This window comes from Fistularia commersonii, chromosome 34, assembly GCF_037954325.1.
Source record: "Fistularia commersonii isolate RoL2024-O1a breed Wild chromosome 34, RoL_Fcom_v1.0, whole genome shotgun sequence".
NCBI classification, from domain to species: domain Eukaryota; kingdom Metazoa; phylum Chordata; class Actinopteri; order Syngnathiformes; family Fistulariidae; genus Fistularia; species Fistularia commersonii.
The window spans coordinates 5,562,508-5,706,686 of NC_141317.1; the positions used below are offsets into that span (position 1 = coordinate 5,562,508).

Consider the following 144,179-nt stretch of genomic DNA (forward strand, 5'->3'; position numbering starts at 1 on the left):
TGTGATTTTGCACCCGCGAAAGCTGCGTCGGCTCCTAATTTCTTAATTCGTGCACATCTGCAGTGTTCTGTCTCACCCGCCGCCCTGTAATTCTCAGGCCGGACGACCTTGACATTCATTTTCTTAAAACACAGATGTTGACATTTATCCTATAACTGACCTTTTCCATCTGCTATGATTCTCCGAGCAGCTAGAGGCCTGTTAACCCGCGCCCCCCGCCTCCTCTGTTGAATTGTGCGCCTAGACCGCTTGCCACACCTGGCATGCCGACCCCCATTATGCGGCGGCAGCACGTTTTTTTTTCCTCGTAGGCGAAGAGGCGCCGACGACTAAAAACAAAGTCGGCTGTGATCGAGATTAAGCTCCAGCTCCTGCCATTCATTGCACATAAGTAGCATAGATGATACTTTAATGTGTAACCCAGAAACCTCGTCCGAGGAGAACGGACATTTGTCAGTAATGCGGTGTTTGAAAGGATCTGTAAACTGTTTCGCCGCCATTGACAGAGGAAAGGCCTTAAGGCGAATTATTAATGATGCAGATGAATTCAGTTAATGGCCTGTAAACGCCACCAACATTCCTCCTGCTACTTCCCCCCCAAACCCTAGATTTGCATCAAAGACTTGCGGATTATCCCTGTGCTGTTTTAGTGAACTTTCCCCAGGACGAGCGTGCGTGGTGGCGTACTGCTGTCATCCCTGTCTGCCTCTGGTTTCGGACAACGGTTGTTTTTTTGGTGATGTTTCTTCAGGATTAAATGCGATTACGGGGATGTCTCTGTTCCGACGCGAAGTCGTTGTGAACAAAACACTGCGTTCCCCTCACTCGTTTCACTGCATTCAATGTTTTCATGGTATTTCTCGAGGCCGCTCAGATTTGCCCTCTCCATGAGATTCGTCTTTATTACACTGACAGAAAAAGCAGAGGCTCTGCTGGGCAGGTTTTAATGAAGGAGAGCAGTCCGGGCACAAATGTTATTATTATTTATTTTATACCATTGCTCTTTGTTTGAGGTTTGTTTAGCTAATTCCTTCAGCAGAAGGATATTGTGGCTCTGCAGAGGTTCTGATCCTAAGAAACGGACCTTAAATGACACATTTTCGAATTTATCGATTGCACAAAGAACAGGTTGTGATGGCGGGAGGGGAAAGAGAGTTCATGTTCATCCTGAGCTGACCGCCGTTGCCTTTCGCCGAACTGACGTGTCGATGCGTTTGCGTCTCCAGCCAGATTCCACGTGACCACCGGCTTCGACCCGCGGAGCGGAGTTCGGACACAGCGCCGCGTGGACCCGCGTCCGGAACCCCGAGGACCGGCTGCTGCAGCGGGCAGCTGCCCGAGCGAGAGGAGGAGATCCGCCGCTGCAGGTACCAGCGCCGGGCCGGGGACTGGCGGCTGCCTGAGCCGCTGCAGCCGCCTGGCGTGCGGTGCCCCGCGGACACCTCCAGCCCCCTTTCCCCTCCTCCACTACCGGACTGTCCTGGATCCAGACTCCTGAGATCGGATCCTATCGGAAAGCGGGTCAGAAACATTCTGTCATCCGGATGAACCGTCTGATCAGAACATAACCCCCCCCCCCAAGACCTCCCCCCTTTTCCTTTCACCCCCCTGCCATCAGCCCGGTGGAAAAGGACGTTACCAAATTATATTAATTGTACACACAGGGTCTTTGGAGGACCGGTTATTTATTTTCCCACAATTTATTCAGGAGGTGCCTTCATTTGAATCTATTTACCCACTGCTCCCGTTTGCTTCCTGCTTTTTTGTGTTGTTGTTATGGTTTTCAAAAGTGCCCTAAATTGTATTATTTGATTTATTACGCGTCGGAATTGTTCTTTTTAAAATCGACTTATTTACGTTTAAAGACAGACGCGTCTTTTCCCCATCTCTCAGAAAACAACTACACAAAAACAAAAACAAAAGAAAATATAAATATTTTTTTTTATTTAAATGAATCGATAATCTGTTTTGTAATACAACAGCTTCCCTCTCGGAATGTTTTGCACGGAAATGCGATTCTTATTTTTATATTAATTTATTTATTGTTAATTCTTCGTGGAAACGACTCAAGCGCGTTAATCGACTGATGGATTTATCGATGGGTGATATCGATCCGCAGTGACCCCCTCCCCGGTCGAGTCACTATTCCGACGGCGTCGGGATCGTCGCCGGTTTTTTATTTATTAATTTTTGTCTTTAATTTATTGCATCGTGGACGCGCGTCAGAAAACGGATCGCGGTTAAAACGCCGTGTGAGAGCGCTTCTGCATCTCCTGCACTTTTCTGTCATCGATCCCACACACAGTCAACGGTTGTAATCTAGGAGAACGCAATACATTTTATTATTATTGTTATTATTATTAATGATATTAATGTCTAATTTTATACCAAGATGTGGTCCATCAGCCTGGTTCCCTTTATGTAAGAGTGGATTTCATTTTTTTATTCTTTTAACAGAAACCATGATAACAAAGGAATAAAAACAACTCCCCGTGTAAATGAGGAAAGAAAAATCATAATCCGTGCAAAGAGAAATCTTTCTAACGTAATTCTGTGACTGCAGCGTCTTCTGGGGGCTAAGGATGGACACGAGGGCTGCAAGGCCAAGCTAATATATGCAGTTAAACCAGTGTTCACCTCTGACCTCTTGACCTTTGTCTTGCCTCGGGACAACGATGACCCGGTCAACGGGAAAGATGCTCCATTAATTTCGTCGACCTCGAAGTCTGAGGTTTTTTTCTTCCCTTTCTCCTTTTCTTTTTCCCCCCCTGTTCCAACATGGACGCTTTTGTCCTGCTGGGGAGTCTTCGCGTCCACAGCTGGACAGGAGGGCAACCGGGCCGCAAGAGTTATTTGTGCAGAGCGCAATTCCATAAATGGCCATAGAACACACAATACGGCGAATGCTCTTTTATCATTATTCTTATTTTAATACGGCGGAAAATTCCCTTTCCGTTTCATTTTGTAAATTGGACTTTTATTTACCTAATAGGAAAGATAAACGTATTTGGAAAGGTGCAAAATCAAGTTTTTAAATTTTGTGACAGTTGTTTGACTCTGTTTTCATAAATCTGAAAAACCTGTCTATTATTTCTACATTCAATTATTTTATTCTCATGTTCTCCACTAATTCTTTCAAGGGTTTATTTTATTAATATTAATAAAAAGGAATTAAATACCTGAAAAGTTTATTATTTGTTTTCACCGCACAAATGTTTAAAAGTTTTCATTTTAACAGAGGAAAAGGATAACACTGAAGCAGGACATAATTTTTTTTTTTTAATTTTAACTTTGTGGTGATTTATGTTAAAAGTATACAAGTGCTTTTTTGAGACAACGCTGCATGATCTAAAACATTGAAGGAAAACCCATGTGTGCCGTTCCTCTTCGTGCAAACATTTGTGATGTGACGGTTAGAAGGATGTGTGATAATGGGGCAGTACAGTTTATGAATATGGAATCCATGTCTGCCATTGACGCTAAGCACTGCGTTAGGTTGACCTTATTACAAACTCTTGTATCATCTTGCCCCGGGCTCCGACTCACAGGTTATGTGGGGAATGTTTGCAGCAGGTGTGGCCATAGACTTTTGTAAAATGTAAACTTACCCCATCAGAGTAAGGCTACAGTTTGGGAAGCGAGAGAATGTGGTGGAATGTTTGCGGAGTTAAAATTGTAATTAGAATAATAAGAATGAGGCGGAGGTGAAAAGAGGACCTCTTATTTGCCGTGAACTATCGCTTTAATCTAATTCCGTGGCAGCTTCAGCATTTGCCTCTCAATTGATGAAAGGAGAACTGCATTGTTTGTTCAGACCTGACATTTAGTTTCCAAAACATCTGAGTGTGATTCCACCCTGATGAATTTGTGCTCTTCTGTAATTCTTTCCTGAAGATGTACGGCTGGCTCACGAGACTGACAGCTGCGCTGTCAAGGAAACACATGGTAAATAGAGGGAAAATAAAAACAAAATAACTCAGTTTAAAATGTATTCCTGTCACCGGTTCGTAACAGCCCTGATGTGGAACAAGTTCGACTTTTCTTTTCCCTTCTTCATGGATGCGGTTTTGGATTTAATTGATAGTTTTTAAACTACATCAAATCTTTATAGTTACACTGCGATTAGAAAAGGCAGGACATTAGTTGTTAAAGTTTTTTTTTTGTTTTTTTTTGGCAGCAAGTTGAGATTTCGGCCTCAGATGTGTCGTGGGTGAGTCGATGATGAATTTGTCTACCCTGTTTCCTGCACAGCCTTCATCCGTCGGTGACCTGACGTATGCAGCTGCTGCGAGAGTACGTAGGAAGGGAATCTCTCAAGTTACATTTTCAATGAGGACACATTAGTTTTGGGCAAATTGTAATTAATGCTATGTTGACCTAAAATCAAGTTAATGCTTAATGTGCATGTAATAATATTCTCACCGGTGCAATGGGGAAGGAAATCAATTGATCAAGTAAAGCTCTTTCGACACCATGTGGAGCACCATTGTAATTTTATTGCAGAACATTTAAATGTTCTCCTCCCGCTTCATTTTTCTGCTCATATGATTTTACTGTGTTTCTTTATTTGCAGTGACTTCCATGCACTATTAATCTCCAAGGTACCCACGTTCAGATATTTTACTACCAAATATTTTTTTTTCTTTTTTTACATTACCAAAGTTTAAAGGGAGTGCACCTGATTCTGTGTGTTTGTGCCTATTTTGATAGCATATGTAGTGTTATATGAATATGTTTTTTATTTTATGTCTTAGGTGTGACCCAGGTACAGGGAACCCATTTGAATAATTATCCGGTCACATGCACGGGCGCATACACATTTACACACCATAAATAACAAACTCTGACATGGCTACACCCTACGCCATACACACCGATGCAGTCTGTGCTTCTCCTGTCCTGCTCCACTCCTGGGAGCAGATGTTTGGGGACAGCTTACAGCCTCAGCGAATTTCTGTGTACAAAGCAAACAGCAGCCCTCAGCACTTCTGGCTGCAAAGGAAAATTTGCTCTTGAAAGGGAGGAGGCGAAAGCCGTTGAGTCAATGTAAGGTATCATGAGGATGCGGTGAGGGAATTGGAGTGAGATTGGGTGCACGCAGAGGTGAAACTGTCAAGGTTGCGAGTCTGTTGCGCCGGAACATTCTCCATTTCCTGAGACATCTGGCATGGCGTGTTTGAGTAGTGCAACATGTAGAGTAAATGTCTCTCTGTGCCATCGAGCTGGAACAGTAACACAAAGCAGCGAGCTGAGATCCGTATCTGATTGTGTGAGGCTCTATCTCCTTTCTAGTTTGGCTCACCCTGTCTAAAGTTGCAGACAATCTTAAAGAGAAGGAAAAAGGCAAACACAACACAATGCAATGCACCATTAGAGAGTTGCTGACCAAGTATAAATGTAGGACCAGCTATGCTAATGATGCTATTGCTATAATCCACTGATTTAATGGCACTAGTGCTGAGGTGGTTTTCAGCCTTTGCAGTCATTTAATTTTGTCCTCTATAGAAAAATGACTACACTCAATGAGATGTATATTGTCTGGCGTTTTATTCATGCCCTTTGACATTGAGAACATAATTTGAAATTCTGCAAAAAAAAAGGATTTTCCTCATTTTCTACTCCGACGCGATTAGATCCTCACTGATCTTTTTTTTTCTAAATCGGCCGATGCCCTCTTCATGCTCAAAAGTGTGTGAGTACACACGTTTTGACCTCTCATCATTGTGTTACAGTCTTTAAACAAACCATCATAAATGAGCCCTGCGATGCTTATTTGTCTGAACGAGAGCAACTCCCTCCTATCTGCCCCTAGGGTGAGGTTGCCATAGTGACAGATTCATAGACATATGGAGAGAGAAGAGAAGGGGAGCTGGGTTGAAGGGGAGGGGTTGCAGGGGTGAGGTGGGGGAGGAAGCAGAGAGGAGGGGATGGGTATAAGTTTGAGGACGTTGGAGCTCTGTCTTTCAGATATGTTTTTCGTGTTTCATCTGTCATTCAGCCATCCGTGTCGGTCTGAGCTCAATGAGGGAACAGTTCATGAACTTTTCTCAATCAAATCCCTGTCAGGCACCATCTTGGATGTATACATTATGAAAAAGGATTGATTGCCACACTGCCTTCACATAACATCCGAATAACGCAGTGTGTACGGCGGGGCGTCATGAGCAAATCATTTAGTGGAATTGAAAAACAGTTTGGGACTATTGGTGACTGTTTGAAATATGAATTCAGACATTTATTCTCATTGCAGGTTGACAATTCAGCCAAGCTGATGACTTCTTTGATCGTGGTCAAGGAGGAAACAAGACAATAGAGACAGAGTGTGAGTGTGTGTGTGTTTGGGAGGGGGAGGTTGAGGACCAGCCCTGTTGCAGTTGTTTTCCACCAAACACCTTAAGGAGAAGCCCAGAAGCTCAATCAAACCTCATGCCTAATTCTATTTTTCATTTCCAACCGTCCTAGTGCTTCAATGCAAAAAACCTTCTGTTTGCCTTCTCCTTACCCTCAACACCATTCTTCTCCTCTTCCCCTCTCCATGTCATTCGTCTTCCCTCCTGTCTCCTTCCCTCCTTCTCACTGCCTGCTCTCCAACTGATATGAGAGAGTGACCCTCAGGCCCACGGGGGTCAAGTGATACAAGGTCATTGGCAGGTCATCTCTGCTGACTGGCTGACCTCAAAAAGGACTTCTGGAAGGAGCCAATCAGAGCCGGCTCCTTCCCCCCTAAGGCGGATCAGCCCTCCCGAGCTCATCAGCAGCCTGTGTCACATGACCAGGGCGAGGCGTCAGAGGGAGGATGATTAATGATGCTTTTAGTACCTGTTTAGAATGAAGCTGTCCACACCGCACTGTAATTACCCACTCCCAGGCGGCAGCTGCCCAGCATAATTGCTTTTTGTTTGTTGACCTGGTTTATTGTGAAAAAGATGCCTTTGGTTGAGTAAGTATGTATATTCAAAATTTGTGAGACAGTACGTGGTTGAGAGCTGTGGTGGCTCTGAAGGTGTTTGTTTTGAGAGGGGATACAAGGGTATAACAGAGTGAGGGTTCCCGAAAACACCACACGCCTTAAACGAGAACTGTAATAAATATGAAATAATGACGGGGAACTGTAACATCTAACTAAGACTGTATTTCCATCAAAGTGACAGTGGGACAAATACCCTCGTACACACACACACACACACACAAAGCATCAAAGAGAGCAACAGATCTAATGTGCAGGTTACAGCATGCCATTGAGGTTCTCTGGATTGCAACACACACACATACACACACGTTAAAGGTGTGTTTCTGTCATACATATTTTATGCCAGCTTCACACGGGGAGGAGCTCAGGAAATTCAAAATCAAGTTCAGAGGGTTAGTGGAATACCTCGCCTAAGACCCCCTCTTACCCCCCACCTGCATTTATGTGCACCACCCTTCATGCAAATATGAAAATTTCAGTGCCCACAGCACGGTGCCATGAGGACAGTGACAATGAAACCCAGATAAACAGCCTCTGGTTTGACCTATGGAGAGCATAAATTTACCTCTCATAAATCCTTGAGTGTTTCAGCTCCGTTTGGCGCGATTGTAGAGTTTTTCTACATGGACAGAGAGAGGCAAGTGTCAGATATCAGTGCTGCTGTATGAGCAGCTTTCATCCTGGTTCTAGTTCTCACATAACTCAGTCCTGCAGCCTTTATCACCGCCTCATAAATAACTAGGCTTTCGCCTGATAATGCCCACTTAATGCTTAGTCAATAAAGCCCACAGTAAGAGGGGCCTTTTTTAGCCTCTCTCCTGTACATAAATATAAACAGTGCGGTAGATTGATGTGATGGGCAGGCTCTTTCTACTCAGGGACAAAAAGAGGCAGTGTGTGGGCCTGGGAGCTGAAGGTGGGCTATGGGGCTGCAGGTGTTTAGAGGAGATAGTGGGCTGTAATGAGGGGGCTGCAAGAGAAGGGCTGAGTGGATAGCCTTGACTGATCACCTGTGAAAGGCACACGCACAAATGATAGCGTACAGACACAACACACAAAAGCTCATACACGGGTAGGCACACTCATTCACACACCTCCTCACACACAAATGCCATCATTAGTTCACCCATTGGTGTTGATGCACAAAAGCTCATCCTCCCTATTTGAAGGACATTAGAGCGATATCATGCGCTTACTGCCAAATGAGTGACTTTTGTATCTTGTTAGCATCTTTTCTTAATCTATTGACACAGGTGCAAAACAGGCACTACGGAGCCAGTCCAGAATTATACCCCTGGACGTACCTGCCATTGTCTTTCGCGCACTGCTGAGACAGCTATCGACTCTTCACACCAGCCATCAGACTATCCAATTGTGGCGCAGGGCCAGAGGCGGCTGTAGTCAGTGCGATGGTTGGAATGGGATGGGACCGATCCCAGAGGAGGCAAAGGAGACTGACGGGGGATGCTGCTTGGTTGAATGAGGGGCTTGATTGTGATCCATGAGTTAGTCAGTCCTGCAGCACCTGGGCTTGGAGGAGCAGCTGGGGGAGATGGTGACACCGAGCGGCTTCAAAATGAGAGGGATGAGCCAGTCGGTCCATGCTGACATGCCCGGTGGGTTGCAGTTGTTTGCATGTTTGTAATATGAGGCTCCAGGATCAGCCCCGTTTTTGAACGATTCACCAGTTGAAACACAAACTTCTGTTAATTTACATAAAATGTCAATGGATTTTTTTCCCTTTTTATTAGGGGTTCACTAATGAACAAATCAACACTGTGGAACACTGAATGGGACCCTGGCGTCACACACATCGCTTAACATCACCGTATTTATATTCAAAATGGAAAATTAAAGGTTAGCTGCACAGCACAACAAGCAGGCGTGTCTAGGGCATCATGAGAAGTAAAGTTTTATGCCACGATACTTTGCATAAATTTAATAAGGTACAGAAAAGACCTAGCAACAGCATAGAGTAAAAAATGAGATGGGAAGATTCTAAGAATGCTCTGACATATTCTTGGTCATTTTCTTGCAACTATGCTTGTTTTTCTTTTTAAATAAATTCATACCTAGGTCATTTTTAAGCTATGTTGTCATTTTTATTTTAAGGTAGTTTCTCAGTCATGTCCATGTATTTTCATGCTGATGTTTATGCAATGTTGTCAATAAATATCCTTAATTTCTTGATGATATTTTGGTTGTTTCAGGATAATGATCCACATCCTTCCTTCACAGGTGTAACACATTTTCCCAATGATTGTTACAAGTCTTTTTTTTGATCACATCAGTTAAAATTTGATGGTTATTAAGTTAGTCAGTTGACCGATTTGTACTGTTCTTGTGGCATTTAAAAAAAAGCAACAGTAACAGTAGTTGTCAGATTTTTGAAAATTAATACATAATTAATTAAAACAAAAATAAAAAGAAATTGTTGAAAAATAAATTAAATTGTCATTTACATGTTACATGCTAATTTCTCAATGTACTTTGTTTTATGGATCACAATATAAAACAGTCCAAAGATGCACTCCAGGGAAATAATACATACACATATGACATGTAATGCAATATATCCCAAAATTAATGATTAATCTATCAATGTGCAGGGAAAAGAAAGTCCTTCCAGAGACATTTGATGCTCCTGCAGTTTGCAGCTTTTCAACATGATTCTTTCCCAACAGAATAAAAAGAGATGAGGCTTTTGCAGATGACTGTGTCTGCGGGTAAGTAATACAATGAACTTTTAATAAAATGTTGGGTTTACTTTTAGGCATTGTCTGTTGTGTCTACAAGAACACTGCTGTCATCTATCTCTTGTTTCACATCTAATTTTTCAATATTCGGTTCAGTGAATTACGATGAGACATCTTGGAAGCCACAGAAAAATATTACATGTGAATAAATACTTTTCTGGTTTTCTGAAGACAAAGCAGAATGAAGTACTTTGAAATATTCATCCCATTTCTTTTCCAGTGGTTTACAAATACAAGTTTATATCGTGCAGACTAATGCAGTCATTCACACACTTGGACCTCTAAACCATTCCCTTACAAACTCAGGTTGCTGATTTTGACCTTGGCAGGTGCTGCACCGACGCGGAGGCTGAGCCATGGGGTGAGCCAAGGGCCAGATACAAGAGGAAGGTGAGTGCATAACAGGCCCTCGAAAAGTAGAGGTGCTGCTCCAAACACTGCGGCAAATGATTCTCCGGTGTAAAATGGAGACAGAACCATTGCAAAATTAGGGGCGACATTAACTGAGGTATCAATAAATAAACCTCTAATTAGGAAAAAAGAAGCGTAGCGGAGCAGCAGCAGCAGCACAGGGGGAGAATATCAATAGCGCGTTCACATCTGTATGCAGGCACATCTCTCTGGTGAGGGGCTGGGCCTCATGGGGTCTTCATCAATGGCAATGGCTTACCCATCCATTCCTGTCCCACCCTAGTGGTGGCGTCCCCACTCTTTGACTGTGCAGTGAACCCAGTACTCTCTCTCTCCTCTGCTCACCTCTCCTCTCTTCTCCTCTCTTCTCCTCTCCGTTTTTTTTCTCTTCTCTCCGTTTTCTCGGCTTCTCTCTAACCGGCTTATCTGCACAGTGCCCTGAGTGTGCCGTTGTGCTCCGTGACTTCACTGTGATTGATTGTGGTGGGGGTCCTCCACTCCCTCGGTTAGAGAGAAAATGGAGGAGGGAAAACAGGAGAGAGGGGAATGGGCAAAGCAGAGAAGCGAGAACAGAGAGCTTATGATGCATAGAATGAAACAGAGTAAGTGTTTGCACGTATGTGTCTGCACACATGTGCATGTCATCATTTATTAGCATGCAGGATACACTTTAGGGTACGTAAGCACAATGGCAAGATCAAGGGTAGGCTGCGAGAGTCCAGGAAGCATCAAGCAATGGTGTAGCGGTTATTTGGATGTCTGGCCAGAAGGATATGTAGGTGCTACCAAGGTGCTGGTTGAAGTGGAGGGTGGAGGGGTACACGGTGCTGACCGCTCCCTGTCTTTCCCCCTCTGTTCCCTGGAGGGTAATAAAGACTGATGACACTGATGCTGTGCCATCCGGCTCCACAGTCTCCACTGCACAACCATTTGCGCCATCATTTATCCCGCTCCCCCCTCCCCGCTCTAATTCTGCTTTAATAACCGCCAGCTCCATTCATCAGCGTATTGACGGGCATGACAGGCAGTGCAGCACACACTAACTCCCTGCCCTTTACACGCTCACAGCTGGGGTCATTGAGAGGTCATGCAGTCAATAATCACAACACACCTCACTGTCACCTTGGAGTGGCTGCATACCCCTGCATATCTATGTTAACACATGCTGAAACTTGTTATTGACGCCTCTTCTTAGTACCCGGCGATGTACGCATTGAAAGTTAGGACATGGCCGGGGACTTTCAGAAAGGAACGGGCACAGTAGATGAAATGGTGATGATGCCCCAGTTTTATAGAAATATGTGAATGCAAACGCCCCCAAATAGGGAATTATTCTTTGAAATTATGCCAATAATAATTTTGATAGGTGTTTAAGGTCTACATTTGAGTTAGTGGAATTAAATCTGTCCGGCTCTCACTGCTGGTATTTGGGATGGGTTGGGGTGGGGTGGGGGGTGGGGGGGCAGTCATTTGTTACAGGTGCTGCCTCCTCTCTCTCTCCTTGGGCATTCACCTCTTCATATGCAAAACATGTCCTGCTGTCCTCCGACTCCAGAACAGTTTGCTGCAGTGACACATTTTTTCTTCATTTCAGCTTGACAGTGACATTTATGTTCATTTACTCTGTGCAATCGTGAGGCATCTGGAGAGGCTGTTTCCCTATTTCCCGCCCCTCACCCTTTCCTTTTTTCTGTCCCTTCCTGATGCAGATTTGCATGCCACAGTGACTAAGCCCTTGATGAACGGTCGGATTTTTGGAAACAAAGAAGAGAAACACCTCTACAATTGCACATGGTAAGAAGAGTTTAATGGACTGGGTTTTTCGAGATTAGCGTATATTTACTACCTCATGCAGAGAGAAGCAGTGACACTGGGAATTTTTCCAATATTGCTTGCTATGGTTGTGCAGGGACTACGGAGGATCTGAACATGCTTCCCACTGTGCTTGGCCAAGTGGTTCACACCCTTCTTCTCTGGTCACTGGCCGTCACACAGCGCATTTCTGTGTGGAACCTGTACATCGAAAAAAAAGGAAAGAAAGTGATGAGATTTAAATTTACTGTAAAAAATACACACTGTGCAACCAACACACACATAGGCACACGGATGTCCCCGCCTCTACCCTATCCTGCATAACCCACCCTGACCAGGCAGCAGTAGTAGCCAGCAGTGAGGGTGCAGAGGGCTGTAATCCATGGTGCAGGGCCCATCGGCAAGGATCATTGAGCTAATTAATAATGTGGCACAGAGAGGAATGGCAGTCATTAAGGAGCCATGGTTGCGTGTGCTGAGATGCTGCGGGCTTCTGCATGGGAGTTTGAGAATGTGTGCATGTATTTAATGTATGGGGGCTGTTGGGAGGGAGGTTTAGGGACTGTGAACTGATGACACATGCACTCACTTTTGTATACAGTTCTTTGATTCACCCGCAGAGGGCATGCAAACATTAAATTATGTAATTACACCAAGACACACGATCAGACACATTTGCAAACGCGTATGCAGTTTGAGTACTTCTGTTTAAGAGCTTTCACATAATTCACCCCTCGGAACTTTTTAACAGACTCTGTAAAATTTGTGTCAGGGTCAGAAAGAGTGGCGCTACGTAGGATGTCCTGTTTCTCTGTGTCTATGAAGACAATGCAGTGTGCAACTCCAATTAGACCGTGTTGTAACTCAAGACACAAACAATGCAGCAATGTGCTCCATAGGGTACCGTATAATCCACGATGCTCCATCAGCTGAGCCTATCATTTCCAGTTTGCAGCCATATGTTAGGAGGTGCTGTATAGATCAACAATATTTACTATAGACTGAGGGACCAGAAGCCTAAGAGCACTTAGTTGTGTGAGGCAACCCAATAGCTCAGCCCGGTCTAATGAAAGGAAACAACAGGAGCAATTAGCAGTGCAAACAAACAGCACGCTGAGGCCCCTGTCTCCTGCCTCCCCCTGACAGCAAAGGGACCAGCAGCCTGGAGTAGAAGGTAATTGGGGGCTAGGAGCCGAGACAAAATCAATGGCAACGCATGCACAGAGCAGCACGATTACTCACCAACCTGGGCTGCAGCCTCGGGGACTCAAGCACGACAGGGTATTGTAGCGGGTTTGACCCTGCCGTGCTTACACTCACCTCAGGAAACGCAGCTTGACTGTATCTCAGCTGTGTTTTGATGTACACACACTCCTACAACTCTCATACCTCATATTTAAGAACAACCACTTGAACCAGTAGCTGACACGACATAGCGCTTTCAACACTCTGCAAGCAGAGGCCTAACTACATGCTGCTCAGCCTAATTGATCCCATCTCAGTACCATTTATGTGTCTGCCTGTACACTCATGCCTTAGACTCCCTCACTAATTGGGAAGCATCAGCGTCTACATTGCAGCCATGTGGCTGTGGCCTACAGACAGCAGTCAAGAAGACATGGTCATGTATGTCTCCCCCTCTCCCTGAGTGACGCCGCAGGGCAAAAGATTATCACTAATGTAGGTGCCTGGCATTGGCTTCCACTCTGTCGGACACATTCTGCTGCCGCCGTGGGGATTTCAGCTTTCTGAGTGTCAGCCTACACAACTTTACTGCAGAGTTTTACAAAAGTCTATTCACATTACAGGGTGGTGTTACAAGCCCATCTTGACAAGGATATGCATTTCAGATAATGTGATGGGTAGATACACAATACACAACTATCTTCATTTGATCAAGACTGTAAATCAAGTTAAGTGGTTCTGGCAAAATTTGAACACTTACAGCAGTAAATCAAGTATAGGCTTCACATAAACCCAACAATAAGATCAATTAGATATACTTGGTGTCAGGGTAAAATACTGAGACAGAATGCTCTACCGCTAAACTATGTATACTTTTGAATTTTATATTACCAAAAATGACCATTTACTTTTATGTGAGTCTAATACCTGGTTGCCGGATCTTTACTTGTAGTTGAATCTTTTTAGGATATGGTATTCGTACTTTCACTGAATGGAAAGGTCCAATTGCTTTGTCCACCTCTGACAGATCCATTTTCAGGATTGCTGGTCTTTGATGGATAAAGCTCTGAAGCAAATTGTTATGATGAGAGATCAAAATGTTACTCCATCAAGTAGGAAGGTGTTCATCTCTACCTGAATGATTTAGCTAAACACCAACATGAATATCTGACAAAAATTGATACAGTAGATGTCTATAAGATGTGACTATTTTACCTGTTGTTGTATTTGTACCATATCATCAACAGAATCTGAAGTTTCCCAAAGTTGCATGTCTGACTTCCAACACACACTCTCCTAAACACACTGCAGGACATTAGGATTTGTTTCCCAACACACTCAGTGGGAAGAGGACCTGACCATAAAGTAGATAATAGTATACAGTATATACAGTTCACACACACATACACACACACCCACCCACCCACCCACCCACACACACACACACACACACACACACACACACACACACACACACACACACATACACAATTACACAATGGGCAAACTCAGAACTCAGGGTAATTAGAAATCGAACAGGCAATGGCAGGTAGAGCAGCAAAACCAATACATGATGGCTCCTTACAAAGTATTATTTATATTTAATTTGAAAATGTATTCTTTCCTCATTTCAAAATAAACTAATTTTCATAATCATTTCTACATTTCTACATTGCATATACTATAAATCTACAATTCAATGAAATTATACTTAATGTAGCTGGATATGTGCAAGTTGCAGAATCTGCATCAAAAAATATACAGGAGAAAAGGAGAATTAATGATCTAATTGAATAATTCTAACATGAATATCTTGAAACCTCACCTGAATAAGTGAGGCTAAATAAATCTATACAATAACAAAATCTATTTGTGGAAATGATCATCAGCTGCAGTCTGGAAGGAAACAAAATAGAAGGGATTAAGTTTTTGTCATCAGTGTAGCAAAGTATACTGCATCACCAAAGTGTCCAGGGTTACTACAGCTTAACTGTTTCTGTTGTCAGTAAATACAAATAAAACAGTAACATAATGCTAGAATTCATGTCTGTTTATTTAATTCTGGCTGATAGCAAGAAGTACCAAATTGCAATACATTGCTCTTAACACTCACACTGCATCACGAAGGCACATCAACAAATTGTAGAATTCCAGAAAACAGGATGGCACGAGACTGCTACAATGGAGGTTTCATGAGAACACACATTTTGAGCTGAAACTGAGCTTAATCTGGATCTAAGAGACTTATTCCATCTTTTATGACTCAGAAAACCGGGGTATTGTGGCATTACATTCATCACCTACTCCAGCCACATTTCTGATTTAGTGGGCAAATGGATGGATATTGCCACTATTAGTCCTCGTTATTACTGTAAATTCTCCAATACTGCCAGGCCGTCTTGGTAAGGATTATGGACCATTACGAGCAGAGTGGAGACAGCGATACCGTCTCCATCAGATCCTGTGCAGGAAAAGTGGAGGGGCAGGAAAGAGGAAAGCAACCAGGCACCATATAATGTTAGCACAGGAGACAGGGCTCTGCCTGGCATCCGACACAATCCCATTCAGATATACTTAACAGCATCCCTGATAACAGCATCCCTCTGTTCAGAGAGCCCAGTGTCTGGCGGCACACATATGCACGAGCGCAAGCACTCGCACGCGTGCACGTGCACGCGCCCACACACACACTCACACTCACACACTGCCCTCCAAATACCAGTACATTACTACCATGGTGCTCATTGACAGAGCTGCCATTCACCATAAAGATGGATGCTCCTCCTGGGACGATTTCAAACCTCCTTCATTGACTCATTTCTTTTGCTGATCTAACTACCTTTGAACACAATGCAGCGTTCAATTCTGAGATGAGCGCGTGTGCTCCCGAGGAGGGTCAAGGTGCAAACATTGGTCGAACACTCTCATCGGGACATTAGGTATATAATTCAAAGGCACCTTTCGCCTTTTCTTCGTGCAGCTTTCATACCGCAAATGATTATGTCCCTGTGTAGTTGTAATCGAACAAAAATATATTCCTCTGGTCATTCATGCACATTTTGGATCTTAATTAAAACATTTAATGACCAATTTGAGTGTCTAGCTTCTTTGAGAATTATACAAACTAAAACAAGGCTTTGAAACATCCATTTTCTTTTAATTGAGGAATCTCAAGCATCAACAACCCACCATTCTCTACGCTACCTCAGAAAACAAAAACATCTTTATCTCCGATCAGTCTGCGATTGGTATGTGTCACAACCATGGTCTACACACACATGTCGACAGGCAGACCCGCATTCATCACGCACTCCCGGACTTGTCAATAGTCTCTAGACTGAGCGGGCTTGTAATGAATTTGAAGAGGTGCACACCTATAGCAAAGTCATTTACTTTATCAGTCTGATAAAGGGAAGTGATAAGATAGTGGCTTGGCACTGTAAGAGTATCAGCCTTACTCCGCTATTCATCTCTCCAAGATCTACAAATAGCAAAGCTCATCCCTCATGGCAGCCTTACAGAGCCTTTATCTGTAGCATTTAAGAATGGCTAATATCTCATCAGAATGCATGTTTATGAAAACCTTCATTTCCATATTATTATTAAAATGTAATATCCGACTTGCATACTAAGAAGCTTTTGGTGTCTCTGAGCGTGTTCTGCCTTTGGTTCAGGGAACCCTGGAAAAATACAGGTGCAAATATGATTTGGGTCTATTGCTCTTATGAAGTTGACCTCCTGTAATTGACACAGACACACTAGCAATTTGATTAGCTCTTCTAGCTTCTTGAGGCCATTTGGCCAAAGCAACCTCCCTGCCTGTTCATGCAAATAGCTCCACCTATTGGTGAAATAGGGGAATAGCTTGTAGGCCAGAGCAACCGTGAATTTGCACACTCAATCGGTGTGTTTGAGAGGGAGCCACTTAGCTTTATTCAGTATTTACCAATCCATTAAATGACTGGGTCAAACATCGAAAGCTGTCAAGATCGTGGTTGTACTTACAGCATTAGACAATATGACTCGAGATAAAATATACAATTTTAAATTTGTTTTGTTTTGTTCATTTTTGTCATGTCTTGCATCTTATAAACATTTTTTTTTCTGCTCTCTACATATGTGGAAAGTTGAATGTGTATGTGTGTTCTTGTGTCTGCGCTTGTGCATGTGTATTTTTCTCCATCTGTTCACAGACATACACTATTCACATCCTGTATGAGTCCTGGCCAAACCAGCCAGTGTGTTAACAAATGTGTATGTGACACTAAAAGTCGTTCATCCCGTTATTACAAAGAGAAAACTGATAAGAGCCTCTTGAAGCACTTAAGATAAGCTTGCCGGCTTAAGAGCGTTGACATTGTCACCAAACAGTGGGGAAATGGGGAAAAAACAAAAACACCCTTCAATAGCAGTTTCTTTGATAGCGCTGAACAAGAATGTGCTCGATGGCAAAACAGTGTGTCACATGAAGTGAAAATTACTGTACATTGATTTATCAAGATATATCATTATAGCTGTCAAACATCAAAAGCTCTCCGATCACAGATCATTCTTCACAGAGACACCAATGGCCTCATTCATCATATTTGTTTAAGCAATGAAAGACAGAGTGAGGCAAGACAAGTAAGCCGGAGAGGAAGAGAGAGCAGCGCGCGGAGCTCCAAACCAAGGCACTGTAAATGGATTTAATGTTTCAAGTCATGACAATTTAAAAAAATTAAACAAGACGGACTACATGTCCAAGAAAATGAACAGGATTGACTAGAAAAGCGAATGAGAAGCAACAACACCATCAAGAGAGAACTATGGAAAGGGGCATAATAAATAGAGGCGGTTGAGTCACATAAGAGAGAGAGATAATTAATAGCGAGCACAGTTTCCAAGCACCTCTGTTTGGAGCGGGACACCACCTGGGCTGAGTGTTCACCCCCGAGGCTACCCACGTTGAGCATGCCGGTTCAGGGCTTCACACACCTGCATGCACCGAAATTGTCCACAAACACTATCTGCTCCCTCACCAAACTATTTTTTATCATTTGCATCGCTTCCTCTCACCTTTATTTGACCTCAGGCATCTTACAGCCTATCACTCACTTCAGCCCAGATTTATTATCATTTATCATTTTATTAACATGGGAAACATTTTGGGGGGGAGATTGTATTGCTGATCTCTGTCCAAATCCTTCTTGTAAGAGGACATCTTTAAAGTTTATGCAGCTCATGATCAAAAGGTTTTCATATATCCCCAGGCTCTTGTAGTCTCCAAATTGCTCCAATAAATAACTTGTAAGTCTAATTATACAGCAATTAATTGCAGCAAACATAGAATGCCCATCAATCTTGTAAGTTGAAAAAGTCTTTTCCAGCACAGTCTGGCAGTCCAAATAAGAAATTTTGATTAGATTCTACACACACATGAGATTGCATGTGTGTGTGTATGTGTGTGGCAGTTCATTATTATGAGCGTAATGAACATCTGAATCTGTGTGTGTGTGTGTGTGTGTGTGTGCATGCTTGAACATGTGTGAATGCCCGTGGAGGTTAGAGCCAGATCACAGGAGAACAAGCTCCGTCCCAGCAGTTCTATGCAGTCTGCTCTCTGACGTCTCGTCCAGTTGCTATGGCAGCAGCAGTGAAGGCTGTAACCATGGCCAAAGGAGGAAGCTGGCATCCCCCAATAACAGACCTCACACCCCACCTCTCCCTGTTTCCCCCCGCCAGGCTTCTGACCCGCTGGTGAACCTGCCTAGGGGTCAGAGGTCAATGGCTTAGAGCTGCAGAGTGACAGTGAGGGATGATGAGGGAGAGAATGAGAAAGAGAGGAGTTACACCACGCAGATGGGGAGGAGAGATGAGAAAATGAAAAGATGAGACCAAATTTGATTACTATCAAGAGGTGGGGGTGTGGTCGGTGAGTCCACGGTTTACAAAATGGCTGCTGTTTGGTATTTAAAATGGAGGTATAATGTGGATATTTTTGGGACAAATTTTTGTTCCGTGTCCAAGGCTCACGCTGTTTGCTTTGTTTTAATGTTTCTACACATGCGTAGTTCCTGAACTGAAAGGTGTTGGAGGTCAGGTTCAAGGGGAAGGAGAGATGAAGCAGCGGTGGTGGGGATCAGGGTGTCTTGATCGCTTTCACTTTTTAGTTTTCACTTTTTAGTTTATAGATTCTGTGTTCTGTGTGTGTGTGTGTGTGTGTGTGTGTGTGTGTGTGTGTGTAGGGATCTACTACAGAAAGTGAAAGTATCACTCCTTGACTGTGCATAACCTGTCTAGCAAAGGTAAAAGTATGTGTGAAAAGACTAATCTGTGAGTTTAGCATGTAGTCAAAGGGGTTGATATGACTGGGGTGGGGTCAAGTGAATTGACCCTTGACCTCTCTGCCACTGAGCAGGTCAGACAGTCTCAGGTTAGCTCACAGCACTACTTCTGCAGCTTGAAGATTTGTGTGCTGTTATACCTTGGGGCCTTTAAAATATGCAGTTGTTCATCAGTATTTGTCACTTGCAATTTCCCAAAGCAAAGATTTGCTGACATCCTTTGAACACTTTTTTCCACTCAACATTGAAATGTGGCTTTAATTTAGTCGAGCTCACCTGAACCTGAGTGTGAAAGAAATATTATGAAGTATTGTTCCACTTCCGAGAGCTTACGCAATTGGATATGTTAAAACCTTAAACTGAGTGATAACAAAAGAGCGACCACGGCGAGGGTACAGTTGAGAGAGGAGACGTACCACAACCACCTGCCACGATTCCTGAACGTGACAGCCCATTATCCTCAACCCTGCCGCCAAAATTAACCAGGAAATCACCCACAGCTGCTTGTGACTCCAACCAGCTTCATTGGTGAGTACTACAGCCTCCGAATACTATGAGGATAACATTACCCCCTAGTGGCCGATATCTGCAATTGCATGCTTATAAACCCATGCCCGTGAGTGAACGTCAACAACCACCCATTCAATAAATCTCCATCTGTAACACTCTATACAACAGTTATGGGAGAGACACTGGAACACTGCCATGGATGTGTATGTATTCTAGGTTGGTCAACCAGGATCTGGGCTGTAGCTCAGCAGGTAGGGGAAGATTGTGTATGTTTGCGCTCCTCATACAAACACCCACCGGTGCTGTGCAGACACTTTACACAGTCCTCTAACTGCAGCATTCTTTTTCCTCAGCATGCGCTCTAGATGTCGTGTCCTCTTCGTCACCCCGTTTCTTTGCTCCGCTCCGCTCGGTTCCCCCGCCCAGAGACTTGTCACAGCCTCTAACCGCATCAGGAGCACTGCTAGATTGGATATACATGATCTGTCCATCCATCAATGGGTAGAGGGAGAGAGAGAAGGAGGGAGAGAGAGCAAGAGAGAGATGGTTGTCTGTGTGTAAGGAGTGAGAGAGACAAAGATGCGAGGAGGAGACAAAGTGATGGAGTGTCACTTGCGAGCATAAACAACACACTTTTCTGTTTGTGCCTTTCCCGCATGCAATATAGGACACGCATGTTCTAAGAAAAACATTAAAATGATATTCACATATGCAAACATGCATGTACAGTATATGAATCCCAGCTCACGCCAAGTTTTTCATCAGAATAAATTTCCCCTGCTGCGCAGTATTGAATCAATGTTCCGTTTTACTGTTAGTGGCCACTAACATGATTAGTGATGATATGCATCTACGGGAAAGTGCACAGGCCTGTAGACCTTCAGGTCTTTGATGCCACTGTAAGCTATGAAAAAGATTTTCTTCAAAGTGTTGAAACAGTTCAAGACCCACATGTTCCTTGTTTCTCCAAAGGTTTAGCTGGTGATGCTGAATCCCTTCTTCACCTCTTTTTTTTCCCTGTTGCTGCCATCCCCGGAGCATTTGTGGAATGTCCCTATAAAATGTGTTACAACATAGCCAGTCACAGTCAAAGCCTTTCGGAGTTCAGCAAACATTTGGCTCTGCGTACTCTGATTGCCAGTGTTTCAGGAAGGTCAGTGATTTGGCTGAGTTTGTTGGTCAAGCAAAGTCTGCACATAGTGATGGGCTGAACTGTGATATTTGTCTCAGTGCGTGTATATTCTCACAGCCCACGTCACCAGTGCAAAGCAACTGCTCTAATTTATGATTCTTATTGTTTCTCATTTTTTTGGTGATACTGTCAGACAGGTAGTACATCTATTTTATGTTTACTTTTTGAGGCTGTATTAGGTGCTGTTGGGAGTATTACCACATACATTGGCCCACACACATTGTATTTGAAAAAAATCTATCAATAAAATATAATGTCTTGATGAATATATGTATGTAAGCATGTACATACATGTGTGCGTAGTAGAAATCTAATTAAAAATGGCTATCTTGCATAACCATCACGCTGGATAATATCAGATTGTGTTTCAGGAAGTGCTGCCTTTGTTCCACATTTGAATTTGAGTTTTACATTTGAGTTGTTCTTTATAACTCTTATCCTGTGTGACGCTAAATGTAACTCGAACATCAAGGACAGCTACTGATTAATGCACAGTATCGTGTAAAAAATAATTCTGCAGATGCTACGACATCATCTCCAAACGGGAGGTTTCAAGTACTTAAGACGTCTAAATGCAAAACACAAGGTCTGACTGCAATAAGAAATAATACAGCTCCCATAATTCCTGTAGGCGGTGTTGGTTTGTGTAGCTGTACTGTCATGAATTTATGGTATGTTAAATATAGAGTATTAGGAAAGTTCATTCTGAGGTTGCCCGAACACTCCATCCTCTTATCTCGCATTATTCTTCAGTCTGAATGTCTATCTTTTCCCACACATTTCCAGGTAAAGTGGTAAAGTGAGCACATCCATACAGTCTCCTTCCATCTTGCCTCTCCTTGTGTTTTTCCTTCCCACCTTTACCTCTGTCTTCTCCCATCTTTCCTTCCATTTTCATACTGATGCCCCCCACGCCCCTCTCTCACTCTATCCCTCTCTCCTTTTCTCTCTGTCCCCTCTCCTCTCTCTCTCTGCTCTGATGAATTGCCTTCCCCTCCCGGTGAACTCGACCGATAATCCTGGGGAAGCAGTAAAAGACCATCGATCAGCCCTGCAGACAGGCCCACAAGCCACAGCACAGGAACAACACGCTAACAACAAGCCACTACACTTGGCTCTCAGTGTATGCATATATGTGGCTGTATGCGCAAGCATGCACAATTGTGCGCATGTTTTTGTAAACATGCAAAATCCAGCTACATGTTCACACTTAATGCATGTATGTAGAGAGGGCAAAAAGCATTTATGACTGTCATGCTTGAAAAATGAGATATTCCCACCGTCTTTGCATGATGATGCCTCAGTACATGTGAGCCACACATAATATATGAGTTTGAGAGAGGGCTCTGAGCGTGTCGCTGCTGGTGGTGTTTCATGTGCTATGTTTAGCTGCATGTGTCACCGGCATGCTTAGCACACGCTGAAGAGTTCCTCCTGTGCTCATCCTCCTTCCCCACACGTGATCCCCTCCTTGCAGCGTGTCATCCACTTGGAATGCAAAAATATATGTGCTAGCGTGCATTTCTGTTTGTGTGTGTTTGTGTACATGTGTGTGTGTGTGTGTGTGTATCTATCTATCTGTCTGTCTGACTGTGTGTGTGTGTGTATCTATCTATCTGTCTGTCTGACTGTGTGTGTGTGTGTGTGTGTGTGTGTGTGTGTGTGTGTGCGTGCGTATGTACTTGTGTATATTTGTGTGTGCAGAATTTGTATATGTATGCAGCACACACAGAGTCCATAAATCATCTGGCATTCTCTGGCTCTATCCTGGAGGAGAAGGTTAGAGAATGCTCATGATCTTGGGCAAAGCTCGGTGGCTATGAAATTGACCATTTGATTGATTGAAACAATTAATTTTGCACCATGATTTCATGTCTGAGAAGCCAAGCAATTATTAGTTTTCGGCAGGATTGTTTTGTAATTTGTTCTATTTTTCCAATGAAATATGACAAAGACCAAAGCCGTGTTTCAGGCGAAGGATAATCAACCAGTTATTGGTTTGTTTTAGTTTGAACTGAGCAAAGTCATGTATGAAATCATTCATCTTCATCCTCTAATTTGCTCAAGAAAATAAGCCAACTTCAGCGATTCAAGCACTGGGAGGCTAATGGTCATTATTCTATCCCCTTAAATATGACAAATGGATGGATGCTTATATTAAGTTCCATTCTTTACATGCCACATTACAATGCACTGCTGTTTGCCAGACTAGAGGAACTTGACCATAAAAAGCCAGTTGCTCAGAAAATAAATCTCCACTTTGACAATCAGTGAGCTACTTTTCATTGAGGATGCTCAACATTCATCCTTTATCTCTCTCTTTTATTTTGAAAATGTTTGCGGGTTGTCCTCCAGTGCCTTTCTCTCTGCTGCTTTTGTTCCTAATGTACTGGCAAGGCTGACTTCATTAAGCTCTGTGTGCCACAAACACATTTATGTCCTATTTTCATTTTTCCTATTTCATTTTGCCGTGATACACCACAGCACTACCACTAAAGCGGAAAATAAAGCCCCTGTCAGGCTTGAAGCCATGAGCTCTTTGTGAGCAAGGTGACACCTTGTGGCTGAAGTAGAGAACTACTCCACAGGCCAACGTCTACCCAGCAAAAATGGGGGGAACCAAGTTGACATGTTGATCAATATAATGTGCCCCCTTTGGGAACAAGAGTGGGGCGCACACACATCCCCAGAAATATCAAGAGACACCTGCAACAAGTATTTCAGGCATTTAACAAGTGTGGGAAGGCGTTTCAGGCCCTGATTCTTCTAATACTTCGGGAATGACTTAATGTGAGGGTGTGTGTGTGAGTTTGTGTGTCTTTTCCTGTGAGTGAAACCATCGCAGGCATTGACAGATCGTGGGGGAATGTTCAATTGCAGGTTGTTGCGTCCTGCTGTCATTGGGCTCATCTGTCACGGGGCAAGGTTAGCTGGAAGGCAGGAGGAGGTAAGAGTGAGGGATGTCACTCCTCCCATAGATGATGATCGCGCTGCAGCTTCTGCCAAGTCGGCTGTTGGCCCTGTCTTGCTCTCGTGATCCCTAGGAATTCTTCTCCTTAGCAGTCGGCAGGATAGTACACAAGGCATTTTCAAGACAGCAAGGAATTTTCCAACTTGACCTCAACACTGCAGCAGTGTTTCCCAAGCCTTTGGATAATGCATCAAATTTTTGTTGAGATTAATTTAGCCTCTGAGGAAGTTCCTCTGGCAGGATTATGAGACATTTTTCAGTTTCGTTTAAAGATAAGTCAACACTCCTGGAGGAATATAGCATTTCTGAGCTGCTTTGCCTTCAAGCTTACCTTACCTGTCCTGGTCTCCAATGTCATTTCCTCCCATTTTCCCATTTCGAGATTACCTCTCTGTCCTTCCCCTCTCCCCTCTCCCTTGAAAGAATGTGCTGTTGTCATCCTGACACACAGCGCCATCTTCACATATGCACCCTCTACTGTCAAGGCTGGGAAGTACCTTTGTTGTTACATGTGAATAGATACAAACAGGAAGGCCAATTACAGCCCAGCAGTCATCTATCTGTCAACCATTTGACAGGAACATAGCACAGCCAAATATATGGCCCCCTCATAAATCACAGCATCTCACTCTAACTAGCCTGTCTTGTGTGAGTAATTAGTAGTATCATGAAGAAGCATTTTGGTGTCCCAAAATACCATTAGATCATTTTACTTTTGATTTTCAGTCACTTTTCTCCAAAACCCACACACTCAAATAGCCAAATGTTCCTGAAAATTATATGCATAAAACTGATTTAGGAGGCACTCAGAAAATCGATCAAGCAAAAGAATCGTTTAATGTTTAAAGAAGGGCTTTATGATTTGTGGATGTTGAAACAGAGTTCATATTCCACATTTAAAGATTAAAAAGAAGAACTTGTATTTTTACAGTGAGCCCTAAACCCCCTCACAGAAGTCCCACCCCGAGAGCTCCATTGCTAGAGCAGATACTTTATGACGGGCAATTTAGCTTCAGCTGCTATCTGAGCCATCTCAGGAATGGACACGCTTAGAATCAAGTGCAATAAAGCAGAGAGGGAAGTGGAGAAAAAAAAGAAGAAGGGGGCAAAGAGAAAATAAAAAGAGACAACAAGCTCGTCTGGACAGCCCCGAGGACAAAAGGTTTGGGGGGAGGGCCCTCTGCGGACACACAAACATCGGTTTCCCATGCACTCGGCTAGAACAGGAGGAGGCATGCCTGTTTGTTTTAATAGGGTCTCCAAATGAGGCTACACATCTTGTAGGTTAAACCTTTATACAGATCTCAATAATATCTGTATGTGTGTATGCATGTGTATGTGTGTCTATGTATATGTATTGTATATGCATATGTGTATGTGTTTGTGTACATGTTACCATATGTTTAGGTGTGTGTGCACTTGTACGTGTGTATGTACCTGCGTACACATATGTGTATGTGTATGCGGCAGAGGCAAATTTACAGGTATGCATGTGTATATTTGTGTTTTTGTGAGGGAGAGAGAGAGAGAGAGTGAGAGAGAGGGAGACATAAAGAGAGTGGGAGAGAGAAAGAGAGGCATTGAATGAAATATTTGTGAGCTTCATGGGGCCAAAAGGCTAGACCCCACAAGTTTAAATAGTTGTTTGAGGATAAACACTTTTTGTGGGGTTTTCAGAAATGAAATCAGGGTTTGTGAGGCAGTAATTGCTTGGGGTTAAGATGTGACTAAGACAGCCTGGAACGCAATTCAGTCAAAAATATGTGAATAACTGGTCTCTATGATTGTAACATCAGTGTTCCCCAAGTGAGTGAGTGAGTGAGTGAATGAGTGAGTGAGTGAGTGAGTGTGTGTGTGTGTGTTTGTGTGTGTGTGTGTGTGTGTGTGTGTGTGTGTGTGTGTGTGTGTAAACATTTGGTCCTCCACACCGGCTAGGCTTTGTTGAGTCTGCTGAGCTCCAGGAAATCTCCTGAGACGGCGAGGGGAGGGGGGCTGATTTACACCTTTTCCCCTGAGAAGGCTTTACAGCCTGGGACCCTGCAGAGCAATGGAATGGCCAAGAGCGCTGAGTGAAGAACACAGTGATGAGACAGGAGAGAGAGGGGAGAGGAAAGAAGGGATGTATAGAGGGATTGAGAGGAAGGATGAAATACGGCAGAGATTAGGAGGAGGGGATTGTGATATCGAAGGAATGCAACATGGCCGCTGTTTGCTTGCTTCCCTTCACCTCCACTCACACACTCTCTCCTTCCTGTAACCTGTGTCTCTCGCTCTCAATTTATCCCTCGTGCTCCTACACAGACACACATACATGCATAGACACACGTGTACAAAGAGAGCTGTAAATCTGCCAGTGAGTGCTGCTGGGATAGAGATACCCGAGACAGGCCGATGCTGTGTTTGGAGAGAATGCAGATGTACCTGCCTCCAGCACATCGTACTCTGTTCCTCTTCCTCTTCTCCTCTCCACCCCTTAATTATATCCTCTCTATCTCTCTATGGAGTATTACGTCTCATGTTCTTAACCTTTTTCAACCTAAATTCTCGTCATCTCCCCACTACACTCCCTTTACCCTTCGGCCACTTTGGACTGACACTTTTCCACTTAGGGGGAACAAAACGTTCTGGCTGAATCCCATGGTATTGTCATATCAAGACGAGGCGACTGTGTAGGACGGACAATAGGGCAGACAGAAGGGGAGACATAGTTCACAGTATATGGGACCAAATAATAGCAACAAATATATGTATGTAATCTGCTTGCTAGACTTGGTCTTTTTCAGTGCTGGTATCCATCAAGCATTGACAGGTCAAACGACCTGCTGAGTGATCCCTCCTGATGGACTACATTCACAGACCTTACTTGATATGTCTGGGAAAAACAAAGAGGGCTACATTAAAGAAATGAAGAGAAAGAGAAAAAAAAAGGGATGTGGAAATTCTGAGGCAGTTTTTGCTCGAAATACAGAGGCGTGAAGGCACATGAGGTACTGAAAGCTTCTATAAATACCATGCAACAGCATTGTGACCATACATGATTATAACGGCAGCTGAAGCTTCAACACATCTGAATGAACTGTGATGGCCTCCAGAAAAAAATAGCAGACTTACAAACATGACATGGCGTCACATTTGCAGTAAAGCATTAACGCCTATGCCTGGACTTCAATACAAGATGGCCTTGCATAGTGTTCAAGCAAAAACAAGGCTTCAAATGCAGGCACACACATGTAAACACGCATAGTTCAAACAGACGTGGCCCGTATGACCTGATTTACAGCAAAGTAAACGGTTTAAGCCGCACATCTCACTCCAACACCTAAACACCTGACAGGCCTCTCATAAATAAGGCTGGCAAGAGACTCCCACATAATTTACACCATGGCTATCTTCTAAGCTAACATGGAACAGGTCTCCACTCCGTATTTTACTACCTGGAGTTATCCAGTCACTGCAAACGATAATTGTTAAAAAATTAGCCCAGTAGAAGAGAAAGGGTAAGTAAAAACTTGAGAATGGGTTGGGATTTTTTTGAAGTGGTGGAGGATAGAGGATTTCTGAGTCTGCAGAGATGTAGAGGTGTGTGTGTGTGTGTGTGTGTGCGTGTGTGCATGTGAATGACCCTGGCCTGGGGCGTAGCCTCGCCTAGCATAGCCACAGCCCCGCACAGATCAAGGCCCAAAGCCAGGAGTTCCACTTCTACGTCTGTCATAAATCGTCCTGCCTTTGTCTGATCTCTCTTTCACTGGCTGAAACTTATCCTCTTCCATTAAGAGTGATTGATCAGCAGCTCTCGAGGCGTAGGAGATTCTGAGGTTACAGGTCCTGGCAAAAATCGGTACATTACATTGCAGAAGTCGAAAGAAATATACACAAAGGCTTTCTTCTAAATGCATTGCTTCACCATCAAGGCAAATGGAGAAAAAGGCATGAAAAAGAAAAAAAAATCTCAAAATGTCATATCAGTAGCTTGGATCTAAATTGGCCATCCATGCAACTTCCTTTTTTTTTTAAAAAAAAAGGAGTAAATAGTTGTCATTCTAAGTGTTAGAACTGTGAAGATAATGTGTCACTCACTAGACAATATGTAATATAGCATTGTCATTGTCAAAAAAGATGACAATTTGAGTGAATTCTAAATGACGCATATCGTAGACTATACAGTGCTGTCGAAATACCAAGCACTGTTTAAGGCTACATGAGATAATTGTATAGGGCTGTTTGTCCCACAGTATCTGAGACAGTGTTTTGGCAAAAGATCTTACAAAACTTCTGTACATGCAACAGCAATGACAATAAATCAGCAGAGGGTTTACTGTGTGTGCGCGTGTGTATGTGTGTTTTTGTGAGGGCGTTTAAAACTCTAGCAGTAAAATCTGAATGTGTTTTGCGATTTTGCAAGTGTTAAAATATGGGTCGACTAAAAATATTAATAGCTTTTATTTCATCCATTAAAATGTCAAAATTCTATAATATATGTGAGTCTGTTCTGTCATAGAAAAAAAACAAGAACAAAGGTTCCTGGAAAAGCGCCATTTTGTTGCAAATTAAGGAAATTGCTGTGCATCGTTTTATTTGAATGCATATGCAAAAATCAGATGTTGGCATCGTCAAGCAAACAACTAAATCAGACAGCAGTAATGCATAAAGAATAACACGCAATAATAATTATTATTAAAAGAGAGTGCAGTGTTGTTGCACGATGCTGCAGCTGCAGGCCCCCTGACTGATGTTGCCCTCAGGTGGTGAGAAGAGGAAACAGCAGAAGGATTATAAAGGGATGGACTCCTCATTGAAAGAATCGTGCATGTGATTCACGCCGTGTGCGTGCGTGGGTTCTCTCCGCGCGGCTGCGTTTGTCAAGGGAAAGGGCTGGGTGCGCATGCGCAATTGTTTGGCGAGCCCTGGCCTTTTGTCTCAGAATGTTGTCCCCCTTGCGCTTGCGCGTTGCCCTGCCGGACAGCTGAGGCACATAAAGCCCGGCAAATTGCACTGTGGCAATAAAATGGCAATAAAATGACAACAACAGTGCATTAATCCATCACCAGGGAGCGCTGGAGGTACTGTAAAGAGCTCTGTCTGGAATCAGGAATGATTTCTTAGGCATTATCAGCTCAGGGGCTGCAGCGCCTATTCGGTATGCCAGGGGGCAGTAAGGAGCTGGCAGTGCCGTGACTCCCACCCTGTGGAATCGGCTTATATTAATAATAGGCGGGCAGGAAACGGTAATAAAAAGATGCAGCAACTTCATAATGAATGGTCAAGCTTCATTTAATTAGAAACGCCGAGTAATAAAAAGGAAGAATTGAGATCCGCACCAGCGGGGGGATTCATGCAAATCACAGTTCTGCTCTCATATGGCACACTCCTTAGTTGCGGGGTTATATTCCATGACGCATTTCTCTGAGCGAGGCAGAGCTCCCTTGCACCAGAGATGCAGCTCCTCCAGTATGCAGCCTCCCCTCTGGCTTCCTGTGGCTCCGGGAGAAAGAGACTTTTATTCAGGAGCACCTGGATTTATGTAGGGGGAACCAGAAGCAGCAGGTGATGGAAACTGCTGCTGCCCAGTAGGTTGGATGTGGCCAGGGGGTTCTGGCAAGCTAGTAAGTGGGCCCGGTGGGTCACACTGTCATTTCCTGTTTCTCTGCCCCTTTACTTTCTTTTTTACCGTCGTTCTATCCCCGCTAGCCTTCATCTACTGCCCCTGCCTTCCTGCCAGAATCACTTCCCACAATAGGAAACAGATGAGTAGCTCTGAGAGTCTGTGGTGGCCCTGCTTTGCCCTTCTCATCATCAAGAAAACACATCTGACATAGATTTTCACATAGCCGGGGTCAAAATATGCCTTTTAATTTGGTCATTTTTTTGCAATAATGCAGCAAAAAAAAAAAAAAAAAATCAAATGATGTTTCTCATCGACAAGAAACTACATGGTTTAAGAAGCGTTCTTCCAGGTGATCGGACATTCTCCCTGGAACTCAATGCGGGGATTCTTGCACCGCAACCGCCTCGTCCACGACCGACGTCGAGGCTTCTATTCGGTGGGTTGCGTCCAGAGGTACAGTGCCGCTGCCATGAGAAAATTCACAGTACATACAGGATAACCTTCGAAGATTAGTATGTGGTTCAAGCATTTAGACCTCCGCTCCCCAGATGAAACCACTTGCTGGTTTGCCGTCAGCTACTCCACAGAAAAGGCATTCTAAACTGAACCAGGTGTGTACATGCCAAAGTGGAGAGGTCAAAAGTGGAAACACATGAGCCAGTCTTTCTTCTTCTTCCTGCTCTTCTTCCTCTAATAACCGTTTAAAAAAGTTTTCTAAAAAACTTGAAAAAAATAAAAAAGCTGTGTGCTAAAATGGACCATTAAACAGCTTATGGCGAACAGATTTCAAACCAGGGCGACGCTAATGCGGTGGAATTATTAGCAAGGATCAAAGGGAGAGGGGGAATTAGATAAATAGACAGATATGATAAGGGATAGACAGCGAAAAAGCAAGGGGATAGAGGGATAGAAGTCAGGTCTGCCGCTTCCCAGATTCTCTCACGTTCCCTGGACAGCAGCCCCGCTGCATTGTCTGGATTTATTTCTGGCCTGCAGTTGAGATGAAGGATTGAATGTTTAGACCTGAGCTGTTTGGATAAATTGGATTGTATGTGTTACAGATCCTGTGTGTAAAGCCCTGTATCACTCCAGCGCCCTCAGAAGTATGACACCTGAGACACATTATATTTCACAAAGATTCTACCGCGAGTCAGCGCGCAGAGCGTCCTACTCTATTTCACAGAGTTTTATTACGAATGTGTTTACTGCTAATCAGCGTAATGGACTAGACTGTGAGCACTTGAATGTGTGTTTAACGTATATATCCTGTGAGTCTGCAGCGATGACAGGCTCCTCACAAAGATCGTGGTTGTAATATTGAATAATAAAACCTGTTCAAGATCTTGTCAAGAGCCCCTTTATATCCCCCGAGGAGAACTTGCCATGCCTTCTTTTATATGTTGTACTTGTTGTGCAACATGGCTTTATAAAGTATTTATCAAGTCTTTATAAGCCACTAAACTTATAATCAGTTTAGCAGCTACCTTAAGCAGTCGACCGGGCCGTGTTGTCGAAAGCACACTATTTTGCGGCGCGGGCAAGCGCGACGCATTTCAAGCGCTGCCAAAAGTATTCCTCGTGGATCGTTTAATATGGACCTCGACATCTCCTGTGGAAATAAATACCACCGCTGAAAATCCCATGGATTAAATTCCCCCTCAGAACTCTAATCCCTGATCGAAGTAGAAAAGACCAGAAACGTTGCGTCCATTTAACATCGCATGATTAAAATGCACCATAAGATGTGTGGAGTTTTACGGTAGACAGATGTTATTTCCCCCTCCTTTGCCAAGATGAGGCGCTGGCAGCTGGGCTTTTCTCATTTGGTTATAAGCCTTGCATATTAGACGCTGAGTATATAATACTTCACATTCATGTACAGTGTAACATTAGATAGTTTATGGCATTGTATTATGTGGAGGCCGGCTCTGGCCGGGAGGGAGGAGAATGCTGTGGTCACTAGTGGGTCAAAGACTGTCAGGGCTCTGGACTGGCAGAGAGCCAGCCTCTGTACGTGTCTGCTCTGAATGTTAATGGATTAACGCTCACCACACATACAGCTACACTGGGAAACTCAAGATGACTTTTAACGTGAAAGGCCGCCAATAAGTCGCCATCATAAATTCAGGGACACATGCTGTCTGTGGCAGTGAAGGCAGTCAGGCGTGTTTCCTCCGGGGAGGCCAGGGCTGAGGGACTGTGTGATGGAGAACGGGGGAGCAGGTGGGCTCCGCGTTGTCTGACCTTGCCACTCAAACCCCACAAGGTATGATCAGAGTATGCCGGCAGCTGTGGCCTTGCTCAATAACACCCGAGGTATCATGTAGAGCAGGTACACCGTGGCGGAGTTTGCCGCCTTACCGTCACTTAACTCTGTTTCACTTCACAGTATCTTTCGGCTTTCTCATAGTGTTTTAAAGTCAGACCCTGCTGATTTTGCATTTTCCACCACAGGACAAACCCATTCTGTTCCATTTATTTTCTCTTAATTGGTTTAAGTGGGTAACTTGAGCTTGTCTAATGTGAGTTTCCACATGGCAAAGAGAACTACAGCGGCAGTGCTCAGACACTGTGCAGCGACAGCCTGACTCACTGTGTAATTTGGCAGCAGGGGAACAATGAGCTAATCTTGCAGGAGAGCATGTGCTCCCAATTTAAAATCAATCAAAATGCATTTGTGTTTTTTAAGACCTCCACTTGAGCCGTGCTGTAAATAAGACTCCGGATTGAAGCGCGCAATTGTTGTCTGCCTGCGTGGGGGGCCGTTTTAAATCCATTGATGGATTCACGGCACATTTCCCCGCAAAGTTGCGCACACATATTGACACTAGTCTACCCCATTTTTCCAAATCATTCAAGTGCTGCGGCGCTCGTAATCAGGTGTAATTATGTCAGAATGATTTTATTGAAGAAGTGACTTACAAGCAATCATTAGCGGTCGCACGGGTTTAAACGGAGCGGGTTTAAAGAAAAACAAGTGACAAATGCTGCAGCAGAAAAGTTATGATGTTGGAATTTGTAATCCAATTATCTTATTCTACTGAATAAAACATCGAGCTGTGGTTTCTTATGATTGTATGTCTCCGACCACAGAGAACTTACTTAATGCTCTCAATCTTTTTCGCTCCCGCTCTTCTCTGCAAATTAATTTATGGTCTAATTACAGGACAAGCCTCCAGATATGAAGGAACACAAATCACTGGTCCTTACCAGATGGCAGAAAAATGGCACAGGATAATTGAAAATCTAGAAATGGATCAATATTTAGAAGCCCAAGGTTACATGAAGTGTGACACTACTATTAAGATGGAAATATGATGCATTACATCCACAGGCAAATTAGCTTCGGTTATTTGATGGTGAGTGCAAACTAACTGAAGATTTTGCAGCATTCTGCGTTCTTAATAATTATAGAATATAGACCGGGCTGGTTTTACAGTATCACATGGTTTTTGCCGAATATCTCTTACTTAGCCCTTATGATATATTGTATGTAATTGCAGTCACATGTACAGAACCACTGATCTGGGTAAACACACACATTCATGTTATTTGGCTTCGTGGTTTGAGATGACGGGTTTCCTTCTGGACTTCAATCTCTACCGAACATGTCAGCAACCAACTCAGATCTACCCCAGCCTTCTTAAGCATTTACCTCTGGCCCGCTAAAAATGATATCAGCTCATGGAGGGCAAGCATTAGCATTTGCATTTTATTGGAAGCACGGAGATTTAGAGCAGAGGATATATCAGCTCTGAGCAGGCAGAATTAGTTAACAATGCATTACCTGCCTTTTATGGCAGCTATAACTCTTTTCCCTGGTGTGGAGAGGAGATGAAGGGAGGAGTGGGGGGTGGGCGGGACAGGGAAACACAGACGGCAGAGAGGTTGGTGGTGAAAGCCGTGGTGCGGTGAAGGGGGGCGATGAGAATGACGAAGCTTTGTTTCTGGTACTTTACTGCACATTGACTGTGATAGACACTCGAATTAGAGCATCACATAGCAATCACCTTCGCACAGATCGGTGCGGGGCGCTGAGAGATGATGCGCCAGTCGTCGCCGCAAAGCTTTGCAACAGAAAGCATCGCGGCAAGGAGAGACTAAGCTGTCGGGCAGCTGAGAATACATGATCACAGCGTAGGAGAGGCCACATCAAATTACACAAGCCTCTGTGATACTCATGACTAGCAACACTAGCACAATTTTTCACACTTTCGCCGAGACACAAAGGGTATCCGATGAGCCTACCCACCAAGCCACCCACACACACACACACCCGGCGTTACGTTTTGTTGTTTGATTGCACGAGGGCATGTTTATTTGTTTGTTGTTTGGGTGGTATCCTTGAACAAGCTGTGTAACGCTGATGAGGCCCGCCGCTGCAGTCTCTCCTTTCGACACAGCTGCACAGTAGCTCCCCCAACACTCATTTGCTGTAATGTGCTGTGAGAAGACCCACCTCTGCCATGGGCAATACCCTGTGGAACTCATTTGCACTACACGTTAGGGGTACAGGGGGGAGCGTGTTTGAAGTGCAGGAGCTGCTGTGAAATCTAATTTTATATAGAGGGCATCTGTACATGTATCTCTGTGCGCTTGAGTGACGCCTGAAAGGAAAGACCGAAGAAGGGGAATTTTGCCACGGATACTCGTATCACCTTTACATCTAACACAGACTATACGAGGTTGACCTCTGACATTGTTATTTCCCTGAGAGAAAATAACACGGGTGTTGTGTATCCTGACACTGCGCAAAAGTTTGTGCTTTTATTTTCATTTGTAATACTAAGATATACAATTCAGATTTTCCTGTAACCTGATTAATTCCGGAAAAATGGAAATCAGAACCTTAGTTTTTTTTTGGTAAGACAAAGAATATCCTACAAGAAAATAATGGAGTTCTTTTACAGACAATATGACACTGTATCCCAGTAAGTAATGCCTATTGAGACAAAGGAAATGCTTTGCTAGATGTATCTGGAGTCAGAAACATTATTACTCTTTCCATTTAACCGAGTAAAAAAGAAAAAAAAATGAATATCGGCCAATATCCATGAACACAGCATAACATTTATCAAATGTGTAATACATGGTAAATGTAAAAACATTGTCAATGTGAATCAGATTTCCCTCATTTGCGTGTCTGGCTTGAAAAGCGGTTCACTCTGCGTGCCCGTGGACCGTGCACCGTATCTGCCCCTACATCTGCATTTGCCTCGCACACCACCAGCTTAGCTCCCATGAGTGCCACTGTGGCTTTCCCAACCAAACCTGCTGGCCTGGGTTTGTCGGCAGACAGCTCCAGGCTCCATAAAACAGCCTGCTGCTTGCTCCCTTTGTCCAGCTTAATGGTCCCAGGGGCTGGAAATTTACTAGTGACCTTTGCATTACATTTACAGCGTAAAAGCCTTTTCTGCTAGGGAAATTCCATCACTTTAGATGTAGCTGAGCAGCACTTTCTGTGAATGTGCGTTTGTGTGTGCGTATGTGGGTTGATGTTTGACATAGAGAGAGAAAGAGAGAGTTAAAGAAAAAGAAAAAGAAAAAGGGAGAGAGGCCGCAACAAAAATTCAATGATAAAGAAAAAAAAGGGTGGTCAGCGAAGAACAAGGATTAGCGTCAACCGTCACTCCAGTTTATTACCGGCAATAGAGTATTCAACAAAGCAGATACACAAGTCTCGGCAGACATCTATTTCTTTTATAATAATAAACAGTTCAGATTAGGATAAATAAACAATTTTCCATTTTTTATGGCCCTACAACCGAGCTGTGAGAAAGAGTGGGCTCATCCCAGTGCTTTGAAATGCAACTTTATTTGAAAATTGTTGATGCATTAGTCAGTTATGCATGAAAAAAAATCCTTACACATGTCAACACTACATCTTTTGTATTTGGGTTGGACGGTCATTAAAGCAAATATAACACCTCAGATCCTGTAAATTTATTGCTGCACAAGTACATCAAGTGAAAGAAGTACTTCTTGGTGGTCTCGGGGACTAAATCATATATAAATGTCAATTAGTTTATGTCAGAAAATATCAATTGTATGCAACTCTCTTTTTTCTTATTGCATAAATAAAGATGACAAATACCTTATACATTTTCAGTGCCTTTGAATTTTTAAAAACATAAAGTCAGACTAATATACTCTTGACTGCTTACTTTACTCATGAGCGACTGATTCTCAGTTGTTTAGTTTTAAAAAGATAAATCTACAGGTGGATCCAACAGACCAAAGGATCCGAAATATTCTAAGGAGGCAGTATGGTCCAAAATTAAAGTTGTGCTGAAAGTCAGGAACGCTAACCTGGATGTTTGACCCTCATAAAGGTGTTCATGGTTGGAGTTTCACAGAAAAGATCAAGTCGTCGACGGTGAGACAAACGGTCTGAACCTGAATGACTCGGAGAAACGCTCTTTAAACATTTCGTAGTTGTCCAATCACGACATCTGCTGGTGGAAAGCTGTCATTGCTCTTGAAATATCAAAAAATATATATTCGAACTTGTTACATTTATGAGTAAATGTAAGGTTCCGTGTGAGTTATATATTATTGCTTATGTTTTTCTTCAATTTCTCATCTCGAAATTTCTATTTAGAGAAGTTTCAAGTACTTTTAAACTTAATTTCAAATGCAGACGAACTCCAAAAACTCCAAAACAATGCTGTAGTTACATGTATTTGTTTACACCATAACCTGGTTCACTGGACTGGAAAATATGATTTTAGTCCTAAACAAAATCCATCTGTATCCAACATTAACATTGTAAATATTTATTAAAGCTACTGTACATGTTTGTAACATATCATTCACTTTCTAAAAATTTCTGCAACAACAAAAACTGAGGACCAAAAAACAAGATCTCAAAGGGGTTTTTTTTTTTAATAAAAAGAAAATTGCACCAAACTTTCAGCTAGGTGATATCAAGGGATGCGATTAAAATACAGTATTTATGAATGTCAATTATGTTGCCTTCATTTACAATGGATGAGTAAAAGAAAAAAAAAAAAAAAGAAGCACAGCAGCTCTCAGTCTATAAAAAGAAAAACATATTTGGTCCAAAAGTCCATGTTGGAGCACAAGGGTCAACACACAAAACCACTACTTATTTTGTAAATTTTGATCTCCCATTGAAAAACTGAAAAGCATCACTTACAACATCAAAACACAATTTAAAATCACTGCGCAGGAATCATTATCATCATCTTCATGAAGAACCTTCCAAAAATGTTCCTATTCAGCCACAAGGTGGCAGGCCCAATCACTGTTGAGAAATGCTGGTTTTGTTTTACAAGAATACAGTGAGGATTGTCAACCTGTGGACATGAGACTGATCCCAACGTAACACTGCACGATAAAAAAGTACGAAAAAAAAAAAAGCCAAAGTTTTACTCTTGTTTTTATTGTACTGTAATTGAATAAAGAAAAATAAAAGACACCAGACTACTTGACGTGTTAAAACCTGGATACTGTCAGAGATAATTGACAAACGAGAACAAGGATACTGGAACTGTCTTATCAAGAGGCCAGTCTCCATTGAAAGGTTGTCAATTATTGTTGCCTTTACATCCCTGTTGACCGAAAAAATTGAGAATTCTACGAGGAAAAAAAAAAAGCAAAAAGATACAACGCTAATAGAGATGGGAGTCATTTGCCCATCTTAGGACAAACTTGTGATTAACAGTTTGTATGAAATCTGAATCTCAAGACTATATTCAGAGTTTAAAAGATGGCCACCTGTGCTTGTGGATTTAAAATACATTATTGAAATGACCATATCCAATAAACACTAAAACATGATGTGTTAAGACAATAAAAAAAGGTGAATAATACAAAGACAGAACAGCATATAACCTCCCAAAAAGCATGTCACCCATGTCCAACAAATCATCTTCTCCTATTTGATGGATCCTCCTTAGCAGTCTGGGCCCTTGTGCTCCAATGGGGCGTGGATGGAGATCTGTGTACGCTGTATTTGTGTCATTGTCGGACATACAGAAAGGGATGGAGGACTGGATGTGAAAAATGTCTAACTCAAACTTGTCCCTGCAGTGGAGGAGGTCCTGTTTCCTCGCGAGGTGATCCATCTCACGCACTGACAGCATCCTTCTCCTTCTTGTCACTGTCTTCATGCCAGGTAAGACGTTCCTCATAGAAGGCTATGACAATCTGTGGGCACTTATGATTGGCGTCCTTTGCGAGCACGAGATCAGCCTCATCCGAGTCTTTCCTAAAAGGGAACAGCAGGCCGTTAGAGTTAGCTTGAAACAGTGTAGTCTGCATGACTTCCATGTAGCATTTCTTAACAAATGACATTAATGGATATTATACACACACACACATACACATATCACAATGGTCTGTAAAATGTACAACAATGTGAAAATACATTGTTACTGTTTTGGTAATATCCAGTGACAAAAATAATTCTCTGTAAGTATAAAAATTGATCCGTGTGTAAATGCAGGACATTTAAGTGGGCGAGATCTGTGGACATCAGTGAAAACGTATCCAGCTAGGGAGGGAAAAAAATTTCTAGCATCAGTTCCTGGTCTCTTCATGCCTTTTCAGTAAGAAATATATAAATACTCTTTCTATAATTCTTGTTGAAATCTTCATGTCTTGGCACCTGCACTTGAAGATGTTCACTTGAAGATGTTTCACCCCTCATCCGAGAGGCTTCTTCAGCTCAAGATAAGAAGATTTCGACAAGAATTCACCATGACCTGGACGACTGAGAACGTCCACAGACTTTCTATAATTGCAGATCAATTAGCCACACGTTATACACTTTGTATATGCTCCTCGGGCATCCAAGGTCTTTGGAAATTCTTCTTTATATGCACATACAGCAGGTTAGAGAATGTATATAGACGTGAAATTGTACCAGATTCATGTGGGGCAAATATCTAGAAAATACTTCTAAGTTGAAAATGGTAGTTATTCTCCTATGTTGTTTTTTACAGTGACAATTTTTTGTGCGACAGCATAAATTTGCTTGTTAGCACCTGCTCTATTTAAAAACAACATTACAGTAAAGTGGTTAGTATTAAGGGCAGCACAGGGTTGCAGTGGTTAGTGCGTCTGCCTCAGAGCACAGCAAGGACTTCCCCAGTTTGCTCCCTGGTCTTTGACTGTAGTGTATGTGTTGTCCCCAGGTCTGCATGGTTCCCATCCGGGTGTCCCTCCACAGTGCAATAGGATTTGATTGTGATCAATGGGAATTGCTCTAAATTGCTCGGACATGTGAATGAAAGAGTGAATAGTTGTTGCACCAGTGACAGCTGGATAGGCTCCAGCTCATCATGACCCTGACTGCAGGGGAAGCGGTATACTGTAGAAAACGAATGAATAGCTTCTGTTATGTAATACATATTTTAAATGCATTGCCATTTTCCCAATAAATTGCATATCTCAAAATAACCATTAAATTCAGGCTGGGATTTTATTTTTAAATGTCAAGCCCTTTACGAATTAAACAATGAAAAAGAGTCGAGATGCTGTAACTGGAGCTCGATTCAAAATTGCGTGAATGTTAGTTTTATAAGACACAATAATGACATTAATTAAAATTAGATAATTCAAAACTCACTATTGTGATTAATTGCAGTAGTAAAAGAAAACTTAATTCACAGATGAATTACTTTGCCTTATTTATTTGTTGTGTTTAATATTTCAAGAATTTTATCTCTCCTCCATGTCACTCTTCAATCTCTATTTTATTTTCAGTAAAAACTATGAATTGGTAGGTAATCAGTTGCTGTTGAGTTGTGATTTTATTTCAAACTGCTCTGTGATTTTTACTTCCTTGCATCATGCATCTTATGATATTTTGTAGATTTGGGGGAACACACACACACACACACACACACACACACACACACACACACACACACACACACACACACACACACACACACACACACACACACACACACACACACACACACACACACACCAAAAAAGGCAAAAAGATCCACAGAACAATGGTGGAGGTAAAATTAGTGGGGGTACATTAAGAACTACTGATGATGTTACAGAGATATACATTAGTTATATGTGAAGACATAACATTTTATGAGGAGTCATAGTGTTAGTAAAAGAAAAGCGACCAGGGCTAATTACTTGGGCTAACGTGAAAATTGGCCAGTGTCAATCTCGCTGTTAAGACTTGCCATTTGAAAAGAATGCATTCACAGGTAGCAGCGAACACGGTAACAAATGCAGACACTGCACTGAACACAAAAGTTTATTTTTTTTTCTCCACCAGACACATGAAAGTGAATTTCAAAATTTAAGTAAACAAAGCATCCAGATATGGCATGGATCGGCCATGTTAATTTCTAAAAATGGCTAGAATCAATATCAATTGGGAGCTGTCCACAATCATAAACCTACCCTTATGCTTAAAAGTACTATAAACAACTGTTTCAAAACAATCTATTTATGGCCTGAGCATTATCTGCACTTCAGTGGAGCAAACTCCAAATACTGAGTCCCATAGTCCCTTCACTGACTAATCTGCTGACTGTCACCCACACTCACCAAGGAACTACATCGTATCCTTCTCTCACCAGCAAGCGTTTCTTCCCATTGTAAGAGGAATAATGGGATTAATTTAGATTTAACTGCTCAGGCTATAGTAAAACCAGATCTGTCTTGGATTTAGGACCAAATAACAAAGTGGATCAGATTAGACTTTAAAAGATCACACTCAAGGTAATATGTCTTGTTCAGAGGGTGTGAATAAAATACACAACCTGGTCACACATTATCAGGGAAACCACAATCAAATGTGAGCCACGGATGCCTGTAGCAGGAACAAAATCTATGTTCTAAATGTGAGATAAAGACTGACAATAAAACTTACCATTTCATAAGAAACATTAAGTCACCACATGAGTCAGTTGCTCCAATGATCTTCTCTGGCTCAAGTCCTCGCTCAAAGCCACGTGCAACCAGAATTTCGTCCTACGAGACAAACAGATTCCATGTGTCAAATTTCAGATCAACTGATGCCAGGCTATACAGAGAATATAAAGTATACTTTACAAGTGCCATCAAAAAAAACTTTGACTGACAGAGAAAATAATGGTTGTGTCATTAATGGATGTACAGTATATGCAAAATACATGCATACATACATACTGATATACAGTTATATACACAGAAGTGCACAAATTGTAAAAATATGAGAGAAAATTCAATAGTGTTTTTCTCTGGGTAAAGAATCAGTAAACTATGCACCTGCTAATTTAAATATATCTTGGGAATTGCAATTCATTCATAGCCTGAGATTTTACACTGAACAATCATACGTGCATTTCTTGTCGTACAGCCTTGTATTTGGGCCACAAACTGTCCGCAGTAAGATTATCAAAAAATTCCCTCAATAATTTTATAATTACTTCTCTTTTCTTTTTAGGTTTGCTCCCTCCCTCCTCATCGTCATCCGAGCTCCTCTTTTTTGAGCCGCTGGATTCTTTGGAGCGTCCAGATGGGGTTGTGCTCGATTTGCTGGCCCCGCTGCTCGGTGTGGAGCTCCCGCTTTTCTTATAGGTCTTCATGAATTCTGAAATAAGCTCAGGGCAGTCCAGGTTCTTCTCCGGTTCCCATGTGTTGTGCTTGCTGGGAAAAGAGAACGAGAGACTTTATGAATCTTAAATCACCTTGGCACAGGGCCACATTTTTTCAACTGATCTTCAGGTTAATGTATCCTTAATCTAATTGAGTGTGTAGGGTGTTGTAAAAAAAAAAAAATCTGACTTGCATTAAATGGTTATTACTATAAGACAAAACAAAAGTGCAGCACAGAAATGTCAGGGACGAGAAGCATTTTGGAGCCGCTGGAGGATCTGCTTTAAATTCTGTACCAATTTGACAGTCTTGTGTGAAAAGGTGTCCATGCCAACACATCTATCTTTTGCTCGGCATATTGAAATAGTGAGTCTGTGACTGTACTTAACAAGATGCAGGAAAAAAAAAACTTACTCTGAATATCCCTTCCACTTGAGGAAGAATTCAACCCTGCCTTTCACAACCCTCCTATCCAGCACCTTCTCCACAACATATTCTTCTTCGTCGGAGGATGAGGAGTCCTCGTCACGAGACTTTTTTCCCATCGCAATTTTTGTTGTAGGAACGTTACACAATGCTGTGACAGGCCAATGGTACTTTCCTGCACATGATGAAACGAGTCATTACTATTAATGTGTGAAGGGGAAAAAACATGTATCAACTTTTAATCGATAAACTTCTCTGGCATTAACTTTAAGAGACACCACCTTACAGGCTACGAGGTGGCAACATTATAGCTTGATGGAAACTAAAGTTGATTTTGCCATAAGGATGCCAACAACATCGTTTCCCCCTGTGGATACGATGCTACGAGTTGATGTACAAAAAAATGATTCGGGGGATAAACTCGCAAAACAACCAACGGTATCTGTGCTCTACAATAATGTAATATACCTTAAGATACCGGAGGACGGAGGGCTGGCATGCGCTATTACTTGCTAGCTCATCAATAGGCACGAAAGGCATATGTGCTAAAGCAGGTAGCTTGAAAGCTAGCGCTTCATCGAAACTACCACTAGCTAATAACACGAAAATGCAAATCGAATACTTGAAACTGCATGAAGTGCAATGCTGTCTGAACAATGGCTTACCCTTCGGATGCAACTAGCACCTGGTTCACCAGAAAACCGCTGGAATAATTCGTGTTTTTTGTGGACCTCTAAATTTGTGGAAGCCACCGCTGGCCTAACTTAGCATGTAGCCCAGTTCACATAAAGGTACTGTGCGCTTGGCTGTGCGTAAAAGCGCGCGTTTAAGACTCACAATGAACGTACCCGCCCCTCAGTCAGCTGTGACCTATATCTAAATATATATGTAGCGAGCTAGCATAGTACCACCGGGAAAACAGATGACTTCCTGATAGATCTCAATAGGCAGATTTAATTTGACACAATATATATTTGTATCAATTCCACATGAAATCTCTGGATGCGCTGGTACGGTAGGTATTATCCTCTGTCGAGGTATGGCAGTGGTGCTGCACAATAAACAGCCCCCACCACCAGTATGCAGTGTTGGTGGTTCTGTCTCCTACGAATGAGCCTTTGCGTAACATGCACTTTAATTTAACCACGGATATCATCGTGTTGTTTTCTATTTGTGTTTCGTAGCCGAGGTCGAAAGGAATAAATAGTGAAACCATGTAAATTAATTGGGCAATAACCCTACTATTTTTTATATTGCGTTTTTGGAAGAACGCCTACCAAGCAGGCTATTGGGAAAGGGGAGTGATTGACTGTATTTTGACCAATCAAAATTGATTTTTATGGATGACGTAGAGCAGCGGGAACTACTGGCCAATCACTGCATACTACAGATACATCGTTGCTATTTATTCATCTGTTGTAGGGAGGACCGTGCCTTTCTGGTGCAGACCATCGCCATTTGATCAGTTCCAGGGAGTCGTCAACGGTGTTATCGAAACATGTCTAAAGATGTGAGTAGTGCAGTGATCATGTTTCCATCTTTCGTTAGTGTCGTGCGTAGTTGTAGGAGACGTGCCTTTCCGGGGGCGAGTTCACGACGATGTATCCGTTCTAGCCTGCCCTCATCACAGCTGCTATCAAGCAGTTCAACGCCGCCATTTTAGAATATCCGGGCCTCGTGGCCTTTTGTTCTCTTAGCGACCAAACAACATTCATGGGTGAAGCTAAATGGCAATTTTGTATCCTCAAGAGGACAAAGCCACCGTGCTTTCCCGATACGCTTGCGTTTTACGTGAAATAAAGGCCTATGCCCCCTGTGCATTGATCGTTAATGTCTGCAAACGTTAGTTAATGGCGGAGATCTGCGCCTTCTCCACCCTGCTTCAGTGTGATCTGTGACGCAGGGGTGATTTATTTCGTTGTGATTTACATAACTCTGGCCTAATTTGTTTTCACATGCACACACCGCTTGTTCTCAGTGACGACGGAAGACAAAGATATTTATAAGTGACTTGTTCTTATTTAGATCCCACGTGAGCCAGAGCAGCTTCGCAAGCTGTTCATCGGCGGTCTCAGCTTCGAGACGACAGATGAGAGCTTGAGGGCTCATTTCGAGCAATGGGGCTGCCTTACAGATTGCGTGGTAAGCAATTTCCAAGCACAACATTGATATTGACGCAGAAGCATTCACATACATGTCGCCTGTTTAATGTGAGTATTAATCAGGGTACCTCCCTGTAGGTAATGAGGGATCCCAGCACCAAAAGATCCAGGGGCTTTGGCTTTGTCACGTATTCATCAGTACAGGAAGTTGATGCTGCCATGAATGCTCGTCCCCATAAGGTGGATGGAAGAATTGTTGAGCCCAAGCGAGCAGTCTCCAGGGAGGTAAGCTCAGTGTTCTCAAAAAAACATTTGACCGTTGCATCTTTTTGTAAAAGGAAAGAGGCCTGACACATGTGTCTCATCTCAGGATTCAAACAGGCCAGGTGCCCATGTGACTGTGAAAAAGATCTTTGTTGGTGGCATTAAAGAAGATACAGAGGACTCACACTTGCGCGACTACTTTAGTCAGTTTGGCAAAATTGAGGTAATCGATATCATGACTGATCGCAACACGGGAAAGAAGAGGGGATTTGCTTTCGTGACCTTCGATGATCATGATGCGGTCGACAGGATTGTCAGTAAGTAGCGTTCTCTCTGGCCTTCAGTTTTGACCCCATGATGCCACAATAATGTACTCATGTTACCCTTTCTGCCCTCAGTTCAGAAATACCACACAATCAATTCCCACAACTGTGAAGTTAGGAAGGCCCTTACAAGACAAGAGATGCAGTCAGCTGGTATGGCAATGCGAGGTGAGCTTCGCAATGCGAAGTCTCTGAGGCACTTCCCCACCAACCTGTTTCCTGTCACGGATTCTAACATTTGCTTTTATTGCAGATCGGGGCTACATGTCTGGTGGACGAAGCAGTGGAGGGAGGCCTTATGACTACGACAGAGGCTTTAGTCAAGGTAAAGACTTGAATTTTCTAACCTTTTAACCACTTAGAACCATCCTTTGCGCAAGTCTGACCCAAACTCCTTATCAGGTGGCAGGGGGAGATATGGAGATGGTCCATACAATTGCAACGGTGGAGATGGTGGTAAGCAACTCTTTTAGTTGCGTTTCCCTTTCTCCAATTACATTGAATTTGAATACTGTACTTAAGGCTATTTGATGTAGGTTACGGAGGTGGTCCCGGAGGTCCTGGTGGATACAGCAATGTTGGAAGCCGTGGATATAACCAAGGCTACAACCAGGGTGGTGGCGGAGGCTATGGTGGCAATGGTTATGACAGCAATGGTTATGGTGAGTACCCTTGCATATTTTTTCACTTATGACCTAGTTAAACAACACCTATTCATGAGTTGACTGAAACCTTTAATTGTAAGGCAATTGTGGGGGTGGTGGAAACTACAACAACATGGGCCACTATGACCCTCAGCCCTCTAACTTTGGCCCCATGAAGAACAACTTTGGTGGAGGTGGCGGTGGTAGGAACTATGGTAAGGAAATTGAAATTGGTGACGAAGTCACAGTATGTCCTTATGGTATTAAGTTATTTTTTTCCCAATCTGTTATGGTTCACATGAAGGTGGCTATGGAGGTAACTCTGGAAACAACGGTGGTTATGGCCGTCCAGGACGATTCTGAAATGTGAAGTGGTATGTATTTCAAGTCATAGCTCGAGTTTTTACATCATAAGCCAGATTTTAATTTGCAGGGTATCAACGTACAGTGTAGATTCTATATTTAAGTCACTGGATGTCAGGTTATGCAAAGTCAGTGCACAGTTAACAATGTTGTTCCATATTGTTCAACAGGACTGAGTACTTAGGAGAGGAGAGCAAGGAGAGGAAGTGACAGCGAGTGACAGGGCAGCTGCAGGTTTTACCTCCAAAATCTGCTCAGCCAAACAGTTGTGGCAGGTTACAGCTGCTGCAAGAAGAGATGTACAGTAGCTAAATCATGGAGGGTCTTCATTTAAACGTTTTGTGTTTTCATCTGTGTTTCTGGAAAGCAAGCATTCCAATGAGGTTTTTATGTAGATTTTTCTTTAAATCTGGTTTTATTTGTATCTGCATCAACTCAAGCTGAAATAAACGATCTTTCAGTTTTTTTAAAAAACTGTTAGCCTCCTTTTAGTGCTTTGGGAAAGGGAGGGATCATCAGATATGTGAAGTTGGGATAAGGTGTTCTACATGCTCTTTGGAAAAAAGAACAACAAAAAACATTGATTTCTTAAATGAGCAAAAAGTCAATGGATTTTATAGCCATTGGGGAAATGCAATCTTCACACACGGTACAGAATCGACCCTGAGCTCTGCAAAGATCATCTGGAGGATGCTAGCTTACATGCAAAGTCTTTGAGGCTAGCCATGGAAGCCAGCTGAGGGAGAGAAGTAGCAAACCATCGCCAGGATCATTGAAGCAGGGGAGAGTGAGAACAGAAGCCTGAGGCTAGCAGGCAGCAGCTACCGAAAGGCTTTAATGCCGTAGGTAAGACCAGACTTCTCAACTACTGATAGTATATTTTCTAATGTAGCTGGTAGAAAGCTATCTAGCCCAGTAATGAGTTAACATTTTTTTGTGCAAACAATCTTATTTACAGAAATGTTGACAAATGTTAATGGGCCACTCATTGCACAGCGGTCCTATAACCTATTGCATGCTGAGAATAAATTTAAGCCCAATATTTTAAGGGATGCATTTGATTTACTCTTTACTTGTACTTTCAGGAAACGACACAGGATTTCCAAAACCGGACTTCATTCCAATGGCTCTCTCAGGTACAGATATCCAAAAAACATCAGCAACTAGTGTGAAATGGTGTTACACTTGATTATCCTCTCACAGGTTTTCTGCCAGGTGCTGACGATTTTATTTAATTTTCTACATGGAACCTTATTTTTAATAAAGTATATTTTTGCTAAAACATTTGTGTGGTCTCCGTCATTAGAACACAAACATTACAATTGCACAAGGGACAAAATGAGTGAACAATGTCACTCAGCATTGGTCTCTCTTCTGGATGGTTGTACTAGGCACCAGATAGATTTTTCCATCGGGTGTTTGTTGCAGGGAGTATTCATTGACTGAATACGGTTGTCCATTCTCATCTCGTAAATGAGAAAATACTAATGCATAGAGTTCTCTCAGGCGAGCTTTCATAAAGGCCAAGCTACGTTGGAATTCCAGCCTTTCCTGAGCCAGGTTCTCCCTTCGGGCCTGCAGCTGACCCAGTTCTGTTTCCAGGTGAATTATGCTCTCGAGTTTCCTTTTCCTGCAGTTCTGGGCTGCAACCTTGTTCTTCCCTCTCCGTCTAATGTCCCTGACCAGTGCCAGCTGAGTATCTGTCAAAGAATACTGTGTCAGAAGCTCATTAAAATCATCCACTGGCAGATTGATGATCTTTTCCATGGGGAGGGGGATCTTCATGGCCAAGGCCCGCTTTTCATCCCTGCTCAGTGGACTGGACAAATTTCCTTGTGGTCTTGTATACAGCTGCTGTGAGCTCCCTCTGCTGGGTAGTACAGTGTCACCAAATATGTTACAAGTGCTCTGAGCAAGTTTTGCCGGACTGTGTTTAGAAGGGTTCGGTTGCGAAGATAGATTGATGTGAGGCTGAAAATATGTGTTGTGCAAATATGGGTGGGACTGATATGGGTATTCTGAAAACTGGTTGACAGCAGACCTGTTGTGTCCAGCGGTGCAGTCCTGTTCATCAATGTTTGATGTTCCCATGCCCATACTGTGGTAACGTGTTCCGCTGCCAGCAGCGTTTTCTGGTGAGGCCAAAGGCGGACTTGAACCCAAAGAAAGACCAGAGTCTGACTCAAGGTCATCTGTTGTTTGAGTGGGTGAACCATTGCCATGGGCTTTCCACAGCATGTGCAGACTTATAACCTGAGGAAAGCCAGCGTTGGCCCTTCTGTTCCCATGATTGATACCTAATGGACCGATCTGTTCTGTAAGACCAGTAATGGAGTGCTGCACCTGTGATGTCGAAGGCAACATCCCTTGGTTGACATCAGATTCGGAGAGTCCGTACATTGTTTCGGCACTGTTGCCAAGGCGGTTGAGGACTGGCATCTCTGCAGAGAAACATCCATAAGTCGGAGCTGCGCTCCGCTCACAGGAACCAGGAAGAGGCTCAGAATATGGCTGAACCATTCCATATCCTCCCAGGGGGACCCCAGTGGGCTCGATGGCTTGGAACTGTGTTGTGTCATAGTTGTCGGCATTGGGAGCATCAAATTCCTGCAACAAAACACACCGCCTTACTTATCACAGTTCAATTTCTCACCATAGAAACATGATGAACTGCATACAGTTAACACACTTTCCCCTCTTAAATACTGTGTTTATTAAAACCAGCAAGAATAAACCCCAAAGTTAGATCTATCCACTAAGACCATTGGATTTGGTTCAGACCCCAGACAATAAAAAGACCTCATCTAATACTCATGCAGACAGCCTTAAATATCTCATAGGGTGTTGTTAAGGAGCGCAAGTTCTGACCCCTTGCAGGCACGCCTTGACCAAACCATCCTTCTGGATTTGTTATGTTTTTTCCATTTGTATGACACGATAGATAAATATGCAATAGCACATATGTACTAATACTGAACTGTATGTAAGACAGATGCAAAAATGAATAGCCTTTTACCTTGATATTCAGTTTGTGATAGTTTTGTGATATAAGAGCGAGGGAACACTGTCGTCTTGTGAAATACTTTGAATGCAGCATCTAAAGATTTTCAAAGTAAAGTATCCCTGGTCGGTGGGATGAAGTGTTGTCAATTCTTTGCATTTATTGCAACTTTTTCATCTTTGGGTTTACTGTAAGACACAGTTCCTGAACCACCTATATGCCACCCATATCCTAGACAGGGCTATTAATGCTCTGCTCAGGTTTCAGATGGACACAGACCAGTATTGTATGTTGCAGAGGCTGCTAGCAGCATGCAGCACTTGCCATGCTCACAATCTCTTCATTCTGCCATCACTCAAACGAGCCATTGTTACACAACTATCCTTAGTTTGTATTTGTGTTTCTAAACTGAGCATCACCTTTCAGTCAATAGATATATGAATTCCTGCTGTATCAAATGGATGCACTTCAGTCATGTAACTCATTTGAAAAAATAGAAAAAGTACTAAAACATGTTTGGATTGTAATAAATTCACAATCAATTAAGTTTAAAAAACATTTAAGTGATTGTGAAATGATGAACAGTGAATTACCTGCAGCTCTGTGATGGCCATCAGTTCCTGCCAAGCCATATCGATCTCAGAGTCCTGAGAAGCTCCATGAGACTGTGGGCTTGGATAATTAGTGGTCAGCCCACCACAAAACCTGCTTGGTGTGGCTAGTGCCTTGAGACAGAAAACAAAAATTAATTACAAAATTATTTACTCTCATACTTATAAATATTTCTTCCTCATTTTCCATATTAAACTTATGGACTCACCTCGCAGGTTCTCCTCTGGGGGAGAACATAGTTGGCAGATGAACACATTCAGGACAAACTTTTGTTGCAATATTTCAGCCTTTTGGAAACACAGAACAGCAACTTAGTACAATCCCTCCACAATGATCTTACATAATAGAATAAAAATAAAATAAAACCTCCGAGGTCTGTCAAATAGATAGTTTAAAAATATTTCCTATGCATAAGTTTAATTCTACATCCGGAGACATGCTGGTGGTAAATTATGAGCGTTCGGGTGGTGTGTAGGTATTTGGGACACATGAAGATTGCAATACAGTTGGGTTGACTCCTCCCAACAGCTGTCCTGGGGTCCGTATATGCCAACCCCTGATAAGACAATCTGCAGGAAAACAGCAAGCTCTGCCAGATCGAGAGGGTCTTGATGGCTAACTTGGAAAATGTTGGTGTGCGTCTATGTTATAGCTCTGACTCTACAAACCAATGAAATTAAACTAATCTTCTAATGAAACAATGTAGAAAACACAGTTTGTTATGTTGTTCTCTCCCAGCAGTCAGCTTATTAAAGGATACACAGTTACACATAAGACATATTGCATTAATGTACATATCAAGAGATTTTCACTCTGTATTTTCATAATATATCATCTAAATGATAAGAATTCATAGTTCGTTGTTTGTATTGTTCTTTTGTCAATAAAAAATAAAGATCAGCTGTTATTTCCACTTCAGTGAGCCAATATGCCAGTGGAAAATTCCATTTTATATAATTTGCATATCTCTTTCACAGGTCTATGAAATGAAAAATTCCAATAAGTAAAGTCATGCACAACAACTTTTGAAATAGTATGTAAAAAGTCATTATTTTGAAACAAAGGATCAACTTTGCCGGACCGTAGTAACATGAGAGTACGGCACAAGGCATATACTCATGTCTTGCAAAGTCAATTTGCGCAAGAAATATAATGAAATTAGAAATATGAATGAATGTAAGTCCAGAACATATTAGTGCTGGTTCTAAGGCAACATGTCATGTTTCTCATTTCCAAATGCTGGACAAAAGGCAAAACAAGGGCCTTGAACCGGTGATTGTTGTCCCGTTAAAATTATTTCTGCAAACCCTCTGCCACAACTTTCATATTCTGTTAAAAGCTTTGGCGTGAGTTTTAATCAGCTGTTTTCTTTGGATGTATTTTTTTGTCAACAGTGAATACTGTAATGTTAAGTTAGTAAAGTATACAAAATTAACAATATAATCAAATCAGCAGATAAAAGATGATCAAACTATCCATCTGTTTCGTCTTTTACATGCATCACTTGAAATTGAAATGATCAATCATTTGAATTATGTTGAATTTGATTTGGAAAATGTATAATTTTCCAAACGGCTTTGCAAAAGGAAGTAAGTAAAATGTTAATGAACATACCTGAGCAACATTCTTTGTGTCTCCAAGTTGCAAAGAAAAAAAAAAAAAGATTCAGAGAGGCACAGTCCTGGTGTTTAAAAGAAAGAAAGCATTATTGACAGGAGATTCTAGACTGTTTGCAGTGTGTTGCTCTGCTGATTACTTTTAATCGCTAGGATCAAGTTTAATCTTCAATGTCCCCTCGCTATATTTCTCATTCAACGATCTGTCTCTTTCTGCACAGCAACGCATACAGCTACCGGCATAAATGGGATGGCTCTGTGGATACAAACAGAGTCTTCCTGTAAAGCACCCACACCACAATTTTTTGTATCCTTAATAGCACACTTGCTCCCCAACCTTCAAATTTCCCCTCTGCCCACATGTCAAACCACAAACCAACAGTCTGGCATGCACTATGACAATCACTCAGCCGGTCCACACTCAAGTCCATGGATGTTTACAAAATTGGCAAGCAGTGCAACAACAATTTTGTTTTGACAATACAGATAAATGAACTAAATTAAACAACACGGAGTGAGTGAGAATTAAGCCAGATGGTCAGTTTTGTCCCGGTCAAAACATACAAGAACAGAATCCTTTCATATCGTCCCGATCAAGAGGTATGAAGAGTGTCATGTGGAGCACCTGGAGTCAGAACTGGCTTTTCAGTGAGGGCCCTGGTGAAACATGGGTGGGTTGGAGGTTGGATTGAGACTTAGTTCAGAAGAGATGGAATGTACACGCTCAGACAGGTAAGAAAGACCACATTGTTCCACTATCTGGCATAGCAACCGCCAAGGGAGAGAGAGGAGCAGGGGGAGAATGGCGGGGAGCGTGTCTTACATAGCAAGTGACCATTAAAATCTTTGGGTAAAAAATCCCCTGCCACCCTGCTCCTGAGGCACAGTGAATCCTCAGAGGGTGTGTGTTTCACAGATCTGCCCCATTGTGTGACAGCTTTCGTTTATAGCGGAGATTTTTCATTAATAACCGTTTAATATGGTAATACAAATATATTTGCATGTCAACCTCTCCTACAGTGACCATGATGAAAGTGCAAAAGGCCAGGTGTCAATATTTAGATAATCTACCAATATTAGAGTGATCAAACGAATATTCGGGCTCTGTATTTTAAACATACTGTATGTTGCATTTACAACACATGTCCTTTCAATTAACTGCAAAAAAACTTTTCATAATTTAAGTAAAGAAGTTGTCATGGTTTGGATCCATGGTTTGGATGTTTAAACTGGAAGAAGATCCCCAGAATGTTCTGAAGAGTTTGGATAATGAGACATTTGGTTTTGAGACTTTTAAGGAAACTGAATAGTAGTAGATGGCGATTCATCAAGGTATAAATCTTCTTTCAGTTTAAATGTTTTCTTCTGCAAAAGAAGAAATTATATGGAATAGTCTGTAATGAATGAGACAGAGACAATGATGAGAGAAGTCTGGCTTTTTCACTATGGCTGTAATTGCATTTGCGTTTTCGTGTCATGGGAGGAAACTCTGCTGTACACAATCATATGTGCACAATATTTATCTCTTGGGTTGAAAATCCCTGAGTATCAGTAAATGAAATAATCCCCCCTGAAAATACTGTTATTTCTTTATTTCAGTGGGGTAGTTGGGAAGAACATTGGGCAAAATCTAGACATCTATTTCTGGTTTAGATTTTTGGTTAGTGCGTAAGAAAACAAACTTAAACAAAATACTGAACATTTCAACTTCTCCTGACGTGTGATATGTTAACCCCTCTTCTGCTCGGCCACGACGTATTGAGTCAACTTGTGTTTCCCTCCCTTGAAAGCAATGTAAATCTAAACAGTTAACAGCAACTTTCACATATAATATTAATGAGGAAGATAATTATCTGTTCTGTTTTTATATTATCAAAAGAGCTGTTTTCCAAGAAGTATTCTATACAAGAAGTACCTCTTTCACATTTTATCCTTTTTGCCAAATGTGACAGAATTAAAGACATACTTCTCCAGCCTGTATGAAAATATAATGTAAGTGAGCATTTATAGTGACAATACTGAAAATTACAAGTGTTGCAAAATACATGCTGTAGCGAGTCAGGCATGTTACAATACAAAGGGGAGTCGAGTACTACAATGAGACACAGTACATTTACCAACCATGAGAACATGCTTTTGACAAAACTACAAGAAAATCACATCCCACTGAAACATAATTCACAGACTCCTTTTTTTCTGTCATTGTTCTAGGATGGAAAAAGTAGGTGGCTGACAGAGTCAAGAAAGGTGAATGTCTACCAGGAATCAAAGAAGGGACTTCCCAACCCAAGTTCCTAGCACCCAGCCCCTGACTCAACCACTGCCCCAGCATGCCAGAGAGCACCCTGTTATTACTGTGACCACAGTGGTTTTGAATCTGGACACAGTTACCAGGTCAACGCCCGCCTTCACTGTTTGTTTGTTTGCTTCAATTAGTCTTTGACATCTCTGCTTTCCAGCTTGCGTGAACCTCTCGATGCTGTCAGCCTTTTTTTCAATGCTGCAACAGGGTGTTACTAACAACTTGACATATTTGCTGGGAACTGGCAACAGATGAGTCAGTTTGGCTTGAATTCTGTTATTGAAATTTCAATTGGGCTGTGTGTTGAATTTAATTAATGGCCAAACATTTAACTTGTCTTTCTCACATATCCCTCTCTTTCTTTGGCTCTTGGGGTTTTCATGTATGTTATGAGTTCTTTAAAGATGGAGGGATATGGCATCACTCATTTTGTTTAACAGTAAGAAAGTTGTATTGGACATAAGTGGAAAAACCACTGTATTACTAAACAAAATGAGTGTGTGCTTTGGGTTGTGGTATCAAAAGGGGAATGTTTTGGGAGTCAGCTTCTGGGAAAGGGAAAAATAGGGAGGTCAGATGGAGGGGTGTTATTCTATTTCTTTTGACATCATATGTACGATCATCAATTTGTAAATGTGGTGTTAAATATTATGGCAATGATAAAATACAAGAATCTTATTAATTTTCTGCAGGAAAAAAACATCCCATAAAGTTAAAAAAATACCGTATATACAGTAGAAAGACATGGCAAGGCGAGGCATTTCCTATTGCAGTATCTGCCTGTATCTTATTTCATCACAGTTCAGTGACGGAAAACTGGAATCAGCAATGCTATTCACCAGTTGTTGGTCATACTAATAGTTGCAGCTAATATTTTGTCAACCTCAACTTCTTTAAATATCAATCCATTCATCTTCCTTACATACTAGGATGGAAAAAATATTGGCAACGACCACAGCTCATTTTAATTACACTTAAGGTTCCAAACGGAGCAACTTACCAAATACATGACACAATGTTATCGACTTACAAAACACGATATTGATTCTTTCATGGCCTTATACTGTGGATTGTCATGCACAATCACAATGCACAGTCAAATCAGCATATATATATCTACTTGGACCTGGAAATCAAAGGCCAAGGTCTAAAGTCCACTCTATAAGCAAATTATCATCAGAACTGAATTATTGATTCCTTAAAACTCCTTAAAACTATCAAGAATACACCTGGTTGGTTTGAAAACAAAATTTCCCTGTTATTTTTCCCAAGAGATTTATAAATCTATCCAAAACAACACATTTTGCTCCGTTAGAGTATTTTGATGTTGTTTAATCTGTTGCATGAATTTCACACGTTGCACTGTTACTGAGCGCTTGAGATGAACTTGTGGTTTACTAACCCTGGCATCGGAGGGAACCTGCAGCTCCGCTCCTCAGACGACTGCTGCATAAACTCCATGACTCACCCTTTCGTACCTTGACGGATCATTTAGTTACCTTTGTGGGTCAGACACCACAGGCACAGGTTCTTGTTACACCACTAGCTTTCTTGTAACTCATGGTCACAATGGCACCCTCTGGGAAACTAGCAAAATCTTACTCTGTTTTTAGCCCTTAGCTCGCAAATGTGGATTCTCAGCCTACCTTGCCATGGCTGGTTTACTGTTCTGAGCCTACTGCAATAACCATCAGCTAAGACCTTGCAAAGTTTAAAACAAAACAAAACAAAACAAAACAAAACAAAACAAAACAAAACAAAACAAAACAAAACAAAACAAAACAAAACAAAACAAAACAAAACAAAACACTACTTTTTGAAATAAATAAATAATCATGTGGTAGTCATTTTCAGGTTTTTCTTCTAATATCTACCTGGTACTGGTTCGACTCAGAACACATATCATGTTCTACTAAAGCCGAAGTTCCTCAATAACCGTTATAAATCTTATTCTATTGCAACAACCAACCATGAATACACGATTAAATTCAATTATCAATTCTTGTGTTTTTTTTTATATTCACAAAATGTCCAATGATCTTCGTTATGTGCTGTCCATCTCAGAGTAATGCTTGCTGGAGGTTGACACAACAATTTGTCATAACCTTTCCTTTATTGAATTACAATGTCAGTTGAGATGGTCACAGAAGATACCCACTAAAAAACACCAAATGAGGAACCTGACAATGCAGCATCACAGTAGAATGTCACAATATAAGCTTATCTCAAGATATTTAAAACATGATGAGGTTTCGCAAGTTTTGAAGAACAGTATTGAAGTTGTTCCAATATTTTGAAAGTTTATTTAATTTCTTCAGCCATATGCAAGAAAACAGAAACACATAATGAAGGACAAATAAGAATTGAATATTTTTGGGGCTGCTGTAATGAAGTGTTTTCAAATGATAGACCCTATGTCCCCATTATAATAAGTGTCAAGGGTGGCTGGTTATTAAAAGGCACACACTGAAGGCAGGGAAAGGAGGATGTTGGTTGGCCCTGCATAATGCTGATAAAATGAGAGCTTGATTCTAGGAAAGGAACTGCTAACTGCTGTGGTTGTTGGCATAATCTGCAGAGAAAGGATCACCATCACATAATTTAATTTATTTTGTTGGGCTGTGTGAATTTAGACAAGTTTCATTTATCTTGTGTTATAAAAGGTGCACGTGATATGATGTCAACTGTTTAAAGAAACATAGAATCTCGTGACACTATTTCCACTGCAGAATTTTTGTTTCTCTTTCTGGAGGGGGGAGGGGGGGTCCTTACACAATCCAAAACTCTAATGGCAGTGGCTGTCATTTTTTATACAGACTATAAGAATTGAGAAACAGGTTGCATTTATGGGTCTGGATAATGTCAATAAAACTGAATTGGTTTGACTTGATGAGCTTTTTAAACTCATCTTATAGCCTAGTTTGATTCTCATTTAGCATTTCATTGTCGCCACCAACACCTCAGTCAGGCATTATTGTTGTGATAGTGTTGTATCAGAACGTATAAAAGTAAATGGTGGCATAATTTTGGATTAAACCAATTTTACTGTTTCCTGTGCAATCAAGCACACTAGAAGTCATAGTGACTAAACTTTGCAAGGCAAAAATATGACAAGACGACGTGGTTGACTGCAGTGTTTGAAATTTGAAGAGATCTCCTTACCACATAGCTTTACAGTCAGTAATGGTTTTATGCTGTACATCTGCCTTTAAATTTGAATATATTCCCATTCAATTGGAAACTCAAGCTCGAAAATATGTTACAGTAAGACTGAACTGTGATATCATTTATGGTCGGAGATAGAGGGAAATCCCCATCAGCTTGAATTTCCAAATGTTTCCCAGAAGTGGGAACTAAGATAATTGAGGTTGGTTGAATGTAGGAGGATGCAGAAAAAAAACAAGAAAAAAAATAGTTGGTGAGTTTGAGCAAGCTAAAGTACTTGTACATGATTTACCATTCAGTCCCAAACAAACACATGCAAACCCACAACGTCACTCAAAACCACTGAACTCAGGATGCTGGTAATTGTCAACGGTGAATTACAGTTGGTAATGGTTTTGTAAATACTATTAATTATGTTTAGCTTTTTGGATTTAAATATCATCTTTTGTTCATTAGCTTACATACTAGCAACATGTCTACAGGGGTCTGTTTGTGAACACATGATGGACCAATACTATTCAAAACAACTTCTCCTTCCTACGAGATGAATACAGGTTTGGATACACTTTCTGATACCATTGATCAGCAAATATGGCCAGAGAGTGTAGAGCAATCACAAGTGGAATTGGTAAAAATAATAGTAACTATGACGAGGGCCTAATATTTAGAGGTTGAGAGTGAAGTACACTCTTTAGCTGCGGTACATTGCACTGCTTTATAATAAAGTTGTTCTCATCTCATCATCTCATCATCTCATCTCATCTTTATTCAATGGGAAGGGACACAATCTTTTTCACATCAATCAATATTTTAGCACTACAAAACAAAACAAAACAAAACAAAACAAAACAAAACAAAACAAAACAAAACAAAACAAAACAAAACAAAAAAATAAAACCAAATGTTGAAGGTTTCCAATAAAGTTACACAATAACACATTTTGAGGAACTTTGCACTGCGCACAATTTCAGATGCATCAAAAATGTAAAGAGGTAATGGAGTAGTTGTTTCTTCATTCTAGAGTACACGTTGGAGATGGATAGTAACTGTATGAATTAAGAAATGATTAAATAAGCTCTTCGGTTAATGAAACAAATACAAATTGAAATTTTAGGCTCAAAATTATTTGCACTCATGACTGGTTATAGACAAAATTGAAACTGTGTCACTTTGAAATAGAATCAAACGGTTCAAAACACTGCTCTTATGGGTTACTAATCAAGACTTGAATGGAATAAACACAAATCTAACGAGGAAGATAAAGCCGATAAGTCCGCAAAACGCATAATTTCTGGCTGTAATTGGAAGCAAGGTGTGAAGGTCATAGCACAATTAAACACAGTGAGAGAACAGGAGGTGAAGTAACAGATAAAGGAGGTTGGCGGTAATGAGAATTCGTGGGTTCTAACTGTTGTATTTTTTTTTTACCAAAGAAGAAGAAGCGGCACCGAATGACGACGACAAAGACGATGAAATAAGCGTCATTACTAATGACGTAGGCCACTACTAGCCGGCTAGTCGGTTTGCTAACAAGACAGAAGATGGATTCTCCCATATTGGTAATGTTCCCACTTGTAATTCTTTGACATAGTATGTGTATAGTTCGAGTCTTTCGTCATCACAGAACCACGGAATACCGTGATTAAAAGGTTTTTCGATAGAACTGTGTGGATAGCCGACTTTACATTAAGCTAACAAACCGGAGTATCGATGCCGTCCAACTCGCTAGCTTCTGTTAAGGTAACGTTAGCGCTTGCGTATATTGGTGATGTGGAAGTGACACTTTTTTAGACTGTTGGGTCTCAACATGTACCCTAAATACTATGAATCCTGTTCGTTGTACTTGGCGGGCTTTGTGCTTATAATCAGATACCAGTTTAATATAGGTTAACGTTAAGAAGTTAGTTTGTCAAATCCATTTCGTGATCATATGTTACGACTAAAATGAAATATGTCTACAAAGTATCTTCTTTCTTGACAGGAACCATCCTTGTACACTGTCAAAGCAGTACTTATTTTGGACAATGATGGAGACAGGCTGTATGCCAAGGTATGCCACTAACTTAACCACTTTAACTGTATCGTGTTTAATTATGTGTTTTGTTATGGTCAACAAAGCCAAATATGAACAAGGGATTGTAAAGCCAATGTCTATGAAAACTGTTTTTTTCTGGACCTAAGTCAGTGTTGCATTCGGTGAACATTTACTTCAGTACTTTGTACACAGGAAAGCACTAACTTTTGATTAAAAGCTATATGCTAAACAGAATTGCTTTATTTTCATGTAAATGTTTCAGTACATAGACGCACATATATGATGCAAACTATCTATCTATCTATCTATTTGTATATGTATATGGATAAATGTTTGTGTGTGTTGTGTGTGTGTGTGTGTGTACATATATATATATATATACGTGTGTGTTTGTGTGTGTGTGTGTGTATATATATATATATAGGTGTATAAAATGTATGTATTTATATAATCACAAATACACATTCACACAGGGGCCTTTTTTTAATGTTGCCGTGGCTTATTGATTATATACCTGTATAGTATGATGATTAGACTTTTATTCTTTTGACAGTATTATGACGATACGTATCCAACTGTGAAGGAGCAGAAAGCTTTTGAGAAGAACATATTCAACAAGACACACAGGACAGACAGTAAGAGACATTGTCATTCTGAGTAAGACAAGTTCTGGTGTCATCTTTTCATGTCTTAACATTTGTGTTTTTCCCTTCTCACAGGTGAGATAGCATTACTGGAAGGCCTTACAGTTGTCTACAAAAGCAACATTGACCTATTCTTTTATGTGATTGGAAGTTCGCATGAAAATGAGGTAAAATATATTTGATGTGTATGTTTATTTATGGCATTAGTTGTCACCAAACTGAACACAAGATCAGCTCCAAAAGCTCAATAGCTACTTACATTTTTCATATAGTTCATATACTCATACTTACCCCTCAAGTAAAGGGACAGTATAGTGTGTGTGTGTGTGTGTGTGTGTGTGTGTGTGTGTGTGTGTGTGTGTGTGTGTGTGTGTGTGTGTGTGTGTGTGTGTGTGTGTGTGTGTGTGTGTGTGTGTGTGTGTGTGTGTGTGTGTGTGTGTGTGTGTGTGTGTGTGTGTGAACACGAAGCTCAGTGGTAGAGCGCATGCTTTGCATGTATGAGATCCTGTGTTCAATCTCCACTGTAAGTCGCATTGGATAAAAGCGTCTGACAAATGACTGTGCTCTACATATACACACTCACATGTGTGTATAAAATCATTATTATTATTATTAACCCTTGAGCCTAAAAGGCTCTTCTGCTACCCAAGGAAAAAGGGATTTCAGGAGACAGGTAGACAGCAGACACAAAGTGGGGAAATAGTTTGATTTGTACAGGTAGTGTGTTAAGTGTGTTAGCAGTGTAGACTGTAAAACCATTTTGGGGGTTTAGAAAATCCTCACATAGACTTGGAACAAGGTACCATTTAAAAATAAAATCTAGCTTGCATGTATGTATGATAAGAGTGATAGGTATATTAGTGAATCAAAGGATCTTCAAACAGGTAACTGTTGCTGTTGTAATTTTCCTTTACTATCATTTTGGTGTTTCACAAAAATTGTCGGAGTGTCTGAAGGCTTTTTCATTCTGATAGATTTAGACTGGTGTGAAGAGGCTGCCGCAACATATTAATGTATAGTAATGGAGTTTCAGCACATATTGAGACAGGACCATCAAGAGTGCAAAGGTTCTGCTCATTATTGTACTGCTGGAAATAAATAGGAGTTCTATGAGCATATGTTGACAGGGCTGAGGATGAGGATGGAATGTATATTGGCTAACTACAAAGTTTGATAGCAAAGTTTGATAGCAATGCTTACTGAGAGAGAATATAGCTTAAAGTTGGTGGTGACAGAAAAGGTCAAAGATCAAAGACAATTCAGTTTTGAAAAACCAAATAGACTGGAGTTAACACCAGGGATGTGTGAAACTAGAACATGGTGGTTGATTCCATGAAGACTGACCTCTATTAAAGTCAGCTGAAAAAAGAGGAATGATAACCTATTTTGTATGACAGTTTAAAAATGTATATTATGTGATAAATTAATTTTTGCAACATCAGATATGCAGCTGTCTAATTGTTGTGACTCCAACTGCAAATGTTGAAGAATGTATGATTTATGTTGTCTTTAGACATTCTCCTTTCTCTGCTTCAGATAATATTTATGCAGACAGATTTAATTTTAGTACCAGATGATTGATTTTACTGGAAAACTAACTGGTTTCAAATGTATTGGCTTTCAGATGAGATTATGTGGATCTATCAGCTCAATATTATGCCATGTAATGTATGTTCATATGAATCAGTATGCAAATCTAATTATTACTTCACGCTTTAATTTTTGGATTACATTCTGTTAAATACATTTGGTTCCAATTAATACTGTTGTGTATAGGTTACTTATAAAACTAAAAAGGTAAGAACTTAAACATGAAGCTACTAAGTTTATTGTTAATAGAAGTTGTAAAGATGTGTGCTTCAAGGTCCATGGTAAAAAAAGAAAATGCCATAAAAGTGATTGCACACATGGTATTTCTGGAGTGATAATGATTTAAAACCACTATGGGCTCATAATGCACGAGGAGATTCTAATCTAATCTTTGACTCTCAACAGCTTATGCTCATGGCTGTTCTAAATTGCCTTTTTGATTCGCTGAGTCAGATGTTGAGGTATGTTCTTCAGTTTTGACAGATGTTATTTATTCTCAAAAAAGAATTATTTTTTTCTGACAATTTGACATTTCATCATGCTTTTCCTCTAACTGCAGAAAAAATGTTGAGAGGAGAGCTTTGCTGGAGAATATGGAGGGGCTCTTTCTTGCTGTGGATGAAATTGTAGACGGAGGGTAAGGGAGAAATGAACATGTGGAATGTTGTGATGCTAAATCGTCTTGTCTAAGATTGCCTCAGCTCACATTCATTCTCTGCTGTGTCTGGCAGGGTGATCCTAGAGAGTGACCCTCAACAAGTTGTACATCGAGTGGCTCTCAGAGTAAGCGCCCTCCATTCCCACGCAATCTACATAATTTCAAGAAAAAACTATTTAAATGAAAATATCTTCCTGCAGGGAGATGATGTTCCTTTGACTGAGCAGACTGTCACCCAGGTGAGAAATAGATTACCCCCCTCCGCTATAAAGTTTAAAAGCTCCATTACTTCATTGAATGTCTCAAGTCATTACTTCCTCAAGAATACATAGGGATTTTATTTCATCGCTCTCCTTTGCTCCCACTGTATCACGCACCTTGAGGTTGTTATGCATTACATTGTCTTTTATTTGTGACGGTGTACTTGATGACTAAAATAAGGTAATACTTTATTTGTCACAAAAAGGAGAAATATAAATTCTTCAGCCGCGTGTAGAGGGCACAATTACATAAATAAAGAGTAAGTGAAAAGCTATATAATCTGCAAGAGAATTTAAACATATGAGAGATTCCCCCCCCCACACATGTCTAGTATATGCAGAGTATTCTTTAGTGATAATTGATCAAATTTCAGTGATTTACATATGTGTTTAGTAATAGTGCTTTACATTATATTTAGCCTATTATAATGTTTTTTTTAGCATTTACCTGAATGTTGAAACTACAATATCTTGCCATTTGTGTAGATTGGTAATATGTCAGAATATGTTGTTCTCTTCAATTTAGCAATCTGGTGATTCTTTATTTTCTCTCAAAATACTTTGTCTGAAGTTTACTGCTTTCATATTATAGAATGCCTTTCATGTTTAACTTGAATATTTTCATTTAATTTTTAATTGCATCTTTGATTTATATGTCCAACTTCAGAAAACAAAAGAACTCAGAAGGTTAAGGCTGCTTGTTTGGTGTCGTATTAAAATAAATACATTTTATTGGTGCCTAAGAATGGCTGCTGCCTTTTTTAATTTCAGACTGCTTGGGTTTGAGCTTAGTACCAGTTAATTCATTTCAAAGATGTCAGATTTGCTGTTGCTTTTAAGGACAAGCCCAAACTCGTGTCCTCACACTTTACGTTTGTGGTTTGGCAGTTTTTCATTGATTCAGGTTGATTAATAAAAGCTGGTACATTTTTTTGTGCTCATCAGCTGCTGGTTAAAGGAATGCTTTTCTCCACAGGTTCTTCAGTCTGCCAAAGAACAGATCAAGTGGTCACTGCTACGATAAGGGTTTCAGAAGACTAGCTTTGAGCCGCTGTCCAGCCTAGACTTCATGGCACTGAGCCACATACTCCTTTTTCCCTGTTGTTCACTCCTACAACTCTGAGAGGAGCACCACTGCTGAGCCTGTCACTCATGTCTTCATTTTTCATTCTTTCCGTGATTTTTTTTTTTTTTTTTTTAAACAGGCTTTTATCATATGCATAATCAAGAGAAAGATGCTATGATGTACATTCCACATCCCAGGCATATGTCTTGCTTTTCATCACAGAACCTGGGTGTTTGGTGAGCTATAGTTTGTCTACAGAATACACTGATCAACCTCATCATGGTCTGTCACAACATTCCATATGTTTCTCCTGAAAGCGATGTCCCTCCATTTGATACCATTCTGTCCTCTTCTGCAATCACTGTAAAAGATATTGGCACTGTAATTATGACTTCATTTACATTATTTGATTTATAAAGTACTGCTGTAATCATCACTGATTACAGAGGTTTTCTTCTATCCTTTGTTCAGCATTTCTTTCATCAGATACTTTTTAATAAATGTTTGTTGACACTGGGTGTGTGAAGGGCTATGACAGTCATTAACAGTTACTGTTCGGTTCATGAATCTTACATTTTTGTGTTGTAATGAACTAGAGGATCTTTTATGTAATTGAAATGATTTGCCATAAGTTTTAATGTCTGCACATTCAGCTTGAGTGTTTCCTATTTTCATAGCTTACGCCTGTGCTCTTTGTCCTTGAAGACGATAACAATCGTCGGAAACACAAATGCAATGGCGCTATCTCCTGGCGCCTACGTGCACTGCAACTTTGACGCATTGTCAATGATGTGGCCGAAAGGGCCGGGAGGAGGAGACTTAGTCGTGCAGCCTGTACTGAGCAGTGTTTGAGGCATGCATATACATTTTATGGATTCATTTCTACCCTGGCAAAGCCCCGGCTCCTTTCCATTTGTGTGCGCATTTTAATGTCAATGAAGGACACTGCAAAGGGAAACGTGTAGGACAACAGGCATTACATTATGGTGGTACCAATAGGAATCACAGAGGACTTATTCTGCGTTGTTGCAACAATAGAGTCTCGTACATTCTCAGTCTAAACAATTATGGAATTTTCCTTTCGCTGGGCAATGAGTTTTGCTTTTTATGCAACAGCAGATCGAGCAGTGACAAACAACACGTTGAGTAGAAGTGTTTTTTTTTTCAGCTAATGTAAAATGTATGCTTCTGTTCATTTTCTCTTTGAGATGATTGTGGTTGGCTTGTTGTGACATGTATGTTGGCCAATGTCAATCTGGCGATATGATGTGTCAATTTCCCTGGGTTTTTCTTCTATTGAACCTGGCCATTTGGCTTTGACATCAAAGAAAGACACAGATGAAGGCAATGCCTCTTGTGGAGATATGGCTACGGCCCGGAGGCGTTTAGAAAGGATCAGACATTAAATGATAATGCTGGAATGCAGAAGGTATGAGCAATATAAGTTTTGTGCCAGAGGGAAAGCTTCGTACCTCTTCCGCTGATAATAGTCAATCAAATCTTGTTTTCTCCCCCCGAGGGAAGCACTTTGATTGAACTTGCTTGTCTGAATCACAAAGATATATCAAAAAAACAAAAAAACAAAAAGCCCTTCTGGTAAATACTCACTGGTTTCAATGTGGTTGGGGGAAAATGGCCTTAAAGCATGGATTTCATGATATTCTCAGGCAGCTCCGATAACAGGAAAATTAAAGATTTAAATGAAGCCTGTGACCAGCTGTGGGTTTAGCTTCTGTAGTACTATCAATCTATCGCTGTCAGTTCCTCAGCTTAAATGAAAATTGAGCAGAAACAGATTTTTTTTGTTTATCCAATAACTATGTAAATTAGGCATGCATTTCACATACATAGAACACTAAATTAAAAAAATGGCTTTTTGCAGATTTATGTGCACACAGTCTAATGACTTCTCTCGAAAGTTGTCAGAAGCATGGACTATTTTACTTTTTAAAATGACCCTCTAGCATCTAGAAACTAGGATTTCCCTTTTATCATTGTGTAATTGTCAAGCATTAGGTGACAAGACGGCAAAAGATCTTATACAGCACTAGTGTGTTCTGTGTCACATCAGGAGTTCCAAGTACTTGAAACTCCTGACGTCAAAAGTATCATCGCCACATGACCCCTACACTTTAAGCAAATCATAGAGGCAGTGTCTCATGATTTAAAAATCTAATGGGTAGAGTCAGCAGATTGGCAAATCTTACAATTAAGTTAAATGAAAGGTACACAGGACAAAAAAGATACACATTCTGGAAATTAGATCTGTCTTTTTCAATCATTACAGATTGAATATTTATTTGGAATCATTTCAGATTTTTATCTAATCCATGATATGCCTTCGAATATGCCTTCATTCCTCTGGGTTGTACTGACTCCCGGTTCAAAATCACCCGTCCCAAATGATTGACTAGTGCATACCAATCACATGTTGCTGTTGGAGAGACAAAACAAGCCTTTGGAAGGGATCAGATGCATGAATGACGGTTGATGTTTTCACATCAGAGAAAAGAGAGAAGTCAATGAAACTCTTATGGGTTCTGACCCACAGCCCTATTGTGTTGGCTCTGCTCCAGTTTGATCCAGACCTTGAATGAGTGGGCCTTTATGGCTGGAGTGAATGCATGAATGGAGCCTATGTTGAAGCTACATGCCAAGTTGTTTACGGGAGAGAGAGCGGGAGAGAGCAATGAGAAGGGAATGATAATCATTATAAATGGACTCGATTATTACCAGTTTACCGGTATCGCACAAGTTTGCTGGTCTATTGAGGACATCGCCTGTCTATGTGTGTCTTGCCAGTGAGGAAGATAACCTGAAGGTTAAGGAGTATGCGTTTCTTAGAGTAACTACGTAGATGAGCTCCTGGCCAGGGCCCTGCAGGGAAGAGATAGAGTTAAACCAGATCCCACCAAAGGTGCCCGTCCACACCCTCACTTTTCATGTCGACAGCTCTGCGGCACCATTGGGAGCTTGGTGACTTGCTTTTATCCACTAATTACAGTTGCACCATCATAAAAAAAACCTGCAAGGTAATTTATATTAATTATACAAGAATGAGTATAACAGTTTGAAACGCCATGGCTTGACATGCTGTACATAACATGCAGTAAAATTGTCAAAGACGTGTGGGCTAGAGCCTTGTAAATGATCGATGCATACAGTGAAAGAGTCACTCTCTTTCTCTTGTGTGTGTGTATGCGTGTGGACTGTGTGAATTAGAGTCAATAAATTATCATCATCTGTAAGCTTAGAGTCTTTATGTCAGAGTCAATGGGCCTGAGCACCCATCCAATGGCCTGCCCTGCAAAGAGAAACAACACTGGGGAAAACAATGACACTGTGCTGGGCCCAATGCCGTAAACATATTAAAGGAAGTGCCATTATAGTAGCTGAGTGGGACAAAGGGCGAGACCCGCATGATATTTAATGACCGACTGTATTAAAATTAACAAGGCTATTTTACCGCTACTGCCTTTACATTTCCATCTAGCAGATAATGTTAATAGCTGGAGAAAGATATTAACCTCATTTCTGGAAAGCCGCCATCCAAACTGATTTAAATGGGTCCAAATCACACAAAATAAACCAAACCGATATCAGGTCAGAATGAATGCAGGCATTTTTTTTTTTGAAAGCGGTCATTAAAGGGTGCTCGAAGCATATGCGGCTGTATATGTGTGCTTATGCAAGCAGAGGAGGAGGAGGTATGAGCCCAGGGCTGCTCGCGTTGCCTCAGCAGCATCTCTGCTGCCTGACGTGGTTTATGGCCCCAGATGCCCTCTCTGGGTCCCTTTATGGATTCCCATAGAATGGAGAATCATGGCCACTCCAGGAAAAGCCAGCCAAAAAAAACACCTTCACCGTTGCACTCTTGCTGGGCTTTGCCATAATTCAGCACGCTGTTTATGTTTCTCGAGCAGAAAAAAATCATAGTAATGACATAAGATGATAATAAATTTTGATGCAAATGTTTAATTTTTTTGTTGACGCAAGATAAATATGTCACCACAAACGTGGCTGCTTTATTGGTTGTCGTTATATGTCGCTGAAAAAAAAGTGAGCTTTGTTGGGGTAAAGTGTTTTTTTCCCGGGGTCTGAATTGCGTTGCCTTTTGCGAGACCAGTTATTTTATGATACCTGTAAGATTTATGGCATGAAAATGTTCAACTTTGATAGAATAATGAAAGTCCTCACCAAGGGCATTGTTAATCCGGGAAATATTCAACATGATGTGTTTTCCCGCTGCCATTTTCCCCACACTTCCCTTGTGCCAGTTGGTCCCTCCACCACTCTCTGCTGTGTGAATACTCGCTCTAAAACAGCGTCGGTGGATGCACCCCGCGTGTGGAGACACACTGCTGAAAGCGGGCGTTGTCTTGATGGGAACAGGGTCATGTTTGTCCTCATTCTGGGTAGACGGCCAAACAAAATCCTCCGGCCTTGTTGCACAGGTTTGCTGTGTGAGTCTATCTAAGTCTCAGCTGCACAACTGGGACACATCTGGTTCGAGGATGGGCTCGACTGAACCCCCTGGCCTCCCCTCCTCCATACCCGTATAGACTGTAATCCTGAAGCCAGGCGGTCAGGGGCCTGCTGCTTTGGCCGATGGTGCTGTGTCATGACAATCAGAGGTTACCGGGTTACTGCTATTATCAACCAGTCAACACTAGGTTTGGCTCTGGCAATGCTGCAAAACAGCACTAAAAACAGGTCTGCCTGTCATTTTCATTGTTGACGGTCGACATCACACACGGCCATTCTGACCGTAAAGCTTTACGAGTGTTTCTCCTCGTGTTGTTCGGCTTGCACCGCTGCCATCGGCATGTTTCAGCCTGCAACGTGAAGTCTCTTTTTGTGCTTTAAAGAAAAAAAAAAAAAAAGCACTTCATGTGCCCCCCAGCTGTTTAACGGCAATATTTGTATGTATTTTTGTTATAGGGGCAAAGAATGTAATGAAAGGCATTTTGGCATACCTCTGATCCCTCAGCTTGCAGCCCCCTTCCTATATCATCTGCTCACTTTCTCCCCTCCCTCCCCGTGGATTCCCCAACCACACCACAACACCGTTAACAGTGACGACCCTGACAGATTTACTGCCATCGTCTTTCCATTGGCCGCCAGCGCGACAGCCGAGATTTATCGCCAGCTTCTGATTGGCCGAAACCTGACAGGTGAATTTATGGGCGCGCTGTGATTTGATGCCTCCCGCCTTTGAAGTGAGTTACAGCTCTGTCGCTTATAGGACACAGAAACGGTGTCAGGTTGCAATCGTAAAATCTTTCCCTGAAGGGAGGTGGCACTGGAGTATAATAGTCCTGACGTCATGAGAGGAGAGGAGAGGAGAGGAGACCTTCTTGTGGGCTCCGAGGAGGAGCAGAGAAATGTGAGATGTGATCAATCCAGACAAAGATTTGAATAAGTGCAAAGACCGCATACGTGTATGGATCAGCTTTCTACCTGAAAGGGGGCCGTCTATATCTTCTGGTTGCACCCCTCCCGTGAGATCAGCAACATTTTTTTTTTTTCTTTTTTAACGTAGAGGTCATTTAATCTCAAGTGCGTATGAATGTAACAATGCAGTCATAAATGACGCAGGGTGTGTGGCTCCATGCACTGAATATATTAAGAGACGGAATTCCTCATGTATGTAGCAGCTTGGTATCACTTACTTTTCTCAGTTTCCCCTTCCGTAGTCGGTAAATTGAAATCTAGTGCCGATCTGTGATCCTTCGGATTCACTAATACGTATTATATGACTGGATACCCTCATAAAATCAGATTTTCATCAGCGTAACCTATTTGTCTCATTTTTAATCACGGCACGGGGGCTATGGTGCATCGCTGCACCCCATAAACATTAGTAAATCAGTTTCTTTCACAGCTAATGTGTAGCCGCGATCCGCCGGCCACTTTGCCATCTGCAGTATCTGTTCGTGCAAGCTCTTCATCTATCTGCAGCCTGTCTCTTCATCAGCCTGACAGTTCATCCTCGCAAGATCAAGAAGAGCAAGAACGCGGCCCTGTAACAACCTTGATCCATGGAAATTTCTAAGGCTAAACAGCATTGCTGCCCCTGCCCTTTCTATCAACCCAGAGTGAATTCATGCACGCTTTCCCTTGGATATCAGATTCCTGTCTTAATCTTTCACGTCACACTTGAGGTCATCTGATCGAGTGGAAAAACTGTCACAAAATAAAGGGAGAGGAAAGCCCTGGACTTGCCTTGTCAAGCGAGATTGCATAATTCCATAAGAGACCTTCTGGTGAACTTGACAAGTTGGGGTTACACAGAATGTGCCATGTCAGAGAAATATAACAGGTTCTACATCTTAAAGAGAAATTATCCCTCTGAACTTTGAGAAATGATGACTGGTTTGGCAGTGTGCTGGAAGAGCTCGAGACAAACATACCTGTAGGGAGATAACCCTTCCAACGAGGCCTTCCCCAGGGGACGGGCGTTTCCGTGCATGTGCCTGCGCTCTCGCCTCTCAGCTCCTTGCAGAATGAATCGTCATGATTTTGCACTGGGCCGCGACATTAATCTAATTGTTGTCAGTGTTTCTTTTAGCGGATCTAATCTCACTGCGTCGGCTCTTGGCTTGATCGAACCGAATGTGGCGCGGAGGGGCTAATTCAAATGAAACGTGCTTTCTTTTTTTTTTTTTTAGGCTGAGTGATGTAACGCAGTAATAACAGCCTTGGAATCAAAAGATAAATATGGCTAAATAAGTCTTTTGTTGCCCCATTTTGTGTATTTTGTGAATTATCAGGCTGTAATTAGTTATGAATTGTGAAGGAGTTACTTTTACTGCAGCATTTCCAGTTGAAAATCCATGAAACTTCCACTCCACTAAGTCTCAGAGGGAAATAACGTACATAATATTTTCAGTCTATAGCGTTCCATTTTATAGAACATATGATGGAAAATCATTTGATATTATTTGGAATAAATCTTGGCTGTACTTTCTTTGGAAAATGTGTTACTAAGACTATGTGAAAGTTGCCAGGTATATTAGAAAAAACGTCGTACATGATAAAATATAATCCCCTACTTTGAATGTAAATATTTCCAAATCCCTCCACATTAATGGCTCTTAGATGTGTTTGTAAATACAAATAACACCATCTGTATTATGATTTCTAAAAATAATTCAGTCCACATTTGCACAAGCACTATTCTATTCAGAAATTCATCAGGTATTTTCATGCCACAGAGTTTTTATATTTACTTTTCCAAGGGATCTGGGTGGTTTATCCACATTTTAGGCTGTGATATTACAGCCTGCATCCCAACATGAAGTCGCTCAATACGTGGAATCAGGTCAAATTAAGACGTGTGTGAGTAGCCAGTCAGATTCTCCCTCTTTTCCTGGGTCAGCGGAAACTGCAAATTAAATTGAACATTTGCCAATAACAGTTCAGCTCTTTATTTGTCACAATAAGAACCAGGTGGCATCTATGGCACGGACCCGTGTAATCGTACAGCTGTCTTCATCAGTCATGTGTCCACTTGTTTGGTTGCCCGGCCTACGTTGTGTGATTGGAAACAATCTCCAGGAAAACAAAGATGTGTGAGTTTTTCACTGTAAAGCGGCAATGAGAGGCAACACGGCTCGATAAGGTGAAAGTTTCCATCTCGGTAGGTGTTTACGCTGCATGTCGCGTAGTGCGGTCTGCTACCAAAGCGGGTCATTTTGTACACGTCTCAAGCGACTGAAAGATTAAGATAGGGTCGCTGTAAGGAGCTTAATGAGGTTAAATTCATTTCTTTTGGAAAGAGATTTTCCTGGTATGTGGGCAACTGTGGCCAGATACATCTTCATCGCTAAGGTCCCTCGCTGCTGAACGTAGTTTGTCCACTTGCATTGTGCAGACAATTAGCAAAAGTTGAGACCACAGAGGCCCTTATAAACATTCTGCTTTGCATTCCAGCTTTGCCACCAAAGCTGTGAATTCACATTCCTGACAACTCACACCACAATTTCCTAGTATTACAAATGATGTTGTACATATGAATGATTTTGATGTACTCAATGCACAAGTAGATTATTTTGTAGCTTTACCCTTCTTACTGGTTGTTCGCTTTTACATGAATTGGGAAACAATATGCAAAGGGTCATTAATGTTACTGTGTTACATTAATTAGAAAAGAGGCGTCAAACGACAATGTGGGAGAGTTCAATGCAGGATGTGATGGAGTGTTTTCCATCATAGATACTTTAAATCTTCAGAAGGGTCAGTCATACATGCTGTCAATGTCAGTGGCCATTATGATTCAGTATGAGGAACAATAACCGCTATTTTTGTCTGTTCTCTGCAAATTAAGATCTGAAGCTGATGCAGGGTGCCTTTGGTTATAGTAGAGGCCAGGATTCAGCCGCATGCATAATTCACATGTGGATAATAGCCTCAAGTATTTCAGAATATTAAAATATTTGGTAATCATTAATAAGTAATGCATTCCCACTTTCCATGCCAGAGGTTTGACAAGAACCCCAGACCTTCTGCAATTTATAACCTGTAATATAAAGTAAATTTCCATTCGACATCTTCATATTTATCCTGACATGAGTGTTATTAAAATACATTTAATAGGGCAGGGAATGTGATGCAGGCATGTTCGCAGTTTTTTTTTTTAGTTTCAACATTTGGGGAATAAAATCCAGTTCTAGACCATCCAAGGCTCTCAGTCTGGTTTCCAAATATGTTTCTCATATATTGAGGATGTGTTCACTGCGGTATCCAGGAGGAAGGGAGTAACCAAGACAGAGGAGCTGAAATTTTAATGACGAGCAGCATCTCCATGCCGATGGCCGTGGAAGGCCTCAGACAGCTTAAATATCAGCGCTAATTAACACAGTGAGGTGGGCTGCCAGAGACGTGATGGATGATCCGGGGGGGGCAGATCGTTGCTTTCACCGACCAGCTATTCCTTTTATTAATCAAAGCCAAGATGAAAAGGCTCTCCCACACCTCGGGGAGAGGGAGATAGAGGGAGCTTTTGTCGAGAGGGTTTCAATCATCCGCTGTGAGCCGGTGATGTGTTTGATCTAGGGCATCCAAATATTTGTGGGTGACAGGATGTTTCCTGAAAGTCTGTTTTTGTAAACCTTTTACCCACCGGGTAAAACGACAGAGACTCGCCACGTTCAGTCACTTCTGGAAGATGTATTTTTTTCTTCCTCCACTCCTCTGACAGGAGAGGTGAGCAGGTAGAGTGTTGGCTATCAGTCTTACCAAGAGCTCCCCTTCCTGTTCTGCACACAAGGCAGCACTCCCACACTTTACCCCCGGACCGACTTCATGATCTGTGTGTGTCGTGGAGATGATTTCGAACCTAGATGATTTCAGCACTTTGTGTATGAAGATGGAGTGTTACACCGCCCCCCCCTCTCTATTCTCCTCCCCATCTACCTCACTTAAGAAGGTCCATTGTTAAGTGCCAGGGGCCTGTGGGTGCTGTAAATCAGAGCAGAGAGGGAGGGGATGTCTCCCATGGGGGAAAGCACACACTCCCAGCAGCCTTCAGGCTGATCTCATTCTGCCTATCCTAATGCTTTAATTAAAGAACTGGTCAATAGCAGAGAAAAAGGTGCCAAAGGGTATGATCTGCACTTCCCAATGTACGACTGATGTGGCAATACCAATGCAAGGGGAATGATGGGGGCATGTACTTGAGGAAATTCTTCCCTCCTCTTGGAAGAATGTGGACAACGGCTATCAGCACGCAGACGGTTATGTCAGTTTGATTGCCCACTTCGGGAAATATACTTCCAAAAGCAACATTTTCAACAATTTTGCTTTGTATAGGGAGGCTCAATGTGTTTTTAAGGACAGTTAAGGAAAAAAAAGTGGATTTGAAAAGTCATAATGCATTACAGCTTTGACAAAAATTCCAAAGATTTTTTAGGAAGTTCAAAGAAACACAACGTCCCGACTGGCCTCTGGGAAGCACGGACTGCGTGGCATCGAGGACTGCTAGTATCTTATGTCTGCTGCTGTCTGGGAGGGTGTAGCTGAAGATACACCTCCCTCTTGTGGTTCAAGAAAGGCCTTGTATGAAGTGACAGAAGGGAGGAAAATTGACCATTTTACTGATTTTTGGGACCAAGGAAATACATCCACATTTCATCCTTAAATCAGAATATTGATGTATAAATGCTACTTTTAAAAAATAACTGTTAATGAACCCCGTAAAAGGTTTAGAAGTGGGTTACTAGGTGTCGTAAGGCCATCCTTTTGGAGGAAATATTAACTATTAACATTCTTTGTGTTTTTTTTCTTCACAATGGTCATGCAGATATCAAAACCCATTACATAGGGATTCTGGGATGGTATTTCCCTCATGATTAATCATGTCATTCACTTTCAACAGTATATACAATATTGCCGCCGAAGCTGAACTTGATTTATTTTTTTGGATTCAAAAAGCCCTAAAATCAAATTACATTCAGATTAAATGTTTTTTAATCAAGTGGTGCTCATTTGAAGTTGCTGCATGCTGACCTTGTAAAGTAAGTGTGGTAAATCTGAGTTGCTACCCTGGGGAGTTTAAACAAGTTTAAGTGCTTATCCTCACTGAAGTGCTTTTGAGAGTGACTCTCATATACTCACTGATGCCATCTGCTGGTGAGATTGCTGTACTACACACACATTTATGTAATAAGACACAACTAGTTGAGATTTACTTAGTTTAGCACAAACAGCTCTGCAAGAGCCAAATCCTTCCTGGGGATTATAAGGCTAAGTTTTTGTTGCAAAAATGTATAATATTGACCATTTCTGGATTTATTGTAGTGTTATTATATAGCATTCGTTTTTCGAGTTGAAAGGAAAGTGACTGAGGAATGCAAGGGCTTGTTACAAATAATTAGCTTTGACTAGATGTCACTTTCTTTTAAGGAAACACATTTAAAAAAAAAAAAAAAAAAATGTGTCCTTAATGTCTTTATAAAGGATACCAGCACTACTGTTGGATACAGGATTAACATGCACTTCTTTGAAAAGTTTAATAGTTTTATTGAGACTTGGGGCCCTAAAACTCCATGCACTACAGTATAACTGAATAAAAATGTACTTCACTTTTCTGCTGAAAGGATTTAATAGGCTCACATTGAAAAAAAAAAGAGACAATTTATACAAAATCCTTCAACAAACACATGCAAAAGAACAAGAAACAATATGTCAACTAATCATAGCTGCTACGCTATCAGGGCAAGAGTTACTTTTTTCATCCTAATACCAAATCGAAGGATATGTGACCTTGGCCATTTGGAGTTGATGTAAATCACCAAACTACTCGTCAATACTTTTGCATGTAGGGTCCCATACATACAGTTTTTTTTCCCCCAATACAATTTATATATATTAACTTCGTAAGCAGTGGGTGAGTCGGCAATGGGCCCCAAACTCCTTTGATATAAGCTAAAAGTCAACAACAGAACTACCAGTCTAATATAAAACTATAAAAACTTTCAGTTTATACAGAAAACAACTGTTAAAACCCATTGAACTAGCATCTTCGGTCCAGTTTTTACAGACTTACATTACCATAAACAGGCCTGAACATAGTATCATGTAGGTTATCATCATACAAACACCACAAGGACGTCATAACCCCTGTCCAACGCTTACATTGAGTTACATCTTCACTGAAGATGAAAAGTGCTGGACTGGAAATCAAGTGACATGGCACTGTAATCAGATTACATTCAGTCAGGTCGAGACAAATCCAAATTACGTTGAACAGATTTTGAAACTAATTTTGGCCATTTTTCAACCGTCCCCAATTAAACCAGAGAATATTAGTTAAAGGAATCAAACAAAGTCTTATCAATACCAGTTTGGACTATTTCTTTGATGTATCAGGGGGAAACTCAAGGATATGGGGTGAATATGTCTGTTGGAAGCTGGAAAAATAAAAGATAGGAACAAACTAATAGCCCAGTCTCGCACGTAAAAACATTTTTGCAAAGGGTGGCAGACTGAGCAGGAGAATCTATTAACAATTAAGTTAAAAAAAAAAGTAAGACTGACAAAACAAAGCAGAGATCATTAACAACCTAGATTTATATGCAGGGGCTGTTTCAGAAGCTCATTTCATTTTTGTAGACAGACGGTTCACAGGTCCGGTTACCATTGAAAAATTAATAAAAGCTGGGAAACAAAACAAACAAAAGGAATCACTACCACATCCTAACAGTATTTGATGATTTGGAAAAAAAAACCTAGTTAAAAACTGTCAGCATGTACAGTATGCCTCACCAGTTTAACTTAACTATCAACACAAAATCTTTTAAAGCACTATTAACCCAACATTGAATGTGTGCCAACACATTGTCAGGAGGGATTCTGACACACCTCTTTCAGTGCTGCACCTATAATTTTTTAATGTTTTTTTTTTTTTTTTTTTACAAATAGCAGGAACATGTCTCAGGGGCCTATTCACAACTGTTCTGCTCTGGTTGGAATCGTTTGATTTGAATCGAACCAGGTCAACGCGTCAGTTACTCTTTGTTTAGTTTATTTTCAGGCAGAGAAATCTGTAGTAAAAATGTTTTTTTTACACACCGAGCCATTCATTCTTCTCATTGGTGTACGTCTGGGACAAGAGTAACACTGTAAATACAACAATCTGGTCCTGCGTGACGGACTAGTTCATCTTTCTACTGCTTTCGGTATATTAGCGTCTACTTGTTTCTACTGTTAAGAGATTCAGCAGATTGCATGCTCTGCTGTATTGACAAAAAAAAAGCAAAGAAAAAGCAAAGCACATCTGGTTACAGGGGCTGTGACATTAACGCTTGTGACGCGTCCAGGCGGTCGAGCAAAATTGAGTTGGTTTCAAGTTAATAACAACAAATTGACCAAACCAGAATACACTTGTAACCAGGCAAAGACCAGCCTCAGCAAGCTCTCGAACACGCTCATTTGGTCTGATTATTATCATTATTATTATTTTTTTATTTTTTTTTTTATTTTTACACACTTTCCTAAACCAGGCACATCGTAAACGCACTGTGGCTAGATTCCCCCTAGACAAACGTGGATGTGAAAGAACTTGAAATGTTTCATGAAAAGCCAATCCTTTGAAGGTATAATATGGATAAATTGTCAGTTAGTTCCCTAATAAGCCCCTTCCTTGACCGAGGTTACCAAAAATGTACAATTTAGAAAATGATGATGACACAAAAGCTAGTTTTGTGATCGGTTACTACTCATTGTAGCACAAACGACAAACTATGATGTGAGGTTTTTGCTTCCACCGGCAGAAACAGGGAGGTGATAAGTAGTCCAAGAGACTTTTAGACAACAAATCTATAAGACTGACTGCTTGTGTCATTTTAAAATTGTCCGTATTTAGGAGCTGGCAGATCTGGGCTTGACTGCCGGTCAGCAGGACAAGGAAAGAGGTGCAATACATCAGCAGTTGATGACGTCGAAAATACTTGCAATCCCTTGCAATAATAAAAAAAAACAAAACAAAAAAAAAAAAAAACAAAATACCCAAAACTTTACAATGAAAGATGATGTGCGTGTGTAATTCAGTTATTGCCTTAGTAACAGGACTCGGTGACCACGATTATGAATGAGTTCTTCCCCTTTGACCTGTAACATGAATTTAAAAGTACTTAACAAAAAGTAGAAAAATCCACTATCGAACTCTATCAATGAGCTGGAGAGCAAACTAAAGTTTGTTTGTGTTTACACTAGGCTCTACTCAGGTTTCAGTACTGTTGAGCTCCAACGTGCCACATTACTGAGTCACAGACTGTCCTTTGGGTCCTTAGGGGAGGTGAGGGTCAGACGGTCAGACGGTTGTTGGAGGGCTGTAGGGGACTCCAGGAAGCTGGGTGGGCAGAGGCGTCCTGTGAGTAACCAGATGCTCGAGAATCACAGCACGACTGATTTTCCTCTTTGCTTATCCCAACTGTACACAACCGTCGGTGCCTCAGCAGCCTGTCCGTTCTTGAGAAGTTCTGGAGCCAGGCACAGACAGATTTGTGTGTTTTAGCCATTGCATGAGAAGATTATTGACAGACCTAAGATAGCTGTAGCTTTGGAAGTTTCCTGGGAAATATTCATTATTTTCACTGACCTGGTGACAGCGATCACACTGGTATGGCTTCTCCCCGCTGTGAACCCTCTTATGTCTGTCCAGGTGGTAACGCTGAATGAAGCGCATGTCACACGCATCGCAGGCGTATGGCTTTTCCCCTGCAAACAACCATCCCAGAATCATTCAGGGGCATCATTGCACGCTTGAAAAATGTTGTTCCTGACGTCTTCTTTTGGTGTTAATGGTGTTGACCAAAAGAGCAACGGAGCCATTAAAACATGATGGCCACAAAAACAAATTCTTACAAAACTGTATGAAACCTTACATGTTAGATGATATTATCACTATACATAGGCCAGCCTTTTTTTCCCCCTAAAGGTAAATTAAATATATTCCTGGTAACTTGACAAATATCCCAAAAACCTTTTTATCAGTACTGTTTTCTTTCTAATATTAAATAGATTTAGACAGTAGCCCGTATGTTTATACAAAAAAATATTTTCCCCCATTGTTTTTGACAATTGGTTGTGTTTTCTTACCTGTATGTGTAAGTATATGTCGCTTAAGGTGGTAGCTACTCCGGAAAGCTCCATAGCAGTGGTCGCAGATGAAGTTTTTCTGAACTTTCAAGGAACTGTCAACATCCATGTCGATTTGGGGAAGTAACGGCTTGTAATGACAAACAAATTGGTCCGTGTAAATCTTTTAAAAAAGGTTTTCTCTGTTGTTCAAACTTTGATGAGAGGGTAAAGAGTTTACATGAATCTGCTTGAGTAGAATATAATATTAAAGGGCCATGCTCTTATTCAAATAAGTATTTGGAAATTCTTACCCGCACTTCCTCTTTAACTTTGTTGGATGATCCAGATTTTTTGTGCTTTTTCTTGGGTTGCATATTCTGGTTTGACTGCATGTCCTTTCCATCCACGATTCTAGATGAATGATAATCCCCATCTTTGCGGATCAGCTTTTGGGGAAAGAAACAGAATTGGGTAAAATGCACAGCTGCACATAGACTACCAGCCACCAGAAATAAAAAGCATGACAGAGGGAAATAGACATGACCTAAGACCCACATGACTGAGCACAAATGCAGTGTTTCCTTTGAATGTGGTTCACTAAGTTACTGACTGTCAGGATCATGTAAAAGGTATTGTGTAATATATCATAAACATATCAGTTCACACGGAAACAATACATAGATTTTCATCTAAGTGTTTTTTTTAGACATCACAGCATTAACAAAGACATTCAAATGGTGAACATGGTTAGTGCCTCTCTCACCAATGGTGGACAGCTCCCGGTTGACAGGTGGCCCATGTGGCTGTGGGCTTGTCCATGGTGAACCTGCTGCCCATGGTGGCCATGCTGTGAGTGGGTCTGATGGCTCTCTGGGTTGCCCCTGTGCCCCTGACCCAAGTGTGACATCATTTTCTTCTGACTTGGAATGTTGTTGGCTTGCATCAGGGCCATGCTGGACAGCACTGCCTCGCAGCCCAGCAACCCGGCCTGGCAACACAAACAACATGTCAGAGTGGAAGCAGAGAGCCATGGAATTTCTTAGAGAGGGTAGGAGTCTGAAGGAGGAGGGATAGTTGAAAAATGGAAATAACAGCAAAAAGCACTGGCATGGGGAAAGACCATGAAGGTGATTCTGGAGATGAAGAGACGTCCACTGACCCATTTCATGTGGTCTCGGGCAGTATTGTTGGAATGGTGTGTCATCACTGTAGTTTGAATGCGTGTGTGTTTGGGGGAACAGAGGGGACTTCAGTCAGGATGAGGGGTAACAGAAGATGCCACACCCAACCAAATCATCGAGGGCCAAAGCCTGAAAGTAGAGGCATGACAACATAGAGCTATAATTTTTACATGCTTGAATTAGGAAATTGAAAACTTGACTCATGTACTTAAATTCCACGAATCATCTTTTCAGAATATGAAATAGCCAGAAATTTTGATCAAGCACTCAAAAGTGCTGTGTATCAGGCAAGGAAGCCCCAATGGTTTGGTGAAATTAAATGTTTCAGTGAAGAAGAAAAAACAAAAGAGGGAATGGAAAAACAGATAATTTTTGGAAACAGAAGACATCTGTTCAGTTATTATACATTACTAATACATATATGTCACAATACCTCATGCCAAACAATATTAACCTTCAGATGTGGGCTTTAAGTCTAATATAGATAATACAATTATAGTTTTCAGAGTCAATATAACTAAGCTTATGAAACTCACCTGAAAGAAACTCAAGTATGGGTTGGTTTCTGTTAGACTTTAATTGCATAGTATTCTCCACTTTTACATTTGTGCTCAGCTAAATAAATATGTGGGACCAATACCCTAAATGGTGTCCTAAGACAATCACAACAATACACTTTGAGATTCAAACCAGTGCCCAATTTAAGCACTTTTTAGATATATATATATATATATATATATATATATATATAGATATAAACCCCTAGAAACACTATCTCTGCTCATCATTACCTCGATGTAGACAACTGGGGCAGTGAATGTAAAGTGCCACCTCATGATGGACACAGGCATGTATATAAAAGATGTTACAAAGAATAGATGGCAAGCAAACTGGTTACAATACATGACCACAGCAATTTTTTGGGAACACAAATTCTAAAACTGGTACAAGCTGAGGTTAAACCTATATTTTAGAATTAAAGATATCATCAAAGATAAGGCCTTTCGATCAGTTTGGATCTTCAACTGAAGCTGTTGACATGGATACTTGCCTGTTTCGTCAGCTCGTTCTTTCGTTTGAAGTGAAAACACACTGACTCTATTCTCATACAAGTAATGTTCTCGATATTATAAGGAAAGTTTAATGGGCCTGATGGTAAAGGTGGTTAAACGAGAGAGCAGTGAAAGAAATGCAAAGGGTAGTAAGGTCCAAGAACAGTCCATCCTGAATGAGACAGAGAAGCTCAAATTTGTTTAATGCAAGTGTAGCCTAATCTCAAAAATGCTCGGGGTCGAAAGGTCGACATTTGAGAACATGTGGTTGTGTGCCCTTGCAAAAATAATAAAATCGTAACAGACCTAGAATACGGAAGCATTTCAATCAAAAATGGACCTAGCTAGCAAAGTATCCGAACAACGCCGCAGGGAAAAAAGTGATCGTTGCCGAATAAGTTTGCTTTCTAAATCAAACGAGGCAGTATCGCAATGACTTTGGAGCAGCAATACGTTGTGTTTCGATCGAATTTTAGAGATTGGCTCTACGAATGTGGATTACAGCGAGGAGTACGCGATAAATGAAACTGAAAAGGCTAACTAGCCTGCTAGCCAGTTGTTGGATTTTGGGGTAACTTGCGGGAACGAACCCCCACCCCCCGCCCCAGACAACACAACAGCCAGGCAGGGCGTGCGGGCTTAGCAACGACCACATAATAACCCCCCCCACCATCTCTGCCGCAGGCATCAGGAAGGTGAAAGTATCAGATTAAAAGTCCTCATAGTCACAGATAAACAGCGAGGGAACATAAAGTTCTTACCTTTCGTTTTTTTTTAGTTTTGTAGATGATTAATTCTTGTCGCACTTCCAATTTTTCCTCAGTTTACAAACACTGACAGGAAATACCACCGGAAGTGCTCCCCGGGGAGAGTCGTGATTGGTCAGACACTCCATCATGTGACTGAGATAGGACGACCGCTGTGAGCAGCCATACTTGTAAGGTAGTTAGCTGTGGTAACCGATGAAGCTAAAGGAAGCGTCTTTTGAATTGTTTGATTACTATGTATGGAATTATAATATCGCATAAACGTATACAAGTATAATTATATTGCACACAACGCTGCAATGTGCAATAAAGGTCGTTATTTTTCAAAGGACGTATTTTAACGTATGAATAATTGAGAGGAAAAGGGAGTTTGGAGGCCACACTCCAACAAAGGGTTAATGGATACTGATTACACATATAACACGAATTTTAATTTTATGCAAACAACGAATAGCCATACGGATGATGAATTTATTTCAGTTTTTCGATTACTGCTGAATAATAGAGACAGATAATTTTGCAGTGGCGACCCCTGAAGGGAACTGCTGAAAAGGGGATTTTGATTTCGACTGAACAACAACAAACAACAAAAAAAAAACAAACATACTTAATCTCTGACATTTCCGCAGATAAACGTCTTTCAGAATCAAAAGCGGAACATTTCAAACAAAAATCAAGCAAATTCAAAAATGAATAATTAATCTACTAGTTTGTTTCCTGCATCTGTGATATTTGCAGTGTATCACAAAGAATGTAATATGTGTTTTTGATTGTCAAAATGCAAAATTGTGGGGGTTCTCATGCAAAGATGTCAAATTTTGCATGTAATTATATTTTGTTCATAGGTGCATTCGCAAAAATGCTGAAAAACATCTTCCAAAACTGCTGAAGCAAGAATGTATGTTTCGGTAATTAAAATAATTTTCAATAGTTCATTGAATTATTGATGCACACTTCTTGAAACTAGTTTAGTTTAACAATTACAGTTTATTATTTGACATTTAATAAAAAGAGGGGACAAATTACAGTGGAGTAAAAGGTACATTTACACTTTGTTAACAGTTAGGGAAATAAATGTTCAACAGAAATGTTTAAATGCATCCTTCACATTATTTTACATTTGCTTTCATTTATTATTCTATTGTCTACAGACAGTGAACACAGCAACTCACTGTATTAATTTAGCAAAATACCCGTGTTGGGGAAAGTCTATATTGAAACATTATTTTACACTTGCTTTCATTCATTATTCTATTGTCTACAAACAGTGAACACAGCAACTCACTGTATTAATTTAGCAAAATACACATGTTGGGGAAAGTCTATATTGAAAAGAGACCCACATCTGAGAAGTTGTGACTTTGATTACAAGTCATTGCCAAGTCTTTCAATTTCATCAAGAAAAAAGTCCATGTCTGTCTTGGTAACAAGGGGAGAGAACACCACCACACGAAAAAAGTTGACCTTTTTTCCCAGTGGTTGGTAGCCCACCATCATAGTTCCTTCTTTCATCATGCGTTCCTTGATGGCTGGAGCTACCTTTAAATATACATAGATAAATATTAAATGTGGACTAAATTTGTGCGAAGAAGAACATACCGGTAATTGACCAAACACAGAAAGGGTAATGTATTGCTAGATATAAACCAAACTTACTTTTGCAAGTTTTTCCCAGTAATCTGCATTTCCTTTCTTCCCCCTCAAACTGGGTGGTACAAACCAGAAGCATACATTCACGAACTCTGGCTGCCCATGTAAAGTAAAAGGGTGAGACATCAACATTTTTGTCAGATATAATAATGTTAATATACATCAAAATTGCATTTACCTCTCTCAAAAGATCGAATCCTTGTCTCTGCTTCATCTGTTCCACCAGGTACCTATTAGAAATTTACTAAATTGTCACATTTTCCATCTGAGTCCAAACTCAAATGCATAATTTAAATCCTGGGATTTTGCCAAATCTGTGATGTTTAATTTGATATGACGACTATGCTCTTCCTATTCGGAAAAAGATTTGCTTATGAGGAAGACTTCCTCATAAGTTCAAGTTAATGTTTCATATTTCTGATCTACGATATACCAAAACTCATCATGTGCTTGGGCAGCTTGCCTTATTTACCTTACAAGACTAAAAGCTTTGTCAATACGCTCTGCCAAGCCACTGGAACCCAAAGCCTTCCACATCAGCCACAGTTTGAGACAGTCAACCTTGCGGCTGCACTGCACTGACTTATCACCAGTGTCAAGTTTTACATCATAGAATTTATCTTGCTGGAAGAGGTATGAGGCACTGGCACTGTGGCAGTGCTTCAATAAGTCCTGAGGACAGATAAAACAAAATAAACAAAACAATCAGACAATTAAACAAGCTTTTCTGCATTCTTACAAATATCACATACTTCTTTCCATATATATGGGCTATACTTTTAAATATAACCCAAGTGTTTTAGAGATTGCTGCCCATTTCATTGGTATTTCTATGATCTTAATATTGTATTGGTCTGTCTGTTTATTGCACCCTGATTCTTGGAAAACCTGTTTCTGTTTAAATGACTAGAAAAAAATAATACAATTTGGATCATTAAAAACATTATGCATGAGTTCTGACTATGGAGGCAAACCGTTTCATCCTTCAGCAGCAATGCCGAACACTGCAAACCAGCCACCAGCATCTTGTGTGGGTTCCAAGCGACAGAATCGGCCCTTGTTACAGAGAAAACAAAATCAGTCAAATATTCTGTCCCTTCTCCTCTGGTTAGGAAAAATTAGGCCAGAGCAAAATATATCATTAGGCATTTAACATTAATACCTGTTAACGCCTTTCATCAGATGTCTGTGTTGCTTGGAAAACAGCACACTTCCACCCCATGCAGCCTGAAAAAAAAAACATCACATGTTCGGAAAACTAAACTTCTGTAATATAGCACCTCACCAAATCCAGGCGTATGGATTTTGTTTCCAATGGGAGACTCACATCAACGTGCATCCAGAGATTGTGTTTTTCACAGACATCAGCGATATGGGGCAGTGGGTCAAAGGCTCCTTGCACTGTGGTCCCACATGTGCAGCTTACAAGAAAAGGGACTGAATCCTAAAAGACACAAACTGAACCTGAAGTTTTCTTGCAAAGGTTTGCTCTTACTTGCTGCTTTTGCATTCAATCTGAAATCAATCTGATATGTATTTGCCCAACAAGGACCTGTTTTTGGACAATGTCAAAAAAAAACCCAATTTAAATACCAAACAATGGCAAACCAGTCTACAACCACACACTACACGTTGTTTTCCCCGTTGCCAAATCAAACAACTTCAGTTTACAAAGAGACAACAGTGTGTCTCTGAACCAAGTTTGTGGGCTGGGACATTTACCATATTTAACCCAAGAATAGTGGTATTGTCTGGTAACGTACTAAACTTTGATTCAGGGACACCCAAATTCAGGGTTAAACACTACAATGGAATTATATATAAGTCTCTGTTACAGTCATGGTCGAAGCAAATCTGAGTGCCGGGAAGCTAAACAGTCTCAGTGACATACTATGACCATCTCCCTGGCATGCCTCAAGATTGATAACATATAACAATCACAAAGAATTAAATGAAACAAAAAAAGAAAAAAAGCCTGCAGTTAAAATAGAGGAGGTTTAGAAGAGAAATGTGAAAGGAGAAACGTTTAAAATTCTGATAGGATATAGAGCTCAGCATTGACACGTAGGCGTTAATACAGACTGCCGACTGAGAGATGATCATGGAGATACATGATTGTAGCTGCATGAAACAATGAAGAATGCAATTACTTCTGTAACCTGCTTACACAAACATGAGGCTACAGTGGACTTACCTGAGATTTAGCAAGGTTTATCTTTTCTTCCAGGTCCTCTGGAATCATATGGCCACTGCAGGTCATTGGAGAGAAAAAGGCAAAGAAACATGTCAGATACAGTGAGTCTGAGTGGTATAAACAAACAGAACTGTGACTATTATTTGTTTTGTGAAAAATAAAAAAAAAGTGGAAAACCATCATAGCTTTTAAAATTTTCATAGTAATAAACAATTCGTAACCCATCATCCACGTTGACCAAAATAACATTGTCTGTCCCAATGCCCAGGAAGGCGGCTCCTTTCTTCACAGAGTAATGGCACTGAAAGGATTAAGATAGTTATATTGAGTTGTACCTATCTTAGGGCAAAACATAAAGAGCACCTCATATATTGCTGTAATAATTCAGACAAACACAAGATTGATTATACACACACAGCAAGTCCTAACCTCTGGAGATGTGAAGAGGCTTAGTCGTGGGAGACCCCATAGCCCCTGGGTTTTGACGTCTGGGAAGCGCCGATAGCGGGCAAGGTTCATAGCGTACATGTTTGAGGCAGATCCTCCAGGGCAGAAAATTCCATCACCTTGTGTCCAGCCAACCAGCTGACGCAGCCCCCTCAGAACCTCGTTCTCCATCAGCACAAACACAGGAGCCACCTCATATGTAAAACTGCATTTTTCGCAGACACAAACAAATGATGTTATATAATTAACACTGTAGAAAAAATAACCTGGACACTATGGGCATACCCAGAATAACACACAAACCCTACACATGATAGTATAATCAAAATCCCCAAATCAGTTTTGGTGTGGAATTGTACTGAATGTGTTGAATTTTATTATGCATTTTGACCATCCAGTGTTTAATAATGGATTATTTCTTTCCTTACTATAACACCACTAAAAATACTGGACTGTGACAAAACACCTTTCTTACAAGAATTTTCTGTACAAGGGATTCAACTGTGTTCAATTTCAATGATGTCCACATTTCAGTGTTCTAGTACATGTTTCAAACTATAAAGTTACCCTTACAGATTAGTGTTTAAAGCCTCAGTGAGAAACCGTCCAGCCAAGGAATGGTAGTCCATCCCAGCAAACTGCTGATTAAAAAACCGCGGGTGACCTAAAATAAACAACACATGTCTCATCATGAGTGAAAAAGTACCAATTCATTTTACTGTTTTGGTTGTATCAAACAGACTTACTTGTCTTTACACTGTACTTTGCAACATCTCTTAATCTGTCCAAGAGTCTATTTTGCGGCTCCCCTGCATCCCTCAACTCCAGATCCAGCTGCAGAGCCAGATCGGCTGGTTCTTTCCACTCACATACCTTCAAAAAAAAAACTCTCTGAAGTTTATTCAAAATAGCCAATGCAGTGTGAAAGGATTTTTGCTGTAGACTTCTTGAGACCTTCTGTTCGATGTCTGTGCCCTTGCGGAGCACCTCCTCAACGATAATGTTGAAAGCTTCATTTAAGAAGAGTTGACCCGTTGAGTGGTCAATGAGAGGCTTATCAAGATCTTGAAGATCATCTGTATCGGCCTGTCCATCAGCTAGAATCACAATAAACAAAATTAATGCACATTTTTAAAGTTTTACACAAATATGTATATATATATATATATACATCATCACCTGCTGTACTTACATGAGAGTGGTACCATATTTGCCATATCCACATTAAGAGTTGGCAACTCAGTTGTGTGCAAAAACATTGATTTCCCTAAATTAACAAAGAAACACATGAAGCAAGAACCACTTGGAGGACTTTCAGCTTTCTTTATTGACTATAAGTTATAAGACTAATAAGTGAGGCATCAGGGCAGTATTTGAAATTAAGAAAAAAAAACAACAAAAAAGAGAAAACATGGATGCAGCATTTTAGAGATAAGATGTAGTGAAATTAGTAAGTATTAATCTACTACTAAAGTGCTGTCACTTACTTCGACCGTCTCGCAATTGCATTTAGCAAAAAACAAAAGGAACCTAATTGAGAAATTATAAGAAACCAGCACACAATCAGATGTTAGCGATATCCCACTTTGGCCCCTAATATCATTGCTTACGAGTGTAGATAACTAAGTGATGACTAAACAGACAATTACAGGTGACGAAAGCTGCAACTGTTGTGTAGTGTCAGGGATACTCTCTAATTTTCGGGGCACTTGACAATTCCTTTCCCTGATCATGAGCAGTGTTTTAAACATCAGGGCTTCATTTGTTCACACACTATAATGATTTAGCTGGAACAAAAATAAGTGCTTTCAACGACCAAATACGTGTATGAGATTACCATGAAATAGATCTAGTACCCACACTGTGAGGTTATTCTCAAGGTCAGAAATTAATCAAACTGCGGATACGAGTTCTATTTCCGGTTCTCACAGTCATGGTGGTGATTAGTGGTACATCGTTTGCGTCGCAATCTACGGGCCTTAAACGATAAACGAATATCACTCCGAAAAGTTCAGTTTAGTTCAGTTCAGCCGATGCGGAATGAGTGATGTCAGCTCGATTGCCGCAGCCTGCGGGTGTACGGGAGGGGAGGCGTAGCCGAGGCACGGTCTCCTCTTTCGGTCGTCTCTACCTGTCGCCTGGGGCTGTCACACCTTCTTCTCTCATTACCACCATTAATGAGGGGTTTTGATACGTGTAAAACCTTGTTCGCACGAAATGCTACATGTGTACCGTGTCGAAATAACTACTCACATACCTTGAAACCACAAACGTCAATGACTAAAGGAATTAAAAAAACAACAACAAACAAACAAGAAAAGTGGGACGTTATAACGGCATTGCTCTAAATGGAACCCAACCTTTGCCTCTGCAATACAACCTTCCGCAAGGTTCTTCTTCGTGTTTTATTTATAGCTGCCACCAATCCTCGGAGGGGAGCTTGGCGCCCTCTAGTGGTCTGGAGTATGCACTACATGGTTAATCAAAACCAGCTTGTGTGACTAAAATAACAGGACCTATGGGTTTAATTATCTAACACATGAAGAGTACTTCTAATTCAGGTTAAAAAAAAATCAAAAATCATTTTCTCTGGGATACTCTTTTGAGATGCTGAAGTATCTGTCACGGCACTCTCAGTCTTGAACTTTTACATTTTTTTTTGAGAATTGCTAGTGTCCCCAGTTTCAAAATTTACACTGATCTATGATTGATAAATGACTGCAAAGAATCATGCTAGATGGTCAAATTCATCCTCCTACCATAGCCTGGGAAATATTTGTGATTTCTGTTATATATACTGGCCCCTGACGTGCTGCATTTTCATGTTTTTACCTCAAAGATATACAAAAAAAAAGGGGGAGTAGGATAAAATTTCCTACTGTTCCTGCGCATTCATCAAAATTTAGAAAATAGCAATATGAGAGGTTTGTACTTGAAGGTGATTTTGATAAAAGCCCTAATGCTTACTTTTAGAAACGTCCAGTGGTATCAATGATCTTCCCTGCTTTTAAAAACAATTCATTTCTCGAACATTTTCTACCTCTATTTGCTTTGATCAGGGGTTTAAACTCAGTGGTAAATGCTTTGTCAAAAATGAAAAAAAAGCTGTTGGTATTATTATACCCTGAAAAGTTTTTTTTTATTTTGTGAAAGTGGCTTTCATGCTAAGTCAGGTCAGTCCTTAAAGATCACTAAAGGGATCCATTCCTGAAGCAATACTTTTACAAAAGTATTCAGTGACATCTTCATTCATGGCACTTTCCTCTTGACATTATGTTTTCTACACTCAACCTTTCTTTGAAAATTGTCAAGGCTTAACAGTGTACATGGCTTTATTTCCACAAGTGCTGTTTCTTCCTCTGTTACTGACGGACTTCAATTATCCCTACAGTGCCTATAATTTATCTCCTGGTCATTTTCGTTTTGAAATTCGGTCAAAAAGTCACCAGACAAGAAAGCAGTGAGGCTCAGAGAAAGAAGGACACAGAGAAAAACCTTGAGTTGCAACTTTTTTTTCAAAATTTATTATTATTTATTACAAATGGTTTTGTTTACTTTGGTATGAAATTTTTATAGCTGCCGTGAAAATGCATTGACTTGAAAAGTTCATCTCACAGTAGCTCTCTTCTACCTTTCCTTTTGGGTTTTCCCTTTAGGGGTCGCCACAGCAAATCAACCTTCTCCATCTAACCCTATTCTCTGTATCCTCCTCTCTCACACCAACTAACTTCATATCCTCTCTCACTACATCCATAAATCTTCTCTTTGGTCTTCCTCTAGACTTCTTTCCTATCATGCTACAATTCCATCATGTTTACCACTATATTCACTATCACTCATCTGTACATGTCTAGCTTTGCTGACCTTCTCTCCAAAACGTCAAACATGTAGTGTCCAACCGATTGACTCATTCCTGATCCTATCCATCCTTTTCACTCCCAAAGAGAACCTCAACTTCAACCTCATCTTCATCTCTGCCTCCTGTCTTTTCATCATTGTCACTGTTACTAAACCATACAGCATTGCTAGTCTCACCACTGTCTTTTAAATGTTAAAAACTGCATAGATACACAAAATTATCTGCAAACATCATGGTCCATGAAGATTCCTGTCTAACCCCATCTGTCATCCTGTCCACCACTGCAAACAAGAAGGGGCTCAGAGCTGATCCCTGATGGAGTCCCACCTCCACTTTGAACATTTCTGATACCGACAGCACACCTCACCACTGTCTCGAAGCTAGCATAGATGTCCTGCACCAGTCTAACACATTTCTTTGCCAGTCCAGACTTCTGTTCTTAGCACGTAAGGATTTTCTAGGGCTACAAAAGCACAATACAGCTCCCTCTGACCTTAGCATTCTCAAAGCTACTCATAGTAGCTCCCAAATGTGTTTAAAGTGATTCAGGTATCCATCCAACCATTGCTTATTCTGCGCTCAGGATCACGGGGGATGCTGGAGCCTATCCGGGCTGTCATTGGGTGAGGGGCATTTCAAGTTTTGGAATGATTTCTTCTTCCCTTTTCAAGAGTTGTTGTATCATAAAAATAAGTGCAAATTCTTTCAGTCTCAGAAAATAGAGGGAAATGCAAACCTCAGTTGGTCTCTAACAAAAAGTCAATGCTTTCACATGGCAAAGCCCAGTCTCCCTGACTGAGCAGGGAGTGCAGATGTGCGGCAGTAGCCTCACGCCGCTTGGAGTTGCACCAGTAGCGAAGCATAGCAAATACTCTTTCTACATGGCAATTATGGTCCTCTTCAATCTGTTCCAGCCTCACAGAGGAGATTTCCAGTGCTACCCTTCCGATCTCCCTCCAGGGTTTACCAATAGCACGTGCAACAGTCATGAGCTGTTTCTCATTTAGGACAGGGTAATCTGTAATCAAACACAGATAAAGTAGGTGATTGATGTTCAATGCTATTAAGGAAATAACTTAAAAGTATAATTCAACCCACCTCTGGTGCAGATTTTCTTTCTTGTATTGCTCTCTTCTGACTTAAATGGAGATTTTCTTTTTCTTGAGGACTCTTTTCCTAATGTAAGTAAAAATAAATTGCATTTAACATCGAGAGAGAGAAAAGTATTTGAGTACCAAGTTTGCTGAAAACAGTCTAAAAGTTGTTCTACCTGAAACATCTGTAGTAGTTTGAAGATTTTTAATAGACTGAAGTTCTGGGAATGTTTCCTGCAGCCTTTTGCCTTCCAGTAGTTTCAAAAGATCCAGTGCAGCCTCTGGGCCTCTCTGGATGATATGATCCAGAAGATTGCTCACCTTCTCAGTGGGATTATTTAAAGCTTTGACCTTCTTGTACATCCAAGGAGACAGTAGAGAGCGAGAATCTGCCAGCTGCAGTACAAAGTCAGGATCAGCACTTAGAATGTCTATTAGCATGATCTTCAGCCTCTTGAGTAACTGCACTGTTGGATCCAAAGCCATGACAAAATGCCCCTTACACCAGCTCCTAAGGAAATAAAAGTGATCATGCATCAATATGTCTGATAAATACAAGATTAAAAAAAAAAACATTATATGAAGATAGATATTTCCAGAAAACATTTTAGGGTCAGCAAATCTTTTGTCTGTTAATATTATTGAGACTAAATTAAATTTCTCTGCAAGTTAATGATTTTTTTACGTTGCTTAGTACTTATGGGAAACGGTTATTAGGTTCAACTACACATAAATTTTTTTTTCATTACACAGTAAATTAAAAAAAAAAACACTCGAACAGTTAGAAAGACGACTATAATGCAAGTCATGATTTGGCCTATGAAATGTGACACATTATAGTTTATATGTGGACCTCCTAAATGAACATGAGGAATTTAACCCCTGTATTTTTTCTCCTTTACAATGCAATGTAATTCTATTTTTTCTCAAACATTGTACACGGAAATGTAATCCTCCCTTGTAGTGATACACTCAGCATGTTTTGTACAGCCCTACTAGATGGAATTCTGAGGGCCTCACTGAGGAGGACATCCCAATAAAAGGCAAATTGACAATTGTATATATATACACACACACACAACAAATCTGTTTAGCCAGGGGTAACACAAACTAAATATATATTTATGAAAAAAAATCCAAAAGCCATATAAAGAGTATAACTAAAATATTTTCTAGGGACTTATACACATACACACAAATATTAAACAAATGTTTCCCAAATAGAGTAAACTTTTACAGCCTTCGGGTTCTGAAGTCCATTTATTATGGTGCTGTATTGATACATTTCCTGTAAAGACTGAAGTTTTGTTTGCTGTTAGTCTTCTAGTAATCATATACATGTACTTGTAAATACACATGCGTATTGCTCCATATATTTTTCATACATTTAGCTTTATTTTTATTTATTTATGGTGATATTCAGTTTTTTTTAATTTTATTTTTAGAATTCACTATTTTCAATCTTTGTTTCATAGAAATAGTTCTATTTTGATTCTTCCCCACTTGACTCTGTAGCAAGAGCTGGTTTCAACATAAAGCAATTTTCCCCTGGGGAATTAATAAAGTATTCTGATTCTGATATTTTCCCAAAAGTAAAACAAGTTGTACAAAAAAATGAGGTCCTTTTTCTTTGTGCGGTCTTCAAAGTAAATAAAAATGTCCTTATCCTGCAGCTGCAGTGAGACTCCAATTGTTCTCTCAATAAAGACTTGTACATTTAACTAAAATATTTGTGAGTACAAACAATAACAAAATAAATGTAAACTAGATTCTTCATTTATTCCACAGAAATCATGCATTATCAATATAAATTCTAAATCTTTCTATTTTTTTTGCTAAATATATTTTGTGTGTAAGTTTGTAATATACTTCCTTGATCTTATTGTTCAGACAAAATGTATTACTAATCAGCCATATTTTACAACAATCTAAATAATTGTAGACAGAAGATCAAAAAACTTTAGCTGTAGGAGCAGTTATACCTTCCTTAAGATTTCTAATATATTTATTTGAACATTTGTCCTTTGTAATGTCAACACTTCCCCAAAAACTATTGTTCAGAATTGACGTAAATGGAGCAAATAAATAGTTGAAAGGCATTCCTTGGGATAGCATTAAAGATTAGGTCATATTCTTTTGGTATTCTTTTGTAACTCCAATACAAAAATTTGGGAATAAATTCTTCATATACAAACAACTGACCATTAGTCTTCAGGAACTGTGAAACTATGATACCATTATTGACCCAGCTTTTATGATATGATTTATTTTTATACTGAATACTCCTGTTATTCAAAATAAATAATAAGTAATAATTTGTAGGTGAAAAATTATGTTTGTACAACATCTTCCATGCCAGCAGAGCCCACTTGTGAAAATTTGCTAATTTCACAGGTAATTTATCAAATAAAAATCTGAGTCTTTCAAATTAATTAAGGGAAAGCATTCGAAATTCTATCTTCTCCATTAGTTTTGTCAACCATTTAATTTCAAGGGTATCCAGACCCCCATTTTGTCTCGTATTACATAAAACCTCATTACTGACACAATGACATTTATTTCTCTGTATGAATTTGAAATTGAATAAAATAGAATAGTATCATGGGGAAATTTCAACCACACACAGCAGAAGTGGACAGTGCAAGAGGTTATCAAAAATGGAATAATTAAAAATAAGCAATAAACAGTGCTTACACTATATATAAATAGGTAGAATATAATAAAATAGAATAGGTAGAATAGAATCGTATCCATTTTTTTTAATACTATATTCAACAACTCTAAACTAATGGAGCCTCATGGTGGCACAGGCCGGATAAATGCAGAGGGTTGCGTTAGGAAAGGCATCTGGCGTAAAACTTGTGCCAAAACCAAATATGAGAATCGAACCCAAGAATCTCATACTGGATGGGTCGAGGCCCAGGATAACAACGACTACCATTGGTGCCGATAACCTACAGGGAAAAAAGTGGAAATTGGGCTACTGTTGGTCAAAAAAGGAGAGGAGGATGGCATGTTCAGAAGCAGAGAGAGAAGAGGAAAGGCCAGAGTCTGGGACTGAGATGGGACTTTGAATATTACGATGATGACAGGAAAAGGTAGAGATTTGGTTGAGTTGATGCAGAGAAGGATGTCATACTGTGTGTCTAGGAGACCAGGTGGAAAGGTAGTAAGGCTAAAAGGTTAGGAGCAGGTTTTAAGTTGTACTATCATGGTACTGACAGGAAGAGAAATTGAGTAGGAGTTATCCTTAAGGAGGAGTTTGTGGGGAATGTTCTGGAGGGTAAAAGATTGTCAGAAAGACTTGTGTCTGAAACTGGAAATTGAAGGTGTGATGCTCAATGTTGTTAATGGCTCTACTCCACAAGTAGGATATGAGTTAGAGTGGTAATTGTTGCAGCCCTCAATTGACATGATGGTGCAGGCAACAGATGTTGGTAGACTTTTCAAAAAGGATGGAAATGGCTGTAGTGAATACTTTTTTTTTTCCAGAAAAGACAGGAACATAGAGTAACTTCCTACTCCTTCCTACTTCTCCCTCCTTCCTACTATTATCTATTATTATGTTTTACTTGTAACTCTGGCACAACAATTTCCTTTGGGATAAATAAAGTTGTTCTTATTCTTAACTTATAAGAGCAGCGTTAGGAGCATGCAGGCAGCCAACATCTTTTATAGACAAGGCAATCTGAAGGAGATAGGTGACTGCACAGTAGCGGTAGGTGAGTGTATTCACAGCATAGGATGGTGGTTTGTAAGATGACCCTGGTGACAAGGAAGATCAAGAAGATAAAGGCAGAGCAGAGGACAAAGTAATGGAAGCTGAAAAGGTAGGAGTGTTGTATGGTTTCCAGGGAGGAGTTGAGAAAGGCTCTGGGTGGTCAGGAAGAGCTCCCAGACTACTGGACAATTACCGTATTTTCCGGACTATAAGTCGCGGTTTTTTCATAGTTTGGCGGGGGGGGGGGATTTATACTCTGGAGCGACTTATGTGTGAAATAATTGAGCTCTCTTGCTCGGATGTGTGTGTGTCTGTGGCTGCCTGTGTGTCTTTAATATAACAGCGATCGTCACACACACACACACACACGCCAACCAATCAAAATTCAGCGGGGGCGGGTCATGGCGGAAGTGCGTTGCGAAAAAAGAAGCTACCGGCGACTTCTGTAACTATGAAAATTGATCATTTCAACATTCGCGCTAACTTATAAAAACAACTGAGAAGGGCTGAACAAAAATGGCAACGAAAAGAAAATCATATTCTGCAGTCGAAAATGGCGACCGAGCAGCAGAGAGAAAGTTTGAAGTTGGTGAGAAACTTGTATGGGACTGGCGAAAAGCGGAGGTTACTCTTACAGAAATGAAGAAAACTAAAAAAAACTAATCGTGGGCTAAAAGCTAGCTGGCCACGGCTAGAGGAACGAGTTCACATTTGAGTGCTTGAACAACGTGCTGCAGGGAGAGGCTTGTCAACAGTACAGTCGCGTCTGCCAAGGAGACGAATAGAAATGACCATGCAACGCAATCGCCTCTATCAGAACAAGAGTGACACAGATTGTTTGGTTGTAGCATATGCTATCGTTATTTGAATGACTCTTACCGTAATATGTTACGTTAACATAGCCTACCAGGCACGTTCTCAGTTCGTTGTTTATGCGTCGTAGAGTGTACTTGTTCAGCCTGTTGTTCTCTATTCTATTTTCATTTTAAATTGCCTTTCAAGATGAAATGTCTATTCTTGGTGTTGGATTTTATTAAATAAACCCCCCCGAAAATGCGACTTATACTCCAGTGGGACTTACATATGTTTTTTTGTTCATTATTATGCATTTTTGGCTGGTGCGACTTGCACTCCGGAGCGATGTATAGTCCGGAAAATACGGTACAGTTAATGTGATCAGGGAGACAGGAGAGTACTTGGTGTTTTGTCTGGAAGGAAAGTAGATAAGGAGATATGATGGTGGAATCAGGAAGTGCAGGAGTATATATAAAGAAAGTGGTTTGCAAAGAAGTTAGACACTGAGGGGACTGAAGAGAACAGACGAGAGTACAGGTAACAGATATGCGTAAGGTAAAGATGGAGGTAGGAAAAGCAAAACGAAGACCATACGATAACTTGTATAGCAAGTTATACAAGTTATACTTGTATTGCTTGGACAGCAAAAAGGGAGCGAATGATCTATACAGGTTAGCAAAACAGAGGGATAGAGATGGAAAGGATGTTCAGCGGGTCTGGGTGATTAAGGAAAGAGAGGGAAATGTATTGACAGATGGCAGAAGAGAGATGAGAAGATGGAAAGAGTCATTTAAATTGTTGATGAATGAGGAAACTGAACAAGAGGGAAGGGTAAAATGTGACTATTGTAGACCAAAAAGTTGTGGGAGTAGAGATTAGTAAAAGTGAAATGAGGAAGGCACTGAAGAGGATGAAGAGTGGAAAGGCAGTTGATCCTGATGATATACCTGTGAATGTATGGAAGCGTCTAGGAGAGGCAGCGGTAGTTTCTGGCGAGATTATTTAACAGGATCTTAGAGAGTGAGAAGTTGTCTGAGGAATGGCAAAGAAGTGTGATGGTGCCCATTTTTAAGGATAAGGGGATGTGCAGAATTGCGGGAACTACCGAGATAAAGTTGATTAGCCAAACAATGAAGTTATGGGAAAGAATAGTAGAAACTAGGCAGAGCAGAAGTCAGCATTTGTGAGCAGCAGTGTGGCTTCATGCCCAGAAAGAGTACTAAAGATGCAGTATTTGCTTTGAGAATGCTAATAGAGATGTGTGGAAAAGGTCAGAGGGAGCTGCATTGCACTTTTGTAGACCTAGAAAAAGCATACGACAGGGTGCCGAGAGAGGAACTCTAGTAATGTATGAGGAAGTCTGGAACGGCAAAAAAGCACGTTAGACTGGTGCAGGACATGTATGCTAGCTGGGAGACAGTGACCAGGTGTGCTGTAGATGTAACAGAGAAGTTCACGGTGGAGGTGGGACTTCATCAGGTCATCATGTATCAGCTCTCAGGCGCCTCATTTGCAGTTGTGATGGACAGACTGACAGATGAAGTTAGACAGGAATCTCAATGGACCATGATGTCTGCAGATGACATTGTGATCTGCAGTGAGAGCAGGGAATATGTTGAGAAAAATCTTGAGAGGTGGAGGTATGCTCTGGAATGGAGAGGAATGAAGGTTAGTTGCAGCAAGACAAACATATATGTGTAAATAAGAACAAGAATAAGAACAACTTCATTTATCCAGAAGGAAATTGTTGTGCCAGAGTTTCAAGTAAAACGTAACAATAATAAATCATAGCAGGAAATTGTATAAACAGTTAAAAAAAGGGGGTGAGAATAAGAAATACAAATAAAACTATAAAGTGTCAAAGTAAAGGCTACAAAGTGTTTTAAGGTCTTAAGTGCAAAGATTTGAAGATTCCCTGCAGCTGAAGGAGGAGGAATTAAAAAGTCTGATAGCCTCAGGTAGGAAAGACAAAAAAAAAAATTCTTAACTTAATTGTTACTAAAGCAAGAAGAAATAATAGAATAAAAAACGTAGAAAATTTAGGAAAAAGAGACACTAAGGCGAGGAGAAACTGGCAGGCAGCTGCCTGAGACAGAACTGGAAGTACTGTAAGGAATGAGAGGAACCTGGGTGGAACGGTGAGGCTACAGGGAGAGGAGATCAAGAAGTTGAAGGATTTCAAGTACTTAGGGTCCAGAGGTAAAGAAACTGGTTCAAGCAGGCTGGAATGGGTGGAGAAAAGTGTCAGGGAGAAAAGTGTCAGTGTCACTATAAGAGAATACTATTAGCAAGAATCAAAGGAATTGTGAACAAGACAGTGGTGAGACCAGCAATGCTGCATGGTCTACAATCAGTGACAATGACAAAAAGACAGGAGGGAGAGCTAGAGGTTGCAGAGATGAAGATGTTGAGGTTCTCTTTGGGAATGATGAGGATGGATAGGATCAGGAATGATTCCATCAAAGGGACAGCACGAGTTGGCTGTTTTGGAGAGAAGGTCAGAGAAGCTAGACTGAGATGGTTAGGTCATGTATAGAGGAGGGATAGTGAATATATTGGTAGACTGATGATGGAATTGGAGCTGCCAGGCAGTAGGTCTAGAAGAAGACCAAAGACAAGATTTATGGACGTAATGAGCGAGGATATGAATTTAGTTGATGTGAGAGAGGGGGATACAGGACAGGTTTGGATGAAGGAGGTTGATTTGCTGTGGATAAGATTTGGAGAAGGAGAAGATTTGACATTCCTAAAGTCATGGACGCATGAACAGGTCGCGATGTTCCTTCCGCTTTGCATGGTAGATCTCGACCATTCAATGAGATCCCTCATTAGCCACATTTTAATTTTCTTTTAATTTCTTCAATCATAAGATCAAAGGTTAAGTTGCTAAGGGATTTTTCATGTCTATTAATGTCAATACCGAGATATGTGACCTTATTCTTAGCAGGAATACAATTTATCTCCAATAGGCTGTATTCTTTAAGTGGGAATAATAAGATAAGGTTGGAGACGATAATACTTTATTGATCCCCATAGGGGAAATTCATTCATCAAAACAGCGCAACAATAACAATATTAATAAATATGAATATAAATAGAATGAGACCATAAAAAGGACAAAGACAATAACAGGGATAGCAAGAGAACAGAATGACAAGGATAAAAATAAACAGGATGAGAATGTAATGACAACAACATGGATAAAAATAGATAACAGAATGACAACATGGATAAAAACAGATAACCAAAATGATTACAAGGATAAAACTACTTATTTAAATTAATGTTTAGTCCTGATACTTGAGATCATTTAAATGCTCTTGCTGCCATGCCATTAAGTAATCCTTTTTTGATATGTATAGCCATAATACGAGTGACAAGAATAAACAAAAGTGATTACGTGGACATCCTTGTCTTATGGCACGATTAATGTTAAATTTTGGGGTTGCACCCTGAGCCAGTCCAATAGAGCTGCAGCAATCTTTATAAAGTGTATTGACTTTGCTCAAAAATTTCAAAATTAAAAGCTGTGTCTAGTTTTAACCATAAATTGATGATTTCTTGAGTTAAACGCTTTATGACAATCTACAAATAATACAAAACTAGCGTCTAATACATAGTCGTTATAATAAATCATATCCAAAACCAAACGAATGTTATTGCATATATTTCTGCCAGGCATAAAACTTGATTGCTCTTAGTCATTAACGTCATCTAATCCCACTTTCAACCTTTTGGCAAAGCAGAGCAAATATTTTGGCATCCGTATTCAACAGACTTCTCGGTCTCCAATTCTCATCATTTAATTTATCATTTTTTGGTTAAGGAATCACTTTAATAAGGCCTTGACGAAGGATTAGTAGTAATTCTTTGTCAAATACGGCGATCAGAAATGGGGCTAAATTCTTCATGAAAGGTTAATAAAATAAATCATCAGACCATTTTTAGCGGGGGACTTCATACATATCTATTTACCTAATAAGTAACAGGTAACAATAAACAGAAGCAGTCAAAAGAACAATAGATAAGATGGCGCGAAAGAGCGTGGCGTGAAAAGGAAAGTAAGTGCAAAGTAGACAAGCTTTTCTTCCGCGTTCAGTACTCAGCGACATGGGCTGTGTTTTTGCGTTGAGAAATCTTGCAGGTAGACAATATTTTTATTTTAAATTTAATCGAGATGGCTGTCCCTGGCGAAAGGAGCAATTCCTAGCATCTGTCTCGATGGAGAAACGACGAATATTTCACACGCTGGCCCTCACCTGCGACAGAAGCAGCGGAAAAACAACAAGAATAACAACAGCAGTAACAGTAACGACAAGAACTATTACTTTATAACCAAACAACGAAACATGTCCGTGTATTTACCAGTATCGAGAATCAGCGATGTTCTAGGTTCCCGCTAAACTCCTTCTTCTACGTGCCTTTGAAGCCCTCCATTCTTGTTGCTGCCACCTAGTGGACGAAGAGCGAACAGCACTTTTATTTTCTGGCCTGTGGTCTTGATCACTATCTATCTATCTATCTATCTATCTATCTATCTATCTATCTATCTATCTATCTATCTATCTATCTATCTATCTATCTATCTATCTATCTATCTATCTATCTATCTATCTATCTATCTATCTATCTATCTATCTATCTATCTATCTATCTATCTATCGAATAGATTGTGAACTTTGTATTGTCATGTGAACGTGGAAACAAGTATTTGGTTATTTACTTTGAGGGGAACCTAAAAAATCTCTGCACGAATATCTGGATAAAGATGTCTGCATGTTTACGCTGGATGTGTATACATGCTCACGGGTTCTCATCACACCATGAATGATGCAATATCTGCAGTAGCAGTTCATCTAATAGATATTTAGAGAGAAATAGAAAAATGCCTCAGATGTTACCAGACAACAATTATCAGGGAGCACTGGTCACAAGTCTGCTTAGCCTGTTTACTCAGGTTCAGCACTGGAAAATGACAAATCAATATCTTATTCCAGGAGCAATATTTGCTTTCTGTGAGAGAAAAATCCTCTGAAGCCAATTTCACCTACACACAATATACACTCCAACTTACTGTGTTTATTAGGTGTCCTGTTTCCTCTGCCTATACAGTGACCATGAAGGATATTATCATTTATTTCTCTTACTACTGTGACGAGACTGTGGTGCATAATAGCGAAATATACAATTTATCCACTTCTCAGGAGTCCAAACCACTTTATGTTGCAATAAATTTTCACAATTTCTTTTCAGGCTGAATTTTCAGAGGATACATTTGGAAGGGTTATACAAATTTGAAATGCAATGCTATATTAATCACTGGAAACTCTAAACAAGTTTAAAGTGCGGGGTCTTTCAGTTCCATGGTCTTTATAATGTGCTTGTGAAGTATGCATTCAGTCATTTTACACTGTCAGTGAAACACAAGTGGAGCATAGACTGCATGGAATAGGAAAATGAACCTTTTTCCCGCTGATCAAGCACGATTCTTCTCATACTGTAGTGTTTTCCAGGCCCCATCGCTCACGCTGTCAAGTGGTAAACTCCATTTGTATGTGCATGCCAGGGATGGATGCTATAATAGCTTGGATGCTCCACAGTGCTAATGGAGAGAAATACTGTTTCCTGGTGAGTTGTGCTGGCTTAATTCTACAGACCTCTGCACCTGGAAAATTGGGATTTTGTAGCTGAGGTGTGTGTGTGTGTGTGTGTGTGTGTTTGTGTGTGTGTGTGTGTGTGTGTGTGTGTGTGTGTGTGTGTTATACATATATACAGTTCATGAGCCAGTGCAGCAACTTATCATGCCATAACAGAAAAATAGGATTACATGCAAAGTAAGAGACGGAAATCATACTTTCCAGCAGTCTTCGTTTTTTTAAGCTCTTGGGACCTTCAAAGACCTAATGTTTGTATGGACAAAACATTGCCTGTATCATATTTGACACTTTATGATTGTGTGCTTTAGTGTGTTTCCCCTTTTGGAAATGGGAGAAAAAACATTTGACCCATCAAAAACCCAAACTATCCCCTCTATGTCCCTTAAACTAAGACATGGGACACAGAATTCCAAATGAAATCACGCAATCTTTATAAGATGTGTTAAATTTGAAAATCTGTTGAACACGATTTTACGTCCTGGACCTGATCATAGATCAGAGGGGATCTGGGCCACTGAGATCTGACCCCCTCTAAGGGTGGCAGAGCAGCAACATGCGAGTAGCCATGCGTTTGAGTGCCCCTGACACGACTGTTAGTTTATCATGCATTATATATGAAAGAGTACACCTAGGAAAGACAGAGCGTGGCAACAGAGCAGAAGAAAAGGGAAAACAAGTGGTAAAGAGACACCATTGAGGAGACTGTGAGAAGGCTAACAGTGGAGGGAACACATGCGCTACTTCTTCTTGTTAACACACGCTATTTCTATGAAAGATGAGAAAGAGTGAGGTGAGAAAAGTTCATGGAAAATGAGATTTCAGTTGAGCTCAACTTAGAGGGCTGAGTAATACCATCCAAGATCTTATCATCCTTCGTTTAGTGTGAAGAAGGCGGTTATAAGGTGCAGCAAAATTATCATCCATTGTAATTCTGAACACACATTAAGTACATTCTTGTAGCACTGTTTTAGACAGGTCCATTAAAGCTTATAGGAGTATAAATAATTAAAAAATGTATGCTCTTTCGCACCTCTGCAGATGAATGATACTGAAAGAAATGCCAAAAGCCGAGGCATATTCCGTCTCCCTGGTCTAATGAATGAAAAGACGACGGGTCTTCCCGACAGAGCACACACGTTCTCAGACAGCTTGAAAGCAGTGGAGGATCTACTGAGTGCAGGAGAGGTGGGTGTGTGAGGTAATCTGAAGATTAAGAAACAGGGAGTGTTTGAAGTAGGAGGTCAAATGAAAGACTTGGAAATAAAATAGAGAGAGTCACCGGGGTTACAGGGGCAAAGAAGGGTCACTGCTTGGTATGATGCCCTGATTGCATGAGATCATTGCAGCTGATGTCACCAAACGCTGGGAGAGGCAGGTGTCAGCTGATGTCAGCATTTAATTCTTGCTGTAATTCAATGAGGTCACTGGCCGATGATACAGCATTCATCAAACAAAAGCAGATCTGTGCTATCACACAAAAGACAGCAGCAAAAGAAAACAGAGCAAATGAGTGGCTTCTCCAGCCTGAAGACAACCTCTAGAGGGAGCTCTTATCATTCTAAAGTGTCAGTGATCGCTTCACCCTGGCACCCTCACACAGTACTTCATTTAAACATAGCTTAAAGCACAGACTCTCCTCAACCCAGCAGCCTCTGTTTCTAAACATGAAACAGCCTTTTGGCGAAAGAGAACAAGCCAGGTTTCCTGTGCTCCTGAAATAAACCATGAGGGAAAACAGGCCCATATTCGTATGGCTTTAGGGGGTGGTCTGAGCTTTCTTAGACTCAGTATCCTCTCCGGAAGACTTGGAGTGACTTTGGAATCGGTGTGAACTGGTTTTCACAGGATAATATTTCGAGTGGAAATGACCGGTCCTAGTCATAGCTTCTCTTAGACTCTGTGACACTATCTTTACATCAACTAACAATTATCAGGTACCTTTTGGTTCCTTTTTTCCTGTTACATTATCAATCTCAATTTTCAGTAAAGTTGTATTAATGAATTGGGAAGAAGGTCCCTCCACAACCATCCATTGTATCTCTAATGGCATTACTTTGTAAAGATCGTCCTGATCATTTTGACAGACAAAATGCATATCCTCCTCCGAAGATCCATAATTCAGCATTGGATTTCTAATAGATCGACTTGATATTGATTCATACACACAAAAAAGAATAGAAATCTTAATGTACAAATGTCAATTCTGCTGTATATTGATCCGTGCATAGAAACCTGTGATGCACCTTTCCGGTTACAACAAAGACTGGTATTTTTGGTCTAAATTTTAAGGATTTGAAAATAATACCAATCATCGCATCAACAAATAAAATAGAATTTCAAATAGCTACAAAATGAATGGCAATAACAAAAAGCAGGAACAATCGGCAGGGATTGCAAACACCAAAATGTTTACTGCAGGTTTCTTTCTCAAGAAGACCTGACAATGGTATTATTAACGTTATGGCGCCCTCTAGCGGCAATACGGGTCATGTGTAATGCATTCTAATTGGCAAATGAGCGACTCATTGCCGAGCCAACAAACTATCTTCAACTCATAAATATAAGTAATGATGAAGACATTGACCAGAATAGAGAGATATGGATTTTTACAGAGAGATGACCTGACGATGGAGGTCTCGACTTCATTGCTGGAGGCACACACACTGCTGCGGAACACTTCTCCATCTGGAATGCATCACAACTGCGGAAAAGGTGAAAACCGTCTTCACAAATCCCAGCAATAAAGCATGAAATGACTAAATTACAGAAAAGATGTTATAGTGTTGCATACATTTTTGAGTTGTTTCTGAAATTAAAAATATCAACATGTATGATAGTTACATTTCGTAACTAAGTGGACAGAAACACAAGACATTATCCTTATGGTATATTTTTGAGTTTGAAAGTTGTACTGCAGTGTGCTGCAGTTTCTTGTGTGAGGGATTCAGTTATGGAAGTCCACCCAAAATCGGCAAAACAAATAACAGTGCCCCTCTTCAAATCTCAAACACTGACAATAATCATAAACTAGTCACATGGTCGAGGTTTTCATGTAAATCTATGCTGTGTATTTTTTTTTTAATGGAAATTTTTCATTATGAATATAAAGGATTTCCAACCACAGGCCATCTCATACCTTCAATCCAAGATCCATATTTCAGATACTCGATAATCAAGCAGGACTGTTTGGTCAGAAAATCTCTCGTCTTTGTCAACAAACAAATAACATGACTGAGCAAACCTTTGCATTCTTTCCAGTCAGCATCTTTCCCAGCTACTACCTGCAGACTGTTGACTTGAAAGAAGTGGATGTCACCCTTTGAAATGAAAAGGAAAGCTGAAGCAGAAGTGCCTTTAAACAACTTATAAAGGGGCAGCATGTGGTGACTCCACTTGTTGCAAAAGATTTGAAATGCCATAGAGATGTGGGAGACCATAACTGCAACTCTAGTGTGGTTTAACAACCCAATTTGCATTTTCTAATGAGTTTACTGTCTCTGTTGCAGTCTTTCAGACTTTTTCAATTAAGCATGAGTGTTATTTTGTAAACATAAAACATTATTTTTTTTTCATCAGTACATGTGTTGGAATTGGGATAGAGGGAATCAATGAAATATGCTCCCCCAGGAAACCCCCAAAACAAAACAAGACCATGTTGATTGGCCAAACTAAAGCGGTCAACGTGAAAGTACACTGGACTGAAAATTCAGAATTTAGGGGTCACAGAAACATAGTGAGGTAGATGGAGGTGATGTAGACAGAGGTTTTTTGTGGGTGCCAGTGACCATAAGTCAAATTAAAGTTGTTAAGAATGGAGTCTATTCCTGTTATGGTTGTGAAAGCTTTAGTTCTTGTATATCAAATGTGTGTTGTATGTAAGAAGTTGTTCGGATCAGTGAGTATTCTAACACCATGAAGCCACAGAAAAATGTTATACATCCTCTTATAAATATCTTATACATTTTTTGACCGCTTCAGGGGATACTTTCTGCCACCGCATGCCATTGAACAAACCAGACTTGAGTCATTGGGCAAGACTTGCATTCTGGTGATCAGAGAAATGCAAATTGCCTGCTAATGCAATTTGGGCAAATGATTCAGGATTCTGTGTTGGCTGCAGTTGCAAACCTTTCTGAGACAAACTGTAATAGAGGCTGGTCAAGTCATATTTTGTCAGTGATCAATATCACCCCGCATTTAAATGTATTGGCTACTTCATTAAGTACTTCTCAGTTAATTGTGAGCCACAACTATCAGCCCACAAATTCTGTTTCTCCAATAATTCTACTGTTCAAGGAAAGGCATGGTGAGAGAGGGTCAAAGTAGTCACCTGCCAATGAAGAATATTATTATTATTTCAGTTTTAGGGTGCAAGACCAACATTCTCTTCAACCAAAGTGAAAAAAGGATAATAATAATAATAATATCTAAATCTAATGATAGCAGAGTAATTATCATTTTCCAATGAATGTGGCACAGTGATGGTAAAGTTAAAGGATGTTATATGTAGATGGGCACGAAATAGCATTTTTGGTGACCGCTTAAGTAAATACTGTTGTTTGGGATTATCCAGCAATAGCCCAATTTTCCGAGGTATCCATGTTGTGTTTCCCCACTTGCAATTACCAGAGTGAAAACTGTGAATCCAGACTGGAAAGAAATAAGCATTACTTCAAACGGTATTTCTCATCCTCCTGACCATTAAGAGGCTGAACACACACTTGCTGCCCCTGCTGCCAGGGAACAGCATTTTGGATGTGCTGGTCAAAGGTTTCCATCCAAACAGAGCTTGATAGACTCTATTGACTGTGGAAAATCACCTACTGCTGAAACAGAACAAAAAAGAACTGAGGTGTGGAAGATGCTTACATGTGCAAGAGTTTTACCACTCCCATTAAGTCCTCGCCTGGCTGTTTTCACTGGTCTGGGAGACGGCTACACACATTTCCTTTATCTAAGAATCCTTTGCTTAAAGAACAGAAAAACAAAACAAAACAAAAGAGAAAACCTCTTAAGCAAACTCTACTTTATGTTTATAAGAGCCACTGAAATAAGCTATGGCGTGTTTAAAAAGATAAGATAACAGAAATAAGATAAGTGACTCAAGATAATATTTAAAAGTATTTCAGTTAAAGAATTTGCAACATATCTGACATCTCATATAAATCATTCATACTTTGTGGAAAGTGGAAAAAATGTAAGTTAAAGTAATTGTGAAAAAGTGACTGGAATCCACTGAATGCAGATTTCCAGCATCCTTTTGTCTCACTGAAACTGCAACTCCACTCACTTCTTTTGTATTGTCTGTCTTGCAGACACATGTTTTTACCTGCTGTCACACATACTGAAGTTTTTCTGCTGCGGAGAAAACACACCAGTCCTTAAAAGTGACAGAGAATCATCAGAATTCCTTTGTCGGGCTAAACATAAAAAAAAGTAAAATTAATTGTATGGGGATGACATAATTTTCTCTGTGCATAACATATCCTGTTTTACAAAAATCAACTAAAACACCATGGTGCAGAAAAAGTATAAGACTTTGTTAATTTTACATAAGATTTAGGTTTGGTACTTTGCATATTTCAAATTGTTTCTACATACATCCAACGCTTCAATGAGGTGTCTGCAATACAATGCTAACAGCCATAAGTCACTCCTGTATTTCCACTGCATGGTTAGTGTGAATATGTGCTACTAACTAGTGTGTATTTAGTATTTGGTACTAGAGTGTTTACATCATAATTATATCACAAATATCATCTCCAGCAAGTGTCTTCACAGAATTGTTTGAAAAAGATGAGGAAAAGGAGGACAGCTAAAAAACACACAGTAACATCAGAAATTAGTATGTCATGAATCATTTTCCTTAAAGTGGTTTCATTCTAGTACGACAGCTGATATCTGAAATCCACAAAACTTCATCGACATGATGTCAGACTCTTTTTGCTTTTTAAGGCTTTTTGAATGTAGTGTCTGTGACATGACCCAGCACTCAGGAAAAATTATGCTACTAATCTTTGTCCTTCCGCTTTAAAAGTTTAACATCTTACTTGATATAGTATAGTCGCTCTCATTGGTTGCTCTGTCCCAAAGACTCATTTAAGTGTTGTATTAGTTCTCAAATATTCTTGTTCTATTAATACTCTTGCAATGTTTTGATGTAGTTAAAATTGGAAAAATAACAAAAAAAAAAACAACAACAAAATGTTCAGGTCATGGTCCTAACCGGTAAATGAGTAATGTAATGTAATGAATTCCATGTGATAGACTTATATGCTTGACTCTGACTGTGTAGAGTCCAATTTGTCTTGGCACACACTTGTCCTGTTGTTTATTGGCAGATTTAACAATAAACTGCATCCTTTCCATCCCCATAGATCATTATACCGTAGCCAAACAGTCACTAAGTGTACTCTGTGGTCCTGATACCCGCAGATCGCAGCAGCCCTCCTGTGGAAATGGAACATTATGCAATGAGCGGCCTACCTCAGGTCATTAAGATGTCCTCACTCAGCAAAACTGGCACATCTGTGTGCACCGATCAGCATGGCCCTGTGGTTGTTGGAGGGATGATAACTGCATGCAAATTAAAAAGCCATTTGTTGGATTGAAAGGCTAATTAAAGGCCTAATATTTGATAAGGTTCTCAGTTCCCTCAGCAACGCGCCCACCTTGGAAGTATTTATTAAATGTTAATGGAGACTGTAATTAATATCCAGGGCAGATTAACATGCAACTAAATATAATTCACACCCACAGAAGAAGTGAGGTTCCATGAAGTGCAAAGGACCAGGTCAACCCTGAACCCATTACTGACAGGAACCGGTAAAGCAATTCATAGCTCAATCTTATGTGTTTTCATGGGGCTCAAAGTGCTTCCACTTGCACTTTTGAGGGGTTACAGAATGCAAAGTGTGGCTGCTATTAACAGAAGAGCACGCTACACGATTCTTCACCAGTTAAACTGTTGTTGTGTTCAAAAACTTTTCTGCATCACAATATTGGCAAACTATTCAGTTTCTCTGTCGCTGTAAAAATAGAAAACACTAAAGTCTTTACAGTTGAATGTTTTGTGAATGCAGATAAACACTGATGAAAAATATGAGTAAGATGTGTGTATGTGTGAGTGTGTTTGATTTGGCTTGGAGTGTGCGTGCAGTGGTTTCTGAATTAATGGTATAATCTTTATTAACATATTTAGTGATTAGTATGCATACAGAGGACTGTCACACCAAATACAGAAACTACAGCACAATACACAGTGTAAATCCAAGTAAGAGTTTTTTAAACAAAGGAACAAACCATATAAAGAGAAAAATTGTCATTAAGTGAGTTTTTGGTTCCATTTTGGATGCAATATGGCGAAACTGTCATGGCTATGATTTAATTATTTACCATTTGCTCTCACTTAAAACCAGTCTGATTGGGACTTTGTGTCTCTCTGGCTCTTTTCATTGTCAGTCCCTTCCTGGTTTTGTGACTCTATCAGAATATTCTTGTGGTACCAGACACTTGGGAAGTGGAGTGCCTACCAATCATCTGGCGTCTTTTAAAATGCAGTGTAATTACCGTGACGATGGTGAGTGCCAGCGCATGGTCTCCTCCAAACAAACTCAAAAATCTTTGTATCACAGAGAGAGCTTAAAAGTCGTCGTACTGAGATAAAAAGATGAAAAAAGTACAATCATATTCTTTACGCAATCAAAACATAGCACGTGTCACCACCTCAGAGTGAAGAACAACCCTAGGGTGTTTGGAATGGCTCTGCAATGCAAATTATGTTTTTCCTGAACTCTGTAATTGTTTTCACCCAGTTTTAGTTTCCAGTGCTGAGAAAATATCCTCAGTCGCCGGTTGAATGTAAAGACTTACTTCAGAGATTGAAGGTCCTCACTTAAGTTTCTCAGAAACTGGGCTCTTTTCTCTGGACCCTGGTCACCAAGTGACACCAGGCTTGCACCTTTAAACTACAGAGAATCATCTAAGCTGGACTGTATATCATATACACTTGAGGTTAATTTCTTCCAAAACATGCTGTTTCTCTCATTTTCATTTCATTTCTCCGTCACGGGTAAATGTGTATGATATTGCTATTATGAGGAAACATGTCTGGGCAGGCCAATGGTTCGATTCCATTTCCAGGGCAATGTTCTTTTTTTCTACTTTTATTTTGACCTTGTTTACATCCCATTCGCAAGTCACCACATAGAACTATGTAGTGTATCTTCATTACCGACGGCTGCTCAATTAACGCAGACTAATTGACATGGTCACAGAGGACGAACATGCCAATAGCACTGAATGTGCAAAAGATAATTATCTATCAGATTGGAGGGATAAAGGCAGTGGCTAAAGGCAGGGGCTTCCATTGTGATTTAAAACAGGTGGAAATTGATTTTGCCTAGTGACTCTTGTCTGCATTAAACTGTCAAGTGACCAGTGTCGAGGTAAGCATCCAATGGCCACACTAACTAGTGTTTTTATTTGATGGAGTTGTTTGCCTTTGCCCGGCCTGAATACCATATTACCACTGCTCACACTAGACAGAACTTGTGTTTGACTGCAAATTGGAATCAACATTGGGATAGAGGGTATTTGGGTGTGTTTGCTGGAACCGAATATGTAGGATTCAATTGTGCTCACTTCAGTAATTTGACATAATAACATGCTTTTTTCCCCAATCTGTTATAGAGTCCCCAGTTATGATGTCATAGTAACATTAACCTCAGACGCTGACCGTATTCTGGGTGAAATTGGAATTGTGAATGTGTGTGTGTGCATTCAGGTTGATTTGCACAAAATTAATTCGTTTACTGACTTTTATCATACAAATGGTAGTGTTTAATGTAAAGTCTGAAAAACAACAGAATCACCAGCAATGAAGGCCTCCATGCGAGGAAGGTCAGAGGCCCCGCAGTAAATAGTGATGATTTCAATAATGGATGTCTGTGTGAACTATTGTATAGTGTGCAAACAGCAGAAGTGTGTTTGCTGATTTGTGTGTGTGTGTGTGTGTGTGTGTGTGTGTGTGTGTGTGTGTGTGTGTGCTTGTGTGTGTAGGGTCAATAAAATACTCACACTGAGTCGGACTGTAAATTTACTGTCTCTGAGGTCACTTAGTTGTATATGTGTGTTTGTGTGTGTGAGAGTGTGTAACAGTGCTGGAGCAACAAAATCCTGTAAATCATTCAAACATAGGAGACAAAGCACTACTGTATGTTAAAAGCTGAGTGGTGAAGCTAGAAAGCTAGGATGGATGGGTGGGGTGGGGCGACTATTAAAGAATATATATGAAGTTAGCAGGGGTGGGAGGCTGAACGAGAGGGAATCAGCGGAAAAGGTCCTGTTGAACAGAGCACAGATCAATACTAATAACCACACACAGAGAGTGACTTCCTCTCATCCCTAATAAATCACACAGAGAGAAAAAGGGAGAAGAAATAGAAATATGCATCCAGTATAGAGGAGGAACACGAGCTGTGCTAAAGGAGATGTGCCTAAAGGAAAAACGAGCATGAAGTTTAAATTTGTCTGTTTTGCAATCTCTGTTGGTCTCCTCTGTCTCATCTACTTTCTGTCTGTTTAATAAGGGGGTCGGGGAACAGACGGCCATATTTGAGGTGCCACTTTATCACTGTGGAAAAGTGGTGCCATCCATCTCCTCCTCCATGCAATACTCAATGAACTCAGAGGGATGCAGTTCTACTTGGAAATCTGAGTGAATCTTTGTGTGTGCTCGCATGTATGCACGCATGCTTGTGTGTGTGTGTGTGTGTGTGTGTGTGTGTGTGTGCTATCAGAGTCCCATAAACCCATGGTGAATTAGATTGTTCTAAAAGCATCTCTCAATAAGAGGGTGGTGAATGTGTTTGCCCTAATGGCCTGCAATTTTATATTTCTTTAATGAAGTTACAGAGGAGGAGAAAATGGTCAACCCTGCAGTGCTCCTCCGCACAGACAGATATTTACAGTACCCTCAATTTTATTTCCAGCCGAGGCGCAGGCATCAACCTCAGCTAATTCTGAGGAGAACTTAAAGGGGACCTGAAGCTGCATGATGCTTACCTTCTCATGTGTTAGCACACAGCTGAATATAGTTGCTTGTATTTTGCTTTTCTTCAAGTGTGTTTGTGCTCGTGATTTTGTCAACAGAATTTACCAACGCTGTACCAAAAGGCTATAATCCCAGTCACTTTAAAGTGATAATCCCATTTCACACAGACTTAGTGAAATTTTAATGCCTTGTTACCTCTTGCATTCTCCACATTTGCATCAGCAAAGGAGCAACCTTTGCTGATGCAGGAAATGGATTCAAAGCTGAGAATTTGAGTGTTCGCAAGGTAAAATACTTTATTTCAACAAGTTTACCAGACATTAAAAATACTCCTGATTCTACAGGCTTGCAAATGCTAACTTCCAGAACTGTTGTCCTGATAGATTGATAGTATTGATGGCATTTAATATTTGACAGGTAATGTTAATAATGCAAGTATAAGTGTTAACAAATAGTCACAAATTGTGTACTTTATCTAATTTAATCCAAATCTGTTACAGAGACAGACAGACAGACAGACAGACAGATAAACAGATAGACAGATACTATATTGTGTATAAAGTTTGATCTTAATTCTATATTTCTATTTAATAAACAGTGCGTCTATAAATAACACTTATATATATTGTGTGTGTATGGTACCGAATATATAAACTGTAATGTGCAGATGGACAGTGGGATCATGGCGATGAAATATTTAGTAGCCAACAGCAATTATGGTAGCTACTGACAATTTGTCCGCATAACACCTTAAAGCAGAACTGTGCTGCAACCTAGGAGCAGGTGAGTGACATCATTCCATTAAATAGCAAATAAGGTTTGTGTCAAATGATGTGTGACATGATGATGTTCATAATAGATAAAATTATGTATTTTGTTTCTTTTAAATTAATGTAAATTCAAAATACTCTAAGTTGGAGATTGTGAAAGAGTAATGAATTATTCTACGTATTTTATGAGAATATAATACAGTATTTTCAGTATTGTTGAAGATAAAATACGTCAGATTAATTTTTTTGCTTTTTGGCATCAAATGGTGGAATCCAGTGAATTACATCTGTCCAAAATACATGCCTCTCCCGGCGGAGATACTTTGCATTGATGTTTGAGGAACTTTTTCTGATAATTTTTAAACATGATTATGTAATTTTGAACGTGTGAGTGTAACAGGGTACAAAAACACAGAGCCAGATTCCATGAGAGAGTTTTAATAATGCTGGACATTATGGCGGAACTCAAGAGCAGATGGCCTCTTAAGCCCTATCCAGGATTTGGTTTCTACAACCACCAGTGGGACATATTGTCTGACATTTTTTTCATGCACTGCTAATGACCTTTGGGCCTATAAAAGCAAAAGAGATGATACGAAAGGTTACTTAAAAGCCAACATGTTGCACTACATTCGAGTAGCATTTGGTGGTCATTAACAGTGTCTGCTGTCCCAGCAACCTTAAGAGGGAATTTTGTCCTTGAGGAAAATAATAGGGGACAGCATTAATAAAATACAGAGGAAAAAAAGTTCATTTTCTATAATTATGCATCGCATCAGATCAAAAGGTCATAAGAAGATTCCTTATTGATTAAGTTGGGTAAGTGAAATTGTTTTGAACATTTCACCGACATGGATTTGGTTGTTATCAGTGTAACCTTCTCTACGTTATATGTCGTGATCAATAGTGTACTCTTACCAATAGACTTTCTCTGGGGCCATCTTCAGATGATACTACAGTTTATTAAACAACAATGATACGAATAACTATTGACCCATACTAATCAATTATTCAATGCCCAGACATAATCCATACTTGCATATTTAAGTGACCCAGATGGCCTTACACATCAGCTCAATCCGTTCTGTCCCTCCATCTTTCTCTGATATTGACTTAGCCAAAGCCAAAGTATGTCATTATTAAATGTCTGACCAAAATAGTATTGACTTGGCTAGTAGATAGTCATTACACTTCATCCCATTGCTGTGAAAAATATTTTTCAAGGATACAGACAAGGAAAAACGTGTTAACGTACAAAAAAAAAAACAAACCCAGACTGTTGGATTTTTCTACTTTTTAGATGTACTTCATTTGCAATGGCTCACATGCTGAGAACACGTGGACGGTATGTGTGAAAGACGATGCCAAAGATATCCCCTCTCATAACATTAAGATTTTTTTTCATCAGAGAGCACCCCTTTTCTGTAAGTGCTATCACGCACACAACACAGATGTTAAGAGTTTACGTGTTGATAGATCGTAAGAGACCCCGTAGTGAACCGGAGCGCCCTGAAGTCTAAGCTACACTGTGTCTGATTGGTTTCTTGTCATAAGTAATGTACTCTAGATCAGATGTGCGACAAGCGTCTTTTGTAGTTCCTTATTCTTGTATGTTTTCACATTATGCTGCTAAAAAGATGACATTTCATCAGGGTGCTAATTCCATATGTATAAGTCATCATCAGCTCTGCTCTCCCCGTTCCACACGGTCTGATGTCTGAGGCTATTTGTAGTTCCTTATTTTTGTCTTTTTGCACTTTACACTGCTAAAAAAACTACCTTTCATCAGGGTGTGAATTCCATATGTATAGGTCATCATCAGCTTTGCTCCCCCCCACACCGTAGTTTTTTTTTAGTATTTCCCGGATTTTTGAAGGCCAAGTATAATGTACAGAATTGACTCCAAGAGAGTTGCTTGTGTTTGTACTTTAAGAAATAATTTCGAGCTACTTGTCATTCCGAGAAAAATAGTCAAGAGAAAATTATGTTGTAAAATATATCATAATTTCCAAATTCATCATCAGTCCACCTCATTGATGCAATATGAATTATACAAAGTATCAGATAGACCTGTTACACAATATTTGCATCACATTATTTGAAACAAGAAATTCTGAAATAATTTTGGCAATTTCTGATGCTTCAAAAAACTTCATTACACCGCCTCCCTCTTACCAGACAATGTAAATGTACCCAAATAGTCAACAGTATTCTTTTCTAGAAGTCTCTCTCACAGGTATGGTTAGTTAACATTACTTAGAAAAATAAACAACATGATTTTCCAGGCCATTTTTCAACGGATGATCAAATATCTGGGACTTTTATGCATCTGGTGGTGCATAAAAGCAGCTTCCATTTTTGCACGAGTGACCTGTGTTTATCGAAACAATGCCCGCGGTAAACCTTGGCTCCCGTGCCGATACAGCACTTTCAAAAGGCGACGACTACCCAAGATCCACTTTCCTATCTCTCACAGGCTCTCGAAGTGCCCAAGACACTACAGCTCACCACTCTCAGCTCCAAGAGACAGATAGCAGGTGGAATGCAATAAAGTTGTTAGTAGAAATAATGCTATGAAGCAAATCAATATCATCCCTCAAGCCTTGACTCTTTGACATAGCACAGTAAGTCCACTTCCTCAGAAACACTAAAATACTGACTTATACCCATAACTGATGGACCCACATAAAAAGCGTAGACAGATTTCTCTTTATCAGAATCCTTAAACTAATCTATTTGACACTCAGCTATGTACGACGTTGATAACCTTAATCAAACAGATATATTGCGTAAAAATGCAAAACCCTCTGAGAAATGTGCAAGATGTCACAGTAAAGGGACATTCAAACAATCCTTATGAAATGTAAGGATTATATCATCATGTAAATTATAAAGATTTACAATGGGAAAAAATGGGAATTTTTTCTGTTTCTTGGAATAGAAAGGTTTGCTGATGCACTGAGATGTCTTAACTCCGTGGTCTGAGATGCTGCTGCATCCCTCAAATGGCCGTAAAATTCTAAAGAAACAGTAACAATTTGACCGTGATATCGGAGCACCATGAAAGTATGCAGTGAAGTATAAAGAATATATGACCAGACAATTGAAGCCATGCAAGCTAACTCAAAAAAAAGTATCTACAGAAGGCAATATGGAACAAAAGAAATATGAAACACCAAGTCACCCACTTCTATCTGGTTATGTTGGGATGTGATGCATCCACTAGGGTTCATATTATGGCATCATAACAGGTTCTTGTGGAAAATTCAAAGACGGAAGCCAAACCAGAGTACAATGCCAATACTCCTTGTATTCTTTAATAAAGCAACAGAAAACTGTCCCTGTACGAATTCACACATAAATGTTTGAATTTTTGTCAGACACTGTTCCAAGGACACTGAATTTCCTTCATCCGCCCCGCCTCTTCTGGGATGTCTTCTTCACAAGATTTGTGGCTGAACACCACAACATGAAATTACTGTCCATGCCGTGTTTGTGGCACAGCACATGGCTGAGGGTTTTCTTCCAAGGATGGGTTCGTACAGTTTTACTCACTTTGATATACAACCCCTGTCTTTTATACGTTACAATGTGCAGATTGGCAGGTATTAAACCTCCACACTCCATCACACATTTTGCCACTCTACTGGCAGATCAAGAGAGCTGGCCGTGCAATCGAAGGGGGCTCCCGCTATTACCACAACATTTTCTTGGATTTTTCTTATATGCAAATCTCCTGAAAATATATGTACCGGCGGTATAAACTTTTCATCTTCAAGTGACTTCGGCTGCGTTCTTTATAATTAATCAGTGGGGGGATCAGCCATGCTACAAAGGCAGCAAGAGAAAGGGAGAGAAAGAGAGAGAGAGAGAAAGAGAGAGAGAGAGAGAGAGAGAGAGAGAGAGAGAGAGAGAGAGAGAGAGAAAATATTTCCCTCTGATCTCTAAAGTTATGAATTGACACAAGTCTTCATGGATGTGACCCGGAGGCAGCTTCAAAGTGATGTCAGAGGTGTTTCCAGGACGCCTGATAGCATTAAAGGTTGTCAAGGAAATGCCTCTTGTAATCTTGCCTGTGTAAACTGAATCAGTAAAGGAGGAGTGTGTCCAGCCTGGGATAAACCAACCTGTTTTTTAATTTGATCTTCGCCTGACGATTAAGGACAGTTCCATATGCTTGTTAGGCGTACACATCTAACAAATATATGCAGACAAAATTCAACGCAGATTCATTTGTAGATTATAGATAAAGAATGAATGCCATGACAAAAATATTTAGATACTGTATTCTTCCTGTGATTAGATAGTTCCGGCATTATTAACAGTGTCTTCTAAAATTCCAGTTTTCAGATCAGAACCCTTCATTGGGTATGCAGCGGTCTCAGACTTTTCCATTCAGCGTTATCACAATTTAGATGGTACTTTCACTTATCTCCATGTAAAGAGGGAGGAATTTGTCTTCACAAACATTGATTCAGATAAAGGAGGCACTAGACACACAGATTAGTCTCTACAATTGTCTTCATTTCAAACAGCGTGGAGCGTTTGTAACAGCAATACAACTAAGAGACGCTACTATGCTCAGAGCTGTTAATAATTGGACACCTCACGGTCGGTGCACCACCGCACTCACCATATATTATACAGAATAAAAAAAAATATCCAATTCTCTAGAGCGCACACAGTCATGTAAAAATATAATTGTCTCCTTAATAACCAATTTGAAATTGCTCTTCCAAGTTTCATGATAATTTGCCTGGTAGCTTTAGCATAATTCCTGTGACAGCTGTGCAGTAAGAGAGTGCAGATTTCTGCCAATGAACATGAAAAACATGATTAATGACTCTGCCCTAAACATTAACTGGTTTTCTCAGGAAAATAAGCCTAGGAGTTGTTAAAGAGAGAGGCATGCCGAAGAGAGAATCCTTTGCTAATTGAAAAGTAAATGGCATTTTTTTTTCTCTGTCACATGGATAGACCTGGAAAAAAAATTGAAAAATTTACATTCGTGCTTGATTATATTTAGCTATGATATGATGTTTTGGCCACTTTGAACTTCAGCGAAGAATACATACAAATTATAATCCACACTACATCAAGCAATTTCTGATGGCACATCTGCGTTAAAGCACTGTGTGGTCTCCTGTTTACCATAACTGGATAACTATTCCTGTAGTATAAGATTCTTCTTTATTTGATAATCATTAGCATATGTTTATGCTTGTTTGTGATTTTCATCTTTCTGCGCTGTATTAAGTTCCCCGAGACTACAGATTACAAGCCAGACAATACTTTACTCAGGATAGTTTCAAGAATACGGTACCAATGGTGATTGAGTGCTGATAATAGTACTGCTATCTTAATACTAATTCTTAAAGTATAGTGATTTATATTCACTTCCACAAATGAGGAGATCTCTTTTACGGGGAGCTGGAGGAAAGGTAGACTCCTGATTAGACAATTTTCAACATTTAATTGTTTTCAGGCGACTGCTAGACCTGATTTGAATTTGAATGTGATTTTGCCAAAATTGAACTGAATGTTTCTTGTCAGAATCTTAGACTTTAGTTTTGAAATATTTCGAAGCTGAAATGTTAGCAGAAACAAACACACATGCCCACACACACACACACACACACACACACACACAAATGCATGCCCACCTACTGTGTCAAAATAGGTGCTGCAAACTGGGAGGGCTGGCAATTTCATTAGGTTTCAATCTGTTTAATGATTGGATACCAATTATTATTATCTATTGAGTTACCACTAAGTAGATGCTCTCTCTCTCTGCGTGTGTGTGTCCTCTCTAGTACGGGACTGAAAGAGCACTACATGGGTTACAGCTTTGTTGAATCCTTTTATATGTTAAAAAAATAAAGTGGTACATCCTGACAGAACTGGCATCTCCATAAATTCTCTGCTCCTGCATTACCTCATTAATTTGAATGCCTCCCACACCACGCTGTGCAGGGAAATCCTTTTCCGATTCAGCTTTCCAGCTTGCAGTAGAACCGATGGTGGTATGTTTTTCAAAAATTAACCACAATTCTTACTAGGATAGTCGAGACCCAAGAGAAGGAGCGTACCACCTGGAGGTTGACCTTCAAGCGTGTGGACACTCGAACCGGACCTTTGTGAAAACAGACATAGCATTCGGGATGAATACCAACTCAGGCCGGGTGAGGAAAAGGAAGAATAAATTCAACAACATTGTCAGCCCTCAATGTCTGCAATGTCTGACAAAACTCAAAGGGATTTTCAACAAGCCCCCCACCACCTTTGTTTTTTAGAATACTCAACATCACACAAAGGAGGAAATCGTCCCCCCAAAAACAATCCACACCTTAAAACATGAATAGCGATGGAGTGTACATCATGCAGTACAACAGAAAAGGAATACAAAGAATTGAAATTGATTCATGTTCTTTCTAATTTTGCTCCACAGTTATGAAGAATCAAATGTAAAATTACTTCTCTATTTTAATGAGCAAAATAGTGAAATAAAAAAAGTCACTAGAAAATAACCAAGAAGAAAACTTAAAATAAATAAATAAATAACTGCAACAGAAAACTGCAGTTATGTTTGTGAAGAACTAAACATTAATTAAACCCAGACTGGGAGATCTTGCAGAGCACGTTTAATAGATATTACATCGATATTAGGTTATGTATATATTGAAACTTCCTTTTTGTATTTTGTATGGGTTAAATAATTCATGTAACAATGACCTTTCATCGCATTTAAGGGTCCCAGGGGCTAAATGTTTGGTGCAGATGGAGACACGATTAAAATCTTTGCATGCATATGCAATGCAGATGCTTAATAACAGCCAAATCCTGATGCTATTCGATGTAGCTCCTCCAGATCATCCAGATCATCTTTGCGGATATAGCTGCACTGCAGTATCACCAGGTTTGCCATTAGTCCAGCTGTGTTTATTTTAGAGAATTAAGTGTGTGACATGAACACAGTCTGCGCACCCCTTGCATCTTCAGTCTATGACACGGTCATACTCAGGTAGGCAGAGCAGCAGGTCATAAATGCATATTCTGCTCACACAAGAAAACTCAGATATTGTTTCAGATTCGACTGAATTAGACGACTTTGTTTTTTTGAATAAAAATATAAGTTTGAAAACATTTAAACTGATAGCCTGATCTTTGCAATTCACCTTCCTTCAATAACCTTGGCACGGATTAATATTGTACCTTTTGGACAAAAATGTAATTCTTGCTGAGAGACCAATTAATGCTTTTTTTTAAAATTCTTAAAAAAAATATACTGAGGCTAAAAAAGTCACAAGGGGCGTGTGTGTGGTCTTTAATGCTGGAAAAAAAAATATGACGGGCGAAGTAAATAAAAGATGGAATGATTTGGATCGGTGTGCACTTAAACTTATGCGTGCGAAGTGGGTGTGGATACGGGCACTAATGGTGACTTATTAACATCATAATTCAGCCAGGCAGGACAACTAATCACTGAGATCTGAGATAGACCAGCCACAGGGGGTGATGGATGACACCGGTGTGTGTATGTTTGTGTGGGAATGTGTTGCCGTGTGCATAGGGTCATACATTGTGTGTGTGTTGGCGCGAGTGTGTGTTGGTGATAGATGGGTTGTGTTGGAGTCCTTTCACACTGAGATGTCCTCTAATCAGTCTTAATGATTAGGCTCCATTGATGAGGTGCATTGATGAGAATGAGATGGGGGATGTAGGGTGTGGCAACAAAACTCAGCAAACAGCTCTTGTACCTGAGTCTTCTTGTCTGCTCCTGGAGTTTGAAAACATACAGTATTAATGAAACAAGAAATTATTCCATAGTTGCCTGTAACAAAGTAATAAAAGCAGAGTAGTATCATCAAATTTTTGACCGTTCTTGCATGGCTGTAAGGGATGATGGATAGGATAGGATAAAAGGTAACATATTTGAATTTGTTTTTATGTCGGTTGTATGTTAAACTTGATCATTTGTTTGAGGCAGCAGCACCTGTATGTGAGCATCACTTGCACAAATAGCAGTGTAATACAAGCACAGGACCTCCTGACTCTGGTCAAAACAAACCCAACCGGCAAATGATGTGTGACTCTGCTCTGCTGCTGATAAACCAGGCTGGAGTTTCACTGCAGATATAAGTTAAATTAAAGAGAGAAAATAAGGGAAACAAACACAATTTATATTCTGTGTCAAAAACATGCTAAACTATAGCTTCAACACTTGGGTAAGTAGAAAATAGTGTTTTCAATAGACTGTATTTTTACTCATGTTGGGCCTCCATGTTTGGTGACTTGCACAATCTGTTGACTTGTCACGATTGTTATTACTGATTTACCTTCAAATTCAAATAATTTGATAATTAAATGTTTAGGGCGGGATTTTTATAAAAGAGAACTGGAGAATGAAAACGAAAACTAAATAAATATATAAAATTTGGGAAAATGGAAAAAAAGAGGGAAAAAGATTAATCGATGAAAAAGTCCTCATCCACGACCTTTTCAAACTCACATTAAGACCTTGTCAGCAAAAAACATTTTCTCTTAGATATGATTATTTTCACGTCTATTAAAAAACAGAATTGTGAGAAACCATGTTGAATCCCTCTGTCAATTGATCAGACAACCCTCCGGTGAAAGTAACATAGAAAATACAAGAAGATTATTTTGGTATATTTTCTATACTTTAGTATATATATTCTATAACTATTTCTGAGTCATACAACCCATTCATGTTTATAAAGGAGCTGTCTGGACCAAACTTCACCTAGTAGTTGTGTTGGATTTTAATTTTAACAAGATCACCTTTAAATTGTGTGTTAGTATGCATTTGTATATTAACCAAATTCCATTGCTGATATCATGAAAGTCATGTCAAATCGTGGGAAAATCCGCTTGAGTTTGATTTCACAAAACAAAACAATGCAGGCGTTACAAGCCCCTGAGAGTGCGGAATGAGAATAGACTGAGATTATCACGATGGCGTCTCTAACCCAACATCTACAGGTAATATAAGCAGCGCAAGCAATGAAATTACAGTGAGGATACAACGGAGCACATCTGATAGGAGTTACTCTGAATATGGCCACCCCTCCACCACGCCACCCTCCCTCTTTTGTCTCTCTCGATTCCCAAGCAGGCACTGAGGTCCAGCACCAGAGAGGAAGAGACAAACTGAATTAGTGTTCTTTTCATCATCCGTGACCAGTGAGCCAACTGATAACCCTGATCTCATTATAAACGCTAATTGTTAAGTTCTCCCTCCACTCATCCTTTCCTCCTTGCCATACACACATTGAGTGGAAAGGCCCATTTCAGTAAGAGGAAGCTTCTTTGTCAGTGTGTGTGTATGTGTGTGTGTGTGAGAGCGTGTGTGTATGTCTCTGTGTGTGTGTATGTGTGGGTCCAAGTATTTACCTCCTGCTTTCTAATGGCATCAACTTCAGGAAGCGGTCCAATATCCACTTTTAGTATAATCATTCTGAGCATAAGCAGCAAAATGAGAGATTTATGGTCCACTGCTTGCAGTCTGGCAAATCTTTAAGCTGTCACATTTCAAACTCTTAGCTGTCTGTTTCCCCTAACTATCTTCATCTGGCCCCTCCTTGCTGTTTCCTCTCATTTGGACAGTTGCTGTGCGCTTGTGGTTTCTTTTAGTTTAATGCGGACTTTTATTCGCGTGACATACTTGCACGTCGACTTGTTTGTAGATCTATGTGCTCCCAAAACAAGGGTTAGTCTTTAAATATCAAATAGGTTTGAATAAGCATTAAATATCTAGTATGTCTAGTCAAACCGGCTGAACAGGAGTCCCTCAACAGGAGACATATGGCATCAGCCGTGTTTTGATTATCGGTTTCCACTCTGTTCTTGCTGTGAGTAATGACCGGCACTTTTAATAGGGGTCTTACCAGTGTCCTGCTATTAATTAAAGCTTGATTGGAAGAATAAATTAATCTAGCTGTGGTCTACCTGATCAATAATCCATATGAGGGCTCTATTAAGCGCCAATGCTTGAGCAGTTTGCATGTGATTGTGTGTGCGTGTTGAAGGAGTTAGGGGAGCTAAATGAGCCTTTTAGATTGTGAGTGATTTTCTCCCCTATTAATTATAACAGCCTCATCAAATAGTTGGAGGTGTGAGTGCATATGTGTCTGCATCCATCTATTCATACAGATTTGAGCCATCCAGGTTCTCCCCATGAATAAAGAGGATCTAAACCAACTGGGTGAAGGGAATTTTCATGTCATAAAAACATTTGTTCTGAATCAAAGGGAAAGCAATTTGCGGGCTTCAGAGCTCAATTAATTGAACTGCCAACCCAGAAACCAGAGTTTGTTTTTATATTCAGACCTCCACAAATATTTCGAATGATGTGTTAGATCAGGCAAATGTTGACAAATGCTAGGTTATCAAAAACAGATGAGTACATCATATTTAAAACAACATCATTTGCTGGATGTCACATTGCACACATCTTTTAAAGTGAATTGCAGACATACACAAAACAAATCACACACAGTCAGATAAACTTAGATTTTGTGCTATGCTAAAGCAGAAGGTACGAGCTGAAGTTACAGTGTGGGAAAGCATGTGATCAGAGTTTGTGAAACACTACAGTTTTGGGTTAAATTACACACAGACATTGGTTTTAATTAGAAGCCACAATTTGTCTTGGCTGATTTTCCAGTGCATTTGTCACATTAGATTCTGACAGTACAGACAAACCACCCTTTTTAAATTGGAAACGGTGGAGGCAGCTGGGTGTACTGGGTTTCCTTTTAAGAAAAGTCAATAGATTGAAGAATTGGACACAAGGAGGGTTTCTGTCATGGCTTTTTGTTGCTAAGTAGCATTTACATCCACTCAGCCCTTTGCATTACTTTATCCATTAAAAGTAGAATTTGGGAGGAATGATACAGAACATGTGGGCCTGTATCGCTCTGTTATAATCTAGCATAGAATCCTGATACATTAAAAACACCATTTTTACTCATTTACTCCAAAACACAACTATCCTTTAACTGTAATGTAAATATTATGCTTTGTTATCACTCTCTTTTATTGTGAGGACCTCATTGGATATAACCCAGTCTTGGGCATACAAACATACGGTACACACAAGGCATACAAACACCATGGAAACAGCAAAAGTTTCACGTGACTTTGTCTCATGGAATGCTTTAGAGCTTTTTCCTATGTTAAATAATTTTTACAATTCTTTCCAAAACTTGCCTTTGCTGTTGGGGTTGTTTCCGTGCTGGAGTGATAATCAAAACCCGTGCACTAATTTTACAACAGTGTTTTACAGTAAATAGACCTCACATTGTATCCATCTGCAAAAAAGAAAAGAGTTAGTCACTCTCTGTTCTCCTCCTTTGCTCTGTGTTGTATTCCGTTTCAGAATAAAGAAACCAATAAACCAAGTCTATCTTGCTCCACGCACAAATGAATTTCTTACATAAAGCTGTCAAAAAACCATTCTCCCTTGACGGCTTCCTATTTTGGTCCCCATTTTACTTGGTCTTTTTGTGTTGTGTGTGAAAGTCTGAGCGAACATCTATGCTATTGTGTGGCTTTTCGCAGTTTAATGGAAAACCTTGCTTGGTCTCTCCTACCTCATTATTTGATAGAGCGGATGCGAAATAGATTTATGATTCCGATTAATAACGTTAGCCAGAGTTCATTGTTTCCGCCAGTCAGCCGAACAACTTCATATCAGTCCTGCTAATATGTTTGAAACACCAGTGCTGTGTGTTTAATAATATCGTTGTTAGGAAAACCATTCTTTCTCATTTGAGCGGCAAGTCTCATTTGGTTGGAGAGAGAAGCTCTCCACCTCACCAATCCTTTCAGGGCTTCAGGGGATATCAGGCAAATGAAGGATAGAAATAACAATATTTCTTCTATCTTGCCTTGCAGATCTCTTTGTGTCGTAATGCAGGAATAAATGATATCGAGAGAATAGAGAACTACAAAAGACTTTATGGAAAAATGCTCTTCAAAATCTGTATTTTAGTCCCACTTTGCACATTATATCAATGTGTGCACTCATGCTATTAATGTGTGTACTTTCTTACTTTTGCTTTTTTAATTTTGTAATATGTAATCCAGAGGTATAGATATAAGATCGGGGAGATCTAATCTCAACATGCTGCATGATTTTCTTTTTGTTATTGAATGATAATGAGAGACCAATAACACTTGATAAAATCGGTCAGTCTGTGTACATTAGTCCTTTCAGTTTGCATACCCATGTTTTTCTTACTGAGGCCTCAAAGTCGGGTAAACTGTTTTACGTGGCCATAGCTGTGACCAGGGGTGCATCATGACAGAAAAAGCATATTTGCCAAGAAGCTAATCGTCCAAACGGTGGTGGTCACAATTACACACCTGCAACCTTTAATCATCAGGCTGAAGCAATTTAATTACCACATTCATCTACCTACGGCAAATTAATTATCACAATCAATCACCACAAATTGAACTGGGCCTTAAAATAGACCTGAAGTCAACTGGCAATCACTCCTGCCTTGCCCCTGGGGCGGGACAAACGACCTGCAAGCAAACGTCCCTGTAGACGTCTGATGGCAAAAATGGAAACACGTACAGACAGCGTGAAATCACACATACATACTGCATATAGGGACTGTGTTGGCAGTTCATTATTGATGTCACTGTGAAAAAAAGGCAATGTTTTACTGTGGCAGTAAATGCTGCAATTCACCATGATGATCATAATGTGGATTTATTGACAAAGATATTGACTTATTTAGTTGTCATTTTGGAGGCTGTGATTTGCTGTAGGTTTGGACAATAAAGGGTAATACAAACATGTTTGCCTCATGTTTTGCCCCTTTTATAGCAAGTGAGTTGGATGAAGTATCAAGAACATTTGTGGCTAATTCCATCTAACTACAATAAAACCACTGAGAAGCAGACAAATAACACCTTTCAATGTGACTGTGACTTTTGTACATTTAATAAGAAACCGGGACTATTAAGAAAAATCTTTTCCAAGTTTTCTGTCCAAGTTGCCATTTAAAATGCAGGACGGCAGCAGAAAGGGAACTGAACAGTAGAACAGTCGAGCCATTGTCAGCCTCATTGTATACTTTCCTCAGACTGAAAACTTACTGAAAGCCTTTAACATCAGGGGGGCACGCAGGATGAAACACTGCATGCTTACTGAACAGGCCCATGCATATGGACCACAAAAGAAAAGTAGAACCAGGAATGACTGACGCATCGGAAAAGTGAAACTCGAGCTTCTCAGGTTAGTTCAGTTCTCAGCTGAATGATATCTGATGCTTAGGGTGTCTATTTGTAAACTAATTGTTTTTATTTCTCTCCCTAATTTAAAAAAAAGATTTAAAAAAAGAATATATGAAACGTCACTTATGACTTCATAGATTCTAAACATTCATCAGCATTTTTATACATGAAGCAGAATGTGCAATTCACTGTAAACAAATATGGTGTGGATATGAAGTACAAAAACAGTTGCAATGCTTTGGGCGTTTGCAGAGGCAGTATCTTGTGAAATACCTCTTTGATTTTATTATAAAAGTATACATCAAAAAGAATCAGCTGCTTCTTAACTTCTAGATTTTTTTCTTTTTTTTTCAAATCAGAATGTATTTTTCCTCAGAAATGCTAACATGTCCCTGAGATTAACCCATCTGTGTGTTTTATTCTGGAATGTCCCGGTCTGGATAACAGGTACAAATTCAGTAATAAACCTGTTTTTACGCACGATATCATCTTAGGTTTATGAAGTCAAGCCCATTCTTGGCTCTCATTCTTAAGCATCTATTTTCTTTGCCAGTGCGCTTTGGCGTATGTCCTTTTGCACATGATTTCATCACTGGAACCATTTTCCAATGCTCAGCATTAGGAAGTAGTGAAGTGTGAGGTGGCATAAATGAGTAAATATCAGCTAACAGTCTTAATTAAAAAATTTCTACACTGCCAGCTTGTGCTCTTCAGTGATGCGAGTAAAAATGGTTGAGTGGGAAAAAAAATTCTTGACCCACTCTACCACGGCCCAGCTGCTAGTTGAAAATGACATTTCTTATTCAATTATTGGCATGTGTGGATAAAACTTTTATGTACATTTTATCAATGGGTGTGTTCTAGTCTTGGTTTCTCAAGAGGAGACCAAGTGGACTTTGTCTGGTACTGAAACTTTTCTCTTTCATCCAAAACTAAATAAAGGGTATGGAAACTCACTGTAACAAAGAACCGAACAAAGAAAATGCAATAAGACTTAATATCAACCCCTGAGAGAAGAAGCGACCCAAAACAGAGGGGCCAGAGAGAGAGATGAAAACAGATGTTTGCAAGGGAAAAAAAAGCAACTGTTCTCTGTAGTCTGGCAACAAAGTGAGTCTAGAACTGATCTGATTGACTGCTTGCAGGTACAGCTGGTAGCTGCAGAGAGGAGAAGAGGGTACAGCTTCTCTGACAGAGAGAAGAGGAACAATGCAATGTTTGTACATTCGGCATTTGCTTCTGTTTCTCATTGCAACGTATTTAATGAAACAAACTTTTTTATTTAATAGCCCGTCTCTGGGTCGACATTCTCACTGTGAGGGTTTTTTTTTTTTCAAGCGCTGGTTTGCTCTACAATCCCTTTGAGTTGGGTCAAATGACTACTTTGAAAGCCTCCTTAAAAATAATTGAACCATCGTGTTTGAGCCGTGCAAATTTGTTGTGCAAGAACAATTAGAACAAAAATACAACAATAGCAATCTGATGCCCTGAAAAAAATAACCTACAATTAAATCTAAATGACAGGGGCCACGAGGAAAGTAGCACAAGGTGACAGATGTGCAGGACTTCACTGGACCCACTTCAGTCAGCTCCAAGTCCTTGTACCTGAAACTTAATAAGCCTGATAATTTCAAAAGCTGCAGCGCACACAATAATAGGGGGGTATTAGTGGAGCAGATTATTCTGTCTTGTGGCTACATCAGACATACAGAGTTAGTTTGCCAGATGTCAGGGTAACAATAAGAAGGTGACTGATTGATTTATTATGAAGGATTTGAACCATTAACCTTTTTTTCTCGTGTTTATATAATTTGGAAAACATTCAACATCCTCTGCATATTTAATAACCACCAGCTTGTGATAAGACACCAATACAGGAGGCGTGTTTGATGCAAAAGCATTTTTTTTCAGGACAAATGTATTCTTAGGATGTGGTTCAATCAAAAATGAGAAGCTTCTACTTCAGCCCTTTGCTCGTTTTTCTCAGTACAATTTTCTTTTCCACCTTACTTTCCTCCTGCATCATATTTTTCTTTCTGTCTCTCCCTCCTTTTCTTTCTCACTTGCTTTGTCCTATCTTTGTCACTCCTTTGCTTCCTCTCCTCTCTATTCACTGACTGGCTCTGCAGATCTTTCAGAAACCGTGGAGGCAGTCATTGGTTCCTACGGGACTTGGGTTTAGCCATATTGTGTGTCATCCTGATGGCACCTATAGGCAATTTAGCACCCACACACACACACACACACGCATACACATGCACAGACACACGGTAGCTTGCCGCATTCAAATTTGATTCTTTCATTGCTAAATGTAACTGTGGTTTTATTAAACGCGACAGTTAATGTGCTTCTTTTGCTTTATGATCTATATTTTTTTTGCCATGCGTGCATTAGTTTGGGTGTTTCTACGTGTGTTTATGAGTAGGGGTGTAGGATTAAGGGGAGTAGTTCATTTCGTCGGGGCTCCCTAGATGGTCTTTAGCCCTCATCCAGGCATGCTCCAATACCAGAGTCTGATTGGTCTCAAACTGTCCTGACAGGAAATCCATTTATATGTGTGTGTGTGTGTGTGAGAGAGTGAGTGAGTGAGTGTGAGTCTTTGTGTTTGCAGAGAGGGATGCATCTAGATGACAGCTAAATTGAATGCCAGTTCCAACAAGGCCACAGGTTCACAATGAGATGAGAACAACACTGCTCTGAGAGAATGGGAGAGAGAGATGCTGGCATTAAGCCAAGGGATGACAAGGAGAGACAGTTGTTGGGAGGTGTGTGTGTGTGTGTGTGTGTGTGTGTGTGTGTGTGTGTGTGTGTGTGTGTGTGTGTGTGTGTGTGTAATTGATGGAGTTTTAATGCGGTCCCTGATGAGGAGTCACTGACATCACCGGGAGGTGGAAAGGGGAGGGACGGAGGAGACAGGAAAACAATGTCTTCTTCAAAGTGAAATTAGAAAGGATCTGGACTGCTCAGTTTTTTCGTCATAATGACAGTCAACGATTACAGAGTGCATAGATTTGAGTTTTGCGTTTATCCCCTTCAAAATAATGCATGGTAACAGGACTAACTTTGCAAGAAGTTAATGTTGCACCTAGGTTGCCTTCTACATGTTATTAATAACCCTATCACGTCTGCCACTGTTACATAAGATGCAATCAGTACCGAATTCCTTTTCTGAAATTACTGACTTTTAAATGTATGTGTTTCCCACCTTTTTACTTTTAATTTTAAGTTGCAAATTAACCATAAACATTGGGTTTTGTCCCTGAAAAATTAGAGTTCAATGGCTGGCGGGTGAACAGTTAAACTGTTGGCACTGCACTGAGTGGTCACTTGTTTGAAAATCCAATGCAAAACAAACATGACATACTGTATATCCATTTTTGTAAGGTAGTTAGGAGGACTTAAAAAGCAAATGTAATGTGTTTTTTTTTTTTTTTTTTACTCTTGTGTCTCTGGCTGCTGTGTGTGTGTGTACTGTACGCCCACACTTCCTAATGCGATTTTCTCTACGGAAAAGGTTTCTCTGTTAAGTAGACAAGACAGAGTACAAATGGTGATGTAATGTATCATTGCAACAGTAGGAAGTGCCATTGTTTGACCAAATACTCAGTTTCTTCCCTTTTGGTCCAGGCTATTTTCTTGAAACAGAACACAGAGCTATTTAAAATAGGTGCTATTCTCAAACAGAAAAAAGCATGCAGTTCAATTTCAGTTTAAAATTAGTTTCCATTTTTGGAAAAAAATCATATTGCAACAGTCTATCTTCATGTCTTCCACGAAAGTTCTCTGGGAAGTAATGTTATTAATTTATTTCCTTTTCATTTTGAGGGTGTGTGTGTGTGTTTGTATGTGTGACTGGAAGAGAGGGAAAAGAGGGAGAGTAAGAGAGAGTGAGAGAGAGAGAGAGAGAGTGAGAGAGAGAGAGAGAAAGAGAGCGAGAGAGAGAGAGAGAGAGAGAGTGCTGATTCACAAGTATCTAAAAAAAAAATTCAGACTGGTAGTAGGTATTATGCTGCATTTGATTGCAACTTGAAATTCTGGAATTCGTATATCCTTAATGGGGGGAAAATGAAATGGTTCATAGTCACAATTTTTAGTCTGCTTTTCAACTCCCTTTTTGTGACAAAATTTTGTTCTGGCACCTATCACTGCATGCAGTACTATGAATATATCCATTTCAAACTGACTTTATACATCTCATACAATATATTTTTTTAGGGTGGCATGGCGGTGCAGTGATCAGGCTCATGGCTAGAAGGTCCCTTGTTCGATTCCAAAAGGGGGCCTTTCTGAGAAGAGTTTGCATGTTCTCCCCGTGTCCGTGCTTCCACCCGGGTTCTCCCCCTTTCCAAAAACATGCAGTAGGTGAAGTCGTGGGAATCGGGCAGGAGTAAGACGATTCGCGACGAGATGTATCAATTAATTGGAGAATCCCAAATTACCCAGATGTGTGAATGAGAGTGAATGGCTGTATATTCCTATATGACATGTGGATGGTTGGATGTCTCTATATGTGGCCCCATGATTGACTGGTGATTGGTCCTGGGTGAATCCCACCTCATGCAATATGAATGAAAATATATTTTCCAAGACTATATTAATATGCATTTATTTCAACACATTTACTTAATACAAATCAAGACGGCGTGCAGTCAGAGTCCATGACCTTTCTCTGCAATTGACAGTGAGTTTCTGACTATAAGCTTCTGGCATGAGACTTCAGTCAAGCACTGGATTATTTCATACTTATCCAAAGCAGATGCAAGTGTGAGCCTGCGAATATACAAGGTTATACCCTTCACCTGAACGAATATCACACCATTAAGTAGTGTCTGTCATAAAAGAAATGGACCCTCAGTTACTTCGTATTTTAACATGGTAAAACACAGAGCATTTCAAGGGTTGATATGGATATGGAGTTATGAGGAAGGCACTGAAAGACTGTCTCCTATGTAAGTCACCTATTATATTTTCATTGGACTAATTGAATATTCTCTCTGACACCAGTACCCAGGGCTGACGTCCTTCACCTCACCAGACAGCAAACAAGGCCGTTTTTCATTTCCTTTCTTTTCGATCACTTCACACCATTTACGTTGCCAAGTGTAAACAGCATTTGTGAACTTTAAATCAAAACACACCTCAATTTACAGTGGGCAGTCCTCTTTGCATCAATGTGAAGCTTAGTATTCTCGTACAAATGTGCCCTCGCTCCTTTTCTCTCCTTAATATCCTTCTCTCGGTTGCTCACTCTGCTTTTCTCATGGGCGGTTATTGAGCTTGGCCAAGGTCAACCACTCCACTGTTGAGCTGAGCCTCGGTTCTGACACAACCCTTTGATGTTCTCAAAGGAAAAGGGGGAAGGAGAAAAAAAGAGTGAGAAGGAGGGAGACGTGTTAAGTTGGAGGGAAACAGGAGACTGCGTTAGTGAAGACGAGAGAAAGAAAGATAGCGGAGAAAAATAAAAGCGATGTGGACTGAAGCCACCTCTTTCACACAGGCGTTACATTTTAAGAAACTAATAGTCTCATCGGAAGTAGTTTATTCATCAAATCTCAAATTGTGCACGGTTTGCCAGGAATATAAATGAAATTCAACCAAAACGACATTTTCAATTATCAATTTTCAGCTGTTTTGGATGCTCTTCTATATTATTTCAACGCATTTTCCACAAATCCGTCCCAGAACAAGAGTTCCTCCTTGAGTTAAATTAACATATCAGCATCAAACAAGCAAAACAATCCAAGGATCCTCAACGAGATTCCTCCGAACTGTTTGCTGGATACAGCTGTTGTGAGCTGGCACATGATCAGAATTTTTGGAGTGAAGCGAGGCAGGTTTGTGAATTCTAACAAGCCGTTTTACATACCGTGCTGACTGGCATCAATTCATTATTCTGCAAAATTTGCTACAGCTTGTGGGGATGAAAATGAAGGACTCATATCAAGACAACAGAAAACATTGCAGGCCCTGGATTCAATTGAATAGGTAGACTGAGCAGACAAGGGTGCACGTTTCCACTCACTGCAGTGTCATCTGCAAACATCAGTGGATCGTATTGCTGTATCCTGAATTTCTTTCTGGATGCTGAGACCAAATCATGACATGCCCCCCCTTTTACCTGGTAAGCGTTTAAGAATGAGGCTGTGACTGACAACATTGGTGAGCAATATAAGCATCCGTGCATTTAAGCTTTGAAATCTCAGTTGTCTCTAACAAAACTCTATCCTGTGAATTCTGGAACAAGGGGCAATAATACACTCAAAGCACTCAAACATCCCCAAATCTCACTAGTACTGACCCTCCCCGAAACTACATTATTTGGTCTATTAAGTAAAAGGTTTTAGAATCATCTTGGTAGGTTTTTGAGCTTCTTACCTCTTTGTGACTCTTTCTGTATTGAAATGTAAATAAACTGTTTTGGACTTCTAAATAAGTGTTTTTGCACATGATCCAACACATTCAAGCTGTTGGCAGGGCTACAAAAAAGCAACGATTCTCAACATTTCTGAAAAAACAGTAGTCTTTCCAAAAAACAACGGCTTAAATATAATTTCAATCATATTTAAACAGATGACTCCGGTGCTGGCCTCTCTCCACTGGCTTCCTGTTCAGACTGGAGCAGACTAAGGCATTACTTCTCATCTATAGAATAGAAAAGTCAATGTCATGGCACCATCTTATCTATCTGACTCGGTGAAGCCATCTGTGGCTGGATGTACACTGCACTCCCGGGGTTCTAGTGATTGGGTTTCCCCGAGGTCTTGAAAAAGACTGTTGGCGAGTGAGCCTTCTCTTCGCGAGCACGAGCATTGTGGAACAGTCTGCCTCTTGACATCCGGCAGGCCTGCTCTATTGAGGTCTTTGAAGCAAAACTGAAGACCCACGTCTTCGCAAGAAGCAAAAGGGTTTCAAGTTTGATCCCAAACAGGGTCCTTTTTTGTGCAGTTTGTATGTTCTCCATGTGTCTGCATGGGTTCCCTGGTTTCCCCCCACAGTAACCCCATTGCATCACTCATCACAGACAGGTGGAATACATGAATGGATGCAGGTCATTTTGATGGAAAGCTCTGAAAATGCTCTGTAAATATGTTTATTATTATCAAATAAAAATATAAGTTATCATGACTCTCAAACTGACAGGGCATTGAGGGGATATGGTTTGGTGGCTGCAGGATCGAGTCTCTGCTTTTTGCAGATGATTTGGTTCTGTTGGTTTCTTCAGGTCATGACCTCCAGCTCTCACTGCAGCGGTTTGCAGCCGAGAGTGAAGCGTCCGAGATGAGGATCAGCACCTCCAAATCCGAGACCGTGGTCCTCAACCGGAAATGGGTGGAATGCCCACTCCAGGTCGGGAAAGAGATCCTGCCCCAAGTGGAGGAGTTCAAGTATCTTGCGGTCTTGTTCACGAGTAAGGGAAGGATAGAGCGGGAGGTCAACAGGCGGATCGGTGCGGCATCTGCAGTGATGCTGACTCTGCACCGGTCTGTCTTGGTGAAGAGGAAGCTGAGCCAGAAGGTGAAGCTGTCAATTTACTGGTTCGATCTCCAGCTTCACCTGTGGTCACAAGCTGTGGGTAGTGACCGGAACAACGAGATTGCGGGTACAAGTGGCCAAAATGAGTTTTCTCAGCCGGGTGGCGGGACTCTCCCCTAGAGTTCGGTCATCCGGGAGGAGTAAGTGAGGAGTCAGATGAGGTGGCTCGGGCATCAGGTCAGGATGCCTCCTGGAAGACTCCCGGGGAGGTATTCCAGACATGTCCGCCTCAGAGGAGACCGCGGGGAAGATCCAGGAAACGCTAGAGACTATGTCTTCAGGCAGGCCTGAGAACGGCTTGAGGTCCCCCTGGAGGACTTGGACCATGTGGCGGGGGAGAGGGAGGTCCGGGCCCCACTGCTCTGGCTGCTGCCCCCGTGACCCGACTCCGGATAAGCAGGGAAAGATGGATGGAAGGGTGGATGACTTTTATGTCCGTCACTCTTACATTATTTTATATACTGTTGCTTCACATCTCAGCCATTATAATTGCTTGTGGATTGTGGGGGTTGCATGGTGAATTTGAAGCGCTAATAGTATACTGAGAGCAAACCTTTGCTTTGAAAAACAAAACAATAAGGGCTAAATTTTATTCAATTATCTCACAGTTAAGAATCTATATCCACTGTTGTATTTTGTTATTATGATGTAGTTTAACTCATACAGACTCAAATCTTAGTACTGTCAGATGCTTTGAGTCCTTAATTCCTCTTTTTCACCAGAGCTGGTGCACCACATTTTTTGCACTTGGACTGGCAAAACAATTTTTTTTATTTTATTTATGTGCATCCTGTTGATGCACATTTTAAGAAGCATACCATCCATCAACATGGTTTGACTCTATGCACTACTACTTGTAAATAATATTTCATACTCATATCATTTACATATTATATTCATATATTTTTTTTAGTTTTTCCATTTTATTTTATTTTTTTTTATTTTATTTTCCCTAGTTAATTTCTTGTGTAAACCGGAGTGTACTGCTTGTGTTCCATTATTGGATACTAGAATATCCTTCACGGCCAATAAAGTATCGATCTATTTTTATCTGATGATAAATGAACTCGGGATTGTGAGTTGGTGCGATAGAGGTCGGGCGATTGCGAAGGAAACTTGCAAGTTGTGTCTACAATTATTCAAATAGTATTCTTGTTGATTTACCCAAAACTATGATGTTACCATGATTTCACTGTGAGAAGTGGGAAACCCACAGTGAGCAGCAAACAGAAACCGTCAAACCACCAGAGCAGTTGGCGCAACATCCCAGTGCAGCTGGGAAACAGGCAGACAGTTGGTAACCAGTGTGGGTGAGAGAGGGAGACATGTCATATGGTAGATCTGTGGGTGAGGCCTTGACCAATTAGGGAATATTAGCCTGTGGCTGATATATGGAGTGTTGTCAGGGATATGAGGTTTAGATAGGCCACAGTCTGGGTAAGATAGAGTTTGTGTAATGGAATCCAGCCCCTCATCACTCGCTATGGGCCAGAGAGGGTGGGGCTAATTCAATTGCTCACTGCCACACCTCGGAGAATGGTCTGAGGCTCAGGGATAAAGGATGGAGTCTTTTACAGGTGAGTGCAGCAGGCAAATCTATCAATCGATTCAAATGGTGTTTTTATTCGTATAATCTGCGGTCCCCCTACTATGGGTTAATGATTTCAAAATACGCATCAATTGATTTATGTTGTTCAAGACCTTCAGAGGAGCCAGAATCAACTCATTCACTCTTCATAAGGAATTTGATCCTGTCTGATTTCAAGTTCTTCTGACCATCTGGTCTTTTTTATCCGCTTGTGGTCCTTGTCAACACAAGGATGTATTCAACCACAAGCACACTATTAAAAAGGTCAACAGCTTTTTCACATCCTTTTAGGCTAAGCAGGTGGATTGGACAGGTGAATGTTGCAAAGCTGTACACACTTGGAGATGAAGTGATTGGATCTACTAAAATAAGCTAAAATGAAGCTCCAAAAGGCTTAATTTTCCTTAGAAATACAACAGGAAACAAATTACACTTGCTCAGTTCAGGCACATGTCATTACTGACAATGTTAACAAAATAAAACACAATGGTTGTGTTTTACATCTCATAGTTTACATCAGGGTTTTCAAAGTGTGATCCATGATATTATCTTGTATTTTAAATCAACATCTTGCTTCATAGAGTGTGCCCATCATCATCACCAGTATCAATACCTTTGGTGTTCATGTTAAAATCTTAAAAACTTTACTGCATTGAAATGAGGGGAGATTTACTTTTTGCTTTTAGAAACCGGTACAATAAAATATAATTGCTGGGCTGTTTTGTGTGTCTCTGCGGAAGACTGTATTCAGCGGTCGCTTGGAATCGAGAGCGCTTTGTAGACGTGATACACTTTCCCTCATGAGAACTTTGACCTCAGCCAGGCAAAACGGTCTCTGCTTCTTGCTAAGTGTTTCATCAAAACACTGTGGCGTTCTTGGGGAACCCGGCTCTTAAATGAGTACCAAGGCAGCCCTCCTGGAGTGGTCTTTCAATGGTATATAATAATGTATCCTTTATTAATCCCTCGTGGGGAAATTCGTTCTCTGCAATTAACCCACCATGGATGAACCATGAGCAGTAGGCTGCCGTCCACCGGCGCCAGGGGAGCAGTTAGGGGTTCAGTGTTTTGCTCAGCAACACTTCGACACACGCGGGGGAGAACCAGGAATGTTCGGCTCCATAGACGATTGCTTTACCCCCTGCACCACGCCGCCCCTTTCTGGAGTTCACGGTTAATGAATTTTGGATCAGCATTGAAGGTTTCACAGCACAAATGCACTTCAGGGTTAGTAAAACCTATTTTTGACAGTTTCTCATACTTCACATAAAATTACAGACGAGCAAAATAATGTCCGCAAGTACATTGTGGGTATATAATTCTCATTTAATTCAGTGTGGCCAATTATGGGTTAAGCAGTTGGATCATGGAATCGGTACATAAAATATTGTGATTTAACTGAAAGGTGTTGCACAGTCATGTCATGAGATACCTGCAAACATAAACAGGTCCTTCTCATTTATATTTTTTCCTTGCTTTGCTCTTTCTCTCATCTATGCCGACTTGGACAACTGCCACTGCTGGCTTAAACCCTTTTGTGGAAATCTCAAATAGAAAGCTCATTGCCGCCATCTCTGGTTTCCATAGACTCTCAAGAGATTTATTTTTCCCCTGTACAATGGACAAATGTGAATGCCAGGAGAATTTTGACAGTCATAGGCTATTCCTTGAAATAATATTTTAAATTCCATGTTGATAAATGGGCTGGAAACACTCTTGCTGAACTGTGACTCTCATGTGTGATCTGTCGTCACCTGGCATGAGATTCTATAGATATCCGCTTATGCATTGGTTTTGTACATAAGCCCCTTTCACGCTTTACCACGCCATTATACTTTTCTTGTCATATACATCAAACATTTAAGTTTAATTGAATTTGAATAAAATAGTGGATTTGTGAAAACTTCTGGCAAGTGTTCCTTTGCTGGAAGCATTCATTTCCCCCCAAACCAAATCTAACGTAGTTACTCCTTCACCCCTTATATCTCTGTTAAAAATGCAGTTCAGTGATAAACTTTTACTTTTACCACTTTGTCACTTTTTATTTGTTTTTATATTTATTGATTCTTTTAAATCTGTATTTTGTTTATATGTATATGTCTGTTAAGGCGTCTTAAATAAAAAGTTTTATTATTATTGTTATAAAACTTAGTTTCCTCCCTGGTTACAGTTCCAATACTTTGTGGAGGCCTTTGTGCACAGTCTGTTTTTCTTCTGACCCATTTACAGTCTCTCATGTCTTTGTTCAGTATTTGCAAAGGTTAGAAAGAGAAATCCGCACATAATCAAGGTTTAGTTTAGGTTAAATACAGACAATGAATATTGTGGCAATGTGTGCATTAAAAAAGAAAAAAAACCTGTTGTTTAAACAATTCATGCTGTGAAAATTGCTGCAAGCGGCATGAGTCTGCACAAGTGTATTACGAACCATTAAACTGTATGTCAGGGAGTTTGAAAACATCTGCCATTAAACAAATTCAAAATAAAAGCCTGAATTTTGGCTTCTCGGTTTCACGAGCTGCATATCGTAGTCGCAGTTGTCTAATAGTTGAGCAGTAATTGCTTGCAGCGTGCTCTAGGGCACAGGTTAAGAGCAAAAACCCACCCAGACTCCGCTTGAAGCCAGAAAAATAGTGATTGCATTAGAGGAGCTATTGAGGCATTTATAAGTAATGCACAAGCCTCAGGGATCGTCATAATACTGGTCTGGTATTCCAATGAGGCTGGCTCGCCACATGGCAATGTGTGACTGATTATACGTGCACATATTTAAGAGAGCTTTCTTTCATTTCCCGATATCTCTGTACGTTCTCTCTTGTGCTTTTCTCCTGTATCCTCGAAGCCTATTGACTTGGGTAGACCCGGGCTGTCTTCTCCCTATTGACATATTGATCAGTGCCGCTGCACCTCCTGCAACCCCGTCTTTGACCTCCATCACGGTCTTATCCTTCAAGTCTTCTCCTCTTCATCATTGCCTCAATAGTTTATAACAACAATTGTCCACATTTTGTTTTCCCTTTTCCATCATCAACTGACCCCCCCGTCAACAGCCTCTCTCCTTAACTTTGCTTTCCGTCGTCATTTGCTCAGTGAAAACCAGTTTGTGATCGGGGCCAGGGGGCCACCTGGCTCGATCATAACCGTACTTTACTGAAACACTGTCACACTCCAGGAAAAGGGACAGAGGGTGAATTACAATGTACAGTACATCAAACCTTGCTGTGCATTTTCTACCTCTGGCTCACAATGTAGCATGTTGAAGTTCGGTGTCAGGGTGAGATGGCGGCTAATGTATTCTATTCATGATAAACATGCTTGTTTTTCAATTTCATCGTTGCAGCATCATCTGACAGTGTTAGATTACCACTTTCAGATGCTTCAGATGTATTTTTCCTCATCCTGTACTCTCATGTTGAAACAATCTGCACACATTTTCTTTGCCTCTGTTCAAATCTGTATCTCTTGTCTTCAGACATTGTTGATTGCACATGACTTCCTGTGCTGTCCACACTCACACTTGCACTCTAACTCTCAGACGCTTGGGAACCGTTTTGATTATTCAAGGTATTCCTGCCGGCAAGGTACTTCTTCCGTTGCAGCTCCTTGAATTTCCTGCCCATTTCCAGGACTTTATTTGGCCGCGTTGACGATAACAGTTGCGCAAACCCCGGTCCCAAGCATGCATGAACATCGGATATTAATTTGAAAAGTTGGAATGAGAATTTTTATTCTCGGTTTTAACTTTGGTCCAGTCCCATCCAGTTTATTTTCACATATTTCGGTCAAATCCACATAGTTTCTTCATGTTTTATTCAAGAACGAGTTGCCTGCAACGTCTTGCTTTGCTTTACTACCTCCACTCCCTTTCTTTACTCCCTTTAACCTCAATTAGTCTTTCCTGCCCTTGTGTTCTGGCCCTGTGTGTTTTCCTCTGTTGTAATTCAGTACTGAGCTTTCTCTCTGCCGTTGACACATATCCTTTGCTGTTCAGGCAGTCAGTTTTGATCCATGCAGTCAGTTAGCGGTGCAAGACTTGTCAGCGCACGCCAGCCTGTTAGAAGCAAACCCTACTTATAAGATATCTGTTTCTACCTTGTTGTTAGCTCTGTAATGAATCTAATTGTTCTTTGATAGCCCAGTCCCCTTGTTTTATTTAACCTATAAATAAACTGACTGGCGCCTTAACTGTCAGTCATCTTTGTGTCGGTTTATATCAGTTACCAGCCTGTTGTTGGCATCCTCTACACGCGAGCATGTGAAAGGCCTTCATCCGCACCGCCTCGGTCTCAGCTGTATTTAAAACAAAATGCAGAATCTGCTCCTGTTGTATTCACAAACAAAGCAGACACATAGTAAATGTGACAAAGTTTATCTGGTACAAGAAAGATATGAAAAAATATAACAAGCTATGATCCATAAATTAATTGAAAATTTGCTTCTATTCATCTTTATTCTAAATGTTGCATAAGGTGCGTGGGCTCATATATCTGCATGGCGAGGGTTGACAAAAAAGTAATCAAAAGAACAATAATACGACTTCATCCAACAAGTTCCTGCCTCCATTACATACCAGCTGTCACATGGCCGCTGGTGCAGCCGATAGCAAACGTATTAGAAAATAATTTTGATTCCCACCAGAAACAGCTGAGCATAGTTCAGTGATGAGGCTAATCAAAAGCAAGTCTCCACTCAGCTCCACATCAAGCGGAGCAAAGCATACCTAATCAGACAAGGAGTTGCACACAAAAATGGCACGGAGTGCAGTCAACTTGGAAAAACAACAAAAAAAAAAACTTTGTTGCAAAGTTTGAAGTTTATTGCACAAATAACTGAGGGGAAGAGGAGAATATTAAGGGCTGTAGTGCTCTAAATGACCTTGATCAAATGAGAAACAAAAACAAAATCTAAAACATACCATCTGCATACTATTATCATTTATTCTTATTCTAATGCAGTTTAACTCACAATACAACCTCTCATTTTTATATTTTTCTGTTTTTGTTGTCTGCCAGCTGAGGGAAAATGAAATAGTCTTTTAATTGCAGCTCATTAACGCTACCTCTTAGCCTGCATTCAATCTGAAGCCACTGCACTGTGATGATAGTAATTTTACAATTACCGTGGCTTCTGGCAAAGTCACATAAAATCCATGTTAATGTCAACAGCTCTGCTGTGCATTGGGTATATTGGCATTTAAAATAAGTGCTTGTACTGAGAGATGGAGGCGACCTGAGGTGGTCCTTCTAACTTTATTGCCACACGGATCCAACTCTGACTAGGCAGCTTATGTTCGTTTTCAAGCGCGCGCATTGAAACTCTGAGCTGGTGTTTCAGGATTTACTGAGTCTGGAGGTCAACTGGGAAAAGTTGTGTCTGAGGCAAGAAAAACACTTGAAGAAGGTACATTTACAAATCCACCCACTGAACTGAGGACAGATTATGAGAATGGAAGGATAAGCAAAGACACCGGAGAGAGTCAGGTAAACTGGCAAGAGAGACTTGGGGGGGGGAGCTTTATGGCGGAAGACCGCTGAGTGGGGAAGGAAAGGAGCCATTAAATTGTAAACCTTGCTGCCCAATGCTTCTGTGCACACTTTCAACCCCTATCACTCTCTTCTCCCCATGATCAATGAAACTCTGAGGGACCATTGGATTCTAAATGGAGCTTTTGACTCAGGTCCGAAATACCCCTGACACACACACACACACACACACACATACAAAACACACACACACACACAGACACACCTCAGAACGATGTCTGCCTTTGTAGTGGCGTATTGGCCGACTACACGGTGACAGAGCTTTCAAGTAGGGGGAGATATCAAAAGGTAGCAAGGGGCACCTGCTTGAACAGGTCAAACACGGCTTGAGGAGAAATCCACACACTCTCAAGGAACACAAGGGCTTTCTCGCTGCTCCTTTGCATGGTGTATTTTTCTGGAGAAAGGGCAGTTAGACACAACAGACCTCATCTTACAGTTTTAAGTGTAAATGCAAGAAGGACGCAGAGGCGTGCAGACAGAGGGAGAGGAGGACAATACACGTGTGCCAACAGGTAAATACGGTATTGCTCCCTTTGCCTGTTTTCCAAAACACAAACTGACAGCGTGTCCACTTGAGCTCGATTTTGTCTGCGGGAGGAAACCAAACAGACTCAAAGAGGTGTGCTGTTCGCAGACAGCAAGTCTCCCTGGATCAGATCCATCAGCTCATTGACTTCAAAGAGGCCGGGTACTGTGTGCTCATCTACCACAAAGCACACTCCCCAGTGGAGAAGAACAGGTCAAAGCTGCTGATGTTACCACAGGGAGCAGAGATGTTAATCTAATTGGATGCAGAGCTGAGAGAAATTAATTTGATTAGACAGCAAGACACAGAGTTGCGTGCGAATATGAAGATCCACTGTAAGCTTTGAATATATCACAGACATCACAACAGGATTACTTTGGTACATCATGGGTTTGGGCGTGTGCGTGCATTACGTCGGGATAATAAAATTACAAAGCAAAGTTGTAGTGAGTCTGCAGAAAGCCTGGTTGCCAGGGATCTTTTTGTATGAAATAACTAAAACAAAAAGCTCTAAAGGAGTCTTTTACAAACCAAGTCAACTAAATACACTACACTCCTCAGACTTCTTATATTTCAAAGGTCAATAGAAAGACTGACCGACACAGTTTCATTGAGCTGCCTGACCAGAATTTCATTTAAATATTTATCAGTATGTTATACGTTGTGGCTAACGTTATGAATGGGATCTCGGTTACTGCTGCAATGGATTTTGGCGATGCAGCTCTCCATTTCCATCGATGCATAGGGTAAAACGCATTTTTTTGTTACGTTTGGAATACTATATCATTGTAATACTATAACAAGTGCCTCATTGTTTGAGGCAATTTCTTGTTTGCTGCTTTTTTCCCTGCCGTTTCTTCCATTGGATTACATTCCAATGACTGATTCGAAATGTTGATATGTCTGAGTATGGAATACAGAATGAGAACCTGCAGTAATGCTCTACAGGGACATCAGTGAATATTTTGGATAAGACCGATTTCAAAGTAAATATACTATATTATTTTAAACGACAGCTTCGGCATCATTTAGATGGTTGACTGCCTTGCGAATAAAACAAAGAGTGTCACGGTTTTTGTTGTTGCTAAATTTCCAGAGCCTGGAAATAAAGGCTGCAGGAACGACAAGGAAGCTGAGTGACGCTGCGCTGAGTTACCATGCACGTGTTATTCTGTGACTCATTGCACGATGCCGCGTCAAGGTGGATTCCAGTTTCAGGTAATGAGAATCAGAATCACTTAAATCTCTGAGGGCAGCAGACAGATTAAGAACGGCAGATCTAGAAAATTGCTGAGAAACGATACAGAGAGAAAAAGAAATAAATGGCAGGAAACAGAAGCAAAAGGAACTGGAACAGCAAAAAACAAACTGCCAAATAATAAACAGCTCCATCTGGATGTATTGACCTACTTGGTTGTCACCGTAAAGTTAAGGTAAACTTTCATTTTAAGTCATGATAATAGCACACATTCATTAACAAAATGATAATTTGTACATTATATGGTTCATTGATTTTATCGCTAACATATTTATCTCTGCAGAAACATTGCACTGAATAAAAGCCGTGTGCAATGATTTCTGATTTATGACATGTGCAAATTCTTTTATTTGATTAGTCTTTGACGAGACTGTGTTTGCATAGACGAGTAATTTGGTGATTACTGACTGACATTCCCCCGAGACAGCGACCTAGCAATTGACCTATGAGCCATTTATACCACGATCCTGTCAAAAGCCATTGTTCTGGGTGTCACATAATGACCAAAGTGTGTGAGGGTGTCATATCCAGTGAGTGTGTGCTGTCCTTCAGTAGAATGAGTGTGGCAGAGTTGTGGGTCTGTACGGGAGGTGTTATACCCTGAAGGAGCCACACAAATATATAGACATACAGAGATGAGCATGTGTTGTGAAGGACCTGGACTGACCTCTCAGGACACCTGGACTATAACCAAGTAAAGTGTTTTGAAAAGTGAAGCATTTGGGATTTGCAATCTTCTTATCCAGCTTTGTAAAATACGTGGTGATGTTAAGTGCCTTAAACATGTATTTTCTCTGGAATGCTCATGCAGCCATAACATCACAGATTAAAAATCACATAAAGAGTTGTTTTGGCAATTTGACTAATACTAGATTAGTCTAAAATGCTCAAATCCCGTGCTCCCTAATGTGTAATAACTCAACCCCCCATTAGACAGTGAACACCTGTTCATCTACCATTTATTTTACTATTAGCAAATTAATGAGGGACAGGCTTTTAGAGAAGAATAAGATAAACAAATTACCAAAGGTGACGATTTTCAGAATAAAAAGGTGAAGCCGTACAATTAATATGACTACCCCATTCCTATGAATGGTTTCAAATGAGGCTGAATAGGCTTTGCTGCTCGTCATCCCGCCTTCTTGTTGAACGGAGTGAACATTAATCACTCATTTGTCGGCTGCTCGGGTAAAATGTGAACTGTAGACTAATATTAAACATCCCCTCTTCTCTTCTGTGTGGCATACAGGTGCTGGGATTTATAGTTGTTCAAAATCAAGTTTTAGTATAAAAGTAGTCATTTTGACAGCTACTACAATTACATTGTGGGTTAAAGTATTCTGTTAATATTTGGCTTTGAAAATTTAATGATGTCCTCATGTTTGAAAATGTACCTAAAAAAATCTGAAATTGTCTTTAGGTGCATTTTTACCCTTTGCATTATCTCGGTCCCGCTGAGCTCTAACCATTTTTCAAGTGCTTCCATTTGATAGTTATCAAATCTCCGTGATCCAGTGTTGTATTAATTTTGTAAGCTTTGCAATGAACACCACCGCTTTTATCCTGTTGACTGTCCTTGAGACCATCTGTTCCCAATCCACCATACGAACGGTTCATTTATATGCCTGCTTTTACTGAATATTAACAACAGTTAATTCAAATTATGATTAGAATTGAGTTTGTACGAAAAAAAAAAAAAATACAGATAAAAACCCGAGTCTTACATCAAAATATTTCACTTTATTGCCTTCTAGGTTTACCAGAGCACAAATAATATCTGCTGGTATTTCGTTAACTTCTGTTTTTTTCCCCCTTTGTTGTCCCTTTTGAAAAACACATTGACCCAAAAAGGGTGCATTGAAAGGGCATAAATCACATGTATGATGTTACAGTTAATTAGCATTTCCTATAAATAGATAATCCAAAAGAAAAGTATGCCTGTACTATAAATGAGAAGAAACATAACGTGCTAAATGTGACTTGTATGATGTGCTTGTTTCTTCTTATTCAGTTTTCTTTGTCTATTTTTTCACTTCGGTTCTCCGCGCTAGCTCATAACTTCTGTTTGTCCGCCTCCAATTGACAATATGTTCATGTGGCTCAGTAGGTCAGACGTTAGCGATCAATGCCACACTAGTGAGACACCACTCTTTGCATTTCTTATTGTTTTAGTCTTTAATTACTTTTCTGATCTCCTCTCTTACTTTCTCTCCTAAGATTTGATCAGAGGAAAGGTAAAGACAAAGGATGGCCTTTAAAGAGCAGAATGGAGCAGCATGTGAATGGTGGAAATGGAGAGTTAGAACTACTTCAAATTTTCAATGCAAACAGAAGTCAAGCTCCTGTAATGGCCTGCAGTGATTCCCGGATTGATTTTTCACCCAAGTTTGTTTTAGTGGATACCCACGGTCCGGGCCAGAATCTCTACAGAGAGCCTACTGTCAATGAAGGTTATTGCTTCTCTATATGTTGTAATTTCCGGACTAAAAGCCGGTACTTTTTTAACACGCTTTGAACATTGCGGTTTAAACAGTGTTGCAGCTAATTTATGGATTCTTTTTTGGCTAACAAGCTTCACGCCACCAAAACATTTAGCCTCGTCACATCAGACCAATTAAATTATTGTGAAATTCTGAGGCTGTTCAATTCCAACACTGAAGAAGGAGGAAGACGACGATAGCAATCAGCTGGAGTAGGACAAAGCGGGGATAGAAAATGGATGGATGGATGGATGGATGGACTTTTCCTTGTGTTATTTATCATTAATCTTTTTCACCAGCCCTGTCACAGGCATTGTTTGGAAAAAAAATCCAGTATGTATTTGCAGATGTTGCCTGCATGAATTGAATTAAAAGTGAAAAAAAAAAAGGTGTGTATAACATCTTTCTGTGTAAATACATCATGCTACAACGTGGGCACACCTGTGGCTTATATATGTATGTATGAAGTGCAGCCTGTATATGTACACATCTATTTATTTATTCATTTTTAGCCAGTGTGGCTTATATTCAGATGCGCTCAATGGTCCGCAAATTATGGTAGCCCTGGTAACTGGTCCAGAATGTCTTGCCCAATGAGAGCTGGGATGGGCTTCAAGGCCTCCCATGAGTGCAGGATAAACGGTATAGATAATGAAGAAATGAATGCATGTTGCCTTTATTTTAGGGAACGTTTTAGTGATGGTCCTACAACTGGCTGGGTTTGTGACCTGCACCTCTGTTAGACTCAGGTTGCGTTTTGCACAGTGAATAGTTGCTGAGCTGCAAATTATGTATTTGAGCTGTAGCTACCCATGGTTTATACAGGCGCTGGAAAGACTTTCGCAAAGACTACACATACATTTCTTTCACCCCTCCTCCAGAGAGCCTCAGCTCTCCTGGAGTTATACCATAAGAAGTGAGATATGCTCACAAAAAGGGCCCGCTGAGATCAATTTCTTTGTCACTTGCAGAAGAATGAAGGAGAGCAGAGACAAGAAAGAACAAATTAGTAAACTTATAAGGACCTATCCACCTCAGATTGCATACAGTTGTCTTGGACAACAATAAAGAGTTTTCACCAAGAGCACCAATAAAAGAAGAAAAGAACAAACATTGAGAAATTAGATAATGTGGACACTTTTTTCATTTCTTTTTTTTTTTTTCTGTAAATGGTATTTTTACTCTTCTGTGATTTCATTCCCCTCTCTATCAAAACGGCAACGAATCTTTTTGAGGTATAACATACACTTGCTGCCCTGAAACCGAAGGATGTAGTGTGGGAGAGAGAAAAAACATTTTTTTCTTTTTCGAATGTGATGGGATTTGATACAATCTAGTACTAACCTAGGACGGGTTGTTTCCCCTCTGCAGTTTGTCTACATCACAGTATCAAGTTTATATCTAGCTGAATGTATTTTCTAGTTTAATCTTGTTCACTCACTGTCAAATGCAAACTTCCCTTTGGAATTCTTCCATTGCTAAAATAGTATGAATGTTTAATGCAATGGTTTAATTTGGCTAATTTGAATCGAACGCCATGCCTTCAGCAATGACTTGGTTTGTGACCTCAGCCAGCATCACCGCTGACTCTGACTGAGGACAGAGCGGGACTCGGATGGATGGGTTCCAGGCTGACACACACATACAGATATATTATGCACACAGGCATGCTAATCTCCTCTCTCAGAACCATTTTGTATTGTTCTGAAGCACAAATGCCAGCCATAACGAGACCGAGTGTGGGAGTAGGCAAGATTCGTTTTATT

The 144,179-nt window shown here is 40.3% G+C and overlaps 7 protein-coding genes across 15 annotated transcripts; 2 read left to right on the forward strand and 5 right to left on the reverse strand.

The window, feature by feature from the left end:
* Window positions 1-36,523: 36,523 nt before the first annotated feature.
* On the reverse strand, window positions 36,524-42,728 carry cbx5 (chromobox homolog 5 (HP1 alpha homolog, Drosophila)). The gene is made up of 5 exons (XM_086141302.1): window positions 42,407-42,728; window positions 41,730-41,916; window positions 41,147-41,366; window positions 40,609-40,709; window positions 36,524-37,968 (listed from the first exon to the last, which is right to left on the reverse strand). The coding sequence occupies exons 2-5, from the start codon at window positions 41,858-41,860 to the stop codon at window positions 37,827-37,829; spliced, it is 594 nt and encodes a 197-aa protein (XP_085997428.1). The 5' UTR covers window positions 41,861-41,916; window positions 42,407-42,728; the 3' UTR covers window positions 36,524-37,826.
* A 435-nt stretch (window positions 42,729-43,163) lies between these two features.
* Window positions 43,164-46,719, forward strand: hnrnpa1b (heterogeneous nuclear ribonucleoprotein A1b). 3 transcript variants are annotated; one of them, XM_086141300.1, is made up of 11 exons: window positions 43,164-43,251; window positions 43,767-43,883; window positions 43,982-44,128; window positions 44,214-44,424; window positions 44,506-44,598; window positions 44,684-44,755; window positions 44,833-44,886; window positions 44,967-45,092; window positions 45,176-45,289; window positions 45,379-45,448; window positions 46,523-46,719. In XM_086141300.1, exons 1-10 carry the CDS (start codon window positions 43,240-43,242, stop codon window positions 45,435-45,437), a joined length of 1,005 nt encoding a protein of 334 aa, XP_085997426.1. In that variant the 5' UTR covers window positions 43,164-43,239; the 3' UTR covers window positions 45,438-45,448; window positions 46,523-46,719. The 3 variants fall into 3 exon arrangements, with proteins under 3 accessions (XP_085997426.1, XP_085997425.1, XP_085997427.1); XM_086141299.1 differs by lacking the exon at window positions 46,523-46,719 and adding an exon at window positions 45,608-45,911; XM_086141301.1 differs by lacking the exon at window positions 46,523-46,719 and adding an exon at window positions 45,608-45,911 and having other exon boundaries at window positions 44,506-44,583.
* Window positions 46,681-50,877, reverse strand: nfe2 (nuclear factor, erythroid 2). Of its 3 annotated transcripts, none has more exons than XM_086141298.1 (4): window positions 50,665-50,877; window positions 49,259-49,337; window positions 49,032-49,163; window positions 46,681-48,044 (listed from the first exon to the last, which is right to left on the reverse strand). In XM_086141298.1, exons 2-4 carry the CDS (start codon window positions 49,304-49,306, stop codon window positions 46,794-46,796), a joined length of 1,431 nt encoding a protein of 476 aa, XP_085997424.1. In that variant the 5' UTR covers window positions 49,307-49,337; window positions 50,665-50,877; the 3' UTR covers window positions 46,681-46,793. The 3 variants fall into 3 exon arrangements, with proteins under 3 accessions (XP_085997424.1, XP_085997423.1, XP_085997422.1); XM_086141297.1 differs by lacking the exon at window positions 50,665-50,877 and adding an exon at window positions 49,417-49,483; XM_086141296.1 differs by lacking the exon at window positions 50,665-50,877 and having other exon boundaries at window positions 49,259-49,398.
* Window positions 50,878-57,606: 6,729 nt separating this feature from the next.
* On the forward strand, window positions 57,607-62,902 carry copz1 (COPI coat complex subunit zeta 1). The gene is made up of 9 exons (XM_086141763.1): window positions 57,607-57,692; window positions 58,115-58,183; window positions 58,722-58,803; window positions 58,888-58,979; window positions 60,808-60,863; window positions 60,962-61,039; window positions 61,134-61,185; window positions 61,261-61,299; window positions 62,297-62,902. Exons 1-9 carry the CDS (start codon window positions 57,675-57,677, stop codon window positions 62,342-62,344), a joined length of 534 nt encoding a protein of 177 aa, XP_085997889.1. The 5' UTR covers window positions 57,607-57,674; the 3' UTR covers window positions 62,345-62,902.
* Window positions 62,903-73,471: 10,569 nt separating this feature from the next.
* On the reverse strand, window positions 73,472-80,053 carry znf740b (zinc finger protein 740b). Of its 3 annotated transcripts, XM_086141363.1 has the most exons (7): window positions 79,964-80,040; window positions 78,129-78,279; window positions 77,733-77,957; window positions 77,281-77,415; window positions 76,988-77,117; window positions 76,488-76,606; window positions 73,472-76,368 (listed from the first exon to the last, which is right to left on the reverse strand). In XM_086141363.1, the coding sequence occupies exons 2-7, from the start codon at window positions 78,171-78,173 to the stop codon at window positions 76,192-76,194; spliced, it is 831 nt and encodes a 276-aa protein (XP_085997489.1). In that variant the 5' UTR covers window positions 78,174-78,279; window positions 79,964-80,040; the 3' UTR covers window positions 73,472-76,191. The 3 variants fall into 3 exon arrangements, with proteins under 3 accessions (XP_085997489.1, XP_085997491.1, XP_085997488.1); XM_086141365.1 differs by lacking the exon at window positions 78,129-78,279 and having other exon boundaries at window positions 79,964-80,053; XM_086141362.1 differs by lacking the exons at window positions 78,129-78,279; window positions 79,964-80,040 and adding an exon at window positions 79,202-79,731.
* Window positions 80,054-80,936: 883 nt separating this feature from the next.
* Window positions 80,937-86,651, reverse strand: csad (cysteine sulfinic acid decarboxylase). 3 transcript variants are annotated; one of them, XM_086141895.1, is made up of 15 exons: window positions 86,621-86,651; window positions 85,453-85,527; window positions 85,215-85,357; window positions 85,007-85,133; window positions 84,834-84,924; window positions 84,243-84,465; window positions 84,035-84,114; window positions 83,814-83,868; window positions 82,947-83,063; window positions 82,782-82,846; window positions 82,594-82,675; window positions 82,092-82,291; window positions 81,798-81,849; window positions 81,626-81,715; window positions 80,937-81,508 (listed from the first exon to the last, which is right to left on the reverse strand). In XM_086141895.1, the coding sequence occupies exons 2-15, from the start codon at window positions 85,517-85,519 to the stop codon at window positions 81,335-81,337; spliced, it is 1,566 nt and encodes a 521-aa protein (XP_085998021.1). In that variant the 5' UTR covers window positions 85,520-85,527; window positions 86,621-86,651; the 3' UTR covers window positions 80,937-81,334. The 3 variants fall into 3 exon arrangements, with proteins under 3 accessions (XP_085998021.1, XP_085998020.1, XP_085998022.1); XM_086141894.1 differs by having other exon boundaries at window positions 86,518-86,642; XM_086141896.1 differs by lacking the exon at window positions 86,621-86,651 and adding an exon at window positions 86,392-86,429.
* An 868-nt stretch (window positions 86,652-87,519) lies between these two features.
* Window positions 87,520-98,162, reverse strand: LOC147214372 (uncharacterized). The gene is made up of 4 exons (XM_086141733.1): window positions 98,095-98,162; window positions 89,390-89,724; window positions 89,218-89,295; window positions 87,520-89,137 (listed from the first exon to the last, which is right to left on the reverse strand). Exons 2-4 carry the CDS (start codon window positions 89,697-89,699, stop codon window positions 88,857-88,859), a joined length of 669 nt encoding a protein of 222 aa, XP_085997859.1. The 5' UTR covers window positions 89,700-89,724; window positions 98,095-98,162; the 3' UTR covers window positions 87,520-88,856.
* Window positions 98,163-144,179: the final 46,017 nt, after the last annotated feature.

Coding starts and splice junctions, on each gene's coding strand:
- nfe2 (XM_086141298.1), bottom strand. CDS start 49,306: ATGTGTTCATCTGCCAACTATGTTCTCCCCCAGAGGAGAACCTGCGAG. Junction 49,164..49,258: donor CCCAGAGGAGAACCTGCGAG/GTGAGTCCATAA, acceptor TTCTGTCTCAAG/GCACTAGCCACACCAAGCAG. Junction 48,045..49,031: donor TGGCCATCACAGAGCTGCAG/GTAATTCACTGT, acceptor GTTTTGTTGCAG/GAATTTGATGCTCCCAATGC.
- cbx5 (XM_086141302.1), bottom strand. CDS start 41,860: ATGGGAAAAAAGTCTCGTGACGAGGACTCCTCATCCTCCGACGAAGAA. Junction 41,367..41,729: donor AAGTGGAAGGGATATTCAGA/GTAAGTTTTTTT, acceptor CTCTTTTCCCAG/CAAGCACAACACATGGGAAC. Junction 37,969..40,608: donor TTAATGTTTCTTATGAAATG/GTAAGTTTTATT, acceptor GTTCCCTTTTAG/GAAAGACTCGGATGAGGCTG.
- znf740b (XM_086141362.1), bottom strand. CDS start 79,258: ATGAGAATAGAGTCAGTGTGTTTTCACTTCAAACGAAAGAACGAGCTG. Junction 77,118..77,280: donor AAGTTAAAGAGGAAGTGCGG/GTAAGAATTTCC, acceptor TGTCATTACAAG/CCGTTACTTCCCCAAATCGA. Junction 76,607..76,987: donor ACATATACTTACACATACAG/GTAAGAAAACAC, acceptor GGTTGTTTGCAG/GGGAAAAGCCATACGCCTGC.
- hnrnpa1b (XM_086141300.1), top strand. Junction 43,884..43,981: donor GCTGCCTTACAGATTGCGTG/GTAAGCAATTTC, acceptor ACCTCCCTGTAG/GTAATGAGGGATCCCAGCAC. Junction 44,599..44,683: donor AGCTGGTATGGCAATGCGAG/GTGAGCTTCGCA, acceptor CTTTTATTGCAG/ATCGGGGCTACATGTCTGGT.
- LOC147214372 (XM_086141733.1), bottom strand. CDS start 89,699: ATGGCTTTGGATCCAACAGTGCAGTTACTCAAGAGGCTGAAGATCATG. Junction 89,296..89,389: donor AACTACTACAGATGTTTCAG/GTAGAACAACTT, acceptor TACTTACATTAG/GAAAAGAGTCCTCAAGAAAA. Junction 89,138..89,217: donor AAAGAAAATCTGCACCAGAG/GTGGGTTGAATT, acceptor GTTTGATTACAG/ATTACCCTGTCCTAAATGAG.
- csad (XM_086141895.1), bottom strand. CDS start 85,519: ATGTTTTTGCACACAACTGAGTTGCCAACTCTTAATGTGGATATGGCA. Junction 84,466..84,833: donor GAGGCTTTAAACACTAATCT/GTAAGGGTAACT, acceptor CGAAAAATGCAG/TTTTACATATGAGGTGGCTC. Junction 81,509..81,625: donor ACTGGGAAAAACTTGCAAAA/GTAAGTTTGGTT, acceptor GTATATTTAAAG/GTAGCTCCAGCCATCAAGGA.
- copz1 (XM_086141763.1), top strand. Junction 58,980..60,807: donor GAAGTTCGCATGAAAATGAG/GTAAAATATATT, acceptor GACTCTCAACAG/CTTATGCTCATGGCTGTTCT. Junction 61,300..62,296: donor CTGAGCAGACTGTCACCCAG/GTGAGAAATAGA, acceptor TTTTCTCCACAG/GTTCTTCAGTCTGCCAAAGA.